The sequence below is a fragment of the Pseudopipra pipra genome, chromosome 2, assembly GCF_036250125.1.
Source record: "Pseudopipra pipra isolate bDixPip1 chromosome 2, bDixPip1.hap1, whole genome shotgun sequence".
Classification (NCBI taxonomy): domain Eukaryota; kingdom Metazoa; phylum Chordata; class Aves; order Passeriformes; family Pipridae; genus Pseudopipra; species Pseudopipra pipra.
Genome location: NC_087550.1, coordinates 47,441,581 through 47,585,759, shown reverse-complemented (window position 1 = coordinate 47,585,759; position 144,179 = coordinate 47,441,581). Strand labels below are relative to the sequence as shown.

Genomic DNA, 144,179 nt, shown 5'->3' with positions numbered 1-144,179 from the left:
AATAATCTCTGATTATAGCACTGTTGTCCATAATTAATTAGAATCCATCAAGCTAGACCATTTCAATATTTCTAATTGTATCACTTGGCAATTAATCTACTTTTGGTAACATAGTGCTTACTGTAAAAAGAAACTGCCTACTCTCAAGCCTCATTAGACAGAAAAGGACCTGAAAAATAGATGAGAAAAGGTGCATTGTACATGTATTTTTCAGCAGTTGAGAACACTGCAAGGAAGAGCAGGTGTGCAGCACAGGTAAATCTTCCCTGTCACCTGAAATGTCTCATGTTATATTTATTTATAATAATGTCATTTATAATCAATGACATGCATAATCTCAGGAGGATTTCTGCATATCATTAATGGTTATTTAGGTTTTGTTTTGCACAGTACCTATCACAGGGCTCCATTTATGGGTTTCTGAAGAAGAAATATGATGCCAATAGAAATAACAGTAATTATTATTCATGGCAGAAGGAAAGAATGACACTGAGAAAGTGGTGTAGCAAAAATTAATTCATCCACCACAAAAGTGTTGCAGTTACAAGACTGTCCCTAGAAGATTGTTTCATCATCCCTTCAGAATAAGTGGGTATAAGTCCATTAACCTTATTTAGCACTATCCCCACTACAGTAGGGTGAACCTGATTGTTTGCTCCTGCTCAGTCATCTTTGGAATTTCATCTGACCAGAATTTGGATGGGGAGATGTGTGCCTCCACACATACAAGTGACAGTGCTCTTAATCTTCTTGCCTCATTTGTCGTCGTTCCCCAATGACCTGTGATGTGTAGCAGCACCCCTGACAAACATCTCCTCCACATCTCACTGAGCCACAGGAGTGGAAGCAGGTCTTACTGTAAGTCCAGAGAACTGAGGTACTCTGAAGTTGTCACAGCAGATCTCAAACTTTACACTTCCTTTGCCTCTCCCTATGCCAGCAATTTCTACTATCTCAAAGAATAAAAATTTCCTAAAATCATCTGCTACTTCAGTAGCTCTTCTATATACAACACACCACCTAACTAATCAAGTATCTAAAGATTCAGATGCAAGGGCAGCAGCACTTTTGGCTAACATAAACCTCTTCTGCAATGCCCAAGGTTTTCTCACTTTTTAAAGTAGCTGCAGAACAGATTTGTTTATCAGTTTTTTTAACAATCCCTCTTTTCTTGCTTGCTCCCTGCAAGAGCAGTTTTCTTCCAAATTTTCTTAAGTTTCTCATGGGCTTGCCAAAGTTCAGCGTTGTGGTTGCTGAGTACACAGATAGTACTTGCTAAAGAGGGTTTGTTTATTGCCTGTTCAACGTAGTAAGGAGAAGACTGGGCAATACCCACTCCACCCCAATTCACAATCCCAGCTCAGATGTGTCTGACCCACACATCCCCCACAGCCATGTGGAGCTCAGGTCCCAGTACTGGGATTTGTGTACAGGAAGAGAACCTCTTCAATGACTGGCCTGTAACTGGAATTCAGACAGAAAGATTTCAAGCTCTCCATTGTTCAGTGGTGAACTCAGGGACTTCACAGAGAGAGCTAAAGGGCAGGCTTTAAAGGACTGACTTTCTTCTTGCCAGAAGCAATTCCCCATAGACAGTTTTCATGTAACCATCCTATTTAGGAGGCTGAAAGAACTTATCAGGATGACTTCCAAGCTGACCTAAGTTCAAGAGGACCATCTTCAATCTGTGTAATTTTTGAGGGTAGATGAAGCCAAAATGTCCTGCTGCATTCTCATTCCATGAACCATGGCCATGTAAATGAAAAAAGCAAAGCCTCTCCTTTTCCCTATGACAGTTCTTTTATTACAATAAATTCTAAATATACTTTTGAACTGGCAGGTTTTCTAAGACTGTCACCTTTTTCTTCTTTTACTTTTATGTCTCAGATTCCTTTTCTATAGAAGCTATTAGCATTGTACTAAGAAATGCTTCAATGACAGCAAGATGCAGCACTAGGTGCAATGTTATATTCTGAGTAAATTATACCATTCAAAGGGCAGAGCAGAGCATGAATAGTATTGATTTCCAGAAGAGCTGTTTCAGTACTTACCCAAGTTTGATCAGACTGTTCTCCTTCACTACCTGAGTTAAGACACTGTGTCCCACCCCAGCAGGCAGCAATATGGCCTCAGTTAAATGTAACTTCATCACCTTCTGCATGGTTGTCAGCATCTTATTATGCCTGGGCTCACCACCCCAGCCTGGTGGAAAACACAACAGCACCTCACACTACCGCTGTGTGCTAAGGCAGGAGTATCCACACTGCACTTTGCACTCTGCAAGGGCTCACAAAGCAGGGTTTTATCATCAACGCACTGTGACCTACTCTGAGAGTATCTGAAATCACCTGGGGTCCAAGGATGAAGGCCTGACTAGTGGCTGAGAGCCCCCAAGAGTGAAGATGTGCAGGAAGAGACTCTTTGGAGCCAGTCTAAGCCAATGAGATGCTCTTTCAAAATTTCAAAACCAAGAGCAGCAGCATAATTTCAGAGAACAGTTTATCTAATGTATTTCATCTACCTCAAGATAAGGTGAACTATACTTCAAGTGTGCTGCCTTCTCTGCTTTAAGTAGAGCCTAGAGAACCAGCTCAAGTGTAAAAAAAATACATCTACAGGTTGGAATACACAAATCCATCTCCAAGCAACTAATTGAGCTCTGCCCACCCACACAAACAGCCATACTAAAACCAAAAGCTTTGCAGCCAAAATCCATACATTTATATCACTTTTCAGAGTAAGTTATATGAAACTGGAGTAAAAACATTTTGCAGATAATTTGAAAAGAGAAAATAACCTTGTTTGCTCAAGTCTATTAGTGTGTAAAATCTATTTTATTTTACAATTTTTGAAGCATTTTCTATGTAATATCTTATTTTTGCTAAAACACTGTTTTAAACCTATTTCTGGTTTTGCAAGTTTCTTGAAAATAATTTCTGCTCCTTTACAAGCACAAGTGTGTCAATAAGCTGTTGTCTTATTACAATGTCCTTCATCCAGTTGAATAACTCAATATTGGCAGCAGTTCAGACCACAAATCTTGGCACAGAAATAACCTGGCTATATATCCAAAGCTATCATTGAGGACACTTTCTGTGGCATGCTAACATTGCACACCTTGAAACTGTATGAGTATTTTAAGAAGGTTAAAATGCTGTTGCAAGTCTGTCAATTATTTTCTTTCACCAATTACCACAGCTTCAATAAATCCTTAGATGTCCCAGATCTCCTGAAGCTGCTGCCAAATTAGAAAAGGGAGAGGGATGGATCAACAGAGCCATTGAGGGAGTGAGAGTCTCTGTGCCACCACAGCTGGAGGCTTGAGACTTGCTTTCTTCAGTTTTAGCGTATTTACTGAACATTGAACTGGGAATCTTGATTGCTCCTGAGGAAATACATAGAAATTATTGCATTTTTAAAGTTCCAAGTTCTTCATGCCGAGCCGTGGAAAGGTGATACTGTGGGCAGAGCTGGGCAAGCAGAGAGGACTGTGATGGGACTGATCTTTCCAAAGACAAACTGGTTCTAAAATCATGTATTCCTAATACTCTTGTTGCTCCTCCAGCTCTCATTCTTCATGGCCCACCTTATCCACCCACAGCCCACTCTATGACAGCTATAAGGCCCTTAGCAGATGGACAGGCATGTCTTTCCAATCACAGCAAGTTACCAAAGTAGCTCTGCTCATCAGGGTCTGGTTCATCCCTTTCACCATTTCCAATCCATCATCACTTCTTTCCTGCTCTCCCACTGTTCCTCTCAGCTAACTCTCAGATATGCACAAGGTCATCAGTCCAGCACAGGTCTCTCCCTAGAGAAAACCTTTACCTCACGCATCACCCCTTCTGCTAATGTTTCGCATACAGCTTTATTGTCCTGTTCATCACCTAGTGCTTTTCCTGCACTGCCCCTGGCTGCTCACCTCCTCCCTGCCTCTCTGATAACTGAGCAGCCAGTGAAAGCAGCAGCAGGCCAGTAGAGTTAATGTTGTCTTGTCAAATCTCAAATCATCTGCTTCCAATTCCAGCTGGTTCCTTCAAGGCTAAACAAAACAAAACAAAACAAAACAAAAAAGACCCAGAACATAGAAGCATGGAAATGCCTTTGCAAAGTTTGAATGCTGATGTTTAGTTTCTTGACATGATGAAATTAACCAGGAAAGCTGTATCTCAAGCATCCAGGAATCTGTTAAGAAAAAGGCACTAAAAGTAGCTGGCAGGCAGCAAGACAATATGTCAATGACCATTACCTTTCTCAGGTAATATCCTTGTCAGAGACAACAGGACTGCTCTGCACATGTGGGATGCAGAAGCAGCCACTGAGCAGGCAAAATCCAACTCATTTCATCAGCTATAAAATAAATCCTGAGTCCATCAGTGCTTATGTAGAAATGAAAGCTGTTTTATGACCAAAGCAGAAGAAGAAAGCCCTTCAAATGCCCACTTCAAAGTCTGAAACTCTTTTTTACACTTCTGACTCTTTAAATCCCTTTAGCTTTTCGCTATGAGTGCAGTTTTTAGCAACAACAGGAACAAGGAAATAACACCAACACACTGGCTTAGCACCATGTGTGAATTCTTATTTACAAGCTACAGACAGCAGCATTTTTATCCCTGGCTCAGCTCTGGAGGCAGCAAGTGAGTCTGAAACTAGGCGCACACCATGAGGCCAACAGCAAGCAGGGCACAGCCCCAGCTTGAGCTCTGCTTCTCTCTCCTGAGGCTCCACATCACTGATGCAATCAGGTATTGCCATTGATAGCTGAGGATCAGGGACTTGCACAAATATGACTTACTGCTGCCCATGGGTCTCCCCAGGCCACTTCTTTTCTGATTTCTGACCTTCCTTTTTTCTCATCCCTCACAAAAAAGGTTGCTCTTATTGATCATTTTTTCTGCTCTGCAGGGCAGCAAACCGTTCAGTGGTGCCTGAAAGGAGAGCAATAAAGACTGAGCATGAGCCTGTGCCCAGAATTCAAGGTACCCACATAGGGAGGAGTTGGAGGTCCTGGCTCCCATTCCCCAGAGCATGTTGGCGTACCAAGAACAGGAGTAGGAGCTCTGGACTCGTCTTTTCCCCTACTTACTCACATGTCTACAGGTCTTCATCAAATGCATTTATGCACAGCTGGTTATAAATATCACCACAGGAAATTCAGTGGATTGAAGTTTTTTATCTAGCTGACACTCTTTGTGTTTTCCCACATTTCTTGTGGCACGTGGGAGGGGAGAAGATCCCACAAAATCTATCACCCTTTGTCATGGATTTTCAGCAAGTTTTCTCGTGAGGCAATAAGTAAGATTTCAAATCTACATTTTGGCAAGGTTTTCAGTGGGTTAATTTGAAATACATATGCAGATAATGATAGCTTAGTTCATTTTTTTCAGATTATTAGATGAGTCACACTAAACTCTCTCCAGAATAATGGAGGGTCCTATTTATTACTCCCTCTTCAGTTTCCATCCTTTGTCTTTGCTGTTGCCTCAAAACATTTAGAGCTGTTGTAATAGATCTTCCAAATGTACTAAAATACAATTTGCCTGTTGCTATTGCAATGACAAAGACCAGATGAAATGATTGATTTTTTTTGTTTGAATCAAGGAAGGAGAGTCCCAGGAGCATAACAACAAGGTATAAATAGCATCCATTCTGGCGCACCTGACAAATACAAGCTATAAAAAAAAATAGCTATAAAACGCTCCAGCAAATTTAAGATCTTTCATATAAAAGACTCAAAACCTCAAAAATGACATTGTGCAGGCACCTAAAACACCCCACAAAACCCTCCAAAAAAACCCACCCAAAACACAGAAGAAATGAAGAGTACAATTTTTCTCATGTTTCTGCAGGAACAGAGTGTATTATGTAACAGAGCTGAGATGATCTCAAAAGAAGAACACACACCATAAAAAGAAAAATTTTTTATAGTGCTTGCTAGTTTGACCTGAAGATATACTCCTTCCTGATCTTAAACCTACTGACTGGATCTAGGGGGCTGCCCCTGCTACACAACAGGATATTTTGGCACAAGGATTTTGTTTGTAATGTAAATCAGGCATGTGGTTCTATCTTACCCTAGGAAAGCTACTCTCTATTTGCTTAAACTCAGGAAACTTGGCAGTTGTAACTAAGCTCAGGCTCCCAAATACATTTTATTTTAGTGTGAGAGTCATTATTAGCATGCAGAAGTCCTAAGGCTAGACTGTTAAACCTGGTACAGCTCCAGCCCTCTGATGTGCATGTGAGACACAAGAGGCAGGTACAGTTGGCAGAGAAGGAAATAGCAGGGAGAAACAAACCAGCACTAGGTCTGTCCATGGCCCACTCTTGGTAAAACCAACACTAATTTTTTCTTTAAATGTCACAACAGAGAAGATTTGACCAGGGAATCAGAATGCAAGCACTGAGGGAACTTTGCCACTATTTATCTGGAGCTCCACCACACACTTAGGAAGACATCCAGCAAATAATCTTCCATCGGTAACTTCACAAGTCTTACACCCTCTCTTAAGCCAGGGGAGAAAATGTGAAGTTACTTGCTAGAGTGGTTTATCCAAGCTATCAGATATTCATGGAAGAAAACCAAGAGCTGATGGAGAAAATTCCAGTTTGGCAAGACCAAGGGATTTTTCAGAACTGTATTTATTTCAAGAAACCTGGAAGAAGTTCAAGTAGGGTGGATGTTCTACTAAAAGCCAGAGAAAGACCTCATCTGACCTGCAAAATCTGAATGCTGCTTGTGCATCATGAATGTTAAAACTGAAACAGCCTGTAGGTGCCGTGTCAGAGAGTACTCAGTGGTAGCCCAGAATAGCCACTAACCATCGTGGCTGATGTAAAGGCCAAGTTCCAGCCCTGCTTGTGCCTGAATCAGGGAAGCAGTGACACTTTATATGCGCTGCATCCCAACAGAGTACTCTTGTCATCACATCTCTCATCATTCTTAGTGAATGTATTTTGAAAAGTTTGCAGTTTCATTTTGACACAAAACGAAAAATTATTTTGGAACCGCAGCATCTCTTCATGGGATGGAGTTCCTGTTTTCCAGCCCAACTGAGCCTTAAGCTTTACTTTTCAATGCCTAATGCAAATAATTTGAAATAGGAACACTGAAATGCCTGGATGCATTCTGAGCACTAGTATTACAATTCAATACTCATAAAACATATTTTTAACTCACTCCTGTTCCATAAATCCAGACCTCATAGTAAGTAAAGCAGAAATCTTCCTACAAATCTGAAAGCAAACCACTTTCCAAGCTCCCCTCATCTGTTTAAATTATGCTGACTGCCACAGAAAGTATACCCTGTAGAAATACCAGATGATTAAACAGCCTGCTTCACCTGTAAATAAGCACAGAATGTGGTGCGTTAGGTTGTTGTTATTTGCTTTGCACCTACTAGTCAAGCTCTAGTCCTGTGACTATTTATCTAACAGAGAGACTCCAGGGTTTTTTCATTTGAAATAAATGCCAAATGACAAATTGCTTTTGACTCCAGTGAAATGTTGCTCATACATGCAAGCTTTTTTTGCTGAGGAGCCACCTGCAAGGCAAACTCAAAACTCTTGACATCATTATTCCAACCCAACATGAAATACTGCAAAATACAAACTCAACCCCCAGTTGCACTCTTACTAATACACACACGACATAAGACTCAAATAAAAGTGTTCAGCTGTGAATATTTATGTCTTATTCTTAGTTTTGTTGTGCTTAGAGGCTTAGTACACCTTTGGTTGCTTCTCATCTTCCAAATAAACAACACAGAAACACTTTTTTTTGTGGCTACCACATCCTATCATCTGCAAGACAGAAAGAACATGGCAAAGGTACTCTAAATGTAAGAAGAGGTTTCCTGGTGTTTACTGCATTTCAAAGAGATATTTAAAAAAATGAGAAAAGTTTTACTGATTGCAGAACATACTTTCAAGAACCATCAGCTTTCTGATGTGTGTGGTAATCTAACCTGCACTCTCATGTTTCCAGCCAAAATTGCAGCAAGGTGCCAGAGGGCTCCAGAAATCCTTCTGATGCTTCAGTTGTGATTCTCCACCTATGCATATTTGGCAGCTCATACAGTTCTGTCACATGCTTTTCTCTAAACACATAGAAAAAAAGCTTTCTGAACTTCCTCACTGGAAAAAAGCACTACCTGGCAAATGCAAAATATCTCCTCTCAAATACATCTCATGGTATTGTGCTGTTGTCATAGGTTCTCTTTTTTTTAAAGAACAAAAAAAGAATCCTGCTTTGAGTTTTTTCCCTTTACCACTGTGAAAGAAAGGTGTTGAGCAGTTGGAGGGGGGAGGGGGCTAGCTGACTGGATTCCCCTGGCCAAAGGGATGGCTAGAAGAGAAACAAGGCTGGTGAAAGGACTTGAGCACAAGTCCTATAAGGAGAGGCTGAGGGAGCTGGGGTTGTTTAGCATGGAGAAGAGGAGGCTCAGAGGAGACCTCATCACACTCTACAACTACCTGAAAGGAGGTTGTAGGCAGGTGGGGGTTGGTCTCTTCTCCCAGGCAATCAGCAGTAGGACAAGAGGGCATGGTCTTAAGCTCTGCCAGGGGAAGTTTAGGTTGAATATTAGGAAAAAATTTTTTACAGAGAGAGTAATCAGGCATTGGAATGGGCTGCCCAGGGAGGCGGTGGATTCACTGGCCCTGGAGGTTTTTAAGATGAGACTGGATGCGGCACTTAGTGCCATGGTCTAGTAACCACAACAGTGTTGGATCAAGGGTTGGACTTGATGATCTCGGAGGTCTTTTCCAACCCGGTTTATTCTATGATTCTAGCAAAAGAGCTACAGACAAAAGGACTGGCTGATAGTCCACGTGCCAACCTAATGGCTTCGGGAGACTGTAGAGGGAGGTAAGTTTTTTTTTCTGCTGGCTGGACTTCCCTTTACTTTTTCCCTGACTCAGGGAGTGGTGTGGAGAGGGTTCATTTTTTGGCCAGGTCACTGGCTTCTTCTGGCCCCGGGGGAGGTCCCGGCTCGCCACCGATTCCTCACGTCCTGCTCTGCCCACCGCCTGGACTTGCCTCGGATTCATCGGAAAGCCAGTGCCACAGGTAGAAGAACCTTTGAGGGGAAAGGCCGCCCTTCCCCTCCTCTTTTCCCGTGTCGGCAGCAGCTTGCACCCATCGGCGAAAGAGGGGGCCCCCGCCAGAGCCAGCCTTCGACAGCGTGAGCCCACGGGAGGGACCACACTTCCCCTTTCCCCCTTCTCCCTTCCCGGACCGGCGGCGCCTGTGCTCGGGAGCGGCCCCTGCTGGGGGTGCTTATAACTGCGCCGAGAGGCGAGGAAAAGTACCTGACTGTTCTCCGTGGAAGTTTTGATTATGGAATTGTGGTTTGTTCTGTTGCGTTATATATATATATATATATATATATATATATATATATATATATATATTTAGTAAAGAGATGCTATTTTCTTTTCTGCACCTTTTCGACTGACGCCTCTTAAATTCGAAGTTATAATAACTCAGAGGAAGGAGTTCGGGTTTTTTCTCCTGTCCTGCCCTCCTTAGCAAACACTTTTGTCTCGTTAAAGTAAGACAGGTGTGCAAGTGCTTATGTTATTGACGGAAATTAAGGAGAAACCACGCCTCTCACTTGTCTTTCAGACACTAAAGTAAACATTTATTAGTATATCTATGAGCATAAGTCGGCAAATTGCATAAGCCCAGATGGTAGGTACAGAGAAATGAAATAAATTAATACAAATGTGATCTGAACAGTAAAAATTTATTGTAAAAGCAATAGGTGATTGCCTTTATTATACAATTACTATACTGGCAAAACTAATGGTTGCAACAGCTCTGTAGTCACTGACAACTATTTCTTAAGTCACTATCATAAAACACTATGCATTAAAGATGTTGCAAAACAACAACATTTAGAAAACTCAATATACTCTAAAATACAGAATCTGAATACATAATAAATCAAGAGAGGAAGGTCTGTGTTTGAGCAGCTGTTTTCTTTCTCTCTGATCTGGATATAAGTACTGTCTTGTAGGACATGAATATCTAAACACTGCCAGTTAACATGCATCTGATATAATTAAAGGAACAAGTAGTGACACACACAGTTTCCCCCATGTGTCCATGAATCTTGTTGACTGTGACTAAGGTACACTAATTATGATTGCAGGGAGGAGACACCGGGACTATCCACTCTTCCACTAGGAGCATTACATCTGAGCTTTATCGCTACCAAGCACTTCTATGAACCTTTGTGACTACTGGATTCATGAAATCCGTAAGAATATTTTCCTAAGGGAAATGCAAAGCTGTCAGTGGAATCCTAGGGGGATTTTTTCCATTGCCACTTGACTGATCTCTGCAAACTGACTCACAGTTTTAGGCACCTCACAAATCTCAGGAGTTGTTTGCCCAAGGCACAGGCAAGGTGCCCATCACCAAATGGAATTACCCAGATAATTCAAAAATTAACATATTTTAACAATTTGAACATATTTAATATTACCCCCACTATTTCATAGGGTATTATACAGATGAAGAATTACAGCACAAAGAGGCTAGTGCCTAGATCCTAGAAAAAGAACACTAACAATAATTTACTATTATGTGCCATTGCAATGCTCAGCTTTTAGCATCCTTGTCCTGCTGGTGGAATATGGACTTCTGAAGGTCTGATCGCCTCATACTGGGGTGCACCCTAAGCAGCAGGGAACAAAGGGAGGGAATAGCAATCTAGTTCAAATCCTGCCCTATTTCTATGGCAACAGAGAGGCACCACCAAGCTTCTCTGAAAGTGATTATAGACACACACTGAAGGTATATAGCAAGAGGTCTCCATAATAGTAATCTGGGTAGATGAGTAGCCTTTCAGGGCTGTAGAGAGCAGTGTTTTTCCAGATCCACCAACATGGTTGCAAAGCAGGAGATGGTGTAGGCATGTCATCCTGTCTGTCATTCGAAGGTGGTATTGTCATATTTTAGGAGGAGAAGGTGTCTTTAAAGAGTTGAAACAAGCTGTCCCTTGACCATGCAGGTAAACTCAGGCCTTTATACGTGCACTTGATACTATTTCTTAAAAATTAACCTCAAGACTTTATCATTGCAAATGGAAACAGATTTAGGGCAAAAGGAACTGTTAAGCGCGCTGATGAGCATTACCTTGTTCATCACAAACTCTGGGGGTTTTTTCCATGGTTACCCCTGCAATCTGCCCAAAAGTTCAGTTTTGTTTTAAGGAAATATTAGGACCTGGACAAACTGTCGGGGACATAAGCATAGCCATGCATGGACAGAGCAATGGTCCATCCAGTCCTGCATCCTGTCCCTACTCTCTGTCTGGCCCAATAGCAGGTGCCCAGAGCAAAGCATGACAACAGGGCAAGCATCCATCAGTACCTGCTCTGATTATGCTCCCAGCTCCCCTTAAGTTGGGACTCTGGGACATCGTGGACCAGGCAAAGCATAAACAAGCAAAGTGATACAGGGCAACATCCAGTGAGCATCCAGGATTAAAGACGCTCTTTATATTTCTTATTGTAAAGCATTATATTCAGAAAAAGTATGTGACTTTTTTGCAACCTCTGCAAATTTTATCTTTTTTTTTTTTTTAAAAAAACACATGAATGTATAAACTGACTGCGGCATTCAAGTACCAACCCTACTAATGCTAAGTATAGAGTTCAGCTCCCTTCGGAATCATCTGTCATCATCTATACGTATTACAGACATTTTTGCTGTAGCACCAAACTAGAATTTCATACTCAAGCACATGCTCATTAGGATTCTTAAGCTTTTAGCAGCATCACTGTTTTCCTATGTATAGCATCTGTTTGATTACTCTTAAATACAACTTCGTGCAACAAGGCCAACTTATCTAGTACTCCAGACTTCTCCATAGGTCTGCTTCCTTATCTTTCTACAGTCTTTGAGTGAGTTGCAAATTTTGTTCTGGCTTTGAGTTCAGTAGCAAAAATATTGAGTAGGACTGGTACTTGTATGGAGCCTTGAAGTCTCTCACACTTTAATCTGGTGATGATTTCCTGTGACAAGCTTCTAGACTTATGCAAATTCAAGTCAATTTAAGGTGTTTCTAGGAATAGTGCTCTGAAACGTATCTTACATACTACTCATGTCTTGCTTTCAATGAGCAATGCAGAGATGTGTGCTGGAGAGTCTGGCCTTAAATATGGCTGTCAAAAACCAAAAATGGACCAGAGTGTTATATGTATTGAAATAAAGTGAGCAGGAGTGTGAATGGTGTGGGAGTGAGAGCTTTTACAAAGGCAGTGAGTGCCAATCAACAGACATCAGAAGTCTGTGCCAGCATGAGGCAGACACTCCCAACCCACCACCCACTACAGGCTCTGCTCTGCAGGGCCTCACTACAAAAGTGAGTCAGAAGTGGTCAGGGCTGTGGAAACAAGGGACTACCAACCTGAGACTTGGAATAGGAAAAGAGAGCAATGAGGATGGTGGGATTGATTTGGGGTTCTGGTCTGTGGATATGATATGAGAGAAGAGGATGGAGCTTTAGATCTGTGTTCAGAGGATGAGTGATGTGGGAAGCACAGCTTTAAGAATGTGACACAGCAGGGGTGAGACTTCCTTATATTCAAGCCAAAAGCTTTTTCTCATAAATAGTTACAAATCTTTCTCCCTTCCTTGTTCTTGGGTAAACATGATTCTTTTTAGCCTCCACCAATTAGCTGGATACTCATCTATTAAACGTGCACGTTCTTGATAATGTGTAGGGGTACCTTTGCAATCAGAATGTCAAGTGGCAGATACAAATGCCTCCCAAAATTTAAAGAAACTGTCTGCTCTATTCCTGTAATTTGCAACATTTATAATCTCACCAAAAATGAAAGCAGATTTGCTTGATGAGATGCAGCATGAAACACTGAAATCCCCTTTGCCCTGGCTTGCCAGCCAAATAAATCACAGGCCACTTCATACAGGCCCTATCTGAGTACATAAACATGACAGGACAGCTTTGGGAACATCTACTAAATCTCATTAAACACTTCCACTGATAACATAATAATATGCTAAACATATTCTAGCTGCCACACTGCACTGAGAATCAGAGTTCCCCCCTCCTGCTTTTTATAATGCTGCGCTTTGCCTCCATAAAAAGAAAAATAGTATCATAGTTTAGTCTTAAAATACTTGCTCACCCTTCAGGTTGTATATTTTCAAAGCTCAGCTTTTCTTACTCTCATTTTTGGGACACATCATTCTTTAACCTTGGACTGCTCTCCTGACAAGGTGAAAACTCATTAACCACCTCTGTATAATTTAAACACACAGCTTTGCCACTATGCTGGCACTGGCCCACAGGGATGCCTGGATTCCTGTAGTGATAGCTTGTTCTTGTGGCAGGTATGTCCTCAATAGCTCTCACTGGGACAGAAGATAATTACTTTCCCAGCAAAAGAATCACAGTACTAAAAAGCCACACAAATGCTGTATGAACTTGTATAAGGCAAGACCACCTCCCCCAGGACTGTCATGAAGAGAGGGGAAAAAAAGCTTCTGTCCCTATCTCCCAGTACCTGCTGGTACAAGCGAGAGTGGCACACACAGCTCACATGTCAAACACGTTTCTCCCCTCAGCAGCCATTTCAAAGGTAGAAAGTTTTTCTGAAGTGCCTGTTTTTAATAAAGAAATTGAGGACAATGTCAATGCTTGGTATCTCTAATAATTTATATCACTGTCCCCAGTTGCAGGCAGAGAAACACTAACATTGCTGCAGGGACATCGGGGAAGTGGCAGCTGGGTCCATATGGCAGGGGAACAGCTCTACCACTGTGGAGCCACCTTCCTCAGTACCATGGCTACATCAAGCTGATCCCTAGTTATACTTGCTTCATTTGGGTTCCTTGTGGTTACCCTTTACCCTTCTGCCAATCTCCCAAGTGTTTCCCAAGGCCTCATGTCACCAGGGAGACAGGCTCGTTTGGTGAGGATCACTGATTCACATCCACTCTGCAGGACAGGCTTTTAGACCTGCTCATTGCTCCAGTGACTGGGTGGATCCAGCACTGTAAGACTTTCGAAGTCATCAGAGACCCACCAGTCTCTAAAAGCTTGTGATAGCAATATCTGACAGCAAAATCAGGGCTGCATCATTTAATTTACGATAGTGGTGGAGAAAGATGGGAAGCAGCTTAGCATGGTAGGCGCTGGGTGAATGCATTAGCAAATGAAAGCCATTGGAACACTTATTTCAAATTTCCCCATGTGTTTTTTTTCTAGGCTTAATGCTAAACAGGATCTGTCTACTTTCCAATTTCATTTTGAATGACGCCAAAATCTTTTGAGCACAACCCAAAGAAGTCAAATTAGAAGATACTCATTTCACTAAAGAAAAAATACTCTGGGAAGCTCTCTGGAGTGCAAAATGGCCCCCACATAGAGATCCCTGAGCTGTGGTTTATCATTCACATTGCACAGAGCTTCTGGCATTTGGCGAATCCCCTAATCTGCCACTTCCCATGTGTCTCAGGTGCCACTCAAAGCTGCTTGCCATCAACTCTGGTGAAGATACAGTGACAGTCCAGGGGCAAAAGCAAGAAAGTTTAAAAAAAAAAATTGAGTCTAGCATTTAAAGAGCTAAAGTTACCAGTTTTTTCTCAACATAATTAAAATGGCACGAGACAATTTTGAATGGATCAAGCTATCTTTTTCATATTGTTCACCTTCTCCCTCTTTACACCCTCCTTTACCTCATTCTTATCACTTTCCACCATAGAACAACTGAGGCTTTGCATGTCTGCCATTGCATCAGGACCCTTTCTTCTCTTACTTTTGCAACTGAATCCTTCAGATCAGGGCCTGAGCATCTGCTCTAGGCGAGGTTTGCAACACCTCCTAGGAACCTCATTTCTCACCACATTTCCTTATGTGTAAGGCTCTGGGTGGGAATAAAGGCACAGTTCTGGCCTACACCTGGCTTACACCTGGAGCACTGCACCAGCTCCAAGGGCAGCATGGCCCGGAGTGCCTGCTGGCAGGGAGATACCTAAGCCTGATCCGAATCCCCACAAGTTAGTGGCAAAACTCCCACTGACCCGAATGGAGTTTGGATCTGCACTCTGTTGAGATGATTTTGGAGGTAATTAAGTGGAAAAATCCAAGTGAACAATTGCCCGTGAATGCCTGCTGATGAGCAGAAGGGAGAGATCGTGGCAGGAGGGAAAAATTGTAGCAGGAGGAGCGACCACTCAACAGTGGTAAAGTAGAATAAATAAAATTCCTACAGGATGATACATAGATAAATTCTCATGGTTCCCTTTCTGTAACCCTATCCTTACAAATTTCTTTTATTCACACATAGTTTATACTGGCACCTACTTTACCTCCAAATTTGGCATAATACACTTCAGATCCATGCAGCAAGCACATTTCATAGCATAGACAATACAAATGAAGAGACTGTTTCTCAGGTTCCCTCCCAGTTTACGTTTGTGTGGATCCTTCTCCCTCTTTGGGCTAACAAAAGCTATCTCTGTAGCCACAGCAGCAACTTTTACCATGAAAACTGATGCTAAAGTATTTCTTGCTGTTTATTTGGACAGAATTTAGAAACTGCCTTTTTTCAGGAAGGTGACCAAGTCTCTAGGCAGAAAATGCCAGTGAGGCCTTTTACAGCAAATGAGTGCATGAAAACTGCTGCTAGAACTACGTGGAGACTAATGCTGGAGATGTATTCAACAGACTCAGCTGTCGCCACTTCAAGGAGGAGGCTGAGGACCTACAGTTCAAGGAGAAGGAAAGACATCTCCAAAGACAGATCCTAGACTGAGTTAAGCCATCTCTGAAGGTACTGGCTTCCCCCATGCACTGCAGAAGCCAAATTTTGCCTAACACAGACCTGTGTCCAGAACAGACCTCGAAGAAGAGCTCAGGAAATAGACTGGCTGCTCAGGTAACACCAGACTGAGTAGATGAAACCACTGGGATCATTTTCCCTTTTAATCATCCGGTTCTGTGGCATTGGAAATAGTTGATGTAGGCACTTGCTCATGCAGGCAAACAGAGCAAACTTAGGGAGGACAGTGGGGATCAACCAAGCACCCAGGTCATCCAGCAGGTTTGTTGTAATGAGGCAGGTCCAGGCTTGAGCTGGGAGACCCATCCGCAGGTGAGGACCAGGCTCAACAGGAGCACCCAGAGTCAGACACTGCCCTGGGACAGCCAGGTAGGGCTGTGGAGAACTGGAGACCAGCATTGCTGCTGTATGGCTGGGGCAGGGACTGACAGCCCTAGGGGGCTGGAATGGGACCCTGGCCTGTGGGCAGGGTGAGAGAAGGTCCAGGAGGAGGTCAGGCAGGGCCATTAGGACCTGTTAGTGCCCCCAGGACTATGGCAGTAGTTTGGCTGTAAATGTTCAAGCACTCTAGCTTTATCAGATTTCATTAAAGCTAATGGGATGAAATCTTACTTATCCATAATGTCTCTTACCCTCCTTTTCTAAAAATCTAAAAGTCTGTTGCTGTAAGCAGATCCTTGAAAGCAGCTGTGAGAATAGCTTTTTATGAAGAACCCAACCTGCAGTGCTGTACGCTACCGTAATTACCTCAATTTTTACCACTGTTGCAAATTATTCTCATTTGTCAATGCCCCCATCCTGCCCAACCCATGTCATGTCATTATCATTGCCTTTGGTTTTGAGTATTCCATGATGCTGCGTTTGTTGCAGAAGGAGCCTATTTAAAAGCAACATAAAATTTAGAGAAGACTTTTGCTTACAGTTAGCCTGAATAATACTACATTAGCATTCATCAGTCTTCACTAATTTATTCTTGCTCCTTTGTAATAAGCATGCAGACACTGTGTAAACAGGAGCTCTATCAGAACAAATGATGCAGAGTTTCATTCCTCATGCACAGTAGACAGATTCTCACTCCACAAATTGTTCCATTTGTAAATTATCCCATAGGTTAATAGATTTTGAAGCCTGAAGGGACTTCTGGTATCATCTAGGCTGTATTACCTCTTGTGTAATCACCCCATATTTTAGCTGGACAATTTCATCCAGTGATTTCTAGCAAAGAAGAAATTATTCTCCCGAACTTATTGCAGTTGGGGATCTTTGAGGGGAAAACCATGAATGAAATAAAGAGACTTTTGCCTTTAAAAATTACTTTCAAAGGGAGATTTTCTAAGTATATAAGTCACTAGTAGTTAAAGACAGATTACATTTATAATACATGATAGATGTTATCAAAGTGATTTCAGGCTTGACTCCACAAAGGCACTTACTTAGGAGTGAATAGCTTTAAACTTGTGAATTGTCTGATAGATTTCCATGGGCCCACTCCTAGGCTTCCAACAGAACCTGCATGTAAGAGTTTTGCTTCAACAGCCACCTCAAAAATTACCTGCATATATTTATAAAACAGCTTCAGATGAGCTTCAGTGTGAACTAAGACTCTAGACCAGTAATAGCTGCACTGCAGCAAAATGCCTTCAAGGCAGGTCTGGAAAACATTATGCTGCCTGTATATAACACCAAACTGATTTTGAATTGTCTGTGAACATGGTGATCACCCATTTAAAAAAGCAGCCTTGTTACCTGACACTCATGCTTGAAAATCTTCAGTTTTTCTATCAGTAATCACAAAATAATGCTCACTTCTGAAACATGGGACAAGAAATAGTTGGTGTCAGTGATACATCAGAGCAAAGACTGACTTTTAAGTAGTGACTACAGCAGCTGTAGATATTTGCTTAGCTGACGCCACCTTCATTTACCTTCCCTTGAAGATGACACAGTTGTCACAACAGCTGTGTCATGTCATAAACTCAACCTCAAAACAACATTAATTGGAATCCATGGGGAGCACCTGATACTTTCAGGAAAACACAAAATTATATCAAAGTACATCAAAGAAGAGTAAGTTACACAACAAGAAAAATGTCAAAATAATATCAATATAGACAAATAAGATGCTGAAAGATGAAATGCAGCAAACATTATTGCCAGATTTTGGAAATAACTGCAGAGTTTCCAGGTGACTGAAAAATAATTGGGACATGGAAAACGAACAAATTAGCTCACTGGCAAGCTAGGTATGAGCTAGGAACATAACTAAAATTAACAAGACTGAATAATATGGCTTCAAGGTAAAACTGTAAGCTTTATAGAATCTATACAACAGTAGCTGATTTCAGTAGACTATTATCCAGTCTATACTTTAAAGAACACCCTTTATTTCCTTGATTTGTTCCACAGGTTTGTCCCTACCTTGATGGTAAAGATTCATTTATCACAAGGTCTGAATCTATTCATTTAGCCTCTGAAGAACACCTGTAAGATTCTGATTAATCTTCCAGTCAGAGCAGAGTTAAGGCTGGAAAAACCATAGTACTTTAGCAGCACTAATGACAAAGCTCCTACAAAAAAACAGTAGTGCTATTTTTCTTTCCTCCTCTCCTAAGGTGGCAGTGAATGGGATACTTGCACTAAATATTGTGGATCAGACTTCTCAGTTAAGACTTTGTCAGTTAAGGTACTTCTCTAAACCTTTGGTTTTGCAGTTGTAGCTTGAAAAGAAATTATATTCCAAACCTCTAGGAAGGTTTGTTACAAGCTGTGCAGATAACAAGTGATGCCTACACATGGCATACCGAGGAGCAAAAGGAATGGATTCACAGAGTGAAACAGCCACGTGCCACCTATATACCACCCAACAAGAAGCAGCAATGCACAGGGGTGGTTCTGGAGGGCATCTTTGGTTTAGTTATGTTTAAAGAGAATTCATTTGTGTACTCCAAGACCAATTTTTTATGTGAACCAAAGCATGCTAAGGGGACAATTCCTGCTAAAGCACACTCCTACTTTGCAATAAAATACCGCTGGTACACTGCCTGCAGGCACCAGCCTGTTCTGCTGGGTTCTAAAACTGAGCAGCGAGCTAATGCTTCTGGCAGGACTTGAAAACAGGTTTATAAAGCTCTTTGGGATCTCTAATAAAAGTTCAGTACTCAGAGGGAAAGATCAGGCCTTCAGATGTTTTACTATAGCGAGCTGCTCTTGCGTTCTGAGTGCCAAGGTAGTCACAGAAGACTTCGGCACCACATATGAAACTAGAAAAAGAAATCAATCCCCTTCAAGCTTCATACACAGAGATTGAAAGTTTCATAAATGATCTGAGGTGACAAATTTCCAAAAATTCGGATGGAGACAAGAGTTTGACATGGACATACAAAAAATTAGGAAATGGAGGACTAAAATCTTTGGCTGAAGGATAGAAACGTGGTGAGGACTGAAGGTGGGAAAAACTATGAGTGACCTCCTTTGATCTTTGAACCCCAAAAAGGAAATCATCAATACAGAACAGAAACTCCTCTAGTAACAGTAGGTTCTACAATCTTCCTGGCCCACATCTCTTTCCTGCTGTAAATTTCTATTTTGGCACTGACACATGCCAACTTCCCAAGCAATTGTTTTGTCCATGCATAATCTAGACACAACAGAAGCTATACACTTTTGGGTTTTGTCATTTGGTTGCAAAAAGATTTTGCCTGGCTTTGGAAGGACTACTCTGTGGCCAAACTGGTGGTTCATAGAGTGAAAAAGACAGATCAAGTGATGCACAGACAAATCAGTATAACATCAGTCACATATCATTTGTATCATCTAAAATTTACCACTAGAAATTCTCCATGCCTCTCAGCTGGCGAAGGTGCTGCTCCCATGGTCCCCTTGCACTGAGCCTCAAGAATTATATGAAGGGAACAAATATGAAGGCAGCTGAAGAGCAGGAATGGCCTCAGAGCCTGTGGTGGTTCTTTATCGCTCCCTCATCGCTGGTCCTACTTGGAGCTTGGGCATACCCCCTTCCCTGCACAGCTGCTACTGTGAACAGGCTTCTCTGAAATGGCCTGCATCCCATTTGTCTGTGTTGTCCTCTGCAGTTTCCTGTAACAGGACAGATATTCCACATATACTCCCAGTGCAGCTCATTAATGGGGAATCAGACCAGTACATTTATGCCATGGGTTTCTAGCTGCAGTTCTCTGAGATACCGAGAGATGTTTCAGATACAAATATCACTCTCCTGATGGCCACCAGCAACCTTGAATGTATCTTAGCAACATGGCAAAAAGTGAGAAGCCTCAGGCACACAGACTAATTACCATGCAGTGACAAGTTGCTGTGTATCAGCTACCCTGCAATGGCTATCTGCACTGATGCTGTTAAGTATCTGCAAGGAAAGACTTGTGACTATGATTTCCTTCTGCCACAGACAGAGTACGTATGTGCAGTTACTGCACATCGGCTGATAGGTCATTTCTTTCCCACTTTCCTCCTGCTTGTGCCTGTAGTATTTTACTGACTGATTTGACAGGCCCTATATAGACACAGGCTGTGGATGGCTGGAAGCATGTTTCTATAATTTCCCACTTCCCTCTTGTTTGAAGGACAGCCTGCCAGTGTGTACACAGACGTGGGTCTGGCAGGCACTGGTTGGCAGAGGGCCCAGGGAAGCACCCACGGAGTGGGAAGAAATCATTGGCTGTGATTTAGTGGTTGGGCAGGGGTAGGAAAGAAGGGAGCATAGAGAGAAAAATTAAGCAGATGTTTCTTAGTGGAGTGGGGACAATGAGGGTTCACAGAGGCTGGAAGATAACAGCTGATAGTGTGATTGTGGTTCTGAGGGCTTTGACTCAAAATGAGAAAAAGCTGTCATGTCAAACAGGACCTTCAGCTCACTACCAATAAAAGCATAAAGATACTGGGGAGGGAGAGGGAAACAAACCCTGCTTGTTCTCTTTTTGTTTTCTTCTTTTTATCTGAAGCCTGGTACGGCAACATAGGGATTTTAGAAGCACACTGAAATTTCAGTGAAGTGCCTTCTCTGAGAACAACCTGTGAATTAACTTCAAGACTAAAGTTCAAAAATATTTTACTGCTACGCCACTTTCTACACCTGCTACACCTCTTTCTACAACTACTCGGTGCTTCAAAACAGGTTATTTCAAAGCTTACAGTATTACCTGGTTACAATTCCCATCTGAGCCTGTGCTGGATCAGAGCCTGTGCACCATATATATCTAGTTAATGTTTTCAGTAAGAAGAAAATAAATTATTTCAGCAAGAAAATAACTACTGCAGATATTTGCTTGCATTTGAAAAATGTTTAGGTTAAAGAACAACTCCCCCAGAGGGAAAAACATAGAGAGAACCAAATAAAATCAGAGACATAAACAGAAACATGCATCACATTTTTATCCTGGCAACCAGCATGAGGGTTCAACAAATCTGCAACAAATGACATCCAGCTCAAGGTCCAGCACCTTGCTTTTGTTATTTAGCTGTTTGGATTAAAGCTTTGGATTTTTTTTCACTGTAATGTTTTAAATGATTGGTACATGCCTTTCACAAATTAAAATGTCTTTCTTTCTTAAAAATGCTGGATCTTGCTGGTTGGCAAGTCATATGGATTTCAATAGAAACACTGGCACTATCTTACTCAAGTTGACTACATACAACAGCAGAGATCAAAGCAAGCTAAGTCTCATGGGAACAATAGACAGGGAAACGCACACTCCAGAATTTGCTGGATTATTTATAGAATGTGATCACTTTAAATAGGTTGTTTCTGTAGCAGCTTATGGATCTTCTGTATATCTGAGATTTAGGTTGTTTTCCTTTTTTTTTCTTTTTGTCTCCTGGGTTTCTTACAATATAAGTTGGAATTTTCTGCTTGCTTGCCTTACTTCCCCAAACACCAACAAAATTTCTGGAATTGGCACTGGTGCTCTGGATGCCTAAAGAAGCAATTTTTCAAATTCAGCTATGCACAATTTAATTTCTCCTGAAAATAATAATCACAATATCTTTCAAACATAATGTACAAAGTTTCCTTTCAGAAAAACAAAAAAAAGGATTCAATTTTTATGTGTCTGCCTTATTCCACTACTAAAGACAAGATCTCACATTCTCAAAACAGCAAAGGTAGAGGCAGCTGCTTAGTTATCTGAATTTGTATATCATCGTTTACTGTTTACATCCCAGTGGCATTGTATTATACACAGTGTAATATAGATGAAGTCAGTCCTCTGCATCATACAGCTTACAGTCACAACTATAGCTAATGAGAAAAAGGAAGAGAATCATGGTCTTTGTCTCTCTGCCTCAGTTCATCACCTTTAAAATAATGTCAGTTGGGCTTTGAATTCTTAGTCATGTATCTACCATGGAAAAAAGTGATAGTGAAACACTTAAATAGCTACATACTTTTAGAGACTTCAACAGAGACATAATTTCAGCACTTTTAGAGACATAATTTAACACTGTTGTATATGGAAAACAAAGCAAATAAGTTACAAACATGGGCTGGGTGTTCCTGTGAATCCTAATGGCTCAAAGACAGAGGACAAACAAGGCAATCACAATTTATTACTAAATTAAAAAAAAATCACCTTGTATTATGAAAGTTAATCTTATGAGCTTTAGATGTGCGAGTCATGGTTTCAAACATTTGGAGTTGCAGGATTTGTCCCTGCATTTTTTACTGCTGTTTGAGTAGGGCAGCAGTTTCATCACTGACAGACTTCTTTATTTTATTCTGATATATGTCAAGAACTACATTCTTAAAATCTGTACATTTGAAAGTACGAATCAGCAAACTTCTCACCTTTTTCATTTACTGTTAGATAATGGCTAAACAAACTACCAGTGTAACCTGAAACAACAGACAATAAACACTCAATGAACATTGAACTGCTTGGTTTCTGTTTTACAGGCTCCTGGGCTCCCACCAGCAGGAGGATCAGATGTGCAAAGCATAATCAAAAATGTTATCTGAAATATAACTCATAGCTCATTTATGGTGGGAATTGTTTGCTTCTTACCTCTCAGGAAGTTTCACTTGGTTAAACAAAAGAGGAACATTTCTTCATTTTAGGACTTGGATAAAGGAAAAGGATCTTAATGCATTTTTTTCATAATGCCCTTGTTCTCTTCGCTTTTCCCTTTTTACCTTTGCTATGTAACACTGTGTCTTGTGAGCTGCTGTTCAGTTATGAGGAGATAAGATGTACCTTGTTCCAGATCACTGTGAGGAAAATCCACATAAACACTAACTGTGGGGAAGAGAGGACTGAAAAAAAAGTAACTCAGAGTCAAGCTGTGTAATTAATGTCCATATGAAATATATATGGAATTCATAAAACATTAAAACGGAAGACTAAAAGCTGCCAGCTGGATTGTCAAATAACAAAAGATCCAAGAGGCCAACTCACCAACTCAGTGAGTGAGGGTAACCTCCCTGATCAGCTAAGAAAAAGGTTATTTTCACTGCCTCCTTGCTACTCTAATACATCTCAAAAATTCACAGAGTAAAATCTGCCCAAAAGCTTAATTCTTCCTCCTGTCAGGACTTTCTCAGATTCTGCCTTCATATGTGACCTGAGTTCTCCCTTACCCAGCCACTGTGGCCTTAAATGCCTCCAGATTGAGCTCTGTTACATAGTCTAGCTGAGCATACCTAGTACACAGCCACATGAACAGAACTAATGATCAGGTTTATAAAAACCTGCTGCAGTGTCATCTCATCCCTTCTCACACACACCACCTGTTCCCTGGCCCATCTGGTTTTGGGTGTTTTTCCCCCCAACCATCTGTTACACCTTCCACTGTCTTCACTGGTAAGCCCTAAGATCCATTATTGTATAGTAACTAGCACAAAATGATTCCTGTCAGCACTGAGGTATTAATAAAATTAGCAATAGTGGGATAATAACAGGACCTTGGCCCAGTACAATTTTTACCTGAACCAGCTGAACACACTTACCTAAAGGAAACAAGGCTGCTATTCCAGCATTTTATGTATTCAGGATTTTTATTCATGGCACAATTAACCATTTCTGCCATTACAGACAGCACTGGACAGTTTTATTTGCACAGCAGTGTATCTTCCCTGCACTACTCAGTAAAGCACTGACCTCTTGGTTGGTAGCAGCAGACAGGGTTGCTTTTGCTCTGTAGCGGTGACAGCTCCCTGCAATGCTGTAATAAGCATGCTGTGACAACCAGTAATGACACCAGCCTGGAGACAATCTGAAGAACACTACAGTAGTGTTGAAGTGAACAAAATATGTAACCCTGCATTCTCTCTACACATAGCATAGCATTGGACCCACATCCGAGTGCTCACTGAAAGCAGGACCCCATGCAGCTGCACAGGGCTGGACTAGGACAGTGCCCACTTTGGGTGTGCAGAGTATGACAGGAAGGGAATTGTGTGTAAAGACTGAAGGGTTTGGTTCCTTTTCTAGCAAGTGGAAGAGTGTCCCTTGTAAGTCACGCACGAAGGTATGTTTGCACAGATATGTATTAAAATATGTTCACACAGGTAATTACCTCAGCATAAAGGAACTGGAGAACCACCTGCCTTTCTCCATCTTCCCAGTCAAGTGTACATTACATGGCCAAGTTGCCAAGTAAGCAAACCTGCTCAAAACAGTATAAAGAGAGGAAATAAAACAAAGGGCCTTCAGACTCCAAGGACTGGGTGAATTTTCCCTTACAGCAATTTTTTGATAGATGTTTACATTTTTCATACAGAGCTACTGGCACTTTTTGAAGTTCAGTTTACATCTTGACAGCTCCAGCTGTCAGGTCAGTGCTGCAGACCAGGAGAAGCTAGGTGGGTCAGGACCTTCTCTCAAAGTCCTGGTTATTTCCAAGTTTGTAGCAAGTTATAAAGAAATTGAATGCTCCCTTCATGAAATGCTACAATACAGACCATTTCCTTCTGATTAGTGAGGACAAGCAGCCTTTTAACACTTTCTTTCTCATTTATTCCGTCCTGTTTGTATTAGAGATTTCCACTACTTTTCTTATGAACCATGACTCTTGCTTAATTTTTTCAGACTTCTTTCATTCTCATTGTAAAGACAGAAGAGCAGATTGCTCTGTAAGAAAATGCACATGAAATAAAATGTGCTTTCCCTGAACCACCCAGCTTGTTCCACGGAAAAAGTAGCAAATGCTTCTGCATCGCCAATAGGTGCCTAATACAAAAGAGAGTACCCACAAGAGAAGTGAGTTGCTCTACAAACTACTGTTACAGATAAAAATATTACTCTGTGCTGGTATCCAAAATGCAACTCCTAGGGTCAAATACATATCTACCTGCAGCTTTGCTAAAGTTACAACACAAATGCTTTTGCCTCCTCTGCTTTCTTTAATTAGTGTCACATCCATTACTGAGCTGTAATAATACTGACATTCCAGGAAACAATGTTTGGCTCTTCCTAATCAGAAAGAGAGCTGTAAATCTTGCAAGGAGAGATTGGCTTTAATTTGTGCCTGTGGGATTCTGATATTGAAATACTGGCCTTAAATATCTGCTCCATGGGGAGTTACTGCTGCGCATTAATTCTGAACTTACCAGTTGTTGAGCTGCAATAAGACAAAAAAGAGCAAGGAGTGACATAATATTAATTGACATAACACTGGGAATGCTGTAGCATATGCAGGAGTGCACTCACCCCTGAAGCACACCACACCAATATACACCCCCTACTCACAGCCTGTGCTATTCACTTTGAGGAAGAACCAGCTTCAGAGAGCCCAACTTTACCACAGATCCACTCCTACATACACAAAGAGAAAGTTATATGGAACAGCAACACATCCCATTAGAAAGACTCAGGAGGTTACCACGGGTTTTGCCACTTCATGTATTATTTTCCTATAATGATTCATACTGAGACATTTCATTGAATCCTCTTCCATGCACAGTCTTAGCAATAGGAAAAAGAGAGCAGATAAACTTCGGAAAGTTTTCTGAAGTAACTCCCTCCAGCTTAACACACTTTTGATTATGCAGCTTCCTGTCTTTGTTGTGAGGTGATATGAGGTCACTATGGTCCATTCAAGCTGCCCATGTTTTACTACATTCACTGCTGGAAACGGAACTCCAGAATGCAAGATGCCCTTCAGACTACACAGTCAAGAGCAAAACTTTCACACAGTATTTAGCAAGTCTCAAATCCCTCTTTGCTGTGGCCCCTCATACTGGAACTTTTCACAGGGATGCCTGTAAGATGGATTGCTGCCTGTTTTGTAAGGTGCAGTAAGACAATTTAAAGGCCTGTCCTTTCCTTAGCAGTCCTGGTAAAATACATACCATTACATTTTGGGTTTTAAATAAGCCTGTACAAAATACATAAAAATTCATATTTCCCATATTCTCTATACAAAAATCTTTCTAATACCAAATCATAGCAAAAATATATTTGGTACAATGCAAAATTACAAGGAAGTCCCAACTGGATGGAGATAGAAGCTCTCCTTTTCTCATGAGATAAGTCTTCCTATTCATATAACATCTATTATGATTCACTAATATCTCATAATTATTAACATCCTTATGGCAGCTTCCTGAGGAATGGTAATGCTGCTATGTCTGCTTCACAGAGGAGGAGCTGAAACACTGAAAGACTGAGGTTCACCTCAATGGTCTTTAAGTTTCTTGATCTAAAGCAGTGATCTCGGCTTCCCCCTTCACGAAGAGAAAGAGAAGCATGCACTTTCAAAGTGACTGGTCCTTCCTAAACTAAGCAAATTGAAATTATGCTCAGGGATTATCTAACCCTAAACTATATACAGAGACAAACTGGAGGATACAGGACACTAACTTTGTTCCCATGCATGGGGATTTAAATTACAAAGAAAGTATGAGCAGAAAATGATTTTGAGCTTGTATTTCTCAAAAGTGAAGCCCACATCTTAACTACTGAGTAACATAAAATAGTGGACAAGACACTAAAATAAGCATTTGCTAAAAATCTTCTTTGATGGATTTCATGCAATAAAGAAATTACAAAATGAGTTTAATCTATCACTAATTCTATAACACAATAACAGTATAATATTACAGATGCAGACCAAAGTACCTTGTTTGAAAATGTTTGATAGGTACAATGATGTATGAAAAAATTATTACATATAAGAATGGTAAAACTAGTGATAAGGTTGAATACTAGAAAAAATGTTTTAAAATTGCATGTAGCAAGTCATCAGACATATAGATGGATCATGGAGCTGTTTTTTCTTTTAAATCCACTAGAATAGAAAATGAAAAAGTAAGGTCAAAAAACAGCCTGGATTTTTGGACTAAAATGTACCAACAAATTAACTAATAATGCATATTTAAGGAACCATCTGGTTAATTTGTTGGACATTTTACTTGTTTTCCTTTACTTTGCTTCTATTTCCTTGAAATATTGCCCTGTCACAAATCTTTCCTGGAGCTTCTGCATGAAATGTGTCAGCTTTCAAGTAACACAAGGGCAGGAGAAATGAGCTAGCATCCAAAGAGAAAGGAGAGAATGAAGCTACAAGAGCACACTTGAGTTTTAAGTGTGTTACAGTCATCTTGTAAAATTCACATCAGTTTGGCTAGTTATACTGTAGTTTTTCCCTAATATTTTTTTCCAGAAGAAATGAAGTGTGATACTATGGATTGTGTTCAAAATCAACTGCTATCGCTGATTTCAGTGGAACCGTTTGGAGTGCAAAGCTAAGTGCAGAATTGGGGTCCGTCTTGTACAGCTAAATGAAAACAGGTGTTTAGAACAGAATGAAATAGACCATAGGTCTATTCAAACTAGTATTAAATGTATTCCACATTTTGGAAACCAAGTTGCAGCCAAAGTGTTTTGGGTTTAACATAATGAGCGATTTTATTTATTTCACTTTTACAACTGTTTGACAACAACCCAGGTAATCAATTACAAATTTCAGACAAAGTTCTGGTTTCTGCTGGGCTTGTTTTTGTATGCTGAGAAACATACCTAGCTGAGAACTGGCATAGCTGAGAAACCTATGAGGAAGAGTCTTTTCTTTTCTTTATCAAACCTGGCTGATTTTCAACATTTGTACTTATTCTGAAATAATTCAGATTGGCTCACTTCTAATAAGCCCGCTCATACATCTACTAATTTAAACAGGAACTGAAATGCTTTAAAATAAATACATTCCAAACTTTGCTTCACTCTGGTAACAATAGTTTGCATACTGTACAAAGCACTGAAACAAAAGACCAGAAAAAAAAGAAATCAGTCTGTGGAATTGATTACAACTACACCATGGCAGCTACAGAACAGAAAAAAAAAAAAAGAATCATAGCACAGTGTTACTATGGTTTAGATGAGTAGTTCCAGGCATCTTGTCAATACACTGGCTGTACGATCTCTCGTGCTTATTTTTACGTGATGGAAAGGCATACAAGAATATTTAGGTCAAATAAATAATACATATCTCATAAATAGTACAAGCCAGTGGGTGTATCCTTGGAGGTTTCACTGTAGTGGGCAACATTTGTATCTTGAAAATGGATGAAGTGTATTTTAACCATTTGTATCAAGATCTGCTGGTTTGGGCTGGGATAGAGTTAATTTCTTCACAGAAGCTGCTGTGGGGCTGTGTTTTGGATTTGTGCTGGAAACAGTTGACAGCAAAGGGATGTTTTAGTTTCTGCTTAGCCGCACTCACACAGAGTCAAGGACTCTTCTGCCTCTCACATCACCACACTGGCGGGTTGGCTGGGGGCACAAAAGGAGTTGTGAGGGGGCACAGCCGGGACAGCTGACCCCAGCTGACCAGAGGGGTATTCCAGAACATATGCTGTCATGTTGAGCCCATAAACTAGGGGGAAACTTGGCTGAAGATTGCTGCTCGGGAACTGGCATTGGTCACTGGTTGTGAGCAGTTGTTTTTCATTTTGTATAATTTCTCTTTCTTGGGTTTTATTTGTCTTTTTTTAAATTATTATTATCTTCCTTTTCATTACAACTTATAAATACTAATATTATTATTTTATTTCAATTACTAAATTGTTCTTATCTCAACCCATAAGTTTTCTCACTCTACCCTTCCAATTCTGTTCTGCACCTCCTGTTGCAGGGGCAGGGAGTGAAGGACCAGGGGTGTCATTACTTAGTTGCCAGCTGGGGTTAAACAATGACACAAGAGTACTGATGATTTATATAAGGTTCCTCTTTTTTTCATATACATATCTAGAAGGTTACACTTAGCAAAACAAACAAACAAAACCACCAGAAAAATAAAAATCAAGTAAACACATTCCAGGCATAAGTGAAAAATATACTGGGTCACTTACTGGTTGATAGATCTCTTTCTCTCATAAATGGGGTGCTTACCAACTCTTGTCTAGCTATTGAGTGGTCCAGAATTTTCCTCTTTCACTAGCCAATCTAGTGAATTGAATTCTGAAACAAAGACTAAAATTAAGATCAGATTAATCACTTATAGAAGAATACACAAAAGTGTAGCAATTTAGGAACCAAAATGGAGATTGAGAGTTGGAAACCGTCAGCAGTCTGATACCAAAAACGGCACATTCCAGCTTCTATTGTATATGTATTTATTTCCTCTTTACATCATATCATACATTTTCCTATTCATTATCAGCCTACTATCAGGGATGAGCATGTGCTCTTTAACTCACTGCTTTGCTTAATAATGCACTTGCTATATCTTCTTGTCTCACAACGCTTGTCACATTTCCAAGTACCCATTTCAAGCAGCTAATTACAGTCATAATCGGGGCACCTTTCAGACCAGCATACATGCCTCATGTTTGCCAGATGGTGGATCCAAGCTCCCTGTCTTGTGTACTCAGCAAACATATAAAACCACAGCTTTTTTGAAAGCTGTCGTAGGTCACTGAGACCTGACTCAGTGACATGCTAAGGCCATTTTATCCCAAATTTCCCCAAAAGCTTCTCTTATACCAAAATACTTCAGCCAAAACATTACAAAGATTCTAACCCCTAAGAAATGTAGTCTTCTGCAACATGCCTATCTGAATTTTAAGAGGGCTGTGACAAGTAGAGGCAATAACAACTTCAAGGTCCTGCCACTGGATTCATTACTCAGAATGGATACAGATATATTATGTGTCTACATCTCCGAGCTTGCCAGCTCCTGTACTCACAACTTGTCCTGCTTAGCACACAAGGTAATGATGTAAAGAAAGGCTGTTTTCAAGCTGACAATGAATATCCATAGAATTAATCAAAAACATCTAAGAGAAAGAAATACTTAAGCTAGAATGCTTCCAGTTCATGGCTTGCCGCATTTCTGCTACAGGAACTTTAGAGTTGCAAGGACATAAGCAAAGGTACATTTACTTTTTCTATACAATAGCCACGTCACAGGAATTCAGAACCTTCTCATGTTACAGTTGGTCAGCATTGTACCCCTTCGTCTGGCCACTTAGCTGTCTTCTGTCCTGTTTTGTGCACTATAAACCATCACTGTGCCACAGAGCTTCAGAAAGAAAGACGGAAAGAAGAATTGTAGCAGTCATTTTATCCATAAATGAGGACAGAGGATTATTATAGCTTCTGTTCGGGCCATTTCTGGGGTGGTTATTGGCACATTAAGCAGTTCTCCTGGATTCAGCCGAAACCTGAAGGATTATAGCAGCTCTTGTAGCAAGATTATTAAAAACAGAGCTAAACAAAGTGAAAAGATACAAAAAGCAAGGCTAGATTCTTCAGTGCTGTGGATGAGTTTACTACAGACTGTTAAGCTATGAATATGGGCTAATTTTACATGAAGGCACTGGAACAGCCTTATTTTAGATTCAAAAGTGGTGCTTTCCCCAGGGAAGACTCCTGGGAGAACCGCTTCCAATGGTTTTTGTCCCACCCCCCTTTCCCTCTCAACCCTGGGAAGAAGTGCTATATTTCCACCCCTGCCAGAGAGAGAAAAATGAGAGAAAAATCATTCTACCAGGTTTGAAGTCCCCAAACGCTTTTAGTGGTTGTAATTTCCCCAGTGAGCAATTTTTAACAGAATGAGCAGATAAAATTACACTGCAAACCATCACACTGAAGGATAGAATCTTCATCATAATCAAGCATCATTCTCACAACTGTTTCATCTCAGGAATTCCTTGAATATTCATTCCTCTTAAAGGCAAGGGACAGAGGTCTCTGAAGGACTCGAAATACATGCTGTATCCAGGAGTTCCTTCTACACTTTATTGCAATAGAAACAGTGGTTATATTTACTGGGCATGTATTTGCTGTTCTGTTAGGGTAAGCCAAGGCAGCCCAATGGTCTCAGTTACATGTGTACAGCAGCTGTACATTTATGCTGTTTATGCCATTGCTATCTCAGCCTGAGTTCCCTACCAGAACTGTGGGATAATTAAATACCAGTCAGCCAGTGAACCCAAATATGTAGAGGTGACATCGAGCAGTTACAGATTTACAGTCATGTAAATAAAATCATGGTGAACCACCAGCTCTGCTCACCACATTTTTCCTCCTGATCGTCAATCCTTCTTTCTAGTACTATTTTTTATTCATGTGACTGCTGTGAATAATGATTGTTCTTATAAATCTTCACAGGTTCATATACTTAATCACACACTTCCTGCATCTATGAGCAGGATAGCAGCCCTATAGACCTGGCTTTTTAAGGCCACTTTTCAATTATCAGCGCTATGGTCATGTATTTTACCATTCCTCTTCCTTTCACGGTTTCTAAATGTCAGATGTATAATGCATTTGACATTTAGGGAAACACCAGCATTATAACAATTCCTCCAAGATATGACCATACCCTAATTTTTAGACAATACATGCTAATAAGCATGTAATTTTCAAGACTTAATTTCAACCCTAATATACATAATTTAAGTCACCAATTTAAAGCATCTTAGAATTTAAATGAGAACAATTGCTAGTCTAAAGAATTAAATTATAAGCATGATCACTGAACCAAAAATATGAGTGAGTTATAATTAGCATGTCTGCATGTAAAAGCCATAGTAAGAACTGATAGTGGTTACAAATCATTGACTTACGAATAGATATGTTCTCTGTGAACTTCAGAAATCTGTAACTCAAAATCATTCTCATTACAGAAACTGGTCATCTTAGCTGAAAATATTTCTATAGATGAATTAGCCATGAAAATTAATCACTTTTATGGCCACAGAAAGAGGTTGTTCTGGGTCACTGTCCAGATAGTAAAATATTAGAAGCCTGTGATCTAGTTTATAATTCATGATAGGCTATAGTTAGCCCTACAGATATTAAAAATCCTGAATCAGAAATTGCTCTAGAGACATCTGCAGCCTTATAGAGTTCAAATACCAAGTTCAACAATTTTGTTAATATTTGTCTGTAAATTACAAAATTTTTGAAGAAATTGTTTATTAGTATTTGAGGTGGGCATCCCAAAAAAAAATGTATCAACAACCCTAGCTCTTAAAATTTCAGTATTGCTGCAATCACATGAAAATTCAGTATAAGTTAATCCTCATCATTATGACTAACAGTACAATTATTCTGAAATATTTGACCCCAGCAATATATTCCATGGGTCTACAGTTCTCCAAACATCAGTGGGTGTTTTGATAGTGCAGAAAGGCCAAAGTTAATGACTATGGGAGGAACGCAGAAATTAAGGTGTAAACCAAAATCAAATCAAATGACTATTAGCAGATGAGCCCATAACTGTTTTGCACCAGGAGAGATGAAAAGAAACATGAATGTCAAGCAATAAAGCAAATCATTTCCTCATATAAATTAACATTTCAATCATGTTTAACACATAAAAATATGTAACAAGGCAGTTAAAATTTTACTGTCTTTACTTCTAATGTACATGACACACATTAAGCAAATTTCATTATGAATATAGCCTTAATCACTACATTTTCAAGTCTGTGCTAAAGGTATTACTGTGAAGAGTTTTCCGTTATTCTAAACAAAACTCAACTTGTTTTCTTCTCAATCCCCAAAAGTTACTAACAGTGTTATTACATTTTTTTACCACTTGGAACAGTAACAAAAAATATTTTCAAGCACTGAAAGAAACTCAGCAATATTTACTTGTTTACTATGATTAATGTGTAATATTGCCCATTACAATTTCTTATTGATTTTCATTACTTTCTTTCAATGTTTAACTTTAGAGAAAATCCACTTCATACATTTGTTGCCCAGAGAGACAGGGGAATCTCCTTTTCTGGAGACACTGAAACTGGACATGGCCCTGGGTGACCAGCTGTATCAGTGGATCTCCTCTGAGCCAGATTTAGGGATTTCCAGAAGACCCTTCTAGGCAATCTGATTCTGTGACTAACTGCAGAGTTTCTAACCTCTTAGATTCTCTGAGAAACTATTACCATTATCAAGTCACCAAATGTCTGTGATTGCCCATGCAATCAGTTTTGGATCATGAAAAATGCAAAATGATGCCATTAATTCTTTTTGACCATAAGATAAAGTAATTCACGTAACTTCTCTGCTGGGTATGAGAACGGAGACACGGGCAGTTAGAGCATCTCAGCCAACAAAGAGTAACTTGATAAACTACTGTCACTTGATCGTGACTCTTTCCCCACCTAGACTGTTGAAAACAAGGACAACAGCACAGAAGAAACCCCAGTTATGAATAGGCAAAAAAGACAAAAGAAAATGTCTTACATAGTATTTTAAAAAGGACATTAGGCTAGGGTTTCAAACAGTTATGGTCAGAACACCAACAAAAGTACAATAGTAACTTTTTTCCATTACTATCTGTTTAACAGAAGAGCAAAAGTGAACGTTAAGATCAGTTAATAGGAAACACAGCTTCTAACTGTTACCACACCTTTAGGTAAGTGAGCTCTGCAAGCAGCATTCTGGATGGATACCAGCTGGAGAAGGCTCCATTTGAGCTCGGATAGAATCATGTTTCAGTGATGAGGGACTAGGCAAGATCTGTCACCATGCAGGTGGTCAAGGCAGTATCATAATCTAAAGGGCATAGATGGAGTCTGAATGCAAAGAGACAAACAGGTCTGAGTTAGAGAATAATCTCTAAAATATAAGTAGGATGGTGACCACCAACCAAGGCAGGAAATAACTGGGAAAATCAGGTAAGGAGGTGAGACTAGCTGTGCCAATGTAGGGAAGTTTTATAACATTACTAAATGTGTTCCTTTTTAATAAAATGAGGTGAATAGTTTCTGCTCCTGTTCAGAATTCTTTCTTTCATTTATGTACTCCCTAATGAATATACACACACACATTTCCTTCTTTTGAAGATGACTGGATGAGAAAAAAGCACCAATTTAAATTTGTCTTTGTGATGTCTTGCCAGAAAACATAAAAACAGTTCTTGTACTCTGCTCTATAAACATAGTCCTATATGGCACCCATTGTTAATATGCAAGATTTGGGAGGTCTGGCTAGGGAGTTTATACTAACTGAAAGTATATTCCTTTCAACTAAAATCTAACAGTGATAGTTTCCAACTCCCCACTTCTCCACATCATTAAATATGATCATAGTTAATCAAGCTTCTGTCTGACCTGTCCTAAATTGTACTTGTGTTATTATGCACTTGGATTCCCTGGATCTCTGACGCTGGTATTGGCAAATAAGCATTCAGAAAGGTGCTGTCATTCAGAGTATAACTGCAAGCTTTTCTTTCAGTGGATTTATTCCTGGCAAAAAAACCCAACTAACTGTCATTTGATTACATGGATTGGAGTGGAGTGTCACTTTTATACATGTGATAATTCTGTGAAAGCCATGTTGGATCCACAAAGAATTTCTGAGATTTTCCTCTTTGACACAAAAGAGGACATTAAACTCTTGGATTTTGCCACCAACCAAACTCACTGTTAAACCCTTTTCACTGAACATCCCGTGAAATACAAAGCAGTCATCAGACAATAGAGCTAATGTTTCTGCAGGAGGAGTACGTCTAGCTGGACAACCCCTCCATCCATCCTCCTTACACAGCTAATGTTTCCCATGTCATGGACTGTTACACATTTCACTTCACTAATTTTTTAATGACATTTGTAAGTGTGATAGTATATCTTTAAGCATTGTTACCACAATTTCCACCAAGGTGCAAGCATGAACATTTATGTGATCATTTATATGTCCCAACAATATGATTACATGCCCTTCTGTCAGAGAAATTGGTCGTCTCATCTATTATAACTGAACATGTTTTTCAGAATACCCTCAGAAATATTCCCCGTGCTTTTAAGAGCCGTGATGCCCATTATCTCATTATAAAATAAGTAGAATAATCAATGTGCCTCGAATCATTTACGACTGTGGGATATTACTTTGCCGGCAACCAGAGCAACCAAATATAGCTGCAAGCCAGCCTACAATGGTTTGTAGCACAAACTTTTCACAGGACAACATATACCTTTTAATACCTTTATTACACTTGTCTTGTGTTCTGTTCCCTGAGAAGTGAGCAGACTGCTGATGTCCTCTGTGGTCTTCTGAAGAACTTCAAGTACTTTGTGGGGCTCTAAAGAAGCTCAATGCCTCTCACATTCATCTCATGCTTTATTCCCAGTTAAGTGAGGACTGTCATGAAAGCAGTTTATGCACATGTGAATAGTGAAAAGCTGTACAGAAGTCAAAACAAAGCGTACTGTTCTCAGTTCTAGAATAATCTAGCCAAAAAAAAAGAAGAAAAAAGAAAGAAGAGGAGAAAGTTATTTAAAGTATATATGCAGAAGAAGTAAAAGAAAAACAGTACAATGTGTTAAAGAAAGCAGTGAAGAGACACAGTAGCTACCAAGAAAAGCATGAGATATGTATGCAGGGAAACATGTCCCCAAGACATTCAATTCTGAAGACTGAATACTCTGCCATTTATCAGACATGAAGGCAAGGAGCCCACTAGGAGAGGACAACTCCTCAGAGCCGCCTAGACTACTGAAAGCATTTAGCACCCAAGGGAAAAGGGTTTCTTTTCAAACATCTAAGATCACCAGATGTAGTGGTATCATGTTCTTTTATCTGAAGAAAACAAACTGTGAGTTGTAAGAAAACTCTCCTTGCCATAATAGCCTGCAAAAAGGAAAAAATTAAATTGCTAATTACTACTTAAATTACTAATTTTGGGTAAGGTTTTTATCCTGGCATGTGCCTATATAGAATTTATTTTTGATAAAGGTGTCTTCCAAAACGGTATTAAGAGGAAATGGAGCCATTACTTGCCCTGAAAGTGTTGTTCCAGTGGCTAATTATCTTGCTATTAAAGATTTGAGCTTAATTTTGAATTTGAATTTCTCTAACTTCAACTTCTAGACATTACACTCTCTTCTGTAAGATTCGAGAGCCCTTCAAAATCCTGGTGAAAGTATGCTGTAGTCCAGGTATCTCTTGACCTTCTTTTACACTAATCAAACAGAGTATCCTTCACTATGAGACATTTTCTCAGTTCTTCAGAATAATTTCTGTGACTCTTTCCTGCATTCTCTCTCATTTTTTAGTACCTTTTTTAAAATACACTGGCCTGAACTGTATCAAGCCTGCCTTCTGAATGCTGTGCCTTCTTTTTTGTTTACCATTACATCCATCTATCTTTATAACATGTCCATTCTTTGCCAGCAGTCCTGTGGGTTATTGAATAACCACAAGCCTGGCACAGGCTCTGTCGGAAGCTAGTGTTTTAAGAGGTTGTAGGAAAACAAGTATTTTAATGAAAATTGGCACTTCTGTTATAATGATACATGATAAGACAAGTGCCTTTCAAAAATCTATTTCATCTGTGGAGGAATAAAATATATCTTCCCATTGTAATAATATCATGTCTGTGTGACAAGACTCATTTTCTACTAAATTGATATATATTGGCAAGTATTTTTTATGCTCTGTTTTCTTTCTTTCCTTTGGAAATGGACAAAGACTAATTTAGAATAAACCCAAAACATTCTCTAAATGACTCCTACCTTAGTTATGATCCTAATTGTTTTCACTTTACCTAGCAATTCAGAAAAAAATGAGTGAAGACTTCCAACACTTAATTCACCAATGTATGGGGGAAAAAAAGAAAGTTTTAAAAAAAAAAAAAGGTTAAATGGGCTGTGCAGTGCCCAGGGTATACCAGTTCAAAGATTCTGAAAGGTCAGTAATAACTGCACAGTTTTGTGCATGGGCAGAGTTTGGTTCTTTACATGAGTGTCTAAATGACATTCATGTAACACTGAAGATTAAATCAATGTGAAGCTGAAGTCTCCTGAAATAAAATTCTAACAAAAGCCATTTCTAAAATGCATAGAGCCTGCTGTCATATATTGGCATTTTTCACACTTTCTTTGTATAGCAAACCATTACTATCTGCAGGAGTTGTTACTAAAACTTGAACTTGCTTAATTTTATTTAAGTTACCATGAGACTATGTATGAGGGAAAATAAAATCCAAAGGAAAAATAACTTCAGGTAATGAAGACTGTGATTCAATTAGGGGCTTCTTCAGGCTGGTTTTGGTTAGATGGATTAAAGTTTAGGATTGAAACAAAGGGATTAAAATAGAGGATGCCTAGAAAGAAAGAAGAGAAGCATGTGACTGTTGGATTTCATGAAGGGGGGTCTGCTAGATGGTAGGGCCCCAGGAGCATAGTATGTCAATGTGTTATTTCAGGATATTTTTTTTCTATTTGAATAGGTCTGTTTTGTTTCTGTGGATAGCTCCACATTTACTTGCTGGGTAACTCAGGATGCATCCTAAAGCCTGATGCTCCTACTGTTCAGGAAGTCACTGGAGAGGGTTATGTTTTTCATATCTCTGCTTTATGAAGAGACTTTCTATCCATGGCACAGCTCATGGTCCTGGAAGCAGACTTGCCACTCAGGACATGGCTAGGGCATGGCCCCGGAGGAGTAGTTCCCATGTATTGCCAGTCGCAGATATGTGAAGGAAAGAAGTGCATGTGCCTGGGCTTATCCAAACCTCCTGGATCCAGCAGGTCACAGACTGCCTGAAGAGTGAGTAACTTCTAAACTACACCCAAGACAGAAAACAGCACTAGACTTCACACTTAATGCCTCGGGATATGCCAATATTATGCAAAGTCACATTGTGTTACCTGACCTAGGTCAGAGTATCTTTGTACATCACCATGGCAGTCACAGCGTCAGACAGGGATCCTAGCTCATATTCAAAGCTAGCACAGTCCAACCTCAGCTTCCTGTTCCAGCACTAGGCTTTTCTGTGCTAGCTTGAGGGTCAGCAATCATCATCTGTATCAGAGATACAGAAATAAGTAGCAAGGCAGTGGTACAAGAGCTCTTTAGCTATGACCTGTCACTAATTTTTGCCTCTGTTAATCTTCACAATGCCTAAACAGAGATTTTCCTCTAAATTAAAACTATTCTGTTGTGCTACAGGGTGAAATCCATGTCAATGCCATTTGCCCTCATGACAACAGCACTATCTCACTAAAAGTGATAAACTGGCAATACAGGATACAAACATTAGCTTGCTTATAATGTGTTTTAATTGGAATGGAAATCATTCACAAATTAACTAAGTGAATAAACACAGCTCTCCAAAGTCCTAAATTAAAATATTCAATTGAAACGCTTGTCTTCCCCATTTGTGAAACAAATGTTAAAACATTTGAAGAAAAGCTTTTGCATTTTTATTGCCAGTGTCCTAAATGGAAGAGTGACAGAAGATAAAACACACCAAATATATTCAGTCCAGATCAGAGGAAAGTATTTATTACATTGTCATATAAGGAATCAGTGGATAAAACTGGGAGACAGTGATCAGCAGCAAGGTGATATTCATTTTTAATCCTTGTTATAAAGCAGGAGGGGACCAGAAATATGAATGAATAATCTTGAATCATCCAACAAAGTTACACAAGGCTTAGTACAATGACTGAGGTTGACCGGAATGAAGGATGGCACCATGCGTGATTACTGAGTACATTTCTCAAGAAAGGAGAAGGAAATCTTCCCTCCAGATTCCAATCATCCCCTAGGACCATATTTTCCAAAGTGCTTTAGGTATATAGTCATGTAAATGAGGAAAAATAATATTTTCCTAAAATTTCCCAGGCTTTTCTATAGACCAACTCATCCCAGTGTTTTGACTTGCCCTGGAGGACAAGCTTCTATCCACTGACCTTGGGAGACTACCTGCTGCACACAAACATATGCATCTGTTGTCTAAAGCTGTTTTGTGTGGCTCCTCTGACCCAGTGGCTTATATGCAAGTACAGTTTCTAACTCACTACAGGTCCCACTAGCCTGCCTGCACTATTCAATATGTAACAGCTTTGTAAATCTGGCCATGTGTCCCTAACAGGGACAGCAGGCATCCCCCTGCCCAAGCTGCCCCAGCTCTCAGATGCTACCTGCTCTAGACCTGATACTGGACACTGCTCCTTTAAATCTTTTATACCATATTTTCATTTTCATATGGTTATAGACCACAGATTCACAAAATGGTAGAGTATCTAAGGTGGAGCCACTCTGGTGGTGGTCTGGTCCAGCCCCGCAGTGTCTGTTAGAATAGGTCATTCAGGACCTACCTGAAAGGAGATTGTATCTGAGGGGGGTTGACCTCTTCTCCCATGTAACTAGGACAGGATAAAAGGACATAGTCTTAAGTTGTGCCAGTGGAAGTTTAGGTTGGACACTAGGAGGAATTTCTTTACAGAAGGGGTGAATAGACATCGGAATGGACTGCCCAGGGAGGTGGTAGAGTCACTGTCCCTGGATGCATTTAAGGAAAGACTGGGCACAGCACTTGGTTCCATGGTATAGTTGGCATGGTGGTGTTCCATCATAGCTTGGACTCTATGATTTCAGAAGTCTTTTTCAACCTAATTGATTCTGGCATTCTGTGATTCATTTTCACATGGTTATAGACCACAGAATCACAGAATGGTTGAGGTTCTAAGGTGCCTATGGTGGTGGTCTGGTCCAGCCCCGCATCTCAAAGCACGATCAGCTAGAATAGGTCATTCAGGGCCATGTCATAGAATCATAGAACCAAAGAATAGTTTGGGTTGGAAAGGACTTTCAAGATCATGTAGTTCCAAATCCCCTGCTACGGGCATGGATGCCACTCACTAGATCAGGTCACTCAGGACCCCATCCACCCTGGCCTGGAACACTCCCAGGGAGGGTGACGTCATCAGCTTTTGAGTATCCCCAGGGGCGGAGACACCACAAACTCTCTGGGCAAACCCATGCCAGCAGCAATTGACCACCCTCACAGTACACGGACGGTTTCGATTTTAACAATTTTCAGGAGGCTCTTGCTGCAAAGGAAAAGCCAGCTGCCCACTGTAAGGCCGGTTTGAGGGGAGCGATCGCCTCAGGGGCGGGCGCGGCGGTACCTCGGGGGGTGCGGCGAGGAGCGAGGAGGGGGCGTCCGCCCTCTTCCCACCCCCCGCCTCCTCCGCGAGCACCTGCGCAGGCGCGCGCGCACGAGGCGCGCCCCCGCCGCTTCACACGCACACAGGCACACGCCCTGCGCGCGCGCGCGGGGTGCGCGCACCTGCGCTGCGCCCTCGGCCCCCCCCCGCGCGGCGCCGGTCCCGCTGGCGCCTGGAGAGGGACCGCGTCGACCCCTCTGTGCCTCCTCCTTCCTTCCATCCTCCGACCCGCCGGGGGATAAGCCCAGGTGAACCGCCGCCGCGGGTGCGTGGAGTGTGTGGTGGTGTGCGTGTGGTGTCCGCGTCGAGTTTGTAAGTTCTCAGAGAGGATAAAGCCCCCCTTCTCCCTCGCCCTCCCCACCCCCCCAGCCCGGGCGGGGTTTCCTCACCGGCGGTCGGTGAAGGATATTCTCCCCTCTCTACCCCCCCTCCATCGTGTCCGCTCCCTCCGCGACCAAAAATAATAATCCCGCTTTGGAATCGTGGCCGCTGGATAATGGGGTTTACGCCGCCCCGCAGGCGGCCCCCACCCAAAATTGCGGCGCTTAATGGGGGCTTCAGCTGTTTTATGGTCTGCCTCCCGTGCCGTGCCTTCTTGCCTGTTCAGCTGAAGGAAACTGCCCTACGGGTCACTCAGCCTCCGCGCCTCGGTCTGTCCCTTGGTGGATAATCTCGGGCAGTTTTAAATATCCCCCCTCCCGCTTTGTTTTTGTTTTCTGTTGTCACATTTATGTAACAAGTGCCTGCCTGCACATTAGGTCGGTGTTGCTGACTCGGGCAATGCATGTTCCGGGTGGGATGATGTGTCCAGTGATGTGCCTGAACATTAAAAATAATGTCTTTCTGTTGAAGAAGACAGGGGTTAAAATGAATGAAGATCTGAAGGTTAATTTGAGCTGGCTGCCTCAGGATCATGTAGAAGCCAGCTCTACAGAGAATGCCTCAGCTGCAGGCTCCTCCCTGGTTCCTGTCGTAGACCCTGAGCCAGAGCTTTTGGTAAACCCCTGGGACATTGTCTTATGTACTTCAGGGACCCTTATCTCCTGCGAAAATGCCATTGTGGTTCTGATCATTTTCCATAATCCCAGTCTTCGCGCCCCCATGTTCCTCCTGATAGGCAGCCTGGCACTGGCAGATCTCTTAGCGGGCATTGGATTGATCATCAATTTTGTTTTTGCCTACCTTCTGCAATCAGAAGCTACAAAACTGGTTACGATTGGACTGATCGTTGCCTCTTTCTCAGCATCTGTTGGCAGCTTGCTGGCTATTACTGTTGATCGTTACCTCTCCCTGTATTACGCTCTGACTTACAATTCAGAGAGGACTGTCACTTTTACCTATGTCATGCTTATATTGCTCTGGGGAGCATCTATCTGTATTGGACTGCTGCCTGTAATGGGCTGGAACTGCCTCAGAGATGAATCCACCTGCAGTGTTATCAGACCACTCACTAAAAATAATGCAGCTGTCCTTTCGATCTCTTTCTTGCTTATGTTTGCCCTCATGCTGCAGCTCTACATTCAGATCTGTAAAATTGTGATGCGCCATGCCCATCAGATTGCCTTGCAACACCATTTCCTGGCCACTTCCCACTATGTGACCACCCGAAAAGGAGTGTCTACTTTGGCCATTATTTTGGGGACTTTTGCTGCTTGCTGGATGCCTTTTACACTTTATTCTTTAATAGCAGATTACACCTATCCTTCTATATACACCTATGCCACCCTCCTGCCAGCTACCTACAATTCCATTATCAATCCTGTCATATATGCTTTTAGAAACCAGGAGATACAGAAAGCGCTTTGGCTCATCTGTTGTGGCTGCATTCCTTCTAACCTGTCTCAGAGAGCAAGATCACCTAGTGATGTCTGATTGGCAGCCAGGAGGACGCTCCTTAGCACGTTACTTTCCAGACATTCTGTCTTTGGTTTAGATGCATTCATTAAATGGTGTCTGATGGGTTCAGATAAAAACCACAGGATGGACTGACCTTTTTGTAAACAGAAAACCCCAGTGACCGAAATCAATTGCGTGGTTTAAGGGAGATTTCCAAAATCAAATTAATCAGTGTTCTTACAGATTTATAATGTTGCTCAGGGTCTTTTTGTCATATTACCCAGACTTTTCCATGTTTGCCATGATTTTACCTTCACCTTTCTAATTAAAATTGGATTAAAACAGCATACCTCCTTTGAAATTGTTTATGTGATTGAATTTAGTTATACTGCATGTTATAATCTGTTGTCAGGATGTTTTTTTCCTCTTTAATTTTTTTTAAACAGAAAGAAAAACCAACCAAGTCCTGTTACTGCATATGTATATCATCAGAATGTGCTTCAAAATAATGGCCAATTGTACTGACTTATTGGTGTTTAATCTCAGTGCAACAAATTTGCTCTAAGTGAGGAAGTACTTGTACAGCTTTTTATTTTACATCTCAGCATGAATTAGGTTGATAATTGTTTTTAAGGGTTACCTGTTTTCTCGTGAGTTCTGGCTGGATGTTAAACCAAAAGATATGCATTGCTTTCCTTTTCAGAAGTCAACCATATGTTTTCCCTTAGATATGGGACATCAGAGATCACTATGCTATTCATTTTAAAACTGATTGGTGGGGGGGAGAATCTCTGAAACTGATGAAGCAACGTGGCCTCTTTCAGCTATGCGTTTGTAATAGATTAAACACTAAGTTTCTCAGACAAGTTTGTCTTTTCAGAAGAGTTAAAAAAATCCTTAATAAAATAACCTACAAATTCCTCGCAGCACGTATTTAGCACTACATGAAATGGTTTTCCTACGTTTGTTTTCAAGTCAAAACTATTACCACTTGTTTTCATTGTTCTCCTATGTAATTTTAAATACTGACATTTATAAATTCTCAGAGCATATCTGGTTCATAATTGTATGCAACCAGAACTGCAAGAGGAGACGAAAACAGCGTTTTCTCCTTTTCTGGCAGTTTTATCCACTACAGAACTGATTCTTTGCATTGTACCCATGTCAGTTCACTCCATTGTAAGATGATAGTTCTGGTCTAAAAAGCAGAGCTTCCTTTCATGAATGGTTAAATTTCAAACTGCTTCTAACCTTTCACTGGAGCCACATTAGAATGCACTAGAAATAAAGCATTGTTTTCTAATTTGAAGACTTGATTGTCAGGGAGAAAATATTCCTGGCATATGTCTTTGTGAAACTTACGGTATGCCCTCATGTCAGTTCATGAGTTTAGAGTACCACTTCCATTAGTGTTGATGGGAGCTAAATGTCTTCATGCCCTGGCATCAGTAGGAGGTTATTTTCCCTTGAATGTCTAAGTCAGCATACTGTATTGTTGCTTCAGTACCTTCTATTAAAAAAACCCAAAACAAACTCAAATGTAAAAATAGCAATATTTACAGTTCAATGAAAAAATATACCTGTATAGTAGAGATAGTAGAGACAACTGCATTGCTGGTCTGGATTTTTCCAAATGGAATCAGTCCTTTTCATGTGGACATTCGGATGACTGTAGCTTTTTGTGGCAAAGTTTCTGTGACATTAAGAATCATATGCTATACACAAAGCTGAATCTCAAATGTGAGTGAGTTGTCTGTAAACGAGGCTCTGTAGACATTTTTATGAGCAATAACTAATTTTAGTTGCAATGCTGGGTTTAAATTCCATTGTTTACTTGGTTCAACCTTCATGATATTTGGCTCTTACTTTGTAATCTGATTCATTTATTAATTGCATGGCATGATCTAGTAGAGCTGTGAATTTGAAGCTCCCCTGGCTTCCCTGTGATTTACAGGTGCTCAGCAGAGTTAAGACTATGACTTCTGCTCAGTGTAGGATATTGGTGTTCTTTATCTACTTCTGAATGCTAATGAAACTTCAGTCGTTGCATTTTTGTGTAAGAAATACTCACTTTGTAGAAATCTGTGCTACGTATGTGTGCAGTTTTGCAAGTATGCAAAGTATTGGGAATTAATGGCAGTAAAAGTCATGAGATGAATAATGTAGGGAGGCTCAATAATGAAGAACGTCACTTTAAGTTAGTCACGCAAAGTTTACTCCCTTCTTTTTTCTTGCATTTGTTCTTCTTTATCAAAATGCAAAACATATGATGATTATAAAAGCTAAAACTGCGACCAAAATTCAGTCCAGAGGGCAACTGTTGTTTTGCTTATGCAGATCTGTTCTCATCCTCTTGGATAACTTCACAGGCATTAGCGTTTTTCTCTACACAACACCTGTGTGATGGGGAAGCCAGAAAAAAACAGCACAGAGGGAGGTAATCTCATCCTCTCATGCTGGTTCACCTAGTGTCCTTGTCATCTTCCTTGCTCCACAGGCTGCTCAAATCCACAGAGGCTCTCCAGAGCGCTGGGGGAGCTGACCTTTTCCTTGTGCCAGAGCAGAGAGATTTGTAATTGGAAGCTTCTCTCCTGAGGAACACTGCAAGTCAAAGAGGAAAGAAGGATTAATTATAGCAGTCCCACAAAGCTAGCTCGTAGGGATGGGATTTGCCCTTGTTTTGAGGAGTAGTGCATGGTTGCCTTTCACCACATACAGATGAGAAACATGATTCTGCCTCCCAAGCCTCTGCTGTGACCTCCAGTGAGGATGTTGTCTCTTCCAGAAATATGTTCTTAAATTAAGACTGTGCAGCACAGGCCAGAAAATCCTGCTGGAAGTCAACGACATAGGTTTGCCCGCAGCTGTCAGGCCAAACTTTAACATGGTTTGCAGTACTTGACAGGTGCTATATAACACACCTGTGAACGAACTCTTTAGAGTAGGGCCAGAGCTGTGTGTATGAAGGTGCCGACCTCACTTGCACAGAAGGATTGCTTGACAGCTAGCCACTTTCCAGACCCTGAGGAATTAAGCAATTCTCTGCTGTCCCCTCAGAATTACAGGATAGGCCCCAGTTCGGTATGGTGAGGTGCCGGTATCCATCCAAGATCCCTCTGAAACTGGCAGAAATCCCACCAGCTTGCAGGATTCTGATATTTTGTTGTCCCATCAAACAACACCCATGTGTAAGACCAGGGAGGTTAGATTCACCATTCTGTGTACAGTGAAGTAGCTTTCACATCTCCATTGTAATGATAAAAGACTTCTATTTCTTAATATGTAATTTACTTTAAAGAATTGAAGTTCACGTTTATTTATTAAAACACTTGACCCAAAGTTAGTAACAGGTTATATCTTGATGGGAAAAATTTACTTGTGATCGGTTTTTCATATGTTCATCCTCAAAGCTTGGGAGAGGATTTTTTTAGATTGTCATCTTTTTTTTTTTTAACCATTTCTCCTAACAGTAAGATTTCAGCAATAAGGGGAAATATGTGTTTAGCACAAAAGCAATAAAATCCTCCATGTTGCAGGTACTGTAAACTGCTGAGAAAACTCAGAGCAATAGAGAGGAAGCAATATTACTTTAAACAAAAAACAGTAACTTGCATAAGGACTTTCAATTAGCATAAGTCTTCCTTTGTTAAGTAGATGCTATCAGACCGATGTGGGACATCATTTCTGGTTGATTTGTCTTATAATTATTGAGTTCCTGAATAGAATTACACAGCAATAATATTTTATTGTAATTCTTGGGTCCCAAATTTGTGCTATTGGCAAGAAAAAAATTACGTACTGTGGTGGAGATTTTTATTCTTTTCATCGTTTGGCATTTAGTTGCACAGCATTCTGTAGATAAATTGTGTTCAGGATTTCCAGTTGTAACAGAAAATATTGAATTTGCCATGCTTATCAGGATGGACATGATAAATGGTGCTAGCCCATTCTGAAGACAGCTTAGTTTTGGTATCAGTGAGGAGAACCCCTACCAATACCCAGGCTATTTGGAGGCAAGCTGAAAGGCCTGCTATTGCTGCTGTATCTTCCTACCATGGACACTCAGTAACATAAGCAGCTGTGTCCATCCTTTAGTGTTCAGCGGCCAACCTTGAGGCATCTTGGAGTCACTAAAGCCCCTCCATGGACAGCAGTGGACTTTGGCTTAAACCAGCAGCCATGCTGTCCCCAAAGAGCTGTTATTTTGTTACCTCATTTTCTTAGGGATTGTTTAGCCTTTAAAAGTAAGATGCATGAGACTTCATTTCCCCAAGGTGATAAGCAACCTGCTGGTGACTGAAGTTGGGATAAAATAGCATCACTACAAATCAAGCCCCTGAAACATAACTACACACTCATTACTTAAAAAAAAAAAAAAAGGAAAGTGGTTCTGTAACTTTCAGAACATGATTTTCAAAATGTTGGCCCCAACTTTTATGAAAAGAAAGTATACATGGTCTGGTTTTTCTATGTACAATAAATAAAGAAATAAAAATAAGAATTAGAGTAGTCACTACGTAAAAAACCACTAGCTATTCTGTCACTTTATCTGAGATACTGAGTGGTTCTAGTTCTGCTTAGTGGTAGTCCAGAGATGTTCAATGGTAAAAAATTAAGATCTCTCAGTCTCTGCTTATAGAGAACTAAAAGGAAGGGACTAAAAGGAAGTGGTGTAATTTGTATGTCATGAATAAGCAATAGGTCACGAAAGATAAATTAGGCATGCGTATCTCCCTCATTTGTCAGTATAAGAATGATGGGACTCTCAATAAACTTGAAAGGTCTCCTGTCTGGAAATACTTTTTTGGTGCAAAAGGAAATTACCCCTTAAAACTGGGTGCTGCTGTCTTCTTCAGACCAAGAATTCGCAATTCCTTTTAATGCATGAGAAATCTGGGTGAACTGGAAGGATATCTGCTTTCGTATTAGGTGAATGATGAGAGATGGAAGTCTTTATGGCTTGGTGAAAAGCCAGATACTCAGTGCTTGAGCTTGGGTAGGAAGGATGCTTGAATGAATGCATCCCCTGAGAGAATGTTATTTTGAGCTGTCCATTTGGAACCTGACCCAATGCACATGGAGCACCTGAGAGGGGCCCTGGGACTGCCCTTGCTCTGGGGTATATTGCAGCAGTCCTATATCCTTGAGGCTGGCAGTATTGTTGCTCCTGTTGAATGGTGTCCAGAAAAAAGAGAGGAAGGGATATGATCAGAAGTGAGGTCCCCCTTCCTTGAAAATGTCACCTCATGTTTTAGTCAGATTATTACTTGTCTTATTAGCATACTTTTGTGTGGTTCCACTTGAAATCAGAAGAGAGGTTTTGTGGAAAAATATTGAAAATGCACAAGTAGCACTGCCAGCAGATTATTTTACGATAAATCATTAGGTATTTCTGTTTCTTTTGAGGAGCAGCTGAGCCTGTAACTTCGCAGTAAACCTTTCTTTGAAAACAATATGCCTTTGCACTAAAAAAGTTCATGCTGTGGTTTATTCACAAAATTATTGTGATCTTGTAAGCCACATAAAAATAAAGAGTTGCACATTTCATTTACTCTTACACAAACATCTTCTAGAAAAGAAGGAAAAAAATGAAACCTAACTGTAGGTTAGGTGAAACCCTATTGCAGTTAACTAGTGCACCACTGCTATGATGCAGATTAATTCAGTGCCACCAAAAGGATAAGGGGAGATTTTTCCAGTGGAGATTTTTTGCAAATAGGCTGAGAGAGTAAAACTCACTTTAGAACAGCAATCAGTTAAAGTTGCCATCACAAACTCCTTGAATTGGCTTTTAAGGAAATTGTCCTCACCTCCCCAAACCTTCGTTTTGCACTCTACATATGCCAAGGCAATTTTTACATGCTCACTGACATGCTAGATATTTAACTAAACAAGACAGTATTATGGGTTTCCCCCTCACAGGTAGAGGGAAGAGTCTTATGTCCCAGAACTAATGACCCGATTTAGTTATCTGATAGCTCTAAGTAACGTAGACCTTTCTAAAAAGCATAGAGTAGTTTTGGGCTTTCAATGCATATTTGGGGGCTTCCTTAAATTACTAGTGTAGAGTATTAGTATTTCAATTGAGGGCCATGGGATTATGGCTTGGGTGTTTTTTATGGTTTTTTTTCATCCTTCACCTCACCACCACTGCACCCCCAGATGTCTGGTACAGTCTTTTTTGTTTAAAGACAAACATTGGTTTACAGTTAGATTCGATGATCCTAGAGGTCTTTTTCAGCTTAAATGATTCTGTGATTCTAAGTACCTGCATCTCATAAGTACAGTGGTGCATTTTTAGGTAAAAGCTTATTTACAAAGTTTTTTAATAGTTGGATATAACCCTTTCAAATATAATAGCAGCACTTTTTTATTTAACAACTTCAATGAGCATTTGCCTTACACTGGAAATGTCTGATTCACCTGTGGAGAGGAAAAACTGGAGGGAAGTGTACTGCTACCATTTTTTTTACTCTAATATTCTTTTTTCCTCAAACCATTTGATCCCAACCATATGATGTACCATGAGGTCTGAACACAGGCCTAGTCCCAGTTCCTCAAGAAAAAAGCAAGCCAATACAAACTGCACAAGGTGAAGACTGCATCCTGCAAGGATTTACCTTAGAAAATGGAGGCGGAAAGAGGTACCAATAAAATAGATTTTTCTTTTAAGTATAAACTCATTCTTAAAGGGAAATGCCTATGTTCAGATTTAACATAAAGAGTTTAAGTAGTAATTATATTATATGCTGAACAGAGAGTTTCTTAGAGTATTTTGGTATGCCATTAGCTTAATTACGTATGATGAGCTATCACTTTTAAGTAGCATAATTACATACTTAAATATAATATATATATATATATACACATAATTATTATGATTATTTAATTTATTTTTTATATACATGGTATGGTATATCTCATGCTCTATACCGTCAGTGTTGACATGGTCAAAGTGTAACATCTTTGCTGAGGCAGTTTCACATGTTTAAAGAAAAATATTGCTGAACTTATAGGAGTCTTGCAAACACTGAAAGATTCAGTGGCAATTGATATTTCAACAAAGAAAGACCAGCTAGAGGTTTGGGAAGGGAGGCAGATTCTCATGTCTTGTATTTGAATAAACCCCACTTTGAGATTACAGGAATGTGTTCTATCACCACATATGGACAGAATGCAGGAAGGATATTTGTCACAAACGTGAGCCTGTGTAGCAGCTGTATCTTTCTGAATACAATGTTCCCTGTTCTCTCCTGCTCTTTTTCTGTCTTTCATAGGTGCTTTGGTAACAGGGCTGCTCAGATCATGAGTCTAAACAGCACTCCACACAGTTATGTGACAGAGATGCACATTTTGCACTGGCTGATGCCAGAGTATCTAAAAAATTTTATGCATTCATTTTTAAAGGGCACGTACAATACAGATATGTTTCAATGATGTTCTAGGAAAAAGGTCTAGGACCTCTAAGATTTAGAGCCAACGTATAGAGCTCTTAATGCATTGATTACTTACAGTCCCCATAGAATTTTCCTCTTACTTCAGTGTTCACTAAGATTAAACCCATCAAAATAATCAGGAATTTGGCTTCCCCATTTTCAGGGAAGAAATATTTTTATAGTATGCAAATGAAAGCAGCATGACCTGGCCCTTTGAAAATTGAGGTACCCTCATCCTGAAAGGGACATACTTTTGTGTCCCCATGGAATATGGGGAGTTGTGCCCCATTCATGACTTTTTGTTTTGCTACTCTTTGGTTGCCCTCTGACGATGTACTCCCTCGATATATGAGAAACACTCAGTTTGCTTTGTGGTGCCTCTTGCCCCAGAAAGCTCATGAGAAAAGAGCATGGAGGTGAGGCTTTTCTGTAGGGTTGATTGTAGGTCAGAGCATGCTGGGTTTGGAAGGGAGATCTGCTCTCAGCACAGAGCTTTCTGAAGACATGACAGAAAATAGCGAGCCTTCTTCGATCACATTCCAGCCAAATTTGAGCTCCTTTCTTTTGTATCAGTCTTTCAGTGTAAGCAGAGACTTTCCTTAGTCTAGGAGGAGGAGGGTAAGTCGTGGCTGGGAGTTAACATGCTCCAGCAGGGAGCTTTTTACACAGCAGCTACCCCAGAGCTGAGCAGCTGAATGTACAGTAGTCTGCTTCTGAATGCCGGCCGGTCCCTATAGGAAGAAAATGCACTTTTCGAGAATGTAGGAACAGTATGTGTGATTTGTGCCAAAAGTGTGGAATAACTATTGCAGCTGAAGAGGCAGGTAAATTGCCTAGATTACATATGCAGCAAAATACTCAGGCAATCTCTAGGGTTACTTGCATGTGCTCAAATATATTTTATGTTGAAGATAATAGCAGTCCCATGTATGTATAGAGGAGGACAAGAATATTGACTTTTCTGTTAGGCCTCAGCCAGAGCCAACCAAAGGAAATGGGCATTCTTGGTTTTGTCTTTGTTTCTAGGAAGAGTCACATTAAACCTCTATCCATTTTGATGTCTACATCTTTTTACTCTTTTGGGCTTTAGGCGTCCTTTTGTTTGGTCTCAGCTTTATTGTCACAGCCAAAATCTACAAAAATTGGTTGTAAATGTGTTCACAAATGAAATTTCATTTGTATGTTAGGATAAAATGCTATAAATGTGCCTCTGAAATAAAGCTGTAAAACTCTGTCTTTAACTTCGGGCCATGAAATTTGGAATACCCCGGGCTAGTAGAACCACTTGTAATTTCCTAGACTTACTAACTAGACCCCCACATTTTTTGTTGCCAAATGCAATTAAAAATAACCCATGGTTTGCCATGTTCATCTCATCAAATTTTCAGAGAGAACTTTTCTGAGGACGCATCGTATTATTCAGGTAAACACCTGGTACTACTGACTGCAGTGTAGTTCTGTGCTGAATTCTAAAAGCCTTAGCAAAAGCATCTGCATGGGGGATAGTTCTCATCTCACTAGGAGCCAGATGGATTGAAGTTCTGCATGTTGTGCTTTTTATATGAAAACCGATTACTGGTTTCATACATAAAGGCCTGCGGTTATTTCTTACACTAATTTAGTTTTTTCTTTTTTAATTTAACCGTGGTTGAAGTTTGAACCATACCTTGCCAGTGTATTAAGTGATTTTAAAAGGAAGTGAGACATCTTGGCCTCAGTTTCCCTTAAGCTTAAAGCTTTGAATTGCAACTACAGAGCTTCTTGTTGTATACAAGATAGTAATTTAATGCACTTTATTTAAAAAAAGGCACAAATTATTTTCTTTATAAAATGGTACAATTGCACTATGCTGTAAGAATTGGTTACTAAATATAAACTGTACAGTTTTGTAGTCAACATTGTGTTTAGTCATAAATGATGGAAACAATTACATGTTTCAGTTAAATGTTAATTTTATATGTGGTGTATGTAACCATAAATAAATTTTCCTTTCTAAAAAAACAATTGTTCATTTCATTTCATTGAATTTCACATTCTGTTGCAAATAACAAAACAATATCCTTTCTACAAATATAAAAGTAAGTATGTTCCAGTGCAAAGAGATGACAGATAACACTGACTAAACCTGGGGAATTAAATTCAGATGTCCAAACTTCAGTTGAATTTCTGTAGGTCCCCTGCATCTACTAACACTCCAGAAGGAAGTATCAATTTTGTACAAAAACTCTGAAAGAAGAGCTAAGAGGAGTTATTGAATGTAGAATTCCAAGTGAAAGCCAGAGTGCCCTTCCTCCAAGTCCTTTCTTTTTCGGTTTGTCTCTACTGCACTCACTTCTGACACACTGCAATTTATTATCATTATATACACTCAGATTTTGGGGGAAAAAAATCTAAATCCTAAATGGATGTAAATATTTAAGATTTGAGTTAGCAGTCATTAACTGGGAGAGGTAACAGTTGCAAGAAACTATGTTAAACCTAGATTTTTTTTTTAGATCTTTGGTCCACATCCTCCAATTAAGTAACTGCAAAATCAGATGCATGATCAGAGTTCTGTATTTCCAATTTGACTGTTTCAGACAGGCTAAAAGAACATGTTGGACCATCTCATTTTCCAAATTAAATTTTTTATAAAATGTATATCTTAATTCTTGTAAATGGTTTTCTTGAATACTCAGCTTATTTTCCAGGCATACAAATAGATGGGATGAGTTACATCTCTAACTGTAAGACTGACTGTTATGTGCCCTCTGTACAAAATTGGCCAGTGACTGGCAGATACCCAGGTAAGTGACCAAGAGCGCGGCTGCTTCCTTTACATGATGCAGGACTACAGTCCTGCAGCTCAGATGTATACTGGAAGAGATCTTAGTGATGTATACTTCTACCAGACACAGCTGTCCTCTCCACCTCTCACATCAGACACTGAGGCAGCATCTGTTTTCTCTAGAGAAGAAGTTGGTATCATGGTGCAGGAGTAGAAACCCAGTTTGTTTTTCTGTGGTTAAACTACACCGAAAGAACTACAGCACAATGGTGATTGGGATGTATTTGATAAATGCTTTTTGCTTACAATAAACATGAACCACAACTACACAATACAGACCCTTAGGAACAGTCAGCCATCCACTCTGTTAAACTGGTAAAGAAATAAAAATTAGTTTGGAAAAAAAGCAATAGAGAGAGAGGGGAAATAAATGTTTCACCTAATGGAGAAGCCAATATTGAAATCATGTGGCCATGGCTGTTCTGGGATCAGTTTGGGCTTGATTAGGACTTTAGTTTGGACTTTAGGCTGGAGCCTAAAGTAGGACAATAAACTAATGTGCAATGCATTTTTAACCTGCTTTTAGAGTCAGGACAAGCAGGAACAAGCCAGGAACAGCAGGGTTGGATGGTTCCAACCGCCAAGCATCTTGGTGTTTCTGTGTTGGGGCCCCTTCAACATCTCCCAGCATTGGCATCTGCCTGATGGATGGAATTACCCTTAGGAGGGCAAAATGGCTGCCCAAATTAATAAATAAAACAGTAAAAACCTGCCAAAACTTAATGGTAATCAGCCAGAATGTAAAGATATTCCTATTAAAATGGTGGAAATATTAATGATGTTACAGAACTGGTAGATATCCTGGCTGCATTTTTGTTTAGTGCAGGTAACATCCTGCTTATGAAGCAATCCACAGTATCACAAGCTCAGGAAACAGCACTCTAATTTAAACAGTGTCTTGGGTTAACTGGGAACCTTAGGCATTGGCAGTGCTTAGACCAACCAGTAACAAGTACTTTGTGCCTCCTGCCGATTGTGTGGTGCCAGATATCAGAATATCAGATATGCCAGCTAAGTCTGGAACTAAACAGAGGGTAACAGAATTATTAATAATGGAAATACAACAGAAAGCTTCTGTGGCCAATAATAAATGGCCAGTGTACTTAGAAGGATAAAGTACTTGAAAGCTGTCAGGACATGAAATAGTTTCCATGCTACCGTAAGCAAAAGAAAGATTCTTTATATGAGGCACACAATTGGAAATTAAAAAGTGTAGTTTGGTGGTTTTTAGTTCAGGGAGGCTTGACTGCATTGTTCCAGATGCACATACCTGTTCTTAGGTTCACTTAAGGGTTTGTAAGTCATATCAGAGAAGAATTGAGTTGGATGGACTTTTGGACACAGTGCAGCACATCTTACCTTCTTACTAAATTCCTATGAATCATCTTATTTCTAGCAGGATATCAAAGAACAACTGCAACCTCACCACTGTCCTATGCAAACTGTGAGCCATGTGCAGTTAGTGGCTATTTTACACTCATTGCTGAAAACGTTACAGGAGATATCATCAATCTGGCATGTATGACAAAGACAACTCCACTTGCAGATATTCAGACTTTAAAAAAAAAACATACCTTTAAAGTTATTTTGAAATAACCTATAATTATGTGGCTCTAAGTACTTTTTTCTCTAGAATTCCTTTCAAAATTAGCAGCTTAAACCTATTTTTAAAATGTTTTTTAATTGAAATATCCTTATAACAATAATGCTCCATGGCGTTGTTACTATTTGCCTTCCTCTGATTTGGATATGAGCTGAGCAAACCCCACTGCTGTACAGCGTGTTACGACCAACAGTTAGTTACTATGTGCAAATCAGCTCTTGAGCATTTTCTGCTTGCGGATTTTATTGTGATTTTCTTTTTTCCTATCTACCAAAGTGTTTCATCCCCTTATTTTGTTCTTATTATAAAGCTGGTGGCCTTTCCATGCAGCCATTCTTTATCTGACAACAAAAGATATTTTAATGTAACCAGGACACAATCTTCCCACTAGTGGCCTAGCAGAGCTGCTTTCACCTTCATTTTTATCATGATGTATGGCGTTTAAATGGTGCTTGACAGAAAGCCTATATAAACACATTTTCTAAGATACATCGAGTTTACCATCATCATCACTTTGAGCTGTCAAGCTCAAAAACACACTCTTACAATTTCCAGAACAAGGATCAACACACTCCAAATCATTCAGCTTACAAGGGGAATACAGAGGATATGGCAAACTAAAGTGAGCTAGAGCCCTTACTACTCCAGTTTCAGGCATTAGGCAGGTCTCAGTGGGAGCAGAATATTCCAAAATCTCAAACTAACCTCAGGATTTCCTTTGCTCCCCTGGTTATTCCTAACTCTTTAACCTTTGCAAAAGGGGTGACAAAAGAGGTGCCTTCGTGTTCCCCCCTTCTCTCTCATGTGGCATTCTTTGCTGCAGCCTTCAGCTCCTGTTTAGCTTTTTCCAAGACCTGGCCTCTCCCAGTGGTGCCACTGGTGGTGCAGTGCAAGGGCATATGGGGAAATTACTGTTATGCAAACCACACATGTGCAAGGGCATCAGACAGGAGAAGGAAGCATTTGCAAGTTGCCACTTTAGCCCAACAAAAAAATACTCCCTGACATCCAAGCAGATCAGACAGCCCCACTGCTCTTCTGAGAGAAGTTAGGGCAAGCTTCCATTTTGCTCCCACTGACCTAGAGGCAGGGGGCTGTTGCAGTATAGAGGCTGCAGCTCAGTGGTTGAGTTCACTGCCTGGCAAGGTAGCATATGCTACACAGAGCCAGGGCCACACAGCAGCAGCTCATCTCTCCCCTAATGCTTTGGCTCCTTCTGCAGTTTCTTGCTGAAATGGGCTCCATGATTTATTGTCAGTCCTGGATTCCCAGTCCCCCTTCACAGCTTTCTGCGGGAACTAATAAAACAGATCTGGATTTTGTTATTTAATTAAACAACCTGTATTAGTGTCCCTGGAGTTTTCTGGGCTGAGGTTGGTTTTGGTTTGTTTTTCCCCCTCTTCTTGGAAGATGTCACAGAAAAACGTCATAGCTTCTTAATGTTTCATCCATTTCATTCATCACACTCTGTCTGGACAGTGTTTGTTTGCCTTCTGTCCAGCCACAGCTTGCACACAGCCTTTATAGAAACACAGTCGGCCTTGCCAGTAGATGTGTCTGGTCTTAGATCTGCAGACCTGTGTCTGCCATCACAGGGTAGTTCAGGGTGGCTGAAATTCAGCAGCTTCATGTCAGCTCCATAACCACATCCACAAGCTGCCCTCTGCCCCCAGAGCAACAGCAGCAGCCCTTGCTGATGGCAGCAGTGACCTGCCTTTGCACCCCACAGAGCATTTGCTAAAATTGGCTGTTCCTTTTAGCAGAAGGGGAGCCCAAGAGGGTATTCCTTGGGGTGCTGTTTGCTGCTGCTGTGGTCATCCCTGGGGCCGTGAAGAGTGGGGGGTGAGGGACAGACAGCACCAGGCACCAGTCAGAGAGGCTGGTTTTCCTTCCCTTGTGATACCACGTTGCAATCAGGTTCAGGAATAGACATTTTTCTGTCCAGGAGATGCCTTGGAGTTCCTTTTTGCATCTCCCAGAGAGAAGATTTACCTGGGTAGCTGGGTATGTGTCATAAGCCAGACTTGTCCTGTGGGCATGCAGCTAGGCTGTGCTGGTAGGGGTGTGCACACAGCAGACCCACAACAGCTTGCTGGTTTCCAGCTCATGTCAATTCAATGTTTTTTCTTCACATCTACCCTTAATTTGTCTTACCATGCAATTTTACATTCTTCTTCAGAGACGAGATAAAGCATTAATCAGAGCCCGGTAGTTTTCACTATTCTCTTGTGTTTTTCTGCTTCTACTTGATTCTATTAGAGGCTGTTTTAATGAGCAGTCATTAAACACACGCATCTGTCTCCAGAGATCTAAACAGCAGAATCTCCATAATTTCCGCTGCTTCACAAAATGATACAGTGCTTCGGTAGAGTCAAGTTAAAAACAGAACAAAACACTGCTCTGTGTCCCTTTCAATCATCTCACCTTCAGCAGTCATTTGTAAAAAAGTCTTTTCCTTTTTCCTCTGCTTAGAAGTTATTTTTTACACCATTTAAGTGACAGCTTAATCATATGATAAAGGACTTCCCCAAGCACAGGTCTTCCCCTTGTATCAAAATATCAGTGGATTCCATATTTAACATCAGACACAGCTGCGTGGCAGCCATAGGTGAAGTTTCCCCTGTGAATAGCTTGTGTGATACTATATCACTGTAGAGAGCGCTTCCTTTTGGAAAGCTGTTCTGAGACAGAAGTCAGCAGGGCTCCAACCCCCACAATGGAAATCAGTAGCAAAAATCCTGAGCAGCAGCTCAGTACCTGTAAAGATGTCAGTATACATGGAAAGATGGGGCCATATATAGAATAATTCAGGCCATTTATGATAAAGTAACAGTATAGTTTTCAAAGATAGAGAAGCCTTGAAAAACACATGTAAAGTGCTTCACAGCAGATGGCAATATGAGTAGAAAGAGGTCCTATCAAGCGTGTGGCAAGCACAAATATCTGCTGCTCCTCCTTCCTGCTTCCCTAAACGTTTGCTGTAAGAATGTGGCAGATTAGTGCTCTCTGTCATTGTGCATTTGCGGGATTAATGCCTAAAAGAAATTACTAAGGCGTATTTAACATTTACTTGAAAGTTTTGAACAATGTCTGCTACTGAAAAAAAACCACACAACTAGGTTCCATCACAGTACCTGCATGTCTCCCTAACAGTAGCTTGTATTACCTGTAGGAGTGTATCACCATATAGCAGTTGTAAATGTTAACATCACATTGCCCTGTTGTCAGGTTTACAGTGTAAAACAGGCTGGCCTCAGCCTTCTGCTGATGGCAGAAGCAAACAGCAGTGTAAAAGAGAGATGGTAATTTGAAAGGCCTCCAGTAAAAGGGTAGGTGAAAGGTATGGATACTTCACAGATTCCATGAAGCTATGAGCACTGTGCACCTCCTCCCCTTGCACACTGTAGACATGTTACCAGTCTGAACCAGTGAAAATCCAAGGGGAGATGCAGCAACTGGGAGTTTCTGGTCAGTGGATTGGGTTAAAAGCTATGAGGCCTAACATTTATTTGACCCATTAAAAGTGCAAAAAGCCTCACCTCCAGCAGAGTTTTACCAGATGCTTTTTCCTGGTGAAGTTAGAGCCCAAGGGGTATTTTGCAACCAGCATTCATTGGTTGCAAAAAAACTGCAGCAGAGGTAGTTTCCTGCAGAAGGGTCACAGGCCATTTGCAGTTTTCTGAGTCAAAAATAGTCCTTAAAATTCCATCTAAAAAACACCTGGAAGCAGTTGTCAAGCACTGTAATTGCCCTTGGGTTGGAGCAGCTGACTATGAGAACCAGAACTAGAAACAAAATCCTACCCAGGAGAGATTACAGGTTTGTTGCTGATGATAAAACCAGAGCAAATGTGAAGTAGAAGAGCAGGACTGTGCTTTTGTGTGCACAGCATCATGGATAGGATATGGTGTTTCAGAAATAAATGGGGTAATGAACTGGTGCCTGTATTATGTGAGAGATTATCTTCTCTACAGTGACCATTGTAAAGTAATTCAGGAAGCAACACAAAAACCTCTTGATAGCTCTGCTTTCCCTCTCATTTGCCATCAGGACAAACAGAGGTCTGGGTAGCTGATGAGGTATGGAGATGGTATTAGAGATCACTGTGAGACAGAAGAAGCTGGGAAGCCAGCAGGGCAGTTGAGAGGAACCCATCTTAGAAGAAAGGGTTTCATATGAAATCCAGTTTAGCAGATGAGATGACTAAAGAGGAACTAATGGGAAGCTTTGACATTTATATAAAACATGCAGGCACCTGTGCTTTAACCTACAAAGGCTTTATAATACCCAAATTGTCATCAAGATAACAGAGATCAGACTGCTCAACAAATTAACATCACCTTGTACTGCATTTTGATGTTAAGGAGTTTGTTTCATAAACACACACCCATACAGGTAAGTGCAACAGCTTGTGAGGAGACGCAGGGGGAGCTTGGCTCGTTCGGCCTGGAGAAGAAGTAGCTTCACAAGGACCCAGCAGTGCCTGTGGGGAGGTTATCAAGACAACAGATCCAGGATCTTTGCAGTGGTACATGATGGGAGACTACAGATAAGTGAAACAAGTGAGGTTGAAACTGCATATGAGGAGAAATTATTTTCCCATCAGGACTGCCAGATAGTGGCACAGGTTGGCCAGAGAGGTTGTGCAGTCTCTCTTGAGGGTTTTCAGGACTCCACTGGATAAAACCCTGAGGAGTCTGGTCTGACCCTGCTTTGAGGTTTCCAAACTGAATTGTCCCGTGGTCCTCATGGAGAATGAGACACACCTGTGGGTGTCCATACCATGGTCTGGAAGGCTTAGACCTTGGCAGAGCATTAGTTCATAACAAGGAGGCAGAGATCAAGCATTGGAAAACACTCTCTAGGAAATGGGGGATCCCCATCTCCTGACATCTAGGTCTGCTGATGGGACGGCTTGAACCAAGCACAAACTGCTGAACTTAGTAGAGGAATAAACAACTGTCAGAAGAGCCTATAAAATATTGGTGGTATGGCTCAGTGATCTAGTGGACATTTCTGGTGTTAAACAATAGGAATTAATGACTGTAGTAACAGCACAGCCATGGGCACAACCTCTACATGTTACATATTGGATCCTCCTCTACCTCTCTTGGTATCTGCTGCCTTAAATAGTAACAACCAACCTTGGTGCCTATGTTTAGGGGAAGGGCAGAGAAAGGATGGGCCTCTAGCCATATTTTTCACTTTTTACATGATGCCCTTCATAATTTTAAGTATTTTCCCTGTTATTCATAACATTGGGCGCTCACAAAAAGTAACACAAACATTTAAAAATTTTAAACAATACAGAAAGATCTGCCTTGGGGCATGAGCTTTGGAAATAAAATTAATTAAAGTTACACAAAGGTCTTCATTGGCCCAAAGTGCGTTTATGTCATATCAGAGGCAGAAACAGTGTTTAAAAGAGTTAACACTTAGGTCTCCTCAACAGGTAAACCAGAACAGCAGAAAGATCAGAGTTGCAGAATGAGGCAGCATTAGCATTTGGATTCAGAGTGGAAAAAATTTCCCAAGACCATTAAAAGCATATCCTTTATCAAACCAAACAGCTCACAGTCACTCAGCTCCAGCCCAAGATGTAGACACATTTCAAGTCCACAGGGCGAGATCATGTGAAAGAGTTAAGGCAGGGCCTTGTGTCTGCAGGGTACCTGTCACAACATACCCTGGTCCTCACCTTAGAATTGTAGACAACCTGTGCTTAATACAAACAGAGAAATAGAATGATCAGTCACAGTTATGAATTCACCGTGATCTATTTCTCAAAATATCTGTCTACCTGGTGGTGACCGATCCATTATTCCTTTGACATTTGACCGGAAAAGAACCAAGAGCATGTAAGTAACTTAAAGACATCCTGTCCTCTGTAGGATTGAGGCACAAGGAAAAGCTACACAATAAGTAACTTTAAGACGTCCTGCCCTCCCTATGACTGAGGCACAAGGAAGAGCTTGCACAATTTCTGGATGGACTGAGCCTTCCAGTCGCCAGGACTACCAATGCTGATGTCACGGCGGGGGGGGGGGGGGTGGGGGTGGGGGGGGGGGGTGAGGAATTAAAATCCTGCCACTGCTAGCATTACTAATCAAGTACTAATGTTTATGACATGAATGTTTTCTATGGCAGCTAGTGCTTTGCTAAGCTAATATATATTCCTTAATACTGTTTTCCATATTATTATGTCTGGCATTATTTCTGTAAATGTAATACAATTTTGCTGCTATAAGAGAATAAAATACTAAACATCCACAGTTTATAGAAATTGCTGTTCCCTGCTTTATCTTGAAAGTGGATCAGGCCACCTGAGTTAGTGAATTAACAGCTCGTTTGTCACTGTCCCAGCCACTTGTATAACCCCCTTGCTAGGAATCCTGTTCAAACTGCTTTTAGGCTTTCGTCCTGTTGAAATGTTTCATTGAAAGTCTTGAATCTGCAACAAGAACTTGTTCCTGACTTACATTGCATGCATTTTTAAAAAACCTTCACACTCAAAAATACCTGATGGAAATCTCCATGTCAGCCACCTGGAACGATTAAAATGGGCCCACCACCATTCTGCCCAGCCAAAACCTGCTCACCCAGCTGCTTCCATCTCCACCAGCCAGTGAGGTAGACATTTCCCCAGTTCATTTGCAGTTGGTCACTGGAAACCCCAAGTACTAACCCCTGAGTGACATGTTAGCCCACCCTGAAACATGACAGAAGCTGCCCTACAAACCCTCAGCAGCTTGGCCTTGGAGGGGTGGGGGGCTGCCAATGAGCATCATCGCTCAGCCTGGGGATGAGGGAAGATGGGGGGAGGCTTGTCTTTAGGAGAATATGGGTTATAAACTCTGCCAGGTTTCACCTTAAAAGAAAAACATTCTTTCCTAAATTTTCATAGAACAAAACTCACCACACACACAAAACGGTAAAAAACTGTCCCTGCCACTGAAACCTGATCCCTCTGACCTGGGTTACTTTAGGGCCACCAAACCTCTTTGCTTTGTGTAGGAGGGAAGTCACTGGGAAGATGTAGAAAGTGTGACTTGGGGGGCTTATGCTCACATCATTCCCTGAATACTTCTGGAAATGAAGGTTTGTGGAGAATCCCTACCACATGGAGTGTATTCCACAGTGGAGACTAACAACAGAGAAAACATAAAGATTCAGATGCAACAAAAATAATGGTAGCACACACACATTTACACTCATGCAGAAGGTGGAGCCTATCCATCACCACTCTGCTCCCTGACAGGAAGAAAAGCAGCTGAGGGGAGTTCCTGGGGGAGCCTGGTGTTTTCACATGGGGTCTGTGCAACAAAATAAATTATGGCTTTATCGCCCAACAGAGCTGTGTGCACACCAGCTGGGTGTAGGGCACCTGCCACATACCTCTGGTATAGAACAAAAGTTTGCATGAGCTAATTCACCCTGCCAAGCAGCAGATCTGAGGGTGCACCAGAGCACATTGTCACTTGAAAGACAAAGAAATTGAAATAAAATGAAGGAAGAATTTTTGGCTGTATGAGTACAGCTCCCAGGACATCAGGGCTTTTCCTCAGCTCTGTATAACTGATAAAAAGGAATTACAGGAGCCACATTACTAAAATTATCTTAGGTGCATGCATATTATAGCAAGGATTAGGAAAAGATTAAAACCAGAGGAGCTGCTAACAGTGCTGTCTCATCCAAAAGATTTGCCTACCAATGAGAGACTGCTTGTGTAACACTCTTGAGGAGAAGCCAAGCACCAGGAGCTCAAGGACCCCAAAGCTGCTGTGAGGGAGCCCTGGTGTGAGCAATGGGGCAGAGGTACCCTTCCCAAAGCCCAGGGGGGCATGCAGGACAAGCTGCAGCGCCACCTCTCTTTTTGTACTAGTTTTCCCTTCCTTCCCCATTGTGGTAGGTGTCCTCCCTTTCTACTTCCTCTCTGCCAAAGTGATTCAGGAATTAGCACAAAAAGGAGGCTTTTTGGCCTCTTTGTCGTTACATTTAATTAGAAGATACCTTCATTTGCTTTCATTTTGCTCTTCTACCTGGTAGAATAGTTTGCATTTCACAGGCAATTCTTTGGTCCTGTTGATCTTTTTCTACCTGAAGTAAGCAGCATAAAGAGTCACACTGAATGGCTTAGCAGCAGCAGCTGTGGCAGAGCCAATGCTGACAGCTGAAAGAACACCTGGAAAATCTACAGGATGGTTAAAAACCAATGAAAAAGGAAAAATGCTGAACATGCAGTAGGTCTGGGATGTCAAAGGTCAGTGCAGACACAGAGCGCATCGCAACTAGGTGGCACACAGAGAACAAACCAGAGCCCTGAACAGCATAGAGAAATAAGAAATTCATAGCAGTTGTACCATCTACACCCTCTGTCCACAGTTACATGTGTGCCTGAAATACCTTGACAGCAAACATAGTACTGGAATTCCCACCTCCTCTTCGAACGGCGCAGCAGCGAGGCAGCAGTTCACTTTCTATGTTCCTTTGGCGTCAGGCTTTGCCAGGGCCACTACCCAGAGCAATAACTCTTATCAGATCCAGTGCTGCGTCACTTTTTTGGCTTTGTTGCATATTTGCATCAGCAGTATCATAACAAATTGTCTTTCAGAGACCAGATACTTTAAAACTCTATGCCCCATAAGTTAGTAATAGAGTAATGAGAGTGTCTTCTAATTAAATGTAATGACAAGGAGGGCAAAATGCGTATAGGTTGGTAATACAGCAACTGTCACAAGCGCTCAGATTAAGATAGTCACAAACACTTCCATAATGTATGAAATAAATCAGATTTTCCAGGACTAGTTACCTTCTCAGTGGATATTGAATGCTAAGAGCTTTTCAGATCTCTGCTATAATAGTACGGGTCACACTGTATCATTTCAGATTGCTCTTGACTTGGCTTTTGTTTATGCCTCTTCTTAAGCCATGCTTCCGTGGCTGAAACTTCCAGCCTTCAGCAGTTGTAAGTGAAGTTTGCAACTTCCGATGTACGTAAGCTTTTCTTCAGATCCACTCTTAGAAATGCTAGCGGGCCAGGAAAAATAAGTATGTTGCTATGAATGTGTCAAATACACCCGTCATGGCACACATACACGTGCTCACCTGGTGGCCCACCAGGGGCAGCCTCTCACCAGAGACAACAGATCTTCACTAGATGCAAATGAAAATGCAGCAAAGCATGTACACATCAAATCCTAAAAAGGATTCATTGCTGAGGAGGCAATCTAGGAACAGAATGATGAAAAGAAGCCAGTCTGCTGTATTTCTTGCCACCTGTTCACACGAGGCTTTTTGAGTCTAGTTCACTTAGAGAAACTGCAGTCATCTGGCAGAGCTGAAATGAAAACACAAATCAAAATAACATCCCTGTTTTTTTGTTTTGGTTAGACATCTACAGAGATAGAAAGATATGATAACTGTACAACTCAAAAACTCTAGGCATTTCAATAGAATTAACTGTAAATGAAGTTAATTACCTTGAAAGAAATAATTCATTAAAATAACCAAATGAGCTGTGTCTTAAAAAAAAATAAGTTTCAGGATCTATTCTCTTTTTTATAAAAAATCAATATATTTAAAGGAATTTGCAGTATCTAAAGCTTTCTTCCATATTTTATTTGCCTATATAGGCCACAACCAAAAAAATAAAATTAATTCCCCATGACAGCAAGAAATAAGGAATGCATAGTAGATACAGGCTTTAAATGCTGCAGCAGAGATGCAGTTTTACAGAAAAAATAGCCTGTCTGTACATGGTTTTGCTGTACACACAAAAGCAGCTGCATTACAGATTATTAACCAAACTGGTTCAACACTTTAGTTTCTATTCCCTAAGAAATTCTGAGAAAACCTTAGTCTAAAGAAGTCAGTTTTGAGTAATTTACTTGAAAGCCATTATGTGTTCTCTGAAAAAGCTGATTTTTTAAGCTATTAAAACAGCCCACCTGAAAAGCCACCTATTCTCCTCCCAGTCCCATGATTTTATCATCCTCCTGCCCCTACTTCAGTCCTCTTGCACCTGCTGGTTCTTTTTGCATCTTTGTAAGCACAGCAGATTTAAGACAGACTTAACTTGGTTGTGCAAAGCTGATTTAAAATCAGAGGAGAAGAGGTGATGTAAAGAATCTGAATGCAGTTAATCGTGGACCAGTGGCTGTATTCATCATACAGAAGAAGAGAGAGCATGGTGGGGTGGGGAGTTGGAGAAGAAATAGCACCACAACTTTAAGAAGCTACAGAGAAACAGCCAGGGAGCATCAATACTCTGGCACATCACGTTCACTGCTACTGTGAATTACAATAAACTGCACAGCAGAAGATTTTATGTACCAACCATGGGCATTCAGTTAATTTTAATTGTGACATGGCTTTGGAAAGAAACAGTGTTCTGATTGAAGGGTTTCTGGTTGTTTCTGATTGAAAGGTTTTCTTTCATTGTCACCTGTCCCCATTGTTCAGAATCAAAGCAAATTGCAGAAAAATAGAATCTGAAGAACAGATCAGCTGAAACAGACTGTTATATGGCTCCAGTCAGCTCAAAGGAAAGAACAACAACAACAAAAAAATCAAGTGGTGGAAATGCCTTTCCAAGACACAGCAGAGACGGATGCTGTGGTTTTGCTATGGGCAGATGCAGACCAGAAGCAAGCTGGACTGGGAATCACACCATATGCTGTAGGAACACACTGGCTACAGGGTCTTTGCTGAGATGGCTGGGTTTGAACTGAATCCACTCCCTGCTTGATATCATTACAGCATTAAATTGAGTGCAGTTTGGTCCATGGCAAATCTCTCTGCTCAGGGGTGGGCTTTGAATCAGGAAAAAGCCCAGGCTCCTGTTCAGATAATGTAGCTGCCCACCAACTACCCCTCAGATTCAGGTTAGACTGCTGGGACCATTTTTTCTTTCTGTGTTTATACACCACGTGCAATTGCAAGCTTCTGGCTATAACCACAAACACTAATAAACTGACAACACCTGCAACACATTTCTTGTTCTGAAAGAATGAAAAACCCATCTGGAAACTGTAGTTATATCAAGTTTATTAAGAAAGGATAACATGATCCTTCTTATGCTATTAGTACTATTGGCTTGTAATCTCTTGATGCAGTTTAGATATTATGGAATTTCAGACTTAATATTCCACCCAGAGGATGATATAAAAGCCACTATTGATTTCCACTCCCTATAAGCAGGCTTGATCTCTATGTAAATTAAAGATTCTGTAATATATTTCACAATATAGATTAGTTGTCATTCAAGTCTTGTCATTCCAGCAGGCTGACTTATCTGCAAGTTCCAGGCAGTAACACACCTAACAAAATCTGGTTAGGCCTTTGCTCATTAACGCCCACATCTATAGACATTCTTCAAACATCATAAGGAAATTTTGGGATGTATTATGAGAGAAGGAGTGGTATACACAGCAGTGCTGCAAAAAGCATCACTCACTGTCATCATCCCAGGGGAATGATTACCCCCTTTCTTTTCACCTGAGGAGGACAGGGCAAGAGAGCAATGTTTTCCCTCTACCAACTATTTAAATCCTTCAAATATTTGGAGAAGTGCCAGAAAAGAGAAAGCAAAGCAGCAGCATAAACATGCTAAGGTCTTCCACATAGCACCCTAGCTGGCTTCTCCCCTAACATATATCTGGGGACTAGGGAATGCTGGCGCTGCCAACAGCTCCCCCCATACCACAGTGAGGGTGTTTCCTCTATGCACTTCCCTTAGTGACCAGGAAGCATTTACTTTCTCCTCTTCAGAGCAATGAAGACAGTGGTGGGACCCGCATCTCAGTCACTTGACTTTGGGAAGGGAAAGCTTACCATCAGGAAGGTCCTTGTCACACACTGGGGGGAAAAAAACCAAACATCCTGGGAGGCATCAGATATGGGAGGCATCAGGGGCTACATCAAGCCTTGAGCAGCTTGGTCTAACCCTACTGCAAGAAAGACATTGGACCAGAGAACTCCTGAGGCCCCCTCCTGCCTGATTTAACCTATGATCCTATGAAAGAGCAGAGGAAAGGCTATCTACTAACTAGGGCTCATTTCCACCACACAGAGGGGCACTGGAGTCTAAGGAAACAGCATTAGCTCTTGTTGCCAAATGTACTTCCCTTCCTGGTTAGGGGATGAATTGCACATTATCTCCTCATCCAAACATGTGCTTGTTCACAAAAGAATACGGGAAAACTTATGTCTGCCAAAACCTCACTCTGATCCTCCAGTCCTTTTCAAAAGGGCAGCCACAAAACTCTCTTGTCCTTAAAAATTAGCCTTATCAACGCCAACAAGGCTCTCAGATTATTTCTCATTAGGCTGCTGCTAAGCATTAGAAAACCTCTCAGCATGGCGAAATTCAAAGTACATCACACAAGTAAGACTGGAGAAGAATAACCAAGGTTTTCTAGTTTCATCTTAGGCTCAGCTACAGCCATCAAAGTCCGATGATGTAACCTGCTGTGCAACTAACTTCTTTTTTTATTTAGTGATTTTTATTACCATGACACTCAGAAGCTGAACAGCACATCCATTGCCAGCCATACATTGTCTTTGCTGTATAAAGAGGGACTCACAAGATTTCTAACTCAAGCATTGCATTTAAAGCAACACAGTTGATATGCACTGATGCTCAGCATCCCTAAGGCTCGAGCTCACAACTGAAGGCAGTGGACACAAACTGACAGAGAGGAGGTTCCCTCTGAGCATCAGGAAACACTCACTGTGAGCCTGACTGGACACTGGCACAGGTTCCCCAGAGAGTCTGTGGAGTCTCACTCCTCAGAGATACTCAAAAGTCATCTGGACATAGTCCTGGGCAACCAGATACAGGTCATCCTGCTTGAGCTGGGGGGCTGGATCAGATGGCCTCCAGAGGTTCCTTCCCATCTCAACCCCTCTGTGATTCTGTGAATGAAAAATTTAAAACATCCAATAAGAAGCTGCTGCAATTCACCCCCATCTACCAACTTCCTTGTAGGCCTTCCCTTCATTTGTGCAAAGTCACATCACCTCACAACCAGGGCAGGCTCAGACTTGTGAGGACATTTACAGGTGGGAGCTCAGCCAAGGTGCACCTTGGCTGTCATACCTTGTTGCTCCAGTGGTTTTAGCTTCACGGCAGTTTTACATTTCAGAGCACCTTGTTCTAGTTTTGTCAAGGACCCCAAGACTCTGAACCTCCAGTAGTCAGCACAGTTGCATATGCACTAAGATTTTGCTGTACACCCACTTTTACCACAGTGCCATTCAGCTACTCAAAGAGGAATGTATCTCTTTCTCCATAACTTGAACTTCTTCATTGCCCCTCTCTGTCCTCATACACTTATATTTTAATTAGAACAAGTTCTTATGACTGTCCCATTTGTCCACTGGAGGTCAGTGTCTCTCTACAGAAAGACTGTCCCTCTTACCTGGTGGGTTTGCAGGTGATGGAAATCTTAGAGCAGCACTGCATTTTCCTGTTACAGGATTTTGGGCCTTCTGATGAAGACAGAAGCCTAATGCGGGTCCATCATTGCCAAAGGAAGCCCGTTCCTTGCATGTCCTGTCCCAATCAGAGTGACACAAAGAATTGCAGGAATCTCAAATGTAGTGTTTTCCCAGATACTAAAAGAAGGCTCAATCCAAAAGCTGCCACTGCCCTCCTGCAGCTCTCCTGCCACCACTGCAGCATTGCAGGAGGCGTGTCAAGCTCCCCTCCCAGGGAGCATCTCATGGGGCAGGAGCTTCCTAAGTGATGACTGAGCATCTTGAAACATTTTCGTGCTTTCTGCATTATCTGGCCTTGTATTTAAATCAAATACTAAAGTTTCATTACCAGCCAATAGATTTTTATTATCTAGTTAATTCTACTTGGCTCGTTTGCAGGGATGAGCTCCAGTGAACGCGGCTGTTTAGGCTGCTGCACAGGCTGCGTAGGAGAGGTGCTGCACCACGCTGCTTTCAGAAACACCCCCTCATTAGCAAGCCTTCCTCAGCTATTGCCAACGCTTTGCCAGACATTCAGCACAAAGATATGGGTGTTTGCATCTCCCAAGCTGAGCAACATATGATGCTGAAGGATGACAACAGGAGCAGGCAAGAGCGAGCAAGTGTGGCAAGGAAGGATAAACAGCCATGAGAACAGGGCTGTTTGGCAGTCATGCATAGAGCATAGACATTGCTTAGGCACTGGCACCTCTATCAGTGGATATCAGCCAGTCTCTACTTTGGAAGCAAATCTGCTCGCTCCCTCTCACCACGCTGTAACTCCCGTCATGAGTTTGGGAGCACATGAATTTGGTTCCTCCCAAGTGCAGCTCGGCAGGAGACCTGTTCTCACTGCAGCAGCATTTAATTTGCATGAAGCAGAATTCCTGAAGCCCCACTAGTGCTTACCAGCACCCACTGTGCCCTGCTCCCCAGACTCACTCCCTTTTGAGTCCCATATCTGAGTAGCACAGACACGGTCTGACCAGCTAGCTGATGTCATGGATGTTTATGCTGCAGTTTTGCCTATTTACAGTAGATACCTCATCATCCATGAATCTCAAGGCAGTTCCAGTGAAAGGAAGGTAACGCTACCAGAGACTCTACTTGCCTGTATGCCCCTAGTTTGAGCCCCAAATGGAAAAAAAATGAGGCATTAAAACTGATGAGGTGAGACAGTTCCCATGTCATGTATCTCAAGACTTGGAACTTTTAAGTCCTACTATATTTCCTTTAACTTCTGTGCTAGGAAATTAATGGTGCCTCCTGTATCTTCAATTCTGTCCTGCCAAGACCACTGATGTTCTCAGAGGGAAATTCTGCTCTTTCCATCCCACTACCTCTCAATCTCATTTCACATATATTTCTTATCATAGTCAACAAACTTTTCTACATTCTTTCTACTGCACTGATACCCCTGTTAGCATTCAGACAGTTGGGTGAGAATAAATGGTTGCTGCCCAAAACCCAGAGAGAAGCCATACCTGCAGCAGGCTGGTAATTACAGCAATTGTGCAAAGATCACATCTGGAAGCCTTAAAATAGAGCTGCACTTTAGAAGTGTGCCTTACCCACATATTCCTTTTATATCCTACCACCCTGAGTATTTCATGGTTTGCCTTCTGAGCAGAAAACATTACCAATTCACCAGACTCCTTCAGTAATTCTTACATTCACGAATTTTAAAAAAGACCTGTTTACTATTTAAAATGTCAGCTTAAGTCTATTTATCAGGTATTGAGGCCAACAGCGCCACCAGTGTCATTTGTACCCTCATGTCTCATCCGATGAAGGAAATAAAGGCTGAAGCAGGCAGATGGCTGAATGGAAGAGAAAGGTCATGGCATACTGCAGCTGATAAGATGAGGAGAATAAAATAGGGAAGGTGATCTTCAGGGAGAAGGCTAAAGCTTAGCCTCACCATTTGGAGGCTTCTGTATGGAGATAAAACAAAGAGAAGTATCATCAATTATTCACCGAAACATTTTCTCCTATTGTTTAGAACAGAAAGTGTCTTGACCTTTCTCCCTCATCTCTGTTCTAAAAATCTTTATTTTCCTATCTCCCATTTAGGAGACAAAAGAATGCCACAAACCTGTGCTGTTATTTTCCCCATTTAAGTGAGGCATCCATACTTAAATGCTTTTACTCTGCTAATGCAGTAAGTAAGAAGCCATGTTATAGCTAAACAACTCCCACATCTCCTATATCAAATAATTCTAGCTGTTGGCAGCTGCCTCACCATTTGGTATATTTTAACTAGGTTTGAAAATCCCTAAAGTAAGGATTTCTTATCTCTTTCAGCAAAGTAGGAAGTCAATCTATCAAGCCATATAAATAATTCATATAAGTTCTAGAAACATAGCAAGGAATATAGGTCAGGAGGGGCACCACAGGAGAGGAATGGAGCATCCTTTACTTAAAATGTGGTAGATCTAAATTCAGTTTCCTAGGCAGACCATGTCAACTTAAAGAATGAAGATGGCTCTTAAAAAATTTAAAAAGCAAGGGTTGACTTGATAGTCACTGAGGGTTTTGAAGAGAGTACAGAGGATGATCAAAAATAGGATACTTTCTTCAGATAAGCATTTGTCTGGTGGCAGTCATTTGGGTACAAGGCAGCAATCTTGCTTATCTTTCTTAAAACACTTGTGAAATGTAACAATAGTGGTTTGCATCAGTTACAGCAAATCAGTGACTGGTTACTGAGAGAAGCAATGAGCCAGCAGGATCCATGTATTTTAAAGTAAACCCCTAATGCCCCAAAGAACTGTTGAGGAACACCAGTTGTTTTGATATACACACTGCAACTGGCCCTGCACACAATACACACCTTAACATTTTCTTGTCACAGTCAGATTAAATATTTTGATGAACTTAGACAAAGGTTCTTCACAGCAATCCAAAAACTCCACCAAACTGCTTGTAAGCAAAACTTCTAAACCTTTGTTAGAGCAAAATACGCCATAAATAGAAATCAGGTAGAAATAAATTTATGGGGAAACTTTCACAGCCAGCCTAGAAAATGTTACTTTGATTATCACTCTGAGAATATGAAACACACGAGTCCTTCTTCCTCAAAGACAGAAATAATGTTTACAACGTAATGGCAATCAGAAGCACTTTAGCCAGCTGTATGAAGGCACCCTAAGAAGAGTTTTAGGAAGCATGCTAAATTTGGAAGGACACCCAAACAGAACAGAAGAAAACAAATGCAAATAAATCCAAAAGAGTGAACCAAGCAAAGTTAAGGTGAGGCCTCACACGGTTGGAATGACCAGTAACTTCAGGAAGATTCAGAGTTCATCACTAAGATAAGGCTTATGATAAAAAAATCCTGGTACAACCATCATCCTCCCCAGTGGAGGATTAAAGCCCTATGTCCTGAAGCAGCACCCCTTTTAACACCATTACCACTTCAGTCACAGAACAAGAATCTATCCAAGGGAAAGAAGGAGGGAACGGGAAGATGCTTGGCTGGCAACACACAAACTATCTATTGAAAACCAGGAGCATAAGAGTCAAGAGAGAAGGATGCAACCTTGTCCCTCCAGAGAGGAGCAGGCTTCAGGTGAAAGCCAGGACTGGGCTAAGGAGTTCAGGAGAGCAAGGGCACTTCTACAATCGCTGCTGACTGCATCCAGTTTGTGAAGGGTGACAAGCAGTGGGCACAGGCCATTCAGCAAGTCAGAGAAAGGTAACTGGGGACTAGGAAATTAAATTCATTACAGAAATAAAATATTAATAGCAGGATGACTCAGAAAACTAAGGAATTCATCAGCACTAGCAGCTATTGAGAGAACCTGATTTTCAAGAACACAGAAAACAGATGAGTTCTGCCATGCCCCTTGGTGTAGCTGGTAGGACTTGCCTTTAAGAGTTGCTGCCAAAGACAAAGGGGACAGACTGCTCAGTATTAACTGGCACTAGGGTAACTCAGTCAGATTCTCAGGCCTCCTTTCCTCTAACCTACACTTCACTGGCAACAGAAGTGACTGCTGAACAGGCCAGACAGTATTCACGTGGTACAACAGGACGCAACTGAAAATGCCAAATGACTTGGAAAGGCAACACATTTAGGACAAGCTGCTGAGATATCTCAAAACAGTTGCCGTCAGCCCTAATCTCCAAATCACTCTGCATGTGAGCCCTTGCCAAGAGGAAGGCATAGTACTCCTCCCTGCTCTGGCTAATCAGATAAGAAGTTCTCTATTTATCTGTAGCAGTAAGAATTAATCTCAAAGAGACTACTATATTTAGCTAAGAATCTTAGGGGCTAGTTGTTTTCTTATGTAGTTGAAAAGCCTAGCCCAAACCTGAGACTGCTTTCCATTCAAAGTGCACATCTATGCTACCCACAGATGAGAACATGTTTCTCCAGAGAAACCTACAGATACTTGACAGCACATGAAAAAACATTCTTTGCCTCTAATGTTAGTAGAGAAAGCAAAATATGAAATTGCTTCTTCCAGTTTTGTACCTAAAGGACATCTTTTTCAGTCTACTTGTTTTTTTCTCTTAATCTCTTTAATGAAAGATGATGGTCAATGGGGAACCCAGAGTCTGGAGTACCCCCACGTCCTTTAAAGTACAAGGGAACTGGGAAGGGTGTTGAGTGACAAGCTCAGGTCTCTCCTGACTATTCTGTGACTGACACAAGGGCCTGAGGGATTCTAGGAGGGATTCTAATTTATTTTAATTCCCTGTATATCACTGACAATGCTTAGAGTACCTGAATGCAGATCTGCCTCAACATGCTGAAAATCCTCGGACTTCTGTGTTTGTGTGTGTGTGTCCATGTATATATGTACTCATTCCTGTCAGGAATGCCTCAGACTCAGAATTAAAAATTCAGGCTCCCACAGGGCAAAAACCTTTTCCCAAAGCAGAATACATCAGGCTGAATTTCTGTTTATTTGGTTTTTCAGAAGAAAAAAAAATATGTCATGTCACAAAAAAAAAAATTCACTGTCAAAAGCATCTCTGGATAAGCTGGTCTAATATTTATTTTACTCCTGTGCTAGGAACTAATACCTCGGCTCAGAATTTAATTTGTGCAACTTCAGCTTCCAGACATAAGATTCTAATGAAGTCTTCATTATTATCAGGTTTATACTCAGTTTAGTTTATAGTGAGATTTTAAACCATTTTAGAAATTACATATTTGCTGTATCCTTAGGTATCTTTTTTCAAGGGGAAGAGAACATCTCTTCATTATTAAGACAGCGCCCAGCATGAGAGAGAACATACCTGAAAAATACATCAAGAACCAATTTTCCAAGGAATCATTTCCCTTCCTCTCAACTCCATCTGCGTATCGCAAGTGAGCTCAGTTTGGAGCTTGTTCTCAACAACACGCATCCCTCTTACAATAAAGATTTTTTTTTTCCTCCTCTATTCAATTAATCTCGGTAAAAAGAAATCTCAAATACCTAAAAATCCAGTTCAGTTTAGTCCCGTGTAAATTGTTTAATGTTCAAACGCAACCACAAGAGCTGTAGAAGCAGCACACTAAGTGACCATCAGTCCTAACTCCAACCGATCAATGAGCAGTCAGAAATGCTTTACACCAAGAGGACCTTTGAAACAAAAAAACAGCAAGCTTGTATATTCAGTTTCTACATAGAATCAGTGTCTTCGCTCTAAGTTACTTGAATTAAGTTCAAATCATAAAATGGAAAATTGGAGAGAAGAAGCGAGTGCCAGAGGGTCTGGAGGTTTTGGTTGAATGGAGTAAAGATTAATTTATTTTCCCAGGAAACAACTGAGTCTAAGATGCATAAACAAATCTGCTTCATTTACAATTAGGCTACTGTATTACACAATTGGTTTATATAAGTTCTTTCCAGGAGGATGAAAAGCCTCTTCTGGCTTTAATCCGATTACAATTAAAAGATTAAATTAAAAATATTTTTTCTAGTAGGCAGACATGGGTTTGCATTTTACAGTATTGTGCTTGGCATCATTAACCTACAAAGACCCTTCTTACTGGGAAAGTGGGGAAAGAGACTTGCTAATAAAACTCATATTTTCTGCCTTGTTCTTTCAGGAAGCAAAGCTGATGTTTAATGCATTTCACTGAAAAAAAAAAACCCTAAAGCTACCTGTAGGGAAATTAATGCCTATTTAGACCAACCAAGAACTTGAACTTGGAGCTTGAATCAAGGCTGCAAAAGCAAAACGCACGCATGTTTGAAGAAGCAGCAGAACATCAAGGGAACCTGGTTTTGTGGACTCCAGCCTTCATCCCAGGAACATCATGGTTCCCTGGGATCACAGACAGCATTTGGAAGCCTTACATTTTCATTTCTGTTACTTATCAATAAGTTAACAGCAAAATCTTACTAATCTAAGGAAAGACAGGCTCAAAAGTGAGATTTTATTAATATTTGTTACTTATCCACAACCCGAAGTATGATAAAACTGATAAAAACAGCCTAGAATCATGTTTACATCACTAAATTCAATTCACATTTTGTTCATAAAATACCAAAAGGAAAACGACAACATTGCAGGTTCAGAAAAACAGGTTGGCTAATATGACTGAAAAATCTACACTATCTTAACTGGTCACAACTGATTGCTTGTTAAGTGCTTATTATTTATAATAAGCACAAATTACAAAATTTCAGACACACTCAAATTTTGTGTTCATAAAATATATCTTCTGTTGTATCAAATTTCAGGAGATTGGTAAGAATTTTCTGCTGAGATGTTTCATTTCAGCATGTATCAAAAGAATAGAGTACTGTCACAACCTACATAGTGATGTAACACTGAGGTCCCAGTTGCACTACCCATCCAAAGAATTATTTTGCAAGCACACCACTATGGTAAGGACAAGCCATCTCTCATACAGTGATGAAAACCACCATCAGGCTATTACCTAAATTTTGCCCTCTCTGGTGGACACACAGGCCTCAGACTCCAGGACACAAAATAAAGCAGAATTTAGCTCGGCATTTTAAGGCAAGGCAAAACCAGCTCAAACTGGGATGGAGATGAATACCCTCAGCTACCCCTGATTACCAAGAGCTGTGGTTGCTCACCACTATGCAGAGATTGGTCATACTTTGTGATAAATTTAAACACCAAACTGAGGCAGCATCTTAACCCCCTACCATAAAGGCAGCTGCCACGGATTGTAAAGTCATACATAGATTAAACAGCAATGCAGTAGCCAACAGTTTGCATGCAAACATCGTGTTAGACTGTTACATTCTCAGGACTAAAACTGTTAACGGTGTAAACACAGGTTAGATAATCACCTTCCATTTCTCTTTATTTTACATACTTTTTTTTTTAAGAACAGATAGGGCCTCACAGAACAAAGGAGCTTTACCAAATTTTAAACCTGGAATTACACAGACTTCCGTTACAAAGATTAAAACTTTAATCTGGTAAGGAAAGAACTATTCCCCTGCTATGAATAATTTTTTGAAAGCCTCATTAGGCAAAGCAGCAGCCTGATTCTCAGTCCAGAAGAGAGCAAAAACAAAACAAACAAAAAAAATTTTATTACTGTACTGCGGGGAAAAAAAAAAAAAAGGAATTATTTTTAAAGAAAACAAAGACAGTCAAAGCAGACTTTATGGCAGCAACTATCCCTAGGGAAGGAGCAAAAAAAGTGTATGTATGTGGCATAGTACCCCAAAAGCCATTAAAACTGCTTTAACTGCCAATGTTTTATCCATGGGATGTACTAAGAAATACATTCAACGTAAGAGTTCTGAGTAAACGTGCTACATGACTACACATGTACAAATCAACAACAACAGAACTTATTTACACATATTTATACCTACAGGCATAAAGACCAAGTTTAATACTTGTGAAATGTATCTGATTGCTAGATCCAGACTGTTCCAATCTTCGTAAGAACAGTAGCATTTCTACACTCCAATAACCATGTTGTTTCAATCAGGTCTATCCTGCATCCACGTCATCTCTACCATAAAACTGAAAAACTCTACAGGTATTTTAACTTTTATTTGTAAAATGGACATGCATCTGCTACCAAGCAGAGATACCCCTCCCCAACACTCTTCTCATCAAGCAGCCAGCAACCTAAAGCTGGTGCTGTTACAGACATATCCAGTCTGCTCGCCAAATGTTCTTCTTGGACCATGTGGATTCATTTTTCAAAGTATACATTTCATCATCTGCTACATGTTTAAGATAAAAAGGAAGATAATATAAAATCAATTCTTTATGCATAAAAACTTAAGCCCAGAAGTGGTTAAAAACAGACTAAGGTGGGCATAATTAGTACCTAATAAAAAAGCTAAAAGTCACATTTATGGAACCTAACACTTCACTCAGTCATATAGTTAACTGCCCTCAAAGACTAACAACCAGACCAATTCACAAGTACCTAAGTTTCTTACATAATTAAAAGAATAAGATGTAAAGTCAAAAAAATATATTTTATCCCTTCAAGATCAGGAAAGTAAAATAAAATGCTGGTTCTGTAACAGTGCAACAACTGCAGCATATTTTGCACGCAGCACATGAGTTGCTACATTTAGTGGCACTTAAGTATTATGCAGTAAATACTGAAAGTAAGACAAGTTTCTGATCTGCATAAGCATAATCACATCATTATTACCAGAGTTGCTAAGCTACAGCATTCTGAATAATACCAATTCAATTTTAGCACTTCCATCACTAGCCTTAATACATGTCAACATCCTGCTTTACATCTTGCCAAGAGAGCAACCACTGAAGCCAAGTATTTAATGTAGTTGCCACTGGGCTTGGACCATATTCAGTCTGACCAGTCGTTCTCATCAAACTCTGAATCATCATCGGAATCGCTGTATTCCACCGCAATGCGCCTCGAAAGGATGGTTGCCACATCATTGCCAACAGGCTCGCGCTTGGCTTCTTGCTCACGTTGCTCCTGCACCTTCTTCAGCTGAATTCCTGTAGAGACAATTACTCTAAGACAAAGTTTCCAATGCAAGAGATTTTAGGTTTCATATTGTTATTGGTGAGTTTGTTGTATTATAACAATACACTCTGGAAGAAGGAGGGGAAAAAACAGAAACCGTTGATTAAGGAGAGACTCCCTGAGCAGGAATTCCGAGAGAAAAGAGAAAAGAGAGAGATCGGAATCCATTCTCAGAGACTGAATGCTTCTGGACTTCTAAAACTGCCATAAATATGTTAAGGATAAATATTCAAGACTATACAGATCCTTTTGATCTGAAGATGAAAGTTTTCATCATTGTATGTGGAAATACCATTAGACCTACAGCTCCATATTGTTAAGCAAAGTCAGGAAGAATCACTGGTTAAAAATCAGTGGGCTGAAGCCTGGTGTTGGGTAACTCAGTTCTTCTAAACAGAAGCAAAAGTCAGGTACATCTACTGGCACTTTACATAAGGAACACAAGTGCTGTTTTTATTACATCCACACAAACAGTAGAGCATGCTTGACAAAGCTGTACGTCTTCAGGCATTAGAAAAAGATTCAAAGTAATGGCTGACAAATGTCAGAACAGGTGTGGGGTACCTGTGGCTAATGACACTCTGCTCAGCTGGCAGAAGAAGCCATGAACTCCTATCCATGGATAATAATACCTAGAGCTGAGTGTCCACTTACCCATTCTAATGGCAGCAAGGAGATCGCTCCGTGCATCGCTGATCGGTGCCTGGGCAGGTTCATGGCGCTTTGCCTCCGACGCCGGAGGAACGTGCATTGGGGAGGAAGAGAGGGATGCACCTGCAGCAGGAGGGCCTGGAGGGGGAGGAGGTGGGCCGGGAGGAGGAGGAGCAGTGACAACAAGCCCACTAGAAGGAGGAGGATGAGCAGCTGCATATGTAGAGCCAGTCACCAGTCCAGAGTGGGAAGGTGGCACAGGAAGCTGAAGGGGACTAACAAATGCAGTTTGTGCTGAAGGAATCATAGGGGGAGGAGGAGGAGGGGGAGGACCTGTAGGGTTGTAATAATCCACCATCTGAGCTGGAAGCATCCTATATAAAACAGAACAAAAACATTTAATGCATTGAAAGTTAGGACTTGGAGAATCATCACCTCTTAACCTGCTCTCATCCAACCTCAGCTAAAACAAAAATCAAAAATAATTTAAACTGGTGAATTAAATATGCAAGTGATTATAAACATATGAACTGTCAAGTACTGGTAATATATTAAGATTTAAGACAGATGTCTTTAAAGACAGCATCTTTTCAGCATTCTACAAAGTGAGCTTTTTATCTTGATTCTCCTGCCTAGTTCAGTATAAAGTGTTTGTTACTAAACAGCTACTTTGTGGGACTATTAAGTACAAGGTCTATGATGAAGGGACCAAGAAAACTGCAAACTACATGTATCAATCCAATAGAAGACCAAATGTTATACAAATATTAAGAGATAATAGAGAACTCGGACATAGAGAGCTATGGAAAGTATGAATGGAAAGATTTACCCAAAGGTATATCATGTGTCTCATGTGCTTCTTCAGTCAGGTTTATCAATTTAAATACCATTTAATTAAATTGATACAATTGATTGATACTTTAAACAGGAGGCACAGGGAAGAGCTACTTTTCTTGTTAACATGTCATGAAAAGTAATCTTAAGCAGGAAAAAAAAAATGAGGCTATAAGAGCTATGAAGTAGGCAAAGAACTAGATAGAGGAGACAGGAGTGGAAGGAAAGTGACTGATGACATTCAGTGACATGTCAATGTTCATGACAATTGCAATACTCTGACAACGGTCATGGACTTGAGGACTAAGCACAATAATGTGTTATACACTGGAAATAACAGAGAAAGGGCAGGTTGAAGCAGTCACTCATAACTGAGTCATCTGCAACACGATACTGTCATGAATCAGGCAAATGCTATCCCAGGATGCATCAAGCAAGGCTGACCATCCTTAGCTTGCCCAGTTTAGAACGACAAAGGCAAGAATGACTACAACTTCCTTGGGGTTACAGCTTGAAAGTTTAAGGTAATTACACTAAAAAAGAGACACAGACTGGTTAGAAAACAGATGTTTTCTTGCTATTGGAGAGCCAGTACTCTGGAGCAAGCCTTCCTTCAGAATGCATTCAGGCAAAATACCTACACAGGAGGTTGATAAATTCCTGTCTTGAATTATGGAGTGGCATTTGTCCTGCAGCAGTAGGGAATTTGACTATGTCTGAGGAGAGCCCTTCCTGTTCTAGCCCAAGCTCCTTTAAAAAGTCATTTCAGGGATGCAACAGACTCCACATTAATCACAATGAGCAATACTTTTTCTATGCATTTCCTGAAGTTTAAAGTATTAATCAAACTATGTTGTAACTATTTTCCACTTTAAAGAAAAATTATCCCCTTTTTAATACTGTATTAGGAACCCTTAATATTTTACAAGCATATTGATTTCACCACATTCAATACGCAGTTCATTATTTTTGCTTTCACTATTTCATTTAAATTCAGTTCACACATAGAAATTATACTGATTTTTTCTGTCCTGCCCAAAGAGGTAACTAATGTGTTTGGGATCATTTTGTGTGATACGTTACACATTATGACGGTTATGCAAAACATGCATCCCTCTAAGTTTTGTCAAGAATCCACTAGAATAAATCAGGAGATTTACCCATATTCTGCTGGTACCACAGGTACTGAGCTATGCTGGCCATCTGAAGGCTGGGGTGGAGGTGGAGGTGGTTGCTGAGGTCTGTTTAAAGTAGCATGTCGTACAGTGGTGGAAGGTGGTCTGTATTCATGCTCATGGCTTTGGGATGCTGCCATGTACTGTGGACCATCTCCTGCTCCATATGAAGGCATTGCTATCTGCTGATGGAGGGAATGATTCGGAGTAGCAGGATAAGAATAATCTGTAACATCAGATGCATGGGACCTAAAATTAAAGTAAACGGATGCAGAAAAACAGATTATGTGAGAGTAACAGGGCATTATCTAAATAACTGAGAAAAAAAACTAAAAGGAATGCAATCAGCATTATTTTTCTTGCTGGAACAGGACTCTGATTACCAAACACCACTCCATTTTAAGTCCATAGAAAGCACAAGAACTTTAGTAGCCAGAAGGAAGCGTATTGTTTTTGTCAATGATTTTGACAGTCTGTTGTTTGAAGTGATTATACTTACCAGAACTGCCTCAAGTTAACAATGGCAGCAGAAAAAGGAAAGCAAGACTACAAGCATTTGCAATTATGCAGAAAAATATATTTTACCAGTGCAGAGAACCCCAAATTTCAAAAGTTAGAAGATGCTTTTTCTTTTATTTGCACAATTAATTTTGTTGGAAAGGCTTAGAGAAACTGGGAAATGTAAATATTAGTTGAGCAGAGAGTTCATAAAGATACAAAGTCTAGGATGCTCTGTCAAATAAGCCCAAGAGAGGGAGCAAAAGGATCTCTTCGTCCCATTACTGTAAATAGTTGTTTTAGTAATGAACAATGGTGCAGCCTGGCTTTTAGTGAGCACAGTAAACTGATGCACTTATCTACAAGACTGGAAGCAAGGTAAGCAACAAAAAGCCAGGGCTTTGAGTAAAATGAAATAACAAACCCTTTGGGCATTTTGTCCTCTTTCATGCTTCCTGCCTGTTCCATTTTCTTTGCGTCACTCATGAACTCAATGCCCATTTTCCTTCTCTCCCACTCTTCTTTTCTTGTTCTTACTTTTCTCACATTAATTTGCTGGTTTCTGTTTGGATTCAGCTTGTGTTTCTCTCTCTAAAGTACAATAAGTATAACAAATACATGGTAAATGGCCACAGTGGAAACATTTGGATGTCAACATTCAATGTGTAAGTCTTACAGTTAGCAAATGAGAAGACACGAGAGATTTTTTTCAGTTTGGCATTAGAAACAGAATGACAATATAACCAAATACACTTCTTCGGGACCTTACTTACACAACACTGCTCATGCAGTTGCTGTCAGCATAAGAATGTCTCTGGCATCAGAACTTATTTCTACATGTATGGGGGTTTTTATAGCTTAAGACTACTCTGAGATGAAAAAATAGAAAACCTTCTCTCCACCTCACTACCATTCCCCAAATTAACCCTTCATGCATATAAAACAGATTTCAGGATTCCATGTCTGATACTAGATTCACTGAAATGTAAAGAACTCCATAAATTGAAAAAATCTGAAATGCTTATGTAAGTACAAGATACCTGTCATACCACAACATCTAAATGCAACATAGAGATGCATCCTACAATTTCTGCTTAAAAATATCCTACACATGGCAAGTACTATAGATATTTGCAAACAGCCAAATACATATTGACATTGCTGGAAAATAAAAAACAAATCACTTCAATACAATCCTGATTTAAACTCGGGAATCCTGGAAGCAAGGTGTTAAGGCTAAAAAAAACATACAAAATGTGTGAAACAGAACTCCTGATGAAAAAAATTCACATCTTTTACTAGATCAACCTATGGAAAGTATTGTCAGTCTGCAACGTTTCATTAAGACTAACAGGAGACAAGGGTTTTGCATTAGAAACTGTAAAAAAACAAAAAGACAAAAGCTTTTAGACAGAGAGAGATTCTGAATCCATTATTAAAACAGCAATACCAATGTTATTTTAAATTTCATATTTCAATTACTAGTTGATTACTCTTCACAAAGACCACAACATTATATCTGCCAAGTCCTAAGCAGATTTTGTTTTAATTAGTCTCCACTGGACAGCGGACTAAAGGTATCAGCCCACATTTTTGTAGTGGTAGCTGCTTCCTCAACCTAGACATTCAGCAATTTAAACATTAAATTGTTACAGGCTTTTTCCAGTGAACTCTATTTCTTTCTAACTTTACTGCTAGCACTTAATCACAACAGACAGAGGAAATAAAGTAAGTGGGAAAATACTCCGGTGAGAGTCCTGAGTTTTTTTAGTGAAAAAACTCAGATTTCCATGCACAGCTAGAAAAGGTACCTCCCACTGAGCTCAAAGGGAATCTCAGTCAATGAAGATGAATTCTGCTGGGTGTCTCTAAGCAGAGATTTCTGTATTTCAAGCAGTAACACTGCATCTGGTTTTGTAGCTTGCTCTTTAGACTAATGTAACATCAATAAAGCTGAACTCTTCTCCCATTAAAGCATTCTGTTGGAGGCAGAAGTATGCTGAACTGAATAGATCCCAGAAAAATATTTATTAAGCTATCAGCAGTGCACAAAACAACAGACTAGACACTAAGAAAGAGGTACTGACATTATCTACTAGAGGCAGACTTAAATGCTTTTTTAACTACAGCTACTCAAGACCAAATATAAAGCATGCAGCAAACACTTCTTTCACTGCAGCGCATAACATTATGATGGCAAAACGCTCCTGTGAAGCTGAGGAAGAAAAAAAATCATTACAGAATTTGTTACGTTATTTATGCTTTAAGATAATTTCGAAAAGAACTTAAAAACATGCATCGTATGTTTTGTCTAACTATTCCCATCCTGTAAAAACACCTAACTCCACTCAGTATTTCTGAACATACAACTGTGGTATAACAAACAGCTTTGCTGTAAACAGACCTAGTATCTGGGGACAGTGATCCCTCGGAAGATGCTCCATGGTACACACTTTGAGACAACCTGTTGTCAGGTCTAAGCTCTTTGTCATATGCCATCATATTCCACTCCTGGCGTCTGTTCCTGGCTTTTCTAACCTTTTTCACCTCACGGGTGGTGCCATCTATACGTTTTTGCTCCTAATATTCAAACAAAAGAAATAAAGCATGCAAAGAGAGAAAAAAAGGAAAGGAAAAAAGCTGGTTAAAATGCAGTTAGATTGCATGAAAACAAGACCAGATTTACAGATGAAGCCAAGTCTTCATAAAATCTCCCTGCACTGAAAATGAGAATATCTCCTTATGCTATGAACCTCATTAGTAGCAAGACTGCTGATTTGTCCTTCTGTAGGATGCACGTGCTACAGTGACACCAACCTACTTGTTTCCCAATACAGAAATGTGACTGATTTTAAAAGCAAGAAAGCTTAACTTCTTCTGACATCATGTCTTTTATTTCTATAAATCCTGAAGCACTTCTAATTTTCACCTCCTTCATATCAGACTTCTGAGAATATGTTAAATATGCTAAGGGCTACTCTGGCTCTTTGTTACGGTCACAGTCACCAGGGCCTGGGGAAGTATGGAGAAACTGGACACCTTTTCCTATTCCATAGTCTATGTGAAAGGATTTTTGTTTGTTTAAACTTCCTCTCCCTTCTTAGATCTGATTAACTACCGTAATTCTTCCTAGTGTTTCCTCATCATTGTTTCCCACTATCTTATATAAAAATGAATTACACTAATTCTCTCTGCTATTCAGGCCAGCAATATATTACAGCATGATAGCTTCATGACAGATCACTCAGCTTAGTTATTTAAATCTTTCAGCATTATATCGGGCTCAACCAATGTCAGTATTTATCTTATTTATTTATCTTTATCTTAGTGATAATAAGATCTCCTAATATTGGGACTCAACGCTTTGAGACCTCCAAAATGTTGTCCTCACTTACTTCTGACTAATCAACATGAATATAAAAACCAAATGGGTGCTTCAATAAAAAAAATGAACAAGTTTGTTCAATCCAAACTGAGAAGGTGCTTATGTGCTACTCCTTTTCTCAGTATTTATGAAGGCCCTAGATGTTTTTTTAATCAGCTCTAGATCCCACATCGTAGAATACTAATTCATAAAAAGCTTAAACATGTTTTATCTATTAGTAAGTTGGTATTAGGGTTTTGGCTGCTAGAAAAATAGTTTCTCAGGAAATAATTATATTGCTATCCTGAGAATGCAGTCATAATCAATTGTATTGACAGAAGAGTTTGGTCAAACACTGACCAAACAATAAATGCAAGCCTTTATTGTGGAATCGACACCTCCCAAGTAAGGGATAATAGTCAGAAAGCTAGCTCAACAAAAAGTACACCACAGATGCACACAGGTTTTTTACTCCAACTGTCAAGCAGCACTGAGGAAATAATTCTGAAATAATGTATTTAACATTACATAACTAACAAAAAACTATCAAATAGATTAATTGCCCTTGTTTTGGATCTCTTCTTCATACATGCATGTCTGCATGAGGGTCCTGCTGATCCTGCCAACATTAATAATGATGGAGAAAAGTCTTTTTAAAGTTCAACATCTAATAGTTACAACAACACTCGCTCATCCCTGCAGTAGGCAGATTTTTGGTCTGATTCATGTTAAGTAAAGATCTTGGTTTTTAATTAATTCCCCTAAAATCTTTTTCCTCCACAAACTTTTTAGAATCACACACTTATTTTATCCAGGTTATGTTTAATACCACTTTTTCACATCAAATTCTCCTAGTACAGGATTTGGAGCAGAAAGGAGGCAGATTCATTCATACTTTAATTTAAATATATAAAGTTTTGTTTATTGCTGTGGCTGAACATATATTTGTTAAAGGCTTTACACCTGTCTTTTTCAATTATTTGCTGCAATTTTTTTTTAATTTGTGAGTTTCATCCTGATTAATTTATTAAGATTTTTTACTAAATCACACCAGATTTGAGAGGAAAGTACAAGTAAGTCTTTTGGTTCGCCAAAAACACTTAGTTTTTCTCTTCTTACAGAATAATAACTTTACCTAAGGGTGACAACTACGTATTTCTTGCAAAGTATATATCCACCTTTTGACCAATCTATGATGTTACTCAGAAGACAATTTTGACACAATTACTGTACCATCAGGAATGCTTGCATGACTGCTTACACATAATTGCCTATTTAAAAGTTTGGCTTTAAAGAGATCACTGTTTTTTTTCATGAAAAGGTAAATATATATGCATGTGTAAACAACATAAAATAAACACAAAGCTTAGTTTGTTTTTATTGGATCAGATTTGAGTTGGATAGGTTGTTCCAGACCAGCATCTGTAAGTGTGCTAATGAATAAATATGCTGGAATACTTTTTTATAAAGCAGTACTAAACGCTACTGGTATTGATTTTTGGATTAAATATTATATAAATACATCTCAAACATTTTAATTTCTTACAAAACAGTAGGGCAGGCCTATTCCTAGCAGCTGACAAAGCTACATATACCTCTAACAGTAGTATTAAGTTGTTCCAGTAGCAGTTTCATTACCGTGACAAACAATGGGGACAGCTCTAGTTTTAGTACCCAGGACAATGACAACAGAGTTCTAGGGGAGCTGAAGCCTTTCAGCATAACTACAGTCAGAAATATTTATTAGGAAAGTTAAGTTATATTGAGAAGAGTTACTTCCTTTTAACAGAAGCTGTGGCAGATAAGTGGGTGCTGTAGGTTAAGCCAGAAAAGAGGTGCATCATTCAGCTGATGGCAGGAAATTATTTCAGCAAACACAAGCACATTAGAGCCTTCAAACACTGTTGAGTTAATTTTAAAGTTTGATATTTGCATCAAGAATTAGCAAGTGATATTTCAAGCAGCTAAATAAAAAATTGGAGCTAGTAACAGAAAGTACCTTCAGCAAGTATTTGCAATACTTTCAAAACACTGGAAGCACAAGCACAGAGTATTTTCCTGACCGCAAATTTATAAGATCCTATCAAAACACAAGTAACCAAGAACAATTTCTGAAATACAAGCCTTCAAAATTTAAAGGTTTTTACTTGTTTAAATAGCTAATTAGTCTCAGAAAAAAAATGGGGAACAATAAAAAGCAAATTAATATGACTTTCCTTTGGTAAATCAAGACTAAACAACTGGCCCCTAAAGCAGTCATTCAACTCAGAACATTACTGATACATACAAAAGTCAAAACTACATTGAAGTCTTAGCCACGGATGTACCAAATATAAAAAACCAGCCTATTTTAAACTTAAAGAACTTAAATTACAGGTTTTTTCAGAGAAAAAATTTCACCTGAAGGAGCCAAATCAGACGAAGCCTCTTAGATTTTTTCAATTAAACTGAATACAGAAACAATAACATGATATTTGAAGGCAGGAAAATTAAACTCTTCACAAACCTCTGGCTGCAACAGCTCAAGTAATTAAAGCAAATTACCAATATAATATTGGAAAACTGATTCTCTAGTGCAAGGACTACTCTCAGACTTCACCGAGCACCTGAAAAATTTAGGCTAAAAACCAGCTACATTTGGTCAGCTGAGTAGGATGGCATTTGGATGTCTAGTTTGTAATTTGCTAAACATTATATATTTATTTCACCTGCATAGTTTCTCAACAACTTTCAAATTTTGTGCTTCTGTGGAGCGTGAATTGAGTAAAGAATTCTCACTTAACAGATTCAAAATACAAATTCAGCCACCAGATTATTAATAAATCCTCTGGATTCATTCCTGGTCACTACTATCATAAGAACAAGAACAAAAGAAAAAGGGCAGCTGATTCAGCGACCTGTGGAACAAAGGGTGCCTGTGAGACATCTCACCAAAACCCTCTAGCTCTCTACAGAGTGCAGATGATGAAATGCTCCTTTGCACAGCAGCTTCTGGAAAGCCAGAACTGAGATTTCTGCCTATCAGGAAGTAAATGCTAGCCATGCAAACTCAAATCTATGCTGCTTTCTTCTTTGTCGGATTTGTTATATATTTAATCAAATCAAACAGCACTTCAGCTAGAATTTATCAAGGCTTCTTTCTGTGATGTATGGCTATAATCCTACACAACTGGAATTGAGCACATTTACATTTGGTTTGTAGATTGTAATAGGACAATTAAAATCAACAAAAAAAGATATACCATGGATAGAGATAAGTGGGATGTGTTGCCTTAGATAAAGTCTAAGAGCAAATTTATAAATATAGTTTTGTAGAAATCTCTCTAAAGGAATAAAAAAAAAAAATCAAGCAATACTATAATTTTTTACAAAAGCATTTGTATTTTTTCCTTTTTAACAGTAAATCAGAATGAAAAAGCTAGCAGTTGATACTTTCTTTTTCTTCCCCTCCCTAGTGAAAATATCTAAACTTGAGGGAAAAAGGTAGGAGGAAAGGCTGCTATTATCTCTATATATTTTTCATCAAGAAATACTGAATGAAATCTAAAAAAACCACCAACTAAACTACAGAATGAGAGCTGCTTTAATTAATTCCAGTCTTTCAATCAGCTCTATGACTAATCATACTGACAATATAGTGGGAATATAATCTTGCATTGTATAGAAATTGCATTTCTATACAACCACAAAAATAACCAACTGAATATTTTCTAATACTTTGCTATATATAACTATTGAAGATGCCTACCCAGCTTTTTCAATTCTGTGCAATATTTCAATACTGAGACACCTGCCAAAACATAAAATGTTTTGACTCATAATCATAACAGGGAGACTTGATTTATTTCTTCCAGGATTTTTAAAGCCATGAATTCACTAAATCTTTTAGTTAAACCAAGTCTTCAGGTTTTGTTTAAAAATTCTGTAGTCAGAGAGTTTTGTCCAGCAAAAGGAAGAAGGAATTAATAGAATTTATTCTAATGGAATAGCAAAGCTTCCCAGTCACGCCCTACAATTTTATTTCTAAGCAGGTACCATATATACTGGCATATATATATACACACACAGTTGTATTACGTGTGTGATGTATATATACAAATATACATTAGCATGCATATTCCTGTACTAGACATTCTGTACACACATGTATTATACATGATTATACACATATAATGATACCTGCTTACATACAGACATGTATAGATAGATATGCTAAGATGGGTGATGCATATGCACATATACACATGTAAGTGGATATATGCACACATGTACTGAAAACTGAGTGGTTTCCTTCTGTTTCCTCTGAGCACTCAGCATATCTTGTTCAGATTCCTTTTATTTTAAATCCCTCATCTCTCATTGAACCTATTTATAAAAGCACTTTCTGCCAGGTAATGTAAGCAATAGTCATTGCTTCAAACTTTCCTTTTTCACTTTGCCCCCCCCCCAGAATTATCTTCAAAAACCTTAAAGCCCTCCAATTTGATAGAAATATTGACCACAAAGAAGCTGCAGGAATAGCAACTCATTTATCCATTCACAAATAAAATCTATTAAGAAAATCTTGATTGCATTAGAATCTTTTCTATGAAAAAGCTTCTTTTTTGCTGGTTTTCAAACTTAGAGGAAAAAAAGAATACTACTCCTAAAATTAATCTTCTCTTGCTGCTGAACCACAGAATAATTTCGCTGCATATTATCATCTTACTAACAACAAAATTATTTATTTCTGGATAAGCTCTTGTTTTGCTACCGGAGTTGATGCTGCTAGATAAGGAACTGTGAAAATAAAGGAAACTATAATTCAAATTCCTTCTCCCTCCCATCATAGTGTCTTTTTCTGAAGCACAACAGGGCCAATTTGCTTAGTACTAATAAGCAGATACTGGAAAAAGACTCAATAACCACAGTACTCCTAAAATTCAATTTGCTGCCTTCTTAAAATAAACAGTATAAGCTATAATAATGAAACCAAGTGAATCTACAGCCACACATAAAGAAGAATAGTCTTTCCATACACAGAAACTAAGTATGACCTGGAATTTTTTATGCCTGGACAGCCATACAAAAAATTGCAATGCATACATGTGCTATTATGTTCCTGCTTTTACCTTTTGTCTCCTTTTTTCTTTTCGCTTATCTTCAGTATCCTGTAACATTTTTTCTTTCCAAAGATCAAAAAAATAGGAAGGATCAGTATAAAACTTCAATCCATCTTTCTTATCATCCCTGGAAACACAGCAGAAGAAAAGCTAAGAATACATGAATTAGTATGTTTTAAATCCACAAAACTTTTCTTTGACAGTCATCCGAGCTTCAAGCTGATCAATAACAACTCTTACTAACTGGATGCCTATAAAAAAATACCACCATCATCTGTAAGACTGGCAGAAACTACATCCTTCAATTATAGATCCAACAAATTTACCTTCCAATTAAAAGCTCTTAAAAATGAAACACACTGCAAATGTTCTGATATATCAGTCTTAAAAAAAATTCAAATAATTTACAGCAGATTGAGTGCCTGTTTTATACAGACACCTCACAACGTAGTACCTCTCAAAAACTGAAGAACACAGTAAAACCCCATTGTCCACAACCCTTCAGGCAGACAAACTGCACTCATTTCATGAACAACAATAAATTTAAAGGAAACAGGAAAAGAAAAAAGCGAATGTAGTCCTACTTGTTGCTCTTCTACTCACCAGTAAGTAACCAGGAAAAGGTACAGAGTGTGTGTACAACAGCGGGAAGGCAAAAGCAACAAATCCAGCTTTCTGGATAAAGCCGCCAAAGAAATCAGTTCAGTACATTATTTATTTTATTTTCACTTTCTATGTAATCAATGGGCCTTGCTCTCTGATCCTGTGCTGCCATGTAAGATTTATGTTGAAATATGATGATTTTTGTTAAGTACAACTTATGATTTTAAGTGTGGCAATAGCAATTTTTGTTTCCATAAACAGGAAAGTCCCTGAAAAATCAGATCTCCATAATCAATACAGCATCTCCCTTCTGCTGTAATTATTCTCTGCAGACAAGTAGGAGATGAAGGGCAAAGTACAAGAACGTAATCAATGACTATTTCCTTACCTATAAGGTGAAAGAATATTCAGAGGTGGTGGTTTGTCACTCTGATTATAAATATCAGCCACTGGGTTTGGAATGCTGTTCTTTGAAACTACCTGCTGATCTTGAATTGTTGAGCTCTTGAATGCTTTTTTCATGTTGATATCCTGTAAGGATACTGTTAGAAAAAAAATTACATTTACCACAGGTCTGAAATGAACAAAAGTGGATAAAAAAACATCCATTTCTCAGCAGCTACATAAAATATTTTCTGCAAAATATAGAATATTTTTCTTTAGTGGATAATCATGATATTTAAGCTTAAAGGCATGTAAGAACTGCCATAATAAAACAGACTTAAGTCCCACTTGGTCCAGAACCTCACTTAAAATAATGGGACCATGGACTGTGTCTTGGAATATGATGCAAGAATGCTGTCACATGCAGATGTCCAATGATTTTTCCTTTTTATAAACTTTATCCTGGCTTCAAGACTTAAATGCAAGGTCTGGTATTCCTCCGACACAGCATGTTTTATAATTACACATGGTATCCATAAATATTCAACCCCATTCTACATATGATTAAATTATGAGTGGAACAACTTCCTGTCAGAAAGAGTTCCACCTCTCTAACCATCCTTCAGCTCCAAAGTTTTTCCATATAATTGAGCACTCCTTGATTGTAAGTTTTTCTCACGTCTCTGTGGAGAGAAATATTATGTTCTTTGTACAGTCCAGTTACATACTTCCATTTAATCTTTTCACATACACAGTTCTGGGGAAAACAATATTAGCCTTTTCATCCTTTCTTTTCAAGTGAAAGATTTCAGTTGCTTTTAACTGTTCCTGTCATTTTTAGCAAGGCTTTCTTTCACTCTGAATACAAGTTTCCATGAGATAAAGTGACCATTGCTAAAAAGATCCAGTTAATGCTAATCACAATTTAAAAGTGGCAGTAAGCTCTCCACATCATCCTCCACTTTTAAGCAACCTGAAATACAGGTTTTTGACTGCAGTTGAACAGAATGCTGAAGTCTTCACTGAGTTGTCTACAACAGCGTTAACCACTTCTTGAATTGAGGCAACTGTTTTCTAAGAGTGTAAGCTGTAGCAGTAATGCAAACAAAATGCACTGGCTTCTTCTATTTTTATTATCATTGTCATTTCATCTGATAGTTCTTGCCCATTCATCTAATTTATCGCGTCTCAAGAACAAATTGTGAGAAATTTCACATGGTAATTGAACAGTATTGGCCAAAAATTTAGTATACTGATGACTTGAAAAATCAGAGAGGCATGAAGTCTGACACTTTTATCCTTTGCCATGATGGAAACCAAGTCCCACTCAGACTTCTCTGCTCAACTATTTTTGATGTCTGTGCTGAGGTCTTGCTTCTCACTCTGAGACCACTTAGATTGTTTCATAACTTTTACAATAGCAAAAAATTAAGAACAGAATATTTCATTTCAAATAGTTGTTCCCCCATCCACATCATCTAAAGTATCAAAACGATTTCTGAAAGTACTTTCTATTTAAACCTGCCTATAAGTACAAGGTAAGGTATTTCAGGCAGTTTTTTCAGATGTATGTATCTGAATTGGTATATTCTTGTTTAGAGGAAGACATTCAAGAGAGTAAAAATCCCCTTCTTCTGGGGCTTTTTAGCCTAAGTTATTCATATGCTTTTGAAAATGTAACCTCAATTACTTTAATTTTTTTCAACTGTAGTATTATATATATTCTATTTTTATACATGACCTGTTAGTTATAGCTAAGAATGTAAGAAATCACTGATGCACCTAAATCTAGCAATTGACATTTTACTTAAATGCCTAAGCTATCCAGAAATATATTGAGTATTAGTGACAGTGCAATGAATTGTTATAGACTTCAACTTCTACAAAATAGCTAATAAAATTTACTACTGACATTAAAGTGACAGCAGTTTGTATATGTAGCTTATTAATCTGAAACATGATTAGCAATGCAAGAGTAATAACTGCTGTCAATTTAAAATAAACACTGATTAAATTTGTAGTCCATACACTAGTCTCCCCTTCCAATAGATTGCTTTTAATTATTCTCCAAACTCTGGAAACTAGCCAGAAGGTATTGCATAACACAAATGAGACATTTAAAAAAAGAAATAAGAGCAAAAACAACCTCTGATGAGGACTGAGTTTCCAAAAAATGGTAGACTTAAAAGTCATGAAGACTGACACCATCCACCTCAGCACAGAACAATTACAGTATATAAATATCATCTAGTTTGCTCATATTACCATCACAACATGCCTTTAAAACTAAGCTGAATAGTGATTCCATAATAACTTAATGTTCCTCTCTAGCTGTTGACACCTAAAATAAAGGTGCTTGTATCAAAGAATCACAGAGTGGTTTGGGTTGGAAGGGACATTAAAGATGATCTAGTTCCAATCCCACTGCCATGGGCAGGCACACCTTTCACTGGACCAGGTTGCTCAAAGCTCCATCCAACCTGCCCTTGAACATTTCCAGGGATTGGGAATCCATAACGTCTCTGGGCATCTGTGATAACTGTGATACTCTAACAGTTAATATGTTCCAAAATCAGATAAAACGCTCAGACATGTAATAATTTTCAGACAGTAACAAGCTAAAATGGAAGACTAAATATTACATTAGTAAATACCAACTATAACGTTTATTATTATCACTAACATTAGTATTAAATATATAAACTACACAAATATAAATGGCAAGGACCATATATAAACCATATAAATAGTACTATTAAATATATCACAAGTGGCATTAACTGCTACTGAGTAAATATTGCACTATCATCCTGATGTAACAAGCTTGTACATTTTTACTAAATGTCAGGAATCTTCTAAAAGGGAACACATGACATGTCTGACTGGCTCAGACATGAAGCATGAAAGCAAAGATGTACGTTCCAGCTTTTAGAGCTAGACAGAGAAACAAGTTCTACCTGCCCAAATAAGTGATTTCAAACAATATAATGTTACTTAAATCCTTTGTTTTCACTGTGTATTTATGAAGTGAATGACAAAACATGTGAGTGCAGCTATTACAATTTTTTAAAGGAAATACTATTTCTAGTGACTAGAACCCATTGGAGAATTTCACCTAGTTGATGCAAACACAGTGCCTTATTTAGATAAAGAGTATTATGAGATCTTAGATGACCACAGAACAGATACTATTAATGTAGTTTGTGACTACCCCACCCTGAAATAAACAGATCTACTGTCTCAAACTTTTTCCAGTATTCTGACTTATTTCCAGTAAGGACTAGATTTACTCATTTTGGATTTACTATACTCACAAACTAAAAGTTTTCCCTGTGAAAAAGGCAACTTAGTGGCTCTATTACTACGGGGGTTTATTGAAGTAACACTAATGACAGCAGTTACAAGACTCAAGAATACTTCTTCTTGCTCTGCTAACGTGATTTTTCACAGCTTGCTTTGCTGAGACAACAAGACAAAATATTGGTACAGGATTACTTTGAAAAGACAGAGATAGTTGTGTAATTAAATACTGTGGTCTTGTCAACATCACTTCTGGCTCAATGCTTTCATGCAATTACCTACCCTCTTCTACCGTTGAATCCAGCTGGGTAACTTTGACAGCAAGGCGATCAATTCTGTCTTGAAGGGAATTTGCTCTGATGTAAAAGCTGTTGGCCTCATTAAACAATTCACCAAATATGTCTTCAGCATGTTTGCCTGCATAAGAAAACAGACAGGGAAATCCCTTTGCTAGTGGCTTAGAAAACACAAGACAAAAGGCTTCAATATCATGAAGTTATAATAGAAAGTAGCTATAGGACTATAACAGCACAGTTTGTCATACAGCAAAATTTTGGCCAACAGATTTGTACAAAAATTTCAAAATACACTATAAATGCCGCCTGAAGTCTATTCTCCTGGACACCCTGGTTAGTCTTCTACTTAAAAAAAAAAAAAGAGAAACTTACAAATTTTAATCCTTATGCAGGATTCTGCCAACTGTCAGAAAACTGATCATTAAAACCTGCCTTTGTGATGAAAAGGCCCAGACTTACTGCTGTCCATAAAAGCTTCTGAAGTAAATTTTGAAATTAAAATCTTGCAATCCATAGTCATTAAGATTTAATTATAAGCACAAGCCAACATCAAAATGAAGGCTGAGCAAAAACAGATAAAAACCAGGATCCTCCTGCAGGGCAGCCCACTTACCTCTACAAATGCTCACTGCATACATGTTGCTGTCCCGGGAGTCACTTGAGATAGAAAGATGGCACTGACATTTACCTACGGCCACAATGGAATTTATGCACCACAAAAGTGGAGTTTACAACCTTTCTGTCCTCCCTTTCAGGTGCTGTATGCTCTTCATCACTATGAGAATGGATAGTCCAGTCCAGATCTGCAGCTTCAGGCCCTAACCTAAAAGTGCTACAGTGGACAGGAGGTGCCTTATGACAAGCCCAATGCTCCTTGGTCCACAGATCGTTGTGCATGCCCATTCCTTTCCTAGACCTCCCAAAGTACTAGGCATCCTCATCTACAGTTTGATTGTCTTCATGCCCCAACCCAAAGTTCTCCACCATTCTGGATCAGTGGTTCCGGATCCCCAATTTAATACCTCCTGCCCCAGAACTTACCCTACAAATTCCGGTTTCCACCTAAATTTATTGCTCTCACTGAACTACAGTCCCTCCTACAAGATACTGCTGCTTCCCTTTAAGATCCCCCCACTACAATTTCGGTAGCCAAAACCCCTCAAGACATCTCCACTCCATCAGTTCTCCTTGCAGAAAGGAAAATCCTGCCTCTTGCATTTAACCATGCTTTTTAAATAAAAATACATTTTAAAACCCTACATCTGAATTAATTATGACCTGCATCAAGAAGAGTCCAGAGAGCAGAAATGGAAGGGAGGGGGAAAGTGAAACCTTGTCTAATATTTGGAACAACATGGAATATGTATTAACCAGCTAAATTACAGTGGCTTCCAAAAGAACAGCAATTATTGACATTTTAAGTTGGGTCCTATAACCAACTTTAGTACTTCATAAAGAAAAGTACAAATATAATGAAAATTTCAATTAAGATCCCATCCTGTGAACATCATTGGAAAAAAAAAATATATATTCACACTTAGGAATACGAGAGGATCTGCCCCTTTCTTGGATCATTCTCCCCCTTGGGGGGAAGGGAATGACAACTACACTAAAACAAATTCGAAAATGCTGTTTGTGAATTACAGAAAAAAAAATTAATGTGATTGCCTTCAAATGAAGGGCTTCACCAGGAATAGATTTCTTCACTAAATGTAAAATCAGCCAATAACTAACCCAAAACATTAGGTATTCTGGTGTATCCAAACTCTGCTTCCTGTGCCAGTGGAAGGTGGATAGACAAGGTGTGCTGTCTACGCACAAAACAGAGGTCCACAGAGGTCCTCCCCCTCCAAAACAGAGTTCACACAACCACAGCATAGTTGAAGTTGAAAATCTTCTAGCCCATTTCCCTGCTCAAAGCACAACTGGACAGAGCAGGTTGCCCAGGACTCTGACCAGCAGGGTTTGGAACACTTCTAAGAACGGAGGCTCCACAGCTCCTCTGGACTACCTATGCCAGTGTTCAACCACCTGCACACTACAAGTGTTCTCTAAGTGCTTCCCAGCAGCCAGTTGAGATTCAATTATAATTCCCATTTGATTTAGTTGCTCCAAATGAAGATGTTATTCCAAGCTATGGAACAAATAAGCTTTTCAACTCTTCAGCTAAATAAAGCAGTTATTACATTCTTCAGCCACCAGTATTCAGAGCTCAATCAATTTTAATGGATGTTAGTTTATGTTAATATATTGAAATCAGCCTGCTGAGGGAGGACTGCTGCATTCTAGGATTAAACACATCACCTCTAGAGAAGTCAAGGAGATGGGGCTTATCAGTTCTTTTTCAGAAACCAAAGTAGGAACATACTTCAGTTAATATTTAATTTTTTTTCGACACTTGTTACTCTAAAACATGTGAAAGACACCTTGTCAATCTGTGAAAACAGTGACATGGTAAAGCAATATTAGACATGCTGTCCTGATTATCATGATGAAGTAAATTTTAGAAATAGAAAACACTTGAGAAGTATTACTTTATGTTACCATCTTTTAAATTAGATTTTTAACAAAACAGAAACAAGCACGAAAAAACTCCAACCTATCTGAAATAGAATCATGTATCTTTTAACTTAAGAGCTGATTTTTGTACAAGACAGTGGTTTAAAAACATTAAGTATATAATAATTTAAAAATTCACCAAAGAAATTATGCAGTCTTTCTTTCTAAGACTCCCTCCAGCCACTGAAGTAGTTTCAGGAAAATTTAGTCATGATTCTGCCTCAGCAAATCCCTGCTTTCCATAGTTTTTAATGTCAATTAACCAAAGTACCTCTTTCTAGCACTTTCACAGGTTGTCTTCATAGAGTTGTATATTTCATTGCTCACAAAATAAATTTCCAAGCTTTATGAGATATTTCTGCAGATCAGTATTTCACAAATAATTTAAATAATACTCTCTATTCAAGTTCTACAGTAATTACATGAAATATCATCTTGCCACACCAGTATATAACATCTCTAGCAGAGACTAAACATCACCTGAATTACAACTAATTTTCAAATACTGCATTAAAAAAGTGTGCAGTAACACATTGAACACATTGCCCCAAAGGTATCTTTTGTCAACAGTCAAAATGCTCAGTGCTGTACCATAAAAGGAATTCAACAATGATGCTGGCTTGTCTGAAAACTGGAAACCCAATGTGTTTATCACTCTATCTAGTTTCCATTCACATAATTTGAGTCTGAAAAGTACAACTTTCCTTTGCATTCCTTGCTCCACAACACAATTACTGGGGACAACACACTCAAGAGAAAGACTTTGAGTGCATTAGAAAGGTTACCATTTTTCATGCCATGAACATGCATTATGAAAGCAAGAAGGTAATTTCACTTGGCATTCTGGTGTCTGGAGGCATTTAAGGAAAGACTGGATGTGGCACTTAGTGCCATGGTCTAGTTGACACGGCAGTGTTTGGTCACAGGTTGGACTCGATCTCAAAGGTTTTTTCCAGCCTAACTGATTCTGTCAGACACTGGAATAAAGATGACACTAAGGCTGCTCGAAAAGGAGCCAGCACTGCACTACTGCTCTCCTCAGGGTCCTAGGTAAGGACTGAAATGTCCCATAGAACTATGTGCTGTTCCACAAACTGGAATTCATCCAGGATATGCTCATTTTATCATAATATGGAGCAGAAGACAGTGATTCCACCCACCCATTCGTAACTGGATTAATCAGAAACATCAGACTCATGCTTTCCCCCTCTCCTTTTTTTAAATAAGCAAAAGTGGTAGGCTGTTACTGACTAAGTCTTGATTCTCATTTGCTTTCTCACAGTACCTCTAAGCATGACACTAAATGGCAAAAAAAGCTAACTTTCCAATCCAGCCTGATTCAGCAATAGTAAGAGCAGAGTGACACAAAGCTGGATGCAGTGTGCTCAGGCCTGCATGAAAACCAATGAAACTCTGAGCCAATGGCCAATCTACCCAAGAAAATACTAGTAGGCAAGCTGGTGGATATTGTTCTCTGAGTGAAAGAAAAAGTCTTCCAAGTCTCTGCAGATGACACTTCCTCCATTTTATGCTGTACAGCAAAAACCGTTTGGTATCACTTGCACATGGGTCAAAGAAAGTAGCTCTGTACCTATGTTCAGATGCTTTATATCCATGTAGGTAAGATTTCAACCTGACAGGTACCATCTGAATGACCAGAGAAGCCAGAAACATGAAAAATACAAAATATTTCAAGACTCACAGAAAGGAATTATTTCAAGTGGTAATGCAACTTGAAACACAGTGAGTATTGTTAATGTACAGACTGCACTCTAATTAAGAAAAGTTCAATGAAGGAGGACATACAGTTTTTAATATTTAATCTTCAACAACAATCAGATGCTATTTATTATTTCTTCCCCATATATACACATACGTAAAACTCGGGAACAAAATCATCCTGCAAGAGATCCTGTTGCAGAAAGCAGCCTTTTCACTGGTTGAAGTCTTGCAGTCATCAGCCCAAACTCCACTGCCAAAAGCATGGGAGTATTTTGTGGAAGCGTTCAAGTCTTCGCTCCGCGATTATGTTTAGTAGGTAAAGCATCACAGTACTTACAGGTACAGGCTGCAAATGCTCCCAGTCCTCCCTATAGCAGTAGATTCTCTCCTCCCAAGTGGAGGTGAGTCCCCAGACAACATTTTGCCTTATACAAAAGTGCACAGTTTCAAACAGAATGCTGCTCACTCTGTCTGTGCTCCAAGCCAGCTGGCTGGAAATGAACCCTAATCTGAAAACATAATAGAAAAAAAGCTCTCCTGAAAGCACATTCCCATTGGATAGGAACTTGTTCATGTCTCCTGAAAAGAGCAAAGGCAGAAGTAAGCCAAATTTGTATGCAACAGCACAGACCTGCCAGTTTTTAAAATCCACACTGAACTCACAGTTAATGGGCAACATTAAAAAAAAACAGTGTGACTGTGAGATAGACCTGTACTTGCTCTCTCTATGCCTCAAGCTGTGGGAACACCAACAAGCTCTGATGCTGTCAGCAGGACATACTGCTTCAGCTCCAGCACAGCTTTTTTCTATGATCATTTCCTTGCTCCCACTTGGCCTGAAACACAGGCAAAACAAACACTGCCTGCAGAAAAAACTGCAAACATGACAGATTTTAGACTGTGGATGAGGCTGGTGGTACTTTTCGCTCATTAAATACCATGTATTCATCTATTAAAACAAAGGACATATAATTTATATGCATAGATCTTTAACTCAACACTAATAGAACTTTAGGGGCTACCTACAAACACTTCTGATGACCCGAAAGATCTAATAAGGGAAAAATTCAGAATATGGATATAAGTAGCCAGTTCCTCAGCAACAATCATAAGAGGATCTGAACACACAGTGTAACAGACACATTAGCCCCAAAATCAAATCTGGATAAATGAAAGCTAGACATTCCTAGCAAGTCAGACAAGTGTATTATCCACACTTGGGCAATCATTGTGCAGTACCAAAATGAGGTCTTATCAGGTATCCTTTAATGTAATTAAGAGCAGTAGCCATTCTTCTCCTTTTCTGAAACGTACAGATGTCAACACCAAGAAACTTGCCTAAGAAAACAGTAAATGAAACAATGACAATGCAAACACAAATTAACCATAAATAACATTAGCCACTAAATTGGCAGCTATTGCTCAAGAAAGATCAGAGAATCACTTGGAAACTCCTCTGAAAATAACAATGTTTAGCAACAATCAAAATTGTATAAATTCTTACGGAAATCATGATAAAACAGAAAAAGTCTGTTTTGAATATGATCTGAAGTCCTCAACACTCCACCTTAAAAAACCCACAACATACCCTAACTTACATATCCAAAGCAGAAATAACAATGATCAGCAATATAAAATAATTTCTATTCAAAAAGAGTACTAACAGATCAGGACACTCCAACCTGGAAAGGCTTAATAAAGAATTAAGAATTAATAAAATCACAATTTTTTATGGAAATACACAAGATGAAATCACCTTTCATTATGTTTCATTTTACCAGAGTAAGAAGGTATCAAAAGAAAGAAAGAGATCAACTTCTACTGTGGGACATTCTGCCACAGGTCATCAGACAAGAAAAAAGCACGATCTCTATTTCAACAACTCTAAGTAATACCACAGATGATACTTTTACAAATGCTTGTTACATAGGATGATTCAGATGGACCTCCAGCTCAGAAAAATCCCTAAATCACTGACTACTGGAAACAGGAAATGCTGTGTTTCTTGTTCTCTTTCCCTAAGCATAGGCTTTTTCCTATCCTCATAAACTGAACACCAGACTTAGTGGTATCCATAGTCTAAGCTCCATGCAGACTCTTATATTCTTAAACCACTTCCATTTACAAACTGAAGCAACTGATGAAGCAGTAATTTCTTTTCAAGAACCAGAGTTATTAGCGCAAACAACAGCTGCTGATTGTTAAACACACTCTAAAAAAAAAAAATCTCTTCTCTCTTTCATCAAAAATATTGTTCATCCTGCAAACACTCCAGTCATGCTTCTAGAATTGCTAGTGCTGGTGTCACCTGACAGGTGTAGTGTGTAGGCTCCTCTGTATGGAGCTGATGCTAGCTTGCCTCAACAGGAGCCTACAGGCTTGTTCAGCAAATGCCATTTTTTCAATGTGTTTAATTTCATTCATATGAATTCACCAGACACATATATAAAAGAGAAGGCTTAAGAAATATAAGCACATTAAGAAAAACTAAAATTTCAGTCAAATGTGACATTTAATGCCAAGAAGCAGAAGCGTTTGCTGGTTTCATCTTTCAGAATCAAGAGGCAAGAATAACTCAAGTGCTAGTCTTGTTTTTCACACTAATTTCTCTCGGCTTAGAAAAATTTCTGATTTTCTATGCTGTAGGATTTTGTTGGTTTGGGTTTGTTTTGGTTACCTCCTCCCCCATGGTGGTTTTTCGCTTGTTTGGTTTTGGAACGTTTTTCTGGAGGAGAGGGTTGGGTTTTTCTCTTCTTTAATAAACTTCAAAATATATAATAACATAAAAGCAATGAAATAGAATATTATTACAATACACTAGTGGTAATATCCTGTATTGCAATTTTTCTATTTAAAACAAGCCATCTTAAAGCCTTTCATCTCTTCAGTTTTTCATCAGGAATCAAATACTTGCAGGAAGTTACAGATACTTACTTAAGCTGCTTAGCTGGCGTATGATAGCAGCAAGGGTACTATTTGTTACGCATTCCAGTTCACTTGTAATTCCCTCTGGCAGAGCTCCTCGGCAGAGATGCCGCGGTTCAATGTTCCTTTTCACCAAAGGCATGGCTCACAACCTGGAATTTACAAACAAATATGTATGATATTTACAAAAATGAAATTAAGAGCTACGAAACAATGTAGCACACATTCAGGCTTTTTCTACAAAAAATACTCACCTTTCTTCTTCTAATGCACTTGCCTCAGCCTTCCTATGGAATTCCTACCAAGGCACTGGAGTTGTGCACTCAAGCCAGAACATGGCAAGAGCGCTGCAGATCAGCAGAGGATACAGGCCATATGGAGAATCTATGTTTTTTGCCTTAGACTTGGTGTAAGATTTACTGTACCCACAGACTTGTGCTGCAGTACAAGAATTACTGGACTTCAGGGCACATTTGCATTTATAAAAAACTGGCAGTCCCCACAGGAGTGGCAGGAAAGATCACTGTCTGGAGCAAGCTGGCTTGCTGCCTGGGCAAGCTGGCCACCAACAGACTGACTGTGCATTACAGCCCCCTGACTACGTCAGACTCTGACCCATTCCCGCTCGGACAGTGTTCAGTAAAAATGATAAATTCATCTGACACATAAAGGCAAGTGTCTCTCAAAATTAGGCTGAGTGAGAACAAGGAAGAAGTTGCAACACAAGTAAGAAGCTGGTTTTCCACAGGTGGTGCTGAATGACACTCTGAATGGGGCATGGGCACACTGAACAGCTTTTGGGAACATGCCAGATGCAGAAAGACATATATGCTAGATAACTAAGGTCGTCAGAACTTTCTTGGAAAAAAAAAAAAGACTAGGATGGGGAAGACAAGTACAAAAAGAGATATGAAAGCATCACAAAAGGGCACAATGGCACAGAAAACATTATCCTGCAGAGAGCAGCTTTGAGAGCAAGGATGCCCAAGTGGGACAGAATTCCCCAAAAAGGGAAGCATGTGCTACAAAAATGTCTAAACCAGTTTTCTTTAAAATTATATTAACATAATTATGAGTCAATTTGACTACTTTTTTTTTTTTTAACACCAACAACTCAATGTTCCATGTATTTCCTATGAATAATATTCTGTTTAAAGACCATGTGGCACCAAAATTTTATGGAATGAGAAGTTACAGTGTTACCAAGGACATAAGGTCATTTAGAAAAGACTTAATTGAAAATTTCTTTTTTACTGAACTAAAGCAACTAAAGTAGCGCTTCAATTTCTCTAATTAAAATCACATTACTAAATTAAAAAGATCTTCTTGCTTTTCAAATGTTGCATAGTAATTTTTGTAATGACTTCACCCCAAAGGTTTAAAACATCTTATTCTCAAAAACATTTCTAAAAGCTTAATAACTTCAATGAACAAAAAGCAAATTATTTAAGTGTAAGACTATTTCCTAACAGGTCAGGAAGGAAAAAGGTCATGACTTCCAAGCAGTAGTGTTGAATTATATTTTACATCTCTTGATATGAGACAGTTTATTTGAGTACATCAGAATTTTAAGGCCAGCTGAGTTTGCTAAATTTTAAACAATACATCAGAGGTAAGGGAGGAACAACTTTATATTTGACAAAAAAAAAAAAAAAAAATCTTTCTCTTTTGTGATTTTGTATTCCTCTACAAACAGATGCATTTCGAAATACTACTTAATATCCAACATAAACACATTTCAGAACTTGAACAAAAATAGATCAAAACTGGAAAGTCACTATTACCGAAGAGCAACATCTAGCAGCATCACACTGCAAACAGACTAGGGCACTGTAGCAACTACATAAAAATCACTAGGAGGAATTCCCTCACTCTTACATTTCACATAAAGCATAATTAGTAAGAAATACATTAATAGGAGCATAAATTAGCACTAAAGCAGCCAATTCCAAATCTCAGGATTATTTCAACTCACAAGCTACAAATTTTTGCTTTCTCTGTAACATGAACAACACCGTCATATAAATTAAAGGGGTAAAAGACTCCCTACAAGTAGGATGATAGAATTCCTGAAATACTGATGGGTGATTTGACATCTCAAAAAACTCTTTCTTTGAACTAATACTGATGTGCAATTCATCAGTAAAACTCTGGAGAACAAGGCAACCATTCTACTAGGTTTGGGGTGGGAGTTTAGTTTTGTAAGAGAATTACTGGGAATATGTTTTACTACATTTTTCATACTCTCAGTTTTTAACCCATTTTACTTAAATTTTTATACAAGGCCACCAGCCTGGTTTCCCCCATGGCTTTCTGTCTAGCATTCTGGCCCCACTCCTACCTTTTGCAGTTCACCCACCTTTTCTCACTAACCCACGCAACACCCTGGGCCCAGTCGGAAGCTGGTTGCACAGTGCCCAGCTAATTGCTTGCTACCTCTCAAAACATGTACCACACTGAGTACAACCAGAATGCCTTTCACCAGGAGCTCTAATTTAAGTCCCTTCTCCACATAATGTTCTTCCTTGCCCATAAAAGCTAGTTTGAAGAAAACATACAACCACTGTTTGAGCTTTTCGTTTTCTCATCAATTCTTTACAAAATGGTCCAGTAGGTTCAAGAGCTACCAAGGGAGGTGAAAGACCAACCCAAGACATCTCATTTCTTTACAAAGCAGGCTAAACCACACAGCTGGGCTGACAGTAGCGGGAAATAAACAACTTTCATATTTGAATGCATGATTTAAATTACTATGTAGCTACCTCATTTCAGTATGAGGTTTAATTCCACAAAGTAAACTGAACACTGATGAGTAAATATATGCAACAAATTAAGCAATCCATTACCTGTTCCTGATCAGAGGAAAAATAAAAAAACTCTGCAATTGCAATAAGTTTCTTCTAATTTAAGATCTTTACCTATCTGAATCAAGCACTTACAGACCTATTCAGATACTAGCCCATCAGTAAGTAAAAAGCTTGTGCTCTTGCACTAAAAAGCACTACCACCCTTTTCTTCACCACATACAACCGATGAACTTAATCTTTTGTAAAGAAAAATTCATGAGAAATGAGGCTAAATTTATTTCAAAACCTATGTAACAAGAGTTTAAAAAAAGAAATAAAGACAAAATAAGACACTGAATTACAGGGTCTTCATGAGGCTCAGCCAGGCAGAGGAGACTGTTACTAGGTGCAGAAAACAAGAATTTGCAATGGCAGTTCCACTGCCTTCCACATTCATCTTCCACCTATTTCAGTCACAGTTTATTACTAGACAAGATATGCATTGTGATGTCACTGTACTAAACACATTGGGATTCAGCAAATTATATTCAATTTTACAACACAGAGGTTAGTAACTTCCCTTCTGTCATGTTTTAACCCCAGCCAGCAACCAAGGCCCACACAGCCGCTCACTCACTCCCCCACCAGCTGGATCAGGGAGAGAATCAAAAAGATAGAAAACTCATGGGTTGGAATGAAGGGAAAGCAAAAGCCACATACACAAGCAAAACAAGGAATTAATTCACTGCTTCCCACGGTCAGGCAGGTGTTCAGCCATCTCCAGGACAGCAGGGTCTCATCATGCATAATGGTGACTTAGGAAGACAAACACCATCGCTGCAAATGTCCCCCTTTCCTCCTCCTTCCCTTAGCTTTATATACTGAGCATGAGGTCATCTGGTCTGGAATACTATGGCTTTTTTAATATAATAAATAATAGACCCACACAGACCTGGCTGGTTGGGGGTCCATCAACCAAATCCATTTATTGGAAGCAAACAACGTCTTTTATAAGCACTTCAAAGCAACACATGACTCCCCTGACCAATCGCCATGGGGTATCTCACTGCCCATATGCGTGGGAGTACATTCAGGACTTCATTTCCCAGGATGCCTCATCCAGAATCCCTAAAAAATGCCTCCTACAGAATACGCCTTTGGTCAGCTGGGGTCACCTGTCCCAGGTGTGTCTCCTCCCAACCTCCCCATACACCCCCAACTTCCTCACCAGCATGGCAGTAACAAAAAGTAGAAAAGGCCTTGGATCTGTGTAAGCCCTGCTCAGCTATATATTATCAACCCTCTGTTCGGCACAAATCTAAAACAGAGTCCCTACTAGCCACCATGAAGAAAATAAACCCCAACCAAAACCAGCACACCTTCCATCCACAAATAAATGAAAAATCTAAGGCAAAAAAGTTATTATTTTCAAAAATTGTGTCAGTTCAGAAGATTGGTCCCAATCATAAGTTTATAATTATTTTCTTTTACACATTTTTTTCCCAGCTAAGTACACAATGAAGCCAGAGACTTACAACTGGGATAAATAGGTCCAACTCCACTCCCTGTGCAGAGCCACCCGTGTTTGACAGCTGGCTTTAAACCAGCAGCTGCATCTGGCACAAGAGATGAAGGATCTAGAAAGATGCTATATTGCATACGTACACCTGGCTGCAGTTGAAATGTATGAGACATTAGCATCAGACCATAAAAATGGGAGGAGTCAAAAGGAGAAAGAAGAAAACCAAGAGGGTGAAATGTCGCTTAACATCTCACTAAATCCATGCGTGCCTCATTGGACATAGATTGGATGCGACATCTAGCTGGACTGAACTCTGACTTGAGTACAAATGGACACCACTCTCCAAACCCTACAGGCATCAGCAACTCTACTTCCACACACATTCTGAAAGGAAAGGGCATCAGAAGCTTCAACTAGCTTAGATCAACCCATTAAAATTCAGATTTTACACAGTCTCTCAGTATCCTCACCTCCCTTTTTCTTCTTTCTCCCCCTCCCTCCCAACAACTACTTGCATAACTGCCTTTTGTCTTAAAATTAGAAGGCACTTATCCCAGTAGTTATTGCTGCAGAGGCAAGTGTGGTACAGAAAGACTTAATCAAAGCATTTTTGCTTTTCTTTCCCTGCAGTCATAGGAATACTCACAGGGTCAAGTCAGACCACCTTCCTCTGGACAACAGCTGCTAAACAGCATGCAAGAAATCTGACATTGCCTTGGCAAGTCAGATATTTAAAAAATCATGTAAAAAGCAGCTGTACAGTAACAAACACGAAAGATGACAAACACAATGTACAATCTTTCCAAACAACAGCAGAGCATGCCTATTGTAAGAGACAAGCTGGGTTTTTCAAGTATTTGAGCAACTGGCAAAAAACTCAAAGCACTAGCTGTCCCCGAAACCTGCCTTTTGTCCTTTCACATCCCCAAAAAGGTACTGCAATTTACACTAGTGCTAAAAATGTGCAGCTGAATTTCATAGTTCTTTATATATTCACTAATACCACAAAACAAATGCCAATTCATTAAACAGACCCTTTACTTATTAATGTTTACTTATTACATTTTCTCAAAGACACTGTTCAATCCATTTTTTAAGCCCTCCAGAGATTTCTTATATCCTCCAGTAAAATACCACAAAGCTAAACATTTTACCATGAAAAAGAGCTTTCCTTACATGAAAAAAATACATGAATACATTCTATTATTTCAGAGAGCTTTAAAGCTTTTCATTTTTGAATCTCACAGACCTCTACAGAAAGAGAACATACCACAATTCTCCTTCTATGGAGAAGGACAACAAGAAATGGATTGAATATGCAGCTTGTTATAAGTACTGTACCAGACGGGATTCCATTCAAACTTAAGCACCTAAATTTGTATGACTACATATATTTGAGCTCAGCAAAAGCCCAAAGAGCAACTAAATCACTGCATCTCTTGATAGATACAAGAGTGACAGTGAGCTCAAACACCTCATGTCTAAGCTCTGCTATGCACACACCTTAATTTCAGTGTGTGAATCTAGAACTGCATTTCACCTCATAAAACCACAGAAATACTGCCAGTTTCCTCACCTGAAGCCACACAATCAAGTTTCAAGTTACTACATCCTAATCACAGTCTCCATGTCTAGGGCATTTCAATATTTTAAATGTTTGCAGACAGTTAAGTCCTAAAACTCAATTCAACACACAATTTCCATCTCTGAATGGCACCCAATTTGGTATTATTGCTCATTTTCCTATTCAAGTTCATAACTCTGGATTGCCTACCATCATCCACCTTCAAAATTCATGTATGTGCTAAATAGGAATAGAAGGAAAAGCAGGAAGATGAAAGATCCCAAGCACTGGGTTTGGAGATGCTCTTCATCCCCATTTTCCAACACCCCCCAGAGTCACTGTTATCTCAGATCTCCCTGTCCTCCAAGGGCTCTTCATTCTTCTCTTCATTCTTTCTTCCCTTATCATAAGGGAAGAAAAGGAATGAATATGCCTTTAACGTATGTCCCCTTCAGTTTTTCCTTGTCCTAAATGACTGGGAACCTGATGTTTTGAACCTTTCCTACTTGTCATCAAGTACTGTCACTTACTACCTTATCAGTAATGACAAGTTAAAAACAAATAAACTGGAACTAGCATATAAACTAGAAGTTACTCAATTCAGGATCTAAAAGAGCAGATGAATGACATTAGACAGAAGTTTTGTGTTTTTTTTTAAACTGGCTTCATTCTAACAAGAATTTGAATCCACATTTTGCGTCTTGCAAAAAAACATACAATAACTGATGGCTAAATATTTTAAAACAGTGCTCCAATGACCCAGAATTATTTTATATTTATCAAAAGGCATCTAAACAAGAGTGATTTTTAATAGCATCTTCTAGTTATTCTAGTTCTATCAAATATGCAATTCCTCTCTCAGCCACGTTACCATGTAACAAATACCAAAATAAAAAAATGCTTTAACAATTATGCCTTAAGTACCAACAACTTTACTTTTATTAGAGCTATCCCAATCCAAAGGACAGTGTATTTTTTAGTTCATATAGAAGTTTTTCAAGTTTTACGTAATTTTTATGCAACTTTACATAAGTTTGCTGACGCAAGGGCAGACTTTTGATACAAGTACGCACAAAGTCTAAGAGAATGCTATTTCCTGAGGATAACTAAAAATCAAGAACATTTCTTATCCACAACAAACCACATCTTTCAACAAAACATGTAAAGTGAAACGCCTAGAAAATGTGCATCCCACTAAAATTTAATGCATAGCCAATTCTATTAATGCCATTTTCACAGATCTCCCTTCTGATTGCCAGATCTACGTGAAAGGAATGACAGTCAAGGCTGGACTGAAAGCATGAGTTTTTTTCTTTTTTGCATCAGACCACCACTTCTGATCTTCCCTCTCATCATACCAACTTAAGTATTAGCAATGATGAAATAAGCACAGAAATCCCTAAAGCTATTTTGTTTCTCTAATAGAGCTTTTTAATGTCTGTTGCAATGAGCTATTTCTGAAGGTTCACCAGCTTGGGCGGTTGTTTTGTTTTCTTTATTTGGCGGAGGTTTTGTCTGTGCTGAGATCTTCAGGGCAGATTTTATGGTCCAATGATGTTATGAAGGAAATCAAGACATTAAGCAATGACAAGAGAAAGGACAACAGGAGAAGGGAGATGTTGTTTAGTTTTATTTATTTACAACCTAAATAAACTTCATGGATATATATTTTCCTAGTCAACCCTCTACACCTTCAAAAAACACGTAAAAGGCAGACCAACAGCTACCTCTTAACGCAGTGGGCCTGCATCACAAAAGTTTGTAGACCCATTAAAAGGTGAAGGCATTAATTCAAAAATTGCACAAATTAAAAAGCTGGGAGAGAAAAAAGCAAATTGATCTTCACAGTATTGAACATTTACAAGTACCTTAAATTTAGCTCTCATCAATATTTCACATTAACTCTAAACAAGCATAGAAGAGAACATTCACTAGTACAGGAAAAAGGGGACCCTGAGAATGATTTAACCTGAAATTAAGTAGCTATTCTTTCCCTGAGAGTGCAGACTGTAATATACGAGGTTTTCAAATACTATCAAAAACTATGAAGTCAGAAATATGCCTTGTTTTCTCCAAAACTTCCAGGATGGGTATTTTGGGGGGCTTTTTACCTTCGTTTTACAACCCCATCTTCGCATTGCCTGTAGCTCAAGATTATCTCTGTGCACCTGCCATTCTGTAATAGTGTCAAAAGTCTCATTAAGTTCTACTTAAGTACTTGTATCTACAGTTCACTGCCAAGCAAGAGTGCCTCAGTGAACAAGACTGAGGGACCACTTCAAAGTTACTGCACTAACTTTTTCATCTCAACAGAAATTAAATATTACAAAGCTACAATCCCAAGAGTAACTTTTCCCCTTCGCAGTATTTTTCCCCAGCAGCTTCTAAGGAAATAAAAATCTTATTATTATGAAGTGCACACAGATTATGAAGTTTCATCCCCTGCTCCAAACAAGGGATCATATACATGTCATCCAATAAATGGCTTCATCATTGTTAAAGGGAGAAATAAAGGTATTTCTCACTCTCTGCTAATGAAGACAGTAACTGAAGTTACTGCACTGGTTTATCTCCATTTCCAGGTATACAACTTTTCAGGCCCAACTACAACATACCTAGGGAATACAGAATGAATTTCCTGTATTAAGTTTTCTCACTGTCCAAATTAATGGATTCTGCAATTTATACTCACAGAATTTCTTCCACTGCCCAATATGCAAAAATCTTTGCCAGTAAATTACATTGGATCTTTTTACCTGACATTTAAATTTTCATACTTTTAAAAGATGCTTTATGGTTTTATAAAAATACAAGAAAACATATACACAGTATATTTTTCATGTTGATGTACTTTTTTTTAAAACACTAATATTTACTTTATTTCACTCTATTTCTTCACAGGATAAGCTTTCCTCAGAACATCTATAAATATCCCTCACTTAGTTTTAAAGTCTCTTCTTTTTCTCATGCTTATCTTTATCTGAAAACTGAGATCTGAAAGCTGGAGATCTTGAGTTTTGTCACTTTCCTCTGATTACTTTCTCACTTAGAATAACTTAAAGCACTACAGTAGTAGTAGTTTCAGGCTTTAAGTATCTCTTTTTCAAATAGCCTTCCTGAATCTAATTTCAGATTTCCATTTCTTAAAACTCTCTTCATTGAAAGAAACACAAAACAATGGAAGAAAAACACTGTGGCCCCACTGAACCCGCGTGTTAAGCTTTTAAATACAATTTCTTCTTCAGAAACACATTTTAGTCTTCCTTGATACACTTAATGTTACTAAGATACCTATTTAAAAAGCGAGTTGCTGACCTGAAATCTACTGGAATTTCACAAATTGCACAACACAATAGCTCGCTGTACTGAATCCAATCACTTTGCCAGCATCGGATCCACCCACCCTTTTCTACTCATTCTGTATCAGAATACAGATGATCCAGGGCACCTTCACACATGACTAGAGTCTCTCATTGCTAGTCCATAAGCTGTCCTTTCTCTAACCAAAATTTTGTTCATTAAGCCAAAACACTAATTTATGCTTTCTCTCAAAACATATAAGGCTAAAGGGTACTAAAGAAATGCAACTGAGTAACCTGAAAGACATCCACACGTGGTGTACTTGTTGCTGTAAAAAAAAAAAAAATCAGGGTAAAAAAACAAAGTACATGAAGAGCATGGACTGAAGAACTCTGGAAAAATACATACAGAAGTGTTTTCACAAATACATATATCTGAATCTATTTTCTCTTCTGCCTTCTTTCCATATCCACACGAATAGTCTAAGCACACACAATAATGAGACCTCACATTGTTTCTTTCTGCTGAACAAACAGTGACCAGTTTAAAGTATCAACAAAAGATGCCGACACGTTAATCTTGTTCTTAGCGTGATGGCTGCTCATCCTGCTCATAGTCCCTTCCAGATGGCTCGGTGTGAAAGGGATGGTGGGACGGGGAAGAAGGAATATTCCATGCTGTTCTGAACATCTGTTCCACTGCGTTCATACATTTGAAAAAAAACAAGAAAAACCTTACTGCCCCTACCGATTTTACTATTTCAACCCAATATTACTATGTTAACACCAAATACAGTGTAAATGATATGCATGCACATTGGAAAGGAAAAAAATGTCTTTTCAAGCCATATAAGAGCATTTGTTTAGCTTTTACTATCTTAAGAATGGACTTATTTCAACCAGGAAGTACTTCTGCTGCACTGAAAACAGTTTTCTTTCATATGAACTTTCTTGAAATCTGTATTATACTCCTAGAATTTATTATCGTCCCTTCTCCTATTCAAGCAAACAGAAATTAACTGAGTCACCACTTGTTTCCCTTCAGTTTTATTTGTCTGTACTGAAAAGATACACAGTATGCATTTGCTGGAGCTTGTTTAAATTTTATTTGACCAGTTTTGCACAGCAACTCAAAAATATTTTCCTTGTGCATATGAAGAAATAGTGGCAGCCTTTGTTTTTTAAGCAGAGTTGAAAGAAATGAAAATATAAATACCTTAATACAGCATACAGTCTACCTCGCAAGTAACATTTACCCTTTAGAAATGCCACCTCTTGAAAAGAAGCACTCAGCCAGAACTAGAAGAAACTCGTCACGTAGTTAAGAGGAAGAAGCAGAGGAAGAAGCAGTGCTTTGTCCTACAGCACAGGAAAAAAGACTTAGATTGATCATCCCCCTCCTTTGTATCATCTTGACATGTGCAAACCATACAGCTGCTGAATTATTCAACTCTTTGTACTTTGAATAACCAATGATTACATATATGAAGTTTTAAAAGTACTGAAACATTGACCGGAAAAGCAGCAAATTGTAAAATCTAATTTTGTTTTAAACTTTAGTACCCTATATGGTAACATTCAGTGAGGAGTATAAACCAGATGAAGTCAAAAGGAACAAAATCACCAAGCAGCAGAGAGCTAGTTATAACACCAAGCTAATTAGGTCAGGAACAGCCCTCCACTAGCAGGTCAAAATGTTTCCAGATGTCATCTGGAAACAGGCTTGGATCTTAATCAGATGTGAGCAGAGTTTCTTATGTAGACAGAGCCACACAGTTCTCACTCTCCACAGCAAAACTCAGCAGCCCAGAGAGTTGAGAAAATGTCTACAAGCCACTATGTCAAAACCCAGAAGTATTCTAACATAGTAAGACCACAGGACAATAAATAAAAAAATAATAAGAATAATTAAAAAAAGAGAACTGCTATTTAATAAGCACTGTTACTTAATTAACAATCAACCATACCAGGACATTTCCCACCTGAAGGAAATTTCTTTCTTGTTCTCCACCCACCCATTCCAGGATTTTTGGACTGCAGTCCAAAATGCAACATCACAAACACAAATCCCTTCTTCATCCATTTGACAATTAAAATAAGAAGGTAAAAAGTGGTTTTTCATTTCCCAATTTACAATAAACCACTGAGAAACTATTTTAAGTGTGACTCTTTCAATACAGTCTCTTGAATGATGGCATGAAACATCTTGCAGTGCTTGCTTTAAGTATGTTTGGGCTATTTGATGCACAGTTTTCTAAGAGTTTAGTTTGGTTATGGAAAGTTACATTTTATGGAAAGTCACATTTTATCTATACTACAGAAATGGAAAAAACTAACACAAGAATCATTACCATATAATTTTTTACACTACTTTAGACAATGCTGGAACAACTCACAACACAATACTGAAAGTCTGCAACTATAAACAAGCTTTTTCTTAACATTTTAAACTACAGTAAGGCACAAGAGCTCCTGAAGACCATTTAAACTGTATTTGTCCAAGCCATCCTCCTTCACAAACAGTAAGTATTACCAGAAGCAAATGCCTTGATTATATAAAGAAAACCTAAGTTGCAGCTAGGCTTGCTGACTTACATTGATCCCATTTAACAGAGCCTTACTGGATTTAAAGTGCTCGAAATAACTGTCTGGGTCACAGTCCATGTGACAAAGGCCACCTGGTAAGGCCTCAGGAGCCCTCCTGCAGGGAGAACATGCCATTCAGATCCTCAAATGACCTCAAGTTAAACCAGAAGGAAATTCAGTAATTTGTTTCTCAGAACTTCAATTAACCCTAAATTGGAGGGGAAAGTACAAAAGGGATAAAGGATCCCCTTCGTGTCCAATAATATCCATTTTATGGCAACACAGTGTTCCCTATTTCCCATATCTAATATTTACCATTAAAATCCTTTTAGAACAGCATTTTTCAGATACAAAAATTAATCTGTTCTTAAAACTCTTTTACTCCATAGCAGGTAATCTAAAATGTCACAGGGAAGTGTTAAGATTTCACATAGTTCAGTTAATCCAAAATCTAAAACGTCTTCAGGTAGTGTCAGGTTTTCTTATGCTTCTTTTCCACACAAGAAATCCTCCAGATATCATACATGTATATACACACAAGTACAGTTCATCTACATATATTTTACGTATGCACATACACACACAGTTTATACACATTTTATAGAGAGCAATAACGTAGGTCAAACAGCAAAGGAAAAGGACTTCGTATCATGACAATTCAACATCAGTCTTTCCCCACCTTAACTCCTAACATGCCTCCTCCACTCCTAGTTCTCACTAGGCAGGAGAGACTTTCCCACTGGGAAACAACTGCAATGATGCTTTATCAGGCTATCACACTGTATCACAATCCTTAAAATACCTTGCAGTCGAGCAACTTCAATGTCCACACAGCAAACAACCACACAGCAACAGCAGAAATTTCCTGGCATGTGTCAGGAAACACATGGACAGCCCATAAAGACTTAAATTATTACAAAATAAAGCAACATCCCTAGATTTCCTCAAGGTAAAGCTTCACCCCCACACCATGAAATTTCAGCAGAAAACAGGATTTCCCAAATTTTCCTAGTTATGACACTACCACCAACACTTTGCTCCCCTTATATATCAGAAATCTGGAAATGGCAACTTGTCTATATAGGGGAAAAAAACAGATTTATTTTGTGTGATTTTATGGAAAAATGGAACTAAATATTTTGTGAATCAACATTAAAAATTCCCAACTATTTTCATCCTGAGCCAAGTGCACCATCTGTTCCCACGAAGTCCATCTTTTGGTAGCTACCATAGCTACAGAACTAAGTGCCATGCAGTCAAGGATTGATGTACAAATCAAGAAAGATACTACGAGTGACAGAGAGCAACACTCAAGAGAGCAGTAAAAATTTAAAAAGTAAAAGAAAAACAACACATAAAACCAAACCACCACACAAAAAGTCATCAGAAAGCACAAACAGCCCTATTAAGCCTCCCCCTTCCCCCCCTCCATTAATGCAATTTTTCGTGTTGTGGTTATTTTGCTCTGGGGCCTAAGGAGGGACAAGCTCTGGTCAGAGGTTTTCCCAGGGTGGGAGATGCATTTCATAGCTTTCCTACATGTATCTGCCTGCGCATGGTAACCTGAGCACTAAGATGCTATTTCCCTCTTCCAGGTAATCTTCCTCGCTGTATTCCACACAGTTAAGATCTTCAAGTAAATCACAGAAACCATTCCTGTTTGATGCATGAGAAATTAGCAGTGTGTTATTTTTCAGTTCATAAAATAAAATAGCAGCAGTTACAGATGGCACAGCAGAACATTCAGCTACCAGAAGTATAGGAGCTCCCTATATCCCAACAACTGAATCACAAGCACATAACAAGTAGAGTCCAGCACAAATCACGATGGATCATACTCCTTTTCCTGGCCTTATCAATACTGAAGACATTTTTTTAAAGTTAACTTACATGGGCAGTTATCCATTTATACCTTTCACCAAGAACAGAATCCAACAGAAATGAAACTGCAGTAAAAAAATAAATCAAATAAATCTGAACATACTTGATATACATGTTACTAATAAATGAGCACAATCAGACTGTAAGCATCTACATCTCCCCAAATAAGAAACATAACCTTCTCTTGGTGTTTCTGTCTCTTTTGTGACAGATCCTCTTTCTTACTAGCAACACAAATTCAGATATCAAAATTCTGCCCATCATTAACTTCCTAATAATTCAACATACAAGCCTGGTCTTAGATTGGTCTTTTTGCCATTGTTTTGTTTTAGAGTTTTGGTATTGTTTTGGGCTGAGCTTTTTTGGTTTTTTTGCTTGTTTGTATTTTTGTTTGGTTTGGTTTTGGTTGGGTTCAGGGTTTTTTGTTGTTTCACTGGGCATTTTTTTGGGGGAGTGGAGGTGTTAAATAAAGCTAAAATCAACGTCCAGTAGTAGTACAAGTAACATGCTTTGATACAGTAACATTGGTTTACAAAACCTTATTTGCAGCATTAAAGAGATTTCCTTGTTACACATACAGTAACTCCCATTGTGAGACAAATAAGCTACTATAAAACCATAGCGAGTCTCAGACAGAATTCAGCAGTTAGTCTTCTGTAAAAATCCCCTTTCAAGACTTGAAGGCTGGAAAGTTGTGTTCCATGAAATTTGGCATTGTATCAACACATCTCCATGGAGCTGGCCAGGCAGAAGTGCTCCAGAAACCAGCTTCAAGGAAAAAAGCATTCTTACCATGCATTAAAAAAAAAAAAAAAAATCACTAAAAAGAGGCTTAAGCAACTTCTTCTCCTAGCTAAAATCATCAAATCTTAGCTGAGATTACTTGGGGATGCAGAGGTTACCAATGACAATACTAAATAATTTTTAAAGTCTGCTTCATTCCAGCATTTTAAATCTGTGCATTTAAATATCCTCTGCGGAACCTTTTGTAAACCAAGGCTTTCTGTTTTTCTTCAAGACAGACATGTATATACATCTTGAAAATGTAAACTTAGCTTTTCAAGTCTATGAAATTTCAGAACCTAACACTGAACGTTTGAAAGCATCATATTGATTTATACCTATGTCTATAACTCTCCTCTTTTAGTCAATGCCAAGTGAGGGCGAATGCCAAGTGTGAGTTGGGAGGAAAATAGTATTACATATAATAAAAGCACAATTGATCAAAACATATGGAGTCCACAAGAAAGAGCAGCACCATCCATCAGAGGTTTTTCACTTGTGAACCCCTGGAGATGTTCAAAGACTTCAAAATGAGTCAGGAAAACAGTAACTAAGACTGCATTAGCAAGTTGTGTGGTACAGCAGGAGCAGACACCTGCAGAGCAGAATAGCTCATGATGATGATCCTGTGTCCATCTTGCATACATTTTTTTCATAGGAAGCAGGAATATTTGTTCCAAACTAGCGTTCTCCCAGTCTCATGGCCCATCAGATGCTGAACACCATCATATATGCTCCTAGAGAGAACCTTTTGATTTTAGACTCCTCAGAAAGGAAAAGAGTTCATATATTCTACATCTGGAGAATCTGCATCATAAATATAATCCCGGATCCAAGCCAAACCTATAGCATAATGCATCCTAAAATGCCTGTTGTTTCAGCATGTTTGAATTCACTACGTAAAGACTGAAAAAGAACAGTTTTATATTGGTTTTAATTTTATGAGGACAAGGTAGAAGAAAAGAGGCAAATACTGCTGAAAAAAACCCCAATCATCTAAGGCTGAAAACCTGTCACACAGTATTTTTTTAATTATGGCTCCCTCCAATATTTACCAGTGATGGCTCCATGGGAAAGGAGGGAATAAAACAACGCTATGTCTAAGAGTCTTAGTTTCACTGGTCCTCTTCCTCCCCACAATGCACTCAGCCACCCAACACTTGCGGAAAGATTTCATCTTCCTCACTAGCTGGCAGTCAAACACATACCAAATTCCTGGCAATACAGCCAGCTAACGCCCACTGAAAGAGGAACAGACTGCCTAAACCCAGCAAGGCTGTAACTGCCAAGTAGCATCAGAAAGCTTATTACAGTAAGGTTACCTAACACCTGTGTTCCTACAATATATGTACACCCAGACATTAAATTTACTCTCCAAACTTGAGAAAGGCAAGAAATAGCATTCTCAATAATAGGGCTGAGAGGCATAAAGCCACTTGATGATGGTGACCAGCACACAAGGCCTGTAGAAGGATCAGAAGTTGGACCTAGATCATATCAGTACTTAGCAACAAATGCCTCAACCACAAGATGAGTTATGTTTCCGTCTCAGACACAAACCCCAGTCATTGCCTGAGGATCCGCTCCACCTGAAGTTGTGCTTTTTAAGACAGCTGTAAGCCAACCAGTCCTTGATTTAATTAAATGGATTCCTTCCCCCATCCCCTGTTTCAACATTTGTGCTATTATTGCTGCTGCTCCTGCCTGAGCTGGTTCTAGTGCTGGAATCAGACTGGAAGTCAGCAGAAACTTAATCTGGAGGAAAGAAGTCAAAGCAGTTTATGGAATTACTGCTGTTATATCTGAGAGCACACAAGTGATAGTGAGAGCACTCAATCTGCTTCAGCACAAAGAAAAAAACAATAACAAAGCAATTCAAGCTAAATTCCCACTTCATACCGAAACATGACAGAGGCATGCAAAACACCAATTACAATGTTTAGTTGTGTAGGTGAACAGCAAGTGACTAGATAACAAGACCTGAAAGTGTAATTAAACTGCTTCCTACAAGAAATGGCATCAATATTGTCATATTAAAACAATTTTAGTCTAGTCATATAATATCCTGAGTTGGAAGGGACCCATGAGGATAGCCAAATCCAACTCCTAACTCCACACAGGGCGAACCAAAAGTTAAACCAGATACTTAAGAGTTGTCCAAATGCTTCTTGAACTTTGAAATGCTTGGGGTCATGACCACTTCCCTGTGGAACTTGTTCCAAGCGCTTCACCACCACTCTCAGTGAAGAACTTTTTCCAAATATCCATTCTGAATTTCCCCTGATGCAGCTTTACGTCATTTCCTTGCATCCTGTCACTGGACACCAGACACAGACAAGATCAGCACCTCCCTCACAAGGAAGTTGTAGACAGCAGTAACGTCACCCCTCAGTACCTCCTCCAAGCTTAAACCTAGTATGTCCAGCTGCTCCTCATAAAGTCATGCCCTCCAGTCCTAGTCCATCTTATTGGTAGGAACACAAACCTATGACACCAAAGAGCTCAGAGCTCTTGCAGTTTTCTGTCACCTTCTGCTGCCACATTTCCCAAAATCATGTAGAAATCCCAGCAAACTCTGAGAAGGTCAACAAAAAATTCACTGACTAGAAGAAAACAGATATTTCTTATATATTTATTCCTCAGGCTCAGAGAGGCATCTGTCATGTCCCAAGGACTTTACTACAACATCCCGTGAATGCATTACAGATTCTGCTTACCTTGTTAGACACATAAGTAGTTTATGGTTCCATCATTTCCATCTCTTCCTGAAAAATATGCTTTTAGCAAATGCTAACCTGGTATACATTGATTTCTGTGGTTTGTTTACAAAAAGAAAAAAGCAGCATATACTCATAAATATTTAAGGCCAAATTTATTTTAAAAGCATGAAATATTAAATATATATATGCTCTATAAATATATAGGAGGGTGGATAGAAGACAAAGACAAAAATTGGTATTCTCGTCTCAGGAACAAGTCACCAATCTGATGAAAAGTGCCATCAAGAAAAGCAGGCCCTTTCCTCCTCATAAATTGTGAAGATCCCTTTCTTCTTTTGCAGGAGAGTAAGATGGAATCAAGGACAAACCATTAAAAAAATTTAAGGAACCATTCTCTATATTTTTTGGATCTAAAAAAATCTTAATTCTCACTATTCATAGAGAATAGAACATTTCTTTACTTGTTTACCATTACTTTAATAAGCAATCATAAAATAGTATGCAAGTAGATTACATGTTAAACTGATCAAATTCATATTTCTTAATTGCAGAGAGAAACACCCAACTATCAAAATTAGCCAAACACCTGAAGAGAAGTTGCTCAGTTTTATATTGAGAAGATGCCCTGTCCACATTTTAGAGACACAGGTCATTTTCTTCCTTTACAGGAGACCTACTGACAGTGCTTCATCTGCTCTTTCACCTCTAGCACACCGCTCTCTACTCCAGTTGCCAATACAGCAAGGAAGACAGACTTGTGTCCTTCCCACATCCTACAGCTGCTTTCCTCTACTAGCTCAGACTCTGCTCTCCACACTTCAGTTCTGGCAATGTCTATTACTTTACAAGTAGCCAGCTGGTCCAACAAGAGTTGGAGGCATTGGTAAGTAAGAGGAGAGCAATAAACTAATGCTTCCAACTACCCTTTTTCCACTGCAGTTTTACATTGAAACGTTTGCCCAAAAGCCCTATTGGGTACAAAACATTTCTTTCTTTTTTTTTATTATTAGAAATGTTTATTAGTCATAGACAGATTCTAAAGACTTTCTCACTCTCAGAAGAAAGAGTCCAGTAACTAAAAGAATGGGACAGGGTAGTTGCTTCTCCCCCCTTCCCTATCCACTCCCCAGAGACATTTCGAACTCCCCTCCCACTGTCAGGGTAAAATATCTTGTTCAAAGGTTGTGTTCTTATTTGAATATGAGAACTCCTCCAATAGGCCCCATAACACATCAACTCTTTTTACAAGCCCTCAAAACTAACTGCAGCTTCTCCCCAAATAATAGGGAGAATGCACCTGGCTACCTAAATGCTGATGCTATAGATCAGGAAGCCATCCGTAAAGACTCGTTGCTTTATTTTTAAGTATAAGGAGTCATTAATACCTCTTGTTAAAGTGTTTTAATGCATAGCTGAGGCTGCGTTGTAGCTGCAACTAGATAATTTAATGTTTAATCCTAAAGGCTCTTCCTGGTGGTGCCAAGTAACAGGACAAGAGTCAACAAAGAGAAAGTCACACACAGAAGTTCCACCTAAATACAAGGAAGAACTTCTTTACTGTCTGAGTGACCGGGCACTGGAACAGATTTCCCAGAGAGGTTGTGGAGTCTCCCACACTGGAGATATTCAAGAACCATCCGGACACAATCCTGTGCCATGCGCTCTAGGATGGCCCTCCTTGAGCAAAGAGGTTGGACAAGATGACCCACTGTGGTCCTTCCAACCTGACCCCTCCTGTGAAATATACAAACTCGGCATAAAAAATAAGGAAGCTTTAAAAGCTGGTGTTTTATTTACAAGTAAAGGTATATGACTGCAATGACTATTGATAAAATATGCTTTAATTTTGTTCCTGAATTTAAAGAATCGCAGAATCATAGAATCAGCTGGGTTGGAAGGGACCCCTGAGATCATCAAGTCCAACCCTTGATCCAACACCACCATGGTTGCTAGACCATGTAAGTGCCACATCTAGTCTTACCTTAAAAACCTCCAGGGACAGAGAATCCACCACTTCCCTGGGCAGTCCATTCCAATGCCTGATTACCCTTTCTGTAAAGAATTTCTTCCTAATATCTAACCTAAACCTCCCCTGGCACAGCTTAAGACCATGCCCTCTTGTCTTGCTGATAGTTGCCTAGGACAAGAAATCAACCCCTGGCTACACAACCTCCTTTCAGGTAGTTGTAGAGAGTGATGAGGTCTCCCCCAAGCCTCCTCTTCTCCAGACTGAACAACCCCAGCTCCCTCAGCCTCTCCTCATAGGACTTGTGCTCAAGTCCCTTCACCAGCCTCGTTGCTCTTCTCTGGACCTGCTCCAGCACCTCAATATCCTTCCTGAACTGAGGGGCCCAGAACTGGACACAGTACTCCAGGTGTGGCCTCACCATCTAGATCCTGATGATCACTCTTTTGAACTTAAAGAAAGCAGCTTGAAACTAATTACAGCATCTATTTACAAATTAAAAAACATGACCGATCATTTTTCCCAGTCCAATTCCACAATGGTTAGACTGAACTTTGCCCTGAGGTTGCTTCCATATATTTAGCACACTGGATCAAAATACTTTCCCTATCATTAAATTGCTTTGAACAAAACAATTTCCTAGATGTTCATTCTTAACATTAGTAAGTAGATTTTGAACCTGAACATGTTGAAGTGAAAACAATGGGGAAAAAATTAAATCCTGGAATGTCCATGATGCTTGTTTTTCTTTAAACAAAGAAAGATGCAGAATTCTGAAGTGAACCTACTATAAACTTGCCTCCCTCCCAGCACTGCTGTTGCTGTTATACCGGCAATAAAAATATTTTCCTGCAAAATGCAATTATTAGTTTAAAACCCATTGAGCTGACGAGGTCCCGCAATCCAAGAGGAACAGATTTCTTAACTACAGCTGTAACCAGCTGGCTGCTGAGCAAAAAGATGGCTGCTACTGCCAAGTCCGTGGTGAGGCTCCAGGGGGCAATACTGTGGTTGTTGGCGCCTTTCCTGAGACTATTTGAGAACCACATCAGAGCGAGCAAGACCTGTAGGACTGCATCAGAGACCAGAGCTTTTGTGATCTGATAGGGTAAAAATAGGCACAAATGCATTGACTCCAGCTCTCAAAGCCTGTCATTTAAAGTCATCTATGATTTCATGCATCTTCTACACACCCCACTAACTTATGTAACAAACCTATCAATACTTATATTGCTCTTAACTACACTAGTCAGTGTAATCTACAGAGACTACAAGCTGCATGTATTAAAAAAAAAAAAATCAAGCCATTAGAGACTAATCTACATAGAGTTCAAGAAGAAATTTAACTACATCAGTTAAATTTAGAAACTGATTTAGTTAATCATTGCACGGGCAACCAAGATTTAAGCCTCATCTTAACACAGATCCCTACACAGTAGCTGCATAATTCCAAAAGGAAATTATTATGATGCCAATCATAGAAAAAGTTCAGAGAACAGGCCAACGACTTCATTTATTTGCAGTAACAAAGTAGTACTGAATTTCCCAGTCTCAGAAAGTGATAACAAAGAATATTTATATATGTGCTCATAACAGTCTCTTGAAAACATGATGAGTGTGCTAAGGCTCTCACAGAACACATGCCAGTTTTAATACACAAAAGAAGAAGCTTAGTAACATCAAACCTATTTTGCCAGGCTGCAATTCAAAATATAAAGCCCCTCGACTCCATGCAGTCCAGTCCAAAACCTAGAGTAAGTGCCTACTGAATAGGATTTCACCTAAGACAGGCAAAAGTTAAGCTCAAACATTCAGCCTCATGTAGTATCAGAATCAATCAGAAAACAAGCACATAGAAAATGCTTGCACCTCAACATCTGAATCTGTGATCACTTCTCTGACATGTTTTTAGTCAGTTCCTCCCCAAACCAGTTATTTGGCTTTACCATTTGTAATGCAAGAATTCTGGAATATTTTCTCTTCTCATAGCCTTTTTTTTCTCCCCAGGAGACCATATGGAAAATTGTCCTACTACACCCCCCCATCCACTGTTATGTGATTAGTGATCTTCAGCTTTTGGCTGGCCAAGTAGTCCAAAAACCTTCCACCATTCTCCAGAGACTATTTCTCCCTCCTGCCCAACCTCCTTTTCACACTCACTCTCCCATACTCCAGAAAGCTTCTTTCCTTCACAGAAATGGAGACTATAGTCTTCTGAAGAAAATTCCTAAGAAACTTCTCCTAATAGCTTGTTTTAAATCAAGAATTTAAGTTTCTAAATCATTCTCTGATTTACCAGCCACAAAGGTTATAGGATACAGATTACATAACTGAAGAGTCAGATAGCACAGGCAGAAGTCTTTGCAGGTAAATTTTGTTTAACCCTGACTAAAAATATTTAAGTTGCTTTTCCAATAAAAGTATTTCTAAAGACTGGAGCAGTCTTATCCACACAGTAATCACAAACAATTTTAACATTTTCTACAAAACACATAACTGAATGTGTAACACTTTTATTTGCCAAACTAACTATAAAGGTGTATTCTTAGAATTGCTTGCATGTGATGACAAAAGAATTCTTCCAGCAGTCCAGTGAATTGATTATTAGGGCTGATAAGCATCAGGGTCTGTTTTCAAGCCCTACTTGAAAACCTGACTACACACTCTTTCTTTGTGAAAGACACTTTTGTACAGTAGTATTGTAGGTTTATAATGGAAGTTTAGAAAAGCCAGTGCATGTTACTCATGCAGGATGGCATGTTAAGCAATCAGAAGCTTTCACGAACATTTAATATAGTATTTTTAGCAACTTTAATATTTTGGGGGCCATTTACATTAGCAAAATACAGTAGGAAATTCAGAAAAGTGAGAAAAGATAAGGCACAATTACAATCCAAGCAACGAAATTAGTAACTTAATTTAAAATTAAAATGCCTTACTATGCATACTGAACAGGTGAATTAAGCCATTTAAATTTTTAATTATGACTTGTAAGTGAAATTCTTTGAAGCAGAAATTAAAAAAGAAAAAATACTACATTTCTGTACAAATCAACCGTTATTTTAAGTATAAGTTTCCCATTTTATTGACCAGGTAGAGTTTCCATATTGTATGTCCAATTAAAATGTCTGTGATACATGAACGATCAATGTTCAACCAAAAATTAGAATTTGTTTACTAAAATTAGGTTTCAATATTTCTTTAAAAAAAAATCAAAGGCTGATTATTTTCAAGTATGTTCAACATTGTCTTTAAATACCCTTCAGTTACATTAAACTTCAGACTGTTAAACACTAGACACTTCAATTAAACTCTCCATGAAAGTTGTGCTTAACCCGCACAAAGAAACAGAAAATATTTGATAATACTACACTGAGTATAAACAGAAAATATCTCAAAACAATTTCTGAAGCTTTTTTAATAAATATAACCTAGGTAAAATATTCCAAAACCTAGGTTCTTATTCCTGTAATAACTAATTTCTACAGATTCCCACGAATAAAAGCAATGATGCTTCCATGCATCATGAAATGCAACTGAAATATAACAGTGCTGAAACATTCACTGCTTCGTTAAATAATAAGCAATATGTTAATCTAATAACCTAGTAGTGAGGCATATTTTTGGTCTTTATATCTGGTTTACCAATTTTTTTGCAGACTACTTCACCTGATACACTGTCTCCACTTTTGAAATTTACAGTGAGTGATCTTTTTTCCAAACATTTCAATATATAACCATAAAGTTAGCTTACCGTTTAATGGGGAATGCGAGAGGGGTAAAGGGGGAAAGAATGGAGGGGTTTACATCCTTTTTCTTCAAAGGCTGTTGCCATAACTTTCACATTTCTATGTCCACCAACCATATTGCTTACTGATCCCTTCATTCCTCCAAGGAAAGTTTACTACTTGACACTGTGAATGCATGCATTTTCCAGAATTCTTCTTTTTCACAACTTGAAATGCCATGTCTTTCAGAACGTATATGCTGATAAGCATTTGAATATCATCAAGTATATAATCAGAACTCAAAATTAAAATAAGCGTACGCAAACTTCACCTCAGGGGACAAAGTGTGGCAAAGGATCATAGCCAGGGTTACAGACAGACTCAGCTCTCCAGGCAAAGCCAACAGTATCCTAAAGCACTGCTGCACACTTTGCTGTTATTCACAGACTTTGAAGCAAGGCTGGCAGTGGTTTCTGCCAAAGGCAGCACTGTGGTGCGCAATGCAGGAAAAAAAGAGTCTTTCCTACAAGTAGCTAATATTACTTTTAACCTCACCCTCACAGAAGCAAGAACAACAAACCTGGTCTCCAGCTTCTTCCACTGCTTAAAAGGTTTCTCTTTCCCACTGCAGAAGCCAACACGCTGCAGCCCCCAGAATAAATACACACACACACACATATATATGTGTGTGTATTTATATATACATATATGTGTGTGTGTGTGTTATGCTTATCAGCTTTACTTATTCTAACAAAATTGTCTGCACTTTGGCAGCAGTCCTTCATTAGCACCTCCCAGTGTGTCCCACATCTTATGTCACACAGTGACCAACACAACAGATATTCCTCACCTAAAAGTCTACAGTGTTGAGTATGGCAGCTGAGACAGATTAGGGGAGGGGGATATTTCCCCACAAAGCTAGTTTAATATCAATAAATATAAATCTTTTATTATCCGTTGCACTTTGAGGCAAACAAATATTTAACCTCAGCAGATTTAGTTTAAATCTCTTAGACAATACATCAACAAAGTACAGATTATACAGGGTAAAAGTAATTAACAGATGCAAATTTGTAAATCCAGTATCTCATGAACAACCATGAATAAAGTAAATTTATTTCTGTTTTCTACACAATAAGATTAGTATTTAACTGCTACTAGTCTCCTGACCTAGCAATGCTTTTGACATTTGTTTCAGGGCCTAATACAGCACATGTTCAACATCACAAAAATATAGACCTCTTTCCCAAGGCTAACTCAAAACCTTCTGAACCGTTTCCAAAATTCATCATGATCTTCAGTTCAAGGGACTTACCACAGTCTTCAAAGCTATTTGTAATAGATTCACACAAATGCAAAGGAAGTGACAAGGAATGTTCAGTAAGAGCTCTCTTGAACAACTTACCATTTAAAAAGGAATACACAGAATATCTTCACTATTTACACGTTTTAGGAGACAGTGTTCTGTAACTTGCTAGCCCACTCAGGTGGCTTTCTCTGCAAACAAAGACAAATTTGAACTTAGTCTTCCAGTAATACAATAATAAAAGGTATGCATTAAAAATGGATTTCAGTTCAGTGATCAGATAAAAAAAACTTAGTAAAACATGCATGAGTATAACACAGAAAATTTTAACTGTTTTGTGCTAAACATTTCATGTTACAGCTTAATTTTTTTCAAGGTAAGAAAATAGCTTGTGTTATTTTATAATCAATGCCATTTATTTAACTGGAAATATCTGCAGCGGAGGTAACATTTACCCACTTGAAGACTGTGGGGATGGAAAAATGAGATAATGGTCTATAGTAAAGCACAATAAAACAGCAGGTTTGAGTCCCTCTGACATATTTCACAGCAAATTAAATACAACTAAACACAAATCCACTACAATAAACAGACTAAAAAAAGCAATGAGAATCTCTTGCAAAAATTAAGTATTGAGAGGTTTCCATAAAACTATTACAGTTCCTAGCATCAAGAGAATATTCTGAATTATAGATTAACATTTATTCATACACTAAATTTTTATAAATTAAAGTTTTTTGTGGTTAAGATATAAATGCCCTTTCTAAAAGAACTGCACAAAAGCAATCTTTAAACTAGATCACTTGCTCATAGGAGACTAATACCACAGTCATATTTTTAAAGGCTTCTGCTATGCATTTCTTGATGAACTTGCTTAAATATTTTAGACAATTAAAATTTACAATAGAAAAAACTTTTGAAGAATACAATTATAAAACAGGATTTATAAGAAAGCCAAAGCATATAAAAAAGCAAAATATTAGAGCTTTAGCATCATGGTACCCAAAAACTCAATTCCAGTAAACACTAGTGCAACAACCACCTATTCCAGATATAATATTGCCCTCTAGTTAACTTGCTAACAAAATCTACCAGTTGGCCAAGATCTTGATCCTCACTTAAACATTTATGTGCTTAGAGAAAGAATTGTTCTGAAGTTACACATTATAAAAGACTCATGTACATGTAAGTAATTCTCATTACCAGGATAGGTGTACTATAAGGGGAAAAAGTGCTCCCAAACACAGCTTCACAATCCCAACTACATTTACATCAGACAGGATCCTATTAACCTAAGTTAACATACATGGACCTACTGAAGGGATTCCAGAAGGGCCACAATGATTATAAGAGGGGTTGGAGAACCTCTCCTATGAAGATGGGAGCCTGGAGAAGAGAAGGCTCTGGGGAGACATCATAGCACCTTCTAGTCACTAAAGGAGGTCAACAAGGAAGCTAGAGTAGGAGTTTTTGCAAGGGCACGTAGTGATAGGACAAGGGGGAATGGCTTTAAACTGAAAGAGGGTAAGTTCAGATTACATATGAGATAATTCTCCACTGTGAGAATGGTGAGACACTGGAACAGGTTGCCCAGAGAAGTTATAGAAGTGTTCAAGGCCAGGTTGGATGGGGCTTTGAGCAGCCTGGCCTAGTGCAAGGTGTTCCTGCCCATGGCATCTAGTTGGAACTAGATGTTCTTTAAGGGTCTAGATGTTCTTTAAAGGTCTCATCCAACCCAGTCCGTTCTATGATTCTGTGACCTCAACCAACAGTGATATACCTGTGGTTCAGAAAACAGGAAATCTGCTTTAGAGCTATTAGCACTAGATTAAAAACACTACAGAACAGACATCATAGAGCACTTGTAGGACAAGGTGACCGAAACTTTATATAGAACTTAAACCCTCTAGTACTATCAGGGTGACCGAGAATGTACTTAAACATTGCATTAGCCTCAGCAGCAAAAGCACCTTACAAAGTTCTCAGTTGCACACATCAGCTACACGACCCTGTGTGCACATTGCAGTTTACCACTGCCACCAGTTACATCAACACACCATTTGCAGTGCTGCACTACACAAACAGGATCACTGAATCCATCCTGTGATAAAAGAACTCCTCACTCAAGTCAACAATATGTGTGACCTATGCAGGGATAAGAAGGAAGCTGAGAATTACCACCCAAAAGTGAGGATGAGACTCAGCTTTCACAGTGAAATGAAAGCAAATCAACTATTCTGACATATATTTCAGGGGTTGGTACAAATCCTTACATGGTTAAATAAAGGCATCAAGGCATAGCCAATGTTACGCAGTTTTAGATTTTTTTTTTAAAATCAGATTTTTGGTTGGTTTTTTTTTTTCTTTTCAAGTAGAACATTGAAAAAGACCCAGGGTAAGCCACAGAAGAAATGCTGGACTCTCTCACTATGTGTTCTACATTTAAGGCACACAGTTATGACAAAAAAAATGTGTCAAATGTTCACAACACGAGATACAGAAAGGAAAATATATTTTGGTACACCACTAACAGTCCAGCAATATCTATCCACTGCCACAATTACAAAAATATGCACACTCCCTTTTGAACGGACTCCTTCTTCCCACAAAATCCTCAAGAGGGAAAAAAAACCCAACGAAAGCCATTATAAAAAGATTCTTACTCATTACCGAGTACATCACTGACTCCTCTGCCAACTGCCCCATTTGACTCATTCACTGACTAAATTACAGAAAGTACTAAACAGAAAGTTTCAATGGCATAAGAATATATAGATGCCAAATGTGTAACACAAAATTCTGATCAGAAATTTATATCCAGCTGAATTTTGTTTAAAATCAATGAACATTTTAAAGCTTTCTAAACAGGACTCCTAGAAATGAAGAGATTGTAGATAAGCAATTTGAAGAACAAGCTATATGGTACACAGAGGATTACTTCAAAAATCCACAGGGGAAAAAAACAAACAGAAAGGATTTAATGCAAGACATAACTTTTACACAGATTGAGGATTAAAAGTATCCAAATGGCAGGTCATCATCAAAATGGTGAAAAAAGGATTTTATTTTAAAGTCTGCTTTCTGGGGTGGGGGGAGGGTTTTAAAACATGCTGTCATATATGGAGATCCAAACCTTACTACTGCAGTTTGAATTTAAGTAACTGCTTTACCAATGTATACACACAAAAAAGGAAGCGACTTTAAATCTTCAGTACTGGTTTGCCTTGTTAACTTCCTGTGAGAATTCAATCTTAAAAGCATGAAGCAATCTTGGAAACTACTGTAACTCTGCAACAGACATTTGGAAAACCCTGACAGGTTCTGAAGTCTTCAAAGAGTAAAACCATGTATCAATTAGCAGTTAGGTGCCACTTGGTCTTAAGTGCTTCTACAGTGGGATGGGGAGCTTTTCTGTAAAGAGCCATACAATCCATTACTTAGAACTAAGGGCCTCTCAGTGGCCCATGGTAAGCATTTTTCATGAGATTGATCCAGACAACTCAAACATTTCTTATTTTTAAACTAGGCTTCATCCAGATCCCACTCTTAAATTTGGGCACAGAACAGGGGCAGCATAAAGACACAGCAGCTTATGTTTTCCAGCGGTCTTTAATTTAAGATTCACTTGCTGTTGTCTAGCCTGAACTCTGAGTCTCCACAAACATCCAGAAATGTAGAATTAGTTGGGACATACACTGTACTTGGAGTGTGGAGAGCAATCTGCCCCCTGACAAGACCTCAAGGGATGGTTTCATACTCAGCATCTTTTTGAGAAGCACTTTGATGGTTAGACTTGGTCACAGTACCCAGTGTGTCCTTTACCACTGATTCCTTCCAAATACATTCAAGCTTTTGAAGTTTTTCTTTCAAGCACAGGCAGATAAACTAAAAATATCTGACCTGTGTGGAGTACCTAGTATCTTTTATTCCTTTTCACTCACTGGATTATGGTACAAATATTCACTGCTTGACTGAGTATAGCAGTCCTTCAGTACTGGGCAGAGGAGATCCATCTAAACTCCAGGCTCGAAAAATCCTAAATATCTTGTGGAATTTATCTGAAGTTAAACACTTGATCTTCAGAGATTTTATAATCTACAAAATACGGCCTGTCAAGCCTATGAGCCAGCTGGCAACAGCACTGGTTTATCACATATTCTTGGCTAATAAGAAGCATTGACCAGTCCCCACACCTATCTCCTCTTCGGTACCCCAACAGCAAGAGGCTTGCCCAGAACTACACTCTCTTCTTAATGATCAACAGTGACTCTTTACTGCAAGTTAAGCCAAAGATTACACCACAAATTACTAGTACCAACCACAACAGACAGGAAGTAGCTCTCTCATCTTTGATCCAAAAAAGAAAGGGTTCTCCCATCACCAGCAAAGAAAAATGTCCAATAGTTTTGAGAAGGAACAAATTTTAGATGGGATGTCAGTATTAAAATGTTTTCAAACACTTGAAAAGGTTTGTTGGCACCACTTACCAAGTTTAAATCTTCACAGGTAACAAACCTAATCTTACTGTACAAGTCTTCTGTACTACCAGCTTGCTCCTTCTCCCAGTATAGTCCTGCACTTTTGTTTGGGGTCTACATCTTTACAGAATGGCAAAGAGCTCCCTCCCAGCTCCACTCCCAGTGTCCAGAGATATCTCCCTAATGCTTTACATAAAGCAATACTGAAGCCTTTACTCAAGTGGATCCCCATTTTGATGTAACAACACTAAAAATGGGTCATCCTCAGCAGACTGAGGCGCTGTAATTTTGTTACCCACCCAGCATTATATAAGCACTGTTTTTCAGTTACAAGGATTTAAGAACATGTTTCTTAAAAAAAAAGTCCCTTAAATTCTATTTTCATTCAACCTCATTTATTGTGGTTAGCAGACAATGCTAAAAAGCATGAACATCTAGACATGCTTTGTATAAGTACCTCAGACAAATAACCTGTGAGGGCTCATTAAAGGGATTAGCCTAAGGCTAGATGATGGGAAAGACAGAGAAGACAGAGGTAAAGGTGTTCAAGTTAAATGCTTTACTGAGACTGAACATGGTGATATGAGCAACAGAAAAATATTGTCATAGTTAACAGTCAACATTCAAAGCAAAAAGCAGACTTCACCTTGTCCTGAACAAAACTTAAGATTTTCTTTAGCTAATACTTCTCCATAAATAGTAGAGGGTCACCCAGTTTGTACCCTACTGTGTCATGACATTAGAGAGAAGTGGCAGAATTAGGGAAGTACAGCACACAGAACCCTACTGAAAAGTGTTAGTCAAAAATATCACATATACACATACAAACCACTAAAATGAAACACCTAACTATTAAGACGGATAAATGAAACCTAGTAGGCTTCAGAATGTCTAAGAACAAAAGGCAAATTAAACAGAATTGACATAATTTTTAAAAAGGGGAAAAAATATCACATCTATAAAGTGCAAGAGAGAAGGAGGCAGCAACAAGGATACTAAACAACTCAGCACTGCAATAGCTGACAGCCAGCTTCAATTCCATGGAATCAGAATTATGCAGATAGTCACAGGCTGGATCAAGTAAGCAGCTGCTCTCTCTACCACATCCCATTTAGGGGCAAGGCATATTTTTACATCTGGATCTAGCTGAAAGCAACCACTCACATCACTCCATGGCTAATTCCCCTATAGCTTGGTTTTGAAAGAGAAATAAAAAAGTGTAAGAGCATTCAGATTTAATGTTTGAGAATAGAAGGCACATCCTTCACCCTAGTAGACAGAACGATGCTTTGTGGTATAGAGCTGAGCACATGGAAAAAATTTCACCTTCCCTGTAATTATGTCCTCCAGGGAGGCCACGTCCTTTGTTCAAAACCCCATCTGAGATATGAAGCTTGCTTCCTTTGTGAAATGCTTTATGATCCCTTATCATCATCATCATCATGGCTAGGCTTCGCGAACGAAGATTTGGGAAAGGCTCTATCCACATTTGTTACAAGCATGTTGGTGGCTAATAAGGCCAATACGAGATAGACATGTCCGATTGCAATATGATCCCTTAAAAGGCTTTTTAAAGTACATGAATAGCAAGAGGAGGTCTGAAGAAAACATTGGACGAATATCTGTTGAAGACAGTCATGTGACTAAAAGGGGTGAATTAAAAACAATGGCATTCAGTGCTTTTTTTCATAGAACTATATAATGTCTTAGATTGGAAGGAACTTTAGTGATAATCTAGTTCCAACTCCCTTGCCATGGGCAGGGACACCTTCCACTTCCACTACACTAATAATTTGACAGCCTCTTCTGATAAAGTCACACACCTAGTGGATGAAGGGAAGGTAGTGGACAGACTTTTTCTGGATTTTTAGTAAGATACTAAGTTAGTATCCTTGCAGCATCCTTCTGGACAAGTTGTCCAACTGCAGGATGAACAGGTTCATGATGCACTGGGTGACGAACTGGCTGAAAGGCAAAGCTCAAAGGGTTACAGTGAATAGGGCTACGTCCGTCTGGCAACTGGTCCCCAGTGTTGCTTCTCAGGGTTCAATTTTAGGGCCAGTCCCGTTCAATAAACTTATCAACAATCTGGATGCACGAGTTCAGTACACCATTAGTGAGTTTGCTGGTGATACCAAACTGGGAGGTGCTTCTGGCTTTCTTGAGGAACAGGGAGCTTTGAAGAGAGATCTACATATATTGGAACATTGGGCTATAATAAATGGGATAAAATTTACAAGTCCAAATACTGGATTCTGCACCCAGGACAGAGTAATGCCAGACACCGGGAAAGGAGTGGCTGGCGAGCAGCCCTGCAGAGAGAGGGGATCAGGGGGTGCTGGTGGGCAGCAGCTCAATGCAAGCCAGCCAGCAGTGAGCTCTGGCAGCCAGGAGGGAAAATCCTACCCCAGGGTGTGTCAAACAGCATCACCAGCCAGGAAAAAGAGGGGACTGTCCTGCTGTATTCAATGTTGGTATGGACTCACTTTGACCACTGTGTGCAGTTCTGGGCCCCACAATTTAAGAAGGTTGTGAAGGTCCTTGAATGTGTCCAAAGGAGGGCAACAAAGCTGGAGAAAGGGCTGGTAGGAAAGTCCTGTGAGGAGTGACTGAGGATTTGGGGTTTGTCTAGTTTGAAGAAACAAGAGCCTGAGGGGAAACCTCATTGCTCTCCACAGCTTCCAGAGGAGGGGATGTGGAGAGGGAGGTGCTGAGCTCTTCTCCCGGGGATCTAGTCACAGGATGGATACCTGGGAATTACTTAAAGCTGCACCAGGGGAGGTTCTGACTGGATAGTAGAAAGTATTTCCTTACTGAGGGGATGATCAAACATTGGAACAGGCTTCCTGGTGAGGTGGTCAATTCCCTAAGCCTATCAGCATTTGAGAGGCAGCCTGACCAATGCTCTTACTAACATGCTTTAACTTTTGGTCAGCCCTGAAGTGGTCAGGAAGTTGGACCAGGCAAACACCGTAGATCCCTTTCAACTAAAATTCTATTCTTATAAACAGCTCTCTCTCATACATACATACTTAGGTAATTAATACTGCAGTTTAGCTCTCACTATTTATAAAGCCTTGTGTATCTATAGATACAGATATCTCCATATACATTAAACCAGTATATCTTACCAGTAGGACACAGACTGGAAGACATTTGTGAAAAGTGTGGGGTTTCCTTCAATTTGAAAGTCTCAGAAAGTATATCAATTGTTTTTAGACAGATGTAAGTATCATAAAGATTAAAGAGCCACCATTTATAAAATTAAAGCCCAAGGGAGTTAAATAGTTAGTGACTCCTTAGAGATGACCTACGGGGTTCAATTAAGGACACTAGCAGATAAAGAAATAAGGAGGATAAGAAGGGAGGGAGAGAAATTACAGCATTTTAACAGGTGAAACTTATGTATTTAATTATTCCATTTTACAACCCAGTTAGAAAGCTGCTCTTGAAAGAGACTGGCATACTTTAGTATTAACTACATGGTTAAGTTTATCCCACTTTCTCAAGGTTATTTTTTTCTCCCTCTCCTCCTATTTTTAAAAGGCCAGATGAGACAGGCAGTTTTGTTTGTTTCTTCTGGGTCTTTTTTGTTATTAACATTTTTACTTATAAGCCAGTTAAACCAAAGCAGTTTTGTATGGATCTGTGACCTCAAATCTCGCTCAATGCAGAGGAGCTTAGCAGTTTAGGAACATCAAACAAATCACAGAAATCCAAAAGTATGTGAAATAAAGTCCACTCCTTCTTTTGAAAAGAGGTTGAAATGGCTTAAAATCATCATCAGTCTGCTGTTACCATTAGATTTTTATGGTTTTAATGAAGACTTGTTTTCATAAAAGGGAATTTTAAAACACTATTTAATATGGGTAATGAAAAGTATCAACATCATTATCCTAATCATGTAACCCGTCCAGGTTATCTACTTCTTTACCATCAGATTCAACACCAAGCAGTTGATATTAACTGAAGAGAATTGATTTGCCTATTCCCACTAAATATTCTCAAATTCAACAAATCCTATTTTTCATATTATTTCACTATGACTTTCACAGCCATGTTCAGTACTTTCTACTGGGGGAAGGGAGAAGAGGCAGTCAGCTGCCACAAGTGTAGCATCTTACAAAGTAATTTCCATTAAGAGATTTTGAAACAATAACAAAGATCATGATCTGACCACAAAGTCTAAGAAAACCTAAATTACTTAATACATACACACTATATATCTCAGATCTCTCCTAACTGTCCATAATAATGTGATTGCAGGTATATGGTCCAACTCTGTACTGCTTTCTTGCCTGCATCCCTCCTTCAGTCTTCTGACAACCAGAAAATACCCATTTCAACTACATTGTCAAGTCCTGCTCCCTTTGCCTTCCTCTACATTTCAAAAACTACAAATAATTTAGATTTCCAATAATTAAAGATTTACATCACGTAAGATGCAAAGTAACTTGACTTTGGGGGGAAAAAAAAATAAATGTTTTGAAATAGTGGCATTTGATTGCTGAAAGGCAAGGGCTGCCAAAAAATTGCAGGGTTTTTTTCATCTGAAGAGCAACAGCTCTTCTCTTTAACCCTGTGTAGGCAGGAGTGGAGGCACAGAATGCACCACAGGAAAGGAGGTGTGCCATGTCCAAGGCACCACGCCTGCTCAGGTAGCAGCTGACAGCTCCAAAGCAATGTGCAGCTTACACCTGGAAATGGAAGCAACCAGGTATTTTGGCTATTACTGACCACTTTGCTCCAGGATGGGAAGAAAGAGAAGGGACAGCAGGGAATCTGGGACAGCTTCAAATCCACCTCTTCCCACCTCCATATTAAAAAAGCAGAAGCCAGACAATGCTTTGGGGCTCCAGCTCCACCTCCCAGAGGGCAGGGCTGCACAGCTGTGACACATGGCTTCCTCTTTCCCTCTTTGCTTAACAGCTGCTTGGGGATGGCAAAAGAGCAGTAGGGGAATAAAATAAAACCAAAATGAGAGGTTCAGTTAAAAGTTTGAGAACTTCTCATATTCAGTGCCTTCAGCTTTTGCTCACAGTACACCAGCACGTGCACTGCAGATGTGTGGAGGCTTACAAGCAAAGCCACACCAGATCAAGAACTTGATGCCTTTACTCTTCTACCACGTGACCTTGTTTGAAATCCTCCTGTAACTCTTCAGACATGACCTCTAAGACCAACAAGTGGTGAGGTGGTAGAAGCACCACAATAATCTGAGCTGACCATTCAGGTTGTTACAGGTTATGAAATCCCTGGCAAATTCTGCATCAAGTACAATGAACTAAAACAGATCATCCAAAATGGCATGGAACCATGTTTGTTTTGGGGATTGTTTTTGTTGGTGTTTGGGGTTTTCTTTTCAAAGTCTACTTTATGAGGTAGCACTTAAAACTATTGCCTGATCCCAAATAAATAATTTTTCTTTCAGCGCAGCATAGACGCATACTGGCTTTCTTATTTTAGAAACTCTTGCTGCAGATTACCATGGGAATCACCTTTTTTTTTAGAGGTTATTGCCCCAACCCTTTTAAGATCCTATATTTTCACAACTACCTCATTTTCAAGTATAACAATAGTACAGAGATGCTTTGCCCTTGAGAGAGGCTTTTCTTTAGGAGTGGCCTGTTACCAGGTTAACATGTAAATAACTATGTTCTGCACCAAAACTACTATTTATGGGCAGCTGTTCATAGGTCATGTTCTTTCATACTCAGAATCACCAAAAGCCGTTTCAAGCCTGCAGAAAAACATACTGCTCAAGTATAAACTTTGGCCAAGTTTATACTTCTTTAAATACCCAATAGGAAATCTGATTTAAATCAGCAAGCTCTGTATGCTTTGAAAAAGAAAAGAGGATCAACACTTCATTATACACCTGTAGAAATAAGCAAAAAAAAAAAAAAAAAGGTATGTAAGGCTTATTTTATAGAACACTACTAATATAATGCAAATTAAGTAATCCACAGAGGAATTCAATTATTTCTACAGTCTTATCTTCCTACAGTTACATTTATTTCAGTATTTTGTTCAAAATGGATTTAGAAAGCTCAAAAATCCACTTCTGACAAAAGAACACTTGTCCTTCAAGCTTTGTATTTCAGACAGGCTTTTGTTTGATGGTTTCCTCCATATTGTAGTTCTAAAATATCAGGTTGGACATCTTAAAGAGAATATAACAACTTTCAGTAACTCTTAATTAAATTCACTGTTTATATTCCCCTAGATTCATCACCCATACTTCCTACCCTCGCAGTTAAATCTCCCTAATGTTTCCCACTCAGTGCTAAAGCACATGATTTTTCTCCTTTGTTAGCCTATCCCTGAAGCACGAACCTAGACCAACTTCTTTGAGTAAGTGTGACTGTTCTATGCCATGTTTATTGTTCTGCGACCAGGCAACAAAGAAAGTTATCTTTGACCAACAAATCAAAGCTGTTCACTGTTTAAACTGGCATCCCTTAGGTTAACAAAACATAATTTAATATATTTTCTAATGCTTCATATTCAAAGGCATTAACAGCCATAATTCCACCAAGATGAACAAGAGGCTCAAACTACCAATTTACAGCCACAGATCTTCCGGTGAACATCACCCTTACCATAAGTACAAAAGGAATCCGTATTTTTTATATATCTGAACCTCAACATTTAATTTAGCTTTACAAAACTTAATTATTATAGGCTCCTTATGAGCTTCTCTAACTTCCTCAGCTAACTTGGCTGAGGGAAACTTTTGTCAAGCTTTGATAAGCATTTAGCAGCTTCAGGGCTAACTGTGCTTGTTGTTTCAACCTTGAGAACCAACTGTACAGACACATTACTGTATTTAAGATTCCAGAAGCATTTAACATTTGATTCGGCTGAAAATACAGTTGTACTACAAGTTTTGAAAATAAAACCATTTTTTCCTCTTTTAGAAATCCATGATGATGCCAAACATATGCTTATTTTCCAAACAACAACTGTTTAAAAGAAAGAATACTCTTTCTGATGTTCCTGCCAAAAATAACATTCTGTGGCTTCAAGAAATTTGATAGTAAGCAGTTCACTCAGTTAAGGGAGGAAGGATTTGCATTTGGCAAGGATTTACACTTCATGTGTTGCATCTACTTCCCTCCATTTTAGATTTCTTCAAGGATGGATGTGGCGGTAGGAAGGGTTTTTGTTGTGGTTTGGTTTTTTTACATCTCCAAGTATTTCACTCTCAAAAAAAAAGGCATCTGTGGGTTTTACTAGAAATGACATGAAGCAGAAATTCATGACAATGTTTTTCTTTTTTACAGGGAATACTAGGATATAGAAAACAGTGTCAAAGGGAAGTAAAAGAAGACTTCAGAAGAAATGCACTAGAGAGAGTTTGCAGCAGGAGGAAGTGGAACAGAAAATGCAAATGAGGAAGTAGCACACAAAGAACATTAACAGCTTCATCTCAAAACATGGGACAGAGACAGAAAGCGATGGATTTGGGGTTTCAGCTGCTGTTGTCGCAGGCAGCAATACTACCTGCCCAATAAAGGTAGTTACTTCACTGCTGCCTCAATAGTTTCAGATTAAAAGACAAGACAGTTAACAGAAACATATAAATTGGACTATATCCTTCATAAGACTTATTTCTGTACATTTCAGAAAGCCACAATTTTAAGACAAAGGTCCAATACGCTACAATATTTGACTTTGTCCTTCATTAATAACTCACAGAAATAGTAACTGGACCAATTTACTGAATAATGTAAAATGTTTAGTCCACTTAAAACATCTACAACAACAGAAGTTCTGAAATTTCCCCACTTGTGGAGTTTTACCTGCCATTTCCCAGTTTTTGCATGTAGAGTTATAAATCCCATTGCACAGAATCTTTCCATCACCCTCCAAGATACAGAAATTACTGAAGACTGCTAAACCTGCTCCAGCATCAAGCCAGCTGAGTGACCAAGCATGACCGCAAGCTGCAGATCCATACAAACTTCAAGGGCCTCACATTTGTTAGTATGGCAACCAGAAAAACCTTTCACAAAGCATGTACCTTCTCCAGTAGAATAGCAAAGATTTTAGAAAAGTAGGATCAGAATCCCAATGATGTTACAGTAGTATTTCAGATCCCAAATCTTCATTCGCGAAGCCTAGCCATGATGATGAGTATTTCAGATGCAGATAATTCAGGATAATAAAAGTCCTTAAGGTTAAAAACTCAACAACTTATTAGTCCAGCAACATGGAAGTTTTTCCTGTCATTAGCAGTGCAAATCCAGCACAAAAATTCAGTAGCTAGACATCAAGGCCTGTTTTTACAGCATTATTATCTTGAGCTATAACTAGATGTTGCTCCTCACGTTATCCCTATGATTGTGTACAGTTACTCAACCTGAATCAAAGGATATTTGAAATTTCAAGACAGTCTACAAGAGTATGAGCAGTGTTTGATGACAGAGGCAAATGCTACAATAGCAACATCTCCTTTGAGGGCTGGAAGACTATACTCAGTGCATTCTCAGACACTGCTCTTGAAGGCATTTGTAACTCATCAGTTCAACATTCAGGTATTTCATGCTTACCATGCACAAGCTCTACAACTCTTGACTTGCTATAAATACACAGCAATTGCTACAGTGAAGATGTACAAGACCTGTAGGATTTGAAAAGCAGAAAGCTTCAAGAGAAGCAAGCTGACTGAGCAGGAGGAGACAGGATCTCCTCCATTCAGAAAAAAAAAAAAAAAAAAGGTACTCAAATGCTAGTTTCTGGTTCTTTCTGCCAGAAGAAGGGTGGATAGAAAGCACATGGCTTGCACATCTGCTTGTCTGGCAATGTAAACAGCCTTCTCCTACTATTCAGTTAGATAACCTGAAACTGCAACCAAACTACTTGTATAACTGTAGCAAGACATCCTCTTTAAACACAAGATAAAACTGCAGCCCCACTCCAGCTCCTGAATTGGCATGCAGAGGTTAAAGGAAACTTCAATATTCCAACTGTGTGCAAAAAACATTGATACACATACAAAAGTGTCTTCAAATTCAGCATAAAATCAAAGGCTTCATTTGAAGTGATGTATTCTTGTCCATGTTTGCAGCTGTTTAAGCATTCAAAGCAGCAGCCACGCTTTAAAAAGAAAAACATTACTTTCCCAGGAAATAACTCTACAGTAAACCTGTGCTGATATAAGTTCCAGAGAATTTCAACATTCTATAGAAAATTCATTGGCAAGTTCTAACCACTGCAGAAAAACAAACTAAAAAGCCAAATTTCCACTAAAGCCCCCCTTCTAATTCAGAAGTTCAAACTTATTTCTGCATTCACATTTAATGAGGCAGAAGAACTTCTCAAAGAAGTGTTTCTAAAGGCTGCCTGAAGTTTCAAAATAAAACAAGCTTTGCAGGCCTTGTCTTTTAGCACTTTATCCCCACAGCTGCCTGTTGCTCTGTTAGGACAAAACCAAGTCCACAGCAGATGAATGGTTTTCCTCAGCATCACTGGATACTGACCTTTTCAACTATGAGATTTCAAAACAAACATCAAGGTATCAATTCCAACGTTCACTGGATACTATTAACATGTTTTGGTGTATTATGCCTATCACCAATTACACACACAAGCTCTCCAACTATTACTTATTATAAGCAAAGTGATTGCCACTGTGAAGATGCACAAGAAACCTGGGATCCGTCAGCTGAAGTATTAAGGTCTTTGGCTATGAGGAAAGTCCATGTCCTAATGCCATTTCATCTTTCAAGTCACTGGCGTGCAGAAGAGAATCTGTTTATACCTTTACCAACCTTTTTTTATGAAGTGATACACAGATCCAAGGGTTATATACACTTGCTCTAACCAGCCCCTCCGCTCAGGTACACAACAGTGACCCAAACACCACTGTCCTTACCTTACAGGACATCAGAAGCACAACAGAAAAGACAAAGAGGAAGGCTCTGCAACAAGAACAGCAATGCTAGGTGTAAGAAAAAGCTGCTGGAGAGAGAGGAGTGGGCAACAGCTGCATACATCAGCCATCACTGCATATATTAACTATAAACCCTCAAATAAGAGAATACTCAGACTAAGATGGCCATTACAGTCCCTCAGCACTGAAACAAACTTCACCTCTAGATTTAATTTGAACCCCATATCCTACCAAAAGCTCTGTCAACTGTATCTCACTCCACAGCAAGTGACAAGCAGACAACCAGTTAACCAATCCATGGAAAAAGTCCTGATGGTCACATTTTGTATAATGTTCTCCATTTATAAATAGGGCAGAGTTCCAGTAATTCACAACTTATACTCACTGTCCTTTACACGCAGCTTTAACATTATGTTCTCTTGGCCCTGGCAACCACACTTGAATAAAACACTTTTTATGAGATTATACATGCCTTTCAGTCCTCACCGATGAGGTGTTTTTTCACTTTTAGTTTCTATGAGTGTATCAAGAGCAAAAGGAAATATTTTTTCACACGCTATTTTCTAAACAGTCAGTGAAAACTCAAGCCCTCTAAAATACTATTATATTATACCTTTTATCTATTATAGAATTATAGATTATCCTGAGTTGGAAGAGACCCACGACTATCATCAAGTTCAACTCCCGACTCCACATAAAGCAACCTAAAGGTTAAGCCAGGTACCTAAGAAACTAGTCTGAATGCTTCTCAAACCATGACAGGTTTGGGGTCAGAACCACTTCCCTGTATTTTACCACCACTCTTGGTGAAGAACTTTTTTCCTAACACCCAACCTGAACTTCCTCTGCTTTTATACCAGTGTAAGAGGAAACAAAACCCCTGCATAAGCCTCCAAAAACTCTGCCTCATTTGAACTTCAAGGTAATAAATATTTTTACTTTATGTAAATTTATTTGTGCATGCTGCTGGGTAAATGAATATTGCTTGATAGAGTTTTAGCTCAAGAAATTTTTCTATAGCTTCTGCAACAGGCATATTTCCACAACAGGGATGTAGAATAAAAGGTCATGACAAAGAAACAGTAAAATAGATTTTTGATCTGTGGAACTGGAGAGGAAAAAAAAGCCAGCCTGTAATTCTGTGCACAACATTTTAAAATTTCAGGTGTTTTCTTCTCCTGAAGAAAAATACATTTAAGTCAACCTAAAACTCACTTTTAACAAATTAATGGAAGGTACAACTGCCTTAGAATAGGCTACTTCTATTTATATCAATTATGATGACTGTAAAGCATGAATTCTGAAAGATACTGACACTCCATTAGAATAAAGACATTATATTTGTCACTAACAGGTAGGAAGGAGCTCCAAGAATCTTCAAAAGGAGTAACTAAAATACTGCTAAACAGAGAGGTCCACCAAAAAAAAAAAAAAAAAAACAAACATTCTGGATCAATTCTAAACCCAGAAATTAACATCAGCTTAATGGCAGAATACTTCAGTATGTGAAAGAAAAAACTAATTCACAATGTGTTGAAATTCAAGACACCTATAAATCCTCAACACAAAGTCAGATTTTTTCAAAAAAGAACAACCAAGCAAAGCCAACAAATGCTCACCATACTAACAAGCCTTCAACTATCTCACCTGACAAAAAATAAAGAAATCAAACAAGATGAACTCCAAGTTTACAGCCTAAATCAGAACAAATACTTCCATTTTGAGCTCCAGCTGTTTCTAAAAACAAATTTCTTAATTTCTTCCCCAATATTTTGTGTCCCCTTTTGGCAGACAAAGAAATTACATCTATCAGTAGCTGAAAATATTTCAGTTATTCAAGTTTTCAAAAGAGGGGTGAAAAACAACAGCATTTTTCCAGGTAAAAGAACCCACACCCCAGTGCAACATTTCAACAGCCTTTACCACAAGTTGGCTTCTGAACACTTAGATCTAAATAACAGTTAAATTTGAAGGAAAGCACTTGGTTGAACTTGAACAAATAAACCTGGCATAGCTTCAGGTTATTTTCATTATTACATCTAAAGGCAGACTAAGAAGAGAATGTAAGTACTAAGGCTCAAGATGCCTCAATTTAACTCTTAGTTGAGACACTGATTTTTCTTAGATTACAGGTATTCTGGATGCGAGTACTCCACACGTGGAAGTTATCATTCACCCTGTACCTTTTTATCTTTTCTTTTAAGAGAATAAGCAGTCAGCCTGCGACCCATCATATTCCTTGTACAGGGGAGTTTCTGAAGGCAAAGTACAGTTATATACAACAGTGGAAGACATTTGTAATCTGATCCTATCAATGATCTCCATATACTGAAGGGCATTAATGTTAGAGAACTACAAAATGAGCTTGATAAAACCAATTGCTCCCCATCAGTACTGTATACTACTATCTTTCCATTACGAGGTAATTAACAAACCTTCATATCATAACCCACTGGACACACATAGCCTGTTCAGTAGTGTAATTCACAATACACAGACTCAGTATCGAATGCAAGCAAAAATAAAATAAAAATAAGTCACAGGAATGACTACAATGTCCAAAAATTTTAATTGGAGCCACACGTGAATCAGGAAGATAACACATCACATTTGAATTAAAAAGTCCAAAAAGGTCTGCATAATACAACCTGTATCAGATTCGAGCTCAGTTACAAGAAACATTAAATACACACCAACTAAAGACAGGCCTGCAAGAGCAGACTGCAATTAACCGCAACAATATTTCTTGCTCCTTCCTCAGGAAAAGCAGTCAAGAGAGCTCTAGAAGGCTGCTGAAAAGAACAAAGACTCCACTAAGATGTGACTATCCATGCAGGAAGTTTAATCAAAAAAGGAAGACTTGCAAAGGCATGAAAGCTAATTCACTGTCCAGGTGAGACTGATACAGTGACTGAAACACTCAGCTACCATTAGCTCTTCAAGAATTCTTCACCAAAGTATCTGCTCTAGTTTGGTTAGGTTCTCACAAACCCTGTCCTTCTAATCGCTGTATGAGAAACTCCAAAACAGTATTCCTATCATCTGTCACACTATGGCTTTTCTTCCTCTTTCCTCCATACAGGAATATTGCCCACAGACACTATTATTCTTATTTCAGAAAAATATATGGCATGTACCTTCTCACTGAAGAATAATGTAAATAAACCTAAACTGAAGTAGGGATACCAAAGAGCAGTTGATCCTTAAGAAGTTTATATTGCTACTCCTAAAATCATAATCCTTTGAGGCATGTTGTACAGACAAGGCATACACGGAAAAACAAAGCAGGTTTATGCTGTTATTAACTACCAAATGTCATGTGTTGTACCATCTAAATCAAACAAGAAGCCTCAAAAACTTATTCCTGCTATGAAAATACCTTTTTTAAGCACGACTGATTCTATTTCTGACATGTAAACTCATTTTTTAATACTTGCGCGGACAAATGGGAAGATTAACAAAGACCATTCAATTTCAGTAACTATTGTGTATAATCAAGACTATTGTTTCAGTATCTGATTAAAAAAATGTTTTATATTTTCTCTTTATTTGAAGAAAATAGCCATGGAAAATGAGAAGAGCACTGGCTCAATTATATATTATTTCATGTACAACAAAACCTCTGTGTTCACTGCCTAATAACTCCATTCATACTGCTGCTAGCTATATAAACACAAAAGCAATCTTCCAGCAAGGGGCCAAAAAAGTTTGCTTTGCACAACTCATCCCCAAAATTCAGCTGGAAACAAATCCAGTTCCCACATCATTCAAGGGAACATAGTCTGGTCCTGGTCTCAATTGAAGAGCTGCAGATAAAACATCCTAATTCTTTCTGAAGGACTTAGTGAAAGCCGCATTCTTACTGAGTAAGAATGACTTAGGGCTTGTGAGCAGATAACTGTCCTTCCATCTTAGCATATTTTCTTCTGATGAGAACTTAAAGGCAAAAAGCTGTAACATAACAACAAAGCTCAACTCCATGGCTCAAATACAGGGTTGAATCTTGAATCCTTTAAGTTTCCAAGTACTCTAAACTGTAACTTCAATCTAACATGTTTCCAAATTGAACACTAGTCTAATATAATTATTCCATATCACATCAGCCTCCATATATTGGAGGCCAATAATTTACCACCTGAACTACAGATCACTGTGGTGTGGCACAGCATGCTGGAGGATAAGAACTGCAGTCTTATTCCATTACTTCATTCCTTTCTTCAAGTACACTCATTAGCTTATGGAAAATACTGTATCAGGCAAAGTCAAAACAATAGTCTGTCTGCTATAAATGTAACATTTTTTGATTCTTATGTAAAGTTTTTAAAAGAAGGACCAAAAAAAAAAAATAGGCCAGTCTTGCACAATAGGCAAGACAAAACAAACCTCCTCGTCCCCAGATTTAAAGTCTCTTCAAGTTCCTGGCTGCTTTCACAATCTGCCCCCATCTTTTTCTAATAGGAATATGTTCCCCTTATTCCCTGCAGTTTACAAAAAAGGCAAAAGAACCACAGCTAGACAGCATTTTCCCATTCCTGCACAAGCAGCACACAAACTAAACCATTTGTGCTTTGAAGTGTTTTCTATCAAGGAACCTCACAACTGCATCCAATAACCCATCACTCAACTACTGGCCCCACTTCACAGACTGCTGCTCAACCTAAAACTATCAGCCCTTCTCCTGTTAAGTTATCTGCAGCGATTACTGAACTGAATCAGAAACGAGAAGAAAAAGAATAAATAAAGCATTTCTTAACTGCTTTTAGGTCAGTGTTAGACATTCAGCCGAGATAAATCCCCGTCTTCACACGCCTGCACTCACTCAGACTCCTAGCTTCTTCTCAGCGACACATTTACTTCAGAAGCAAGTCGAAAAAACAATTAACCCACAAAAAACCACCGGGGGTGGGAGGGGAAGGGTTTAAAAGTTCCCGAGCTGTCAAGGACTCCCAGCGCCCTTCAAAGCCAAAGACGATTATTTTTAAGCACTTGAAGACCGCTGGACATCAGAAAGCCCTGCCGATGTCACGGGGTCACTCGCGGGGGGCGAACACGAGCGGGGAATGAGCCCCCGGCTGGCGGCTCCCGGGAATGGGCACCGCGTTCCCGCTCCAGCCCGGCCGGAGCGCCCCGAGGCTGCGGGGCACAGTCCGGGGGCCTGTCCCCGGCCCCACGCACAGGGGCTCCACAGCCTCCACCCCGACCGGCGGGGGAAGAGGGACGTGCCCCGCGGCTCCGGCGAGGGGCCGAGGCCGGCGGGAGGGCTCGAACAAAGCTGAGGCGGGAGGGCCCCAGGACGGGCAGCCCAGCCCGGCCAGCGGAGCACAGCCGGCAGCCCCGGAGCGACCCACCGCCGCCCCCGCCGCGGCCGGCAGGAGAAAGGGGTTTCCCGCAGGGCAGCGTCGGGATTATCCCCGCCGGCGGGAGACCGCTAAAAAGCGGCTGCTCCCCGTCCGCGCCCCTCACGGGCGGGGACAGGACCCTCCGAAAGCCGCCGGCTGCCCTTCCTTCCTCCCTCCCTCCCTCCGCGGCGGCCGCGGGAGGAAAGCCCCGCACCCACCTGGCGCCGCGCTCCGTCCCATCCCGATCCCGCTCCAGCCGCTGCCGTTCCGCCGCTCCGGCCGCCACCGCCTTCGCGGGCTAAGCCGCCGCCGCTCCGCCCCCCCCGGGCCGGGGCCCCGCCCCCTCACAGTCCTTATGGCCCGTGCCGCGAGGGGCGGGGCGAGATGCGCCAATGGGAAGGAGGATTTGGCCGCGCCGCTCGCTGATTGACGTGAAGAGTGTCCAATGGGAACGCCGGGAGGGCGGGGACATCTGTCAATCAGTGACCCCTACCTGGGGCTCGCGAGCGGCCGTGCGCGGGGGAGGCCAGTTCGCTCCTGCCCTCATTCCTCCCTCCCGCTGCCCGGCTCGGCCG

The 144,179-nt window shown here is 39.4% G+C and overlaps 2 protein-coding genes across 8 annotated transcripts; one reads left to right on the top strand and one right to left on the bottom strand.

The window, feature by feature from the left end:
• The first annotated feature begins 40,285 nt into the window (after nt 1–40,285).
• Nucleotides 40,286–52,113, top strand: GPR12 (G protein-coupled receptor 12). Of its 3 annotated transcripts, none has more exons than XM_064645408.1 (2): nt 40,286–40,449; nt 41,057–52,113. In XM_064645408.1, the coding sequence occupies exon 2, from the start codon at nt 41,069–41,071 to the stop codon at nt 42,071–42,073; it is 1,005 nt and encodes a 334-aa protein (XP_064501478.1). In that variant the 5' UTR covers nt 40,286–40,449; nt 41,057–41,068; the 3' UTR covers nt 42,074–52,113. The 3 variants fall into 3 exon arrangements, with proteins under 3 accessions (XP_064501478.1, XP_064501480.1, XP_064501479.1); XM_064645410.1 differs by having other exon boundaries at nt 41,054–52,113; XM_064645409.1 differs by having other exon boundaries at nt 40,286–40,466.
• Nucleotides 52,114–73,732: 21,619 nt separating this feature from the next.
• On the bottom strand, nt 73,733–143,933 carry WASF3 (WASP family member 3). 5 transcript variants are annotated; one of them, XM_064645402.1, is made up of 10 exons: nt 143,823–143,933; nt 123,989–124,080; nt 99,758–99,900; nt 92,529–92,663; nt 88,951–89,104; nt 87,969–88,086; nt 81,898–82,073; nt 78,981–79,244; nt 76,990–77,360; nt 73,733–76,307 (listed from the first exon to the last, which is right to left on the bottom strand). In XM_064645402.1, the coding sequence occupies exons 3-10, from the start codon at nt 99,888–99,890 to the stop codon at nt 76,150–76,152; spliced, it is 1,509 nt and encodes a 502-aa protein (XP_064501472.1). In that variant the 5' UTR covers nt 99,891–99,900; nt 123,989–124,080; nt 143,823–143,933; the 3' UTR covers nt 73,733–76,149. The 5 variants fall into 5 exon arrangements, with proteins under 5 accessions (XP_064501472.1, XP_064501476.1, XP_064501473.1 ...); XM_064645406.1 differs by lacking the exon at nt 81,898–82,073 and adding an exon at nt 79,918–80,084; XM_064645403.1 differs by lacking the exon at nt 143,823–143,933 and adding an exon at nt 143,020–143,038.
• Nucleotides 143,934–144,179: the final 246 nt, after the last annotated feature.

Excerpts from the sequence above, each read along its gene's own strand:
- GPR12 (XM_064645408.1), top strand. The coding sequence starts at position 41,069 with ATGAATGAAGATCTGAAGGTTAATTTGAGCTGGCTGCCTCAGGATCAT.
- WASF3 (XM_064645402.1), bottom strand. The coding sequence starts at position 99,890 with ATGCCTTTGGTGAAAAGGAACATTGAACCGCGGCATCTCTGCCGAGGA. Across the intron at positions 92,664-99,757 it reads ACGCCAGCTAAGCAGCTTAA|GCAAACATGCTGAAGACATA; the intron begins GTAAGTATCTGT and ends TTTCTTATGCAG. Across the intron at positions 88,087-88,950 it reads AATATTCTTTCACCTTATAG|GGATGATAAGAAAGATGGAT; the intron begins GTAAGGAAATAG and ends CTGTGTTTCCAG.